This window comes from Vidua chalybeata, chromosome 6 (assembly GCF_026979565.1).
Source record: "Vidua chalybeata isolate OUT-0048 chromosome 6, bVidCha1 merged haplotype, whole genome shotgun sequence".
In the NCBI taxonomy this organism is placed as follows: Eukaryota; Metazoa; Chordata; class Aves; order Passeriformes; family Viduidae; genus Vidua; species Vidua chalybeata.
Genome location: NC_071535.1, coordinates 62168414 through 62312592, shown reverse-complemented (window position 1 = coordinate 62312592; position 144179 = coordinate 62168414). Strand labels below are relative to the sequence as shown.

Genomic DNA, 144179 nt, shown 5'->3' with positions numbered 1-144179 from the left:
AAATTAGTAATTTTGACTCATAAAACAGGAAAGGAAAAGGGTTTTAAAACCCATTTCAGCTATAAAAGGAAAAATGTGCATCATGCAGGAGTGCTACAAACTTACAGGAAGAGGTGCTTCCTTAATATAGTAAGCAAGGTACTTTTTCTAGTTTTGTACTTCCAGTGTTGCTACTAAAGCTTTTCTGTTGTTCAGCACAGAGGAACCTTTAGGTAGAGTATTGCTGCTACAAGTGCTCCTACACCACCCTCACTGAAGGTGTAGAAAGGAAACCCATTTGTTGGTACAGGGCTGTCAGAATAGCCCCTCAGGGAAAGAACAGACCTGCCTTCTCTTTTAGGAAGGCTTCCATACTTTCCCTAAACTTCTGTAGCTTTTATCAGCAGAAATTCTGGTATTGGCTCCCTTTGGAAAGGAAATGCTCAGTTGTTTCTCCCAGAGAAAGTATCATAGTTATATTTATGTTCTTTGGAGAAAGCAGAGTGACAGGAAAACGAAATCTCTTCCTACTAAAATCTCAGATTTCTGTTGCATAAATTTGAATATTTTATCTGCTAATGTTACTACAGTGCCTTGTGCTTTCCAGCTCTGATGCTTTCTCCTCTGATGCAGCACAGCCACTCTTACACACTAGAAGACCATTAGGAGAATGCTCACCTGCCATGGATTATTGGAATTGTAATCCAAAGAAAACTTAGCAGCAAACTGATCTCCTTGGAGATGCTACAGCCTGACTCTCACATAAAAATTACAAATGCCCACAACTGAAGCATTTGGCTGAAATGCTGTGGGTATCCTCTCTCCTTTCTTTCTTTTTTATTTCCCAAAAGAAAACTAAAAACTGCAGATGGAAGTCCAAAACTTTCTGTAAAAATCTGAGTCTTTTATGAACAGGTGGGCACTAGTCATGTTATTGCTGTGATTTCTAGCATGGCATTTGATTAAAAAAAAGAAACTGAGTCATTAAGGACAGCCTTTGCCCAGGGTCAACCACTGAAGTGGTGACAAGATGGAAAGCTGAGACAAACAGCCAGAGGCATTGGTCAGAGACAGTAGGCTGGGGAGAGGAACAGCCTGCACAAGGCACAGCTCTGACCAAAACAAGCAGCTCTGGAACCACATTAGAACCTTTGCCTCCTGAAACGGCCTCTTCAACTCTGCTCCCTGGCAGCCTCTCTTGCTACGTTGTGATTCCCCCATACCCCCACCCCAAATAATAACTTTTTCTGAACGAGGAAGAAGCATTATCTCCAAAGGCTCTCTGCCTTCATGGCTCTGAAAAGCTCCTGGCTTGCTCTTTCCTTTGACCATCTTCTAGGCAGCCATTCAGAGGAGCAGGACTGCTCGGCAGAGACACAAAACACGGGATTAGCATTCCTCATCAGTGCACACACACCCCACAAGATCCTCACTGGATGAGAAGCAGCAGGAGCATAGCTGGCTAACACTACATCAGGATCACTTTTCCTTCTGCAGTGTGGCAATTTAAATGTTCTGGAAAGGATTTGCTTTTAAGTGCACGTTTATTTGGATAGCCTTTCCTCTCCTTGAGCCTAACATAAGAAGCAGATCCAGCGCAGGGGTACTGAGCCACAGCAGCAATCCCACAGATTCCCCTCTCTTGCAGGATCTCAGGGTGTTAGTAAACAGAGCAGACAACCAATCAGCCAGGCTGCAGCAGCACACACATCTCCAGGAGGCTGCGAGAGAGCCTTAAATAAAACATAGTGCCAGCCTTGAGCGGAGAGCATGGAGACAAATGCCAGGGATGGGGAAGGTGTCGCTGGGATTACCAATGACGTGCTAATGGTGCTCCAGCCATCTCTGAGCCTCCTTCTCTGACTCACTGCCTCCCTTTGGAGGCTCCTCTCACGTCAGTAAGGGACTCAGGGTTATTCACAGATCACTGACTAAAAGCAAGCTTCAGCTGCCAGCCTGCATTCCCCTGCTCCTAGGAACAGGACTGAGGTCACTTCCAAGCAGCCTTTGAGCTTTTTATCAATAGATCCAATTAAAAAAATAAGTTTTTAAAAAAAGAGAAAAGAAAAAGAAAGGAAACCCAAAACAAACAACAAAAACGAGATTACCTTCTGCTCTCCTGTTTCTACCTCCCACCTCCATTCTCCACACACAGCCCTCCCAAAATCAGTTCTGTTTTGTCCTGTTTCCCAAAAGGGTTAAAAATTCCCTTGATCACAGCAAGAACTGCTTTATGGTTTCCAACTATTTTCAGAGTCCTTTGACTAATAACACAAGATTAAATATGTACACAAAGCTCCCAAGTGTTACCTGAGAGTCCAGCTTCAGGACAGCTACTAGAGAAATTTTTGGTTACTACTGGAAACAGAGGAGCCTCAAGCCAGTCTAACCGTTTTCTTACCCACCTGTTTCTAATTCATCCACCTGTTTCTAATTGCACTTTACAGCGTGCTGGGGCACTGTCTGACATGCCTTTCATACCATCCCTGCTGCAGGAAGTGCTTCAGGCACTGCCAGCACAACGTCTTGGGCTGAAGCCCCTTCCAAGTCACTATTACCACTCGTTCAAGTGCTAGACTCCTGGGTTTTTAAATAGGACTCAATGAGTTAGTCATCTTTTCATTCTAACTATTGGCTTAAGTCAATAAATCCCCAAATGGGACAGTCAATAAATCCCCAAACACTACAACCCAATGCAGATACTATTGCATTGCTTTAACTGACCACAGTGGGGTTTTTCCCTCTTCCATGCGCTGAAAAAAATATAACTAAGATAACTGCAACAGCACTATGGGACTGCAATGAGTATACTTGGAATCTACACATCAATGTGGCATAATATTTATGTGCCAATTAAAAAACAAGAGAAGATTTTTTTATAAAAGACGATAAAAATGAAGGGCCCCCATGTCTTCGATAAACACAATAAACTATTAATCTGCCTTCAGCACATACAAGCAAACACATCACATGTGCATTTCATAGGGCTCTTACCCATTCTTTTCCTCATAACTTCACATGCAGTTGTCCCTGTACTGCCTTCTCCACATCTTACTTATTCTCCTTCTGTTGCTGTCATCCAGGTACCAATTTTTCATCTGCAATCCTCCTCAGAGGTTGCAATGTTCTGCCAAGGTGGCCTCTTTTCCCACTTACAGCCCCCTTAACCAGAAGCAGACTCACTCCAGCACGGGCTGGTATTCCCTGGCCCCTCAGCTAATTCATCACAAAAGCCTATCTCCCCATCCTTGATTTCACAAAACAAGGTGATGATTTTTCTCCAGGGATAATCATTTCCATAGTTCATCAAGAACTTTGTTTCAGGAGGCAAGCCCAGTGAATGGTAACGTGAAAAGTGCTGGAATGAGGCTGTAGAGGCTCAAAAATGAGGCAGAGCCTGGAAAATGGAAAGGGCAAGGATGGCAATAGACTTCATCTGCTAAAGCCTTTTTGTTTGCTAACACTGACATGGAGATGATAACCTAGAGATGAGCTGGTCAGCAGAAAAAAACACTCAAGACTTTAACATGTTAAACCACTAGAGAAAAATTTTCCAGATTGTATTTCTTAGCACCCCAGCACAGCCTATTAAATGTGGCAATGAAGCAGACTGGGGAGGATTCTATTTTTCATCTCCTACAAAGCACTCTGCAAAAATAAAATACCGTGCCAAGTTCTCAGTTTACATTTTGTGACAGGGTGATGCTCTTAAAAATTAGTTGTACCCTCCACTGAAAGTATAGTTTTCTACTGTCATGACTAAATCTCCTGAAATAACAAGTCAGTTTATTTTCACACCCTACAGTTCTCTCTGGTAAAGAAATTCCAATATATTTTTGTCTTTCTTCTTCCTATTTTCAACATTTGTGACACTTCTACTTTATAAGATAAATATTTGAAAAGGAAGATGTCTCCACACTACAGAAACACACTTTTATCACACTGGCTTTTAAAAGCAAAGTTCAGTTCTGAAAAGAGGGAGAAATCACATAATCAGAAAATGACTTTGGATAGTCCTGTACATGAATTATTCATGCTCTATTTTATAGTCCCCTTTATTCTCCAAGAAATATCAAATGATTCAGCAAGCCTATGATTTTCTGTGTTAATCAGATGTCTGACACTATACTCAGGCAAGATGATGGGCCAAGGAAAAAGAACTTCTTTATGTGAGCTAACTGCAAAGACTCTTGACAAATCCCACTCAGTTGCATGTCTTCATGTAATAAGATGCTCAAAGGCAACATAATTACATCAGTGAAAATAGAAAAGCCTGTCTAACGATTTACAGCCTAAACTCTAAGATATCAAGGATATTTCCACCAGAACTACCATATACAAAATGAACCCGAGCTTTCAATTCTTTTTGAAAAAAATAGATACTATCTCCTTATTTTTTTATTTCAACTCTATTTATACAGCTATCATAGCCTCTGCTTTCTTTTTCCAGTACATGCCACACATCACCTCTATCAAGGATATACACATGTGCCTTATAATGACAAATATTTAAATATAAAATGGTCAAGCTATCTTTATATCAATTCTCAAATAAAAAGACAACTTTCTGGTTTGTTTCATTATTATCATCTAACCTTCTGAGAGTCCCGTTAGAGGATGTTTTACAAAGCCATCAATAATGGTCATCAACAGGAAGACAGAAAAACACAGCGTATTTTTCCAGAACAACCCAAAAAATCTGTAGGATAGCCTATATTGTTATATACATCTGTATGTGGTCTGTAGAGCAAACACTGAATCAGGAACTTCCAAATCCCTAATTTTTGGCTTGTTCTTTCTCTCCCATTTTGTTGATAACAAGAACCCTTATTGCCACACCCGCCAGTATTTGGTAGAGATTCTTTAGTTCTGTTAGTAGTACACTGTAGGTAATAGTAGGGCTTAACCACGTAAGGAAAAACTGTTATTCTTTACAGCAGAGGCATAAAATAAAGCATAACCAATAACCTTTTGCATGGACTTTTTTTTCCCCTGTACTACACAGGAAGATTTTTGAATAGCAAAACCAAAATGAAAGCAGCACCTCCATGTTAGAAGATGAAGTTCAGAGGTACAACTCAACTGTGTACAAATCTCAGTGTGGCCATGGAAGGATGTTCTGCTGGAGCCCAGCTTGTGCCACTCCTGTCTGTCTGTTTTCCTCACACCTGAGCAAGCAGCAGCCAGCTGAACCCAGTCCCCATTTGGGTACCAGCATGGTGCTTTATCAGATAACACAGAGCTGTAATCCTGAGTCTGTCTACACAGGATGTCAGGCTAGTAAACCTTCACATTCAGCTTAAAATTCATGGCCTGGGTTTTATGAAAATCAAAAGATGTCCTTGAGTAAGCAGGGCACTTCTCTAATACTGATGCTGAAATTAACACTTTTATGTGGTTTCACTTTTGAGATAGGTGTGACAGATCATGCAGATTTTGAAATTCCATTGAAAAAATATACATACATCCCTGTCTTCTGTTTTAATCCATGTTACAATATTTGTAATTTCCTACTTCCTATGTAAGACAAAATAGCAATAAAAGAACCTCACTATATTTTAAAATAGTAAATAACTAACAAGGAATGACAGGGAAAAAATGGCCCAGTATGATTGTCAGTTTGGGCTTCACTGTTGTTGCAATATTTGCTGCTTACTGAAAATAACTGTTGTGATTAGATAATTTTTTTCATATTAGAATTTTTAAAAAATAGGCTATAAAATACAAGATTGAAAAAACCCTAAAGTGCTTTGCATTATTTTTAATAACACAGGCTAGTCAACACTTCAAGACCTTAGAGCAGATTCAATTTGGTTTCTTCTTTATGGCCTTTACGTACCAGCAGCGTGCTTAGGAACGTAAAAAGAACAGAAGGCAGCTAACACTGAATTCCTAACAACCCTCAAAATCTGACTAACCCGTGAGGCAGGCAGAATTACTGGGGGCAACACACGATAGACATGGAGCGACTGAGCTAAGCAGGTTTTAAATACACCCACCCACAAGGATGGAAGAGGAGGACAGTGTGACAAGAGCAAGCCTTGGGACAGTAGACTCAATAGTTTTGCATCTGGAGCACTGCTCCAGTAAGGAGAAGGGCAGCAAAACAAGGCACTCTTAAGAAAAAAAATACATAATATGTATTTCATGCTCATTTTTAGCTACGCCCTTTTTTCCTGTTCAGTGGCTGAGCTGCACACAGCTACTACTCTCAAACCATCCTAAATTGTAAATCCTCTAGTGCAGGCAGAGTAAAGGCTATAAGAGCTGAAGCACAACAGAAGCAGTCACTTCCTTGCTTAATTTGCACAGTTGGTACAGCAGTTGTGCTGTGTCAGTCACAGATTTATGGCTGGCTGGAGGGCACCATGGTCCAGGATGAAGCTGACTGATCAACAGACAAGGATGCTGCAGGACAAAAGTTTGTATCAGTGGCTGGTAAGCAGGCCTGACAATGCTAATTGCCCTTCAGGAGCTCATTATAGATTGAGAAGATGCAGATTGTCCATCCTTGAAACAGGATTGTGAGAAAAAAACAACTTTATAAATAAGTTAGTGGGTGGCAATTATGCAGAAGAATAACGAAAATTAGCAGAGTGAGTAGCTTTATAAGAAAGAACATGAAACATACATATAACATGTACTTTCTCTAATCTCTTAAAACCACCACTTCAATACTAGCCATGTTATGTTAATTAATGATACTAGAGCTCACAATTGTGGCATTTCTTGGCAAATTGTATGAAACAGATGTCTGAGCCTGAAGATGCTGGCTTCTGTTTTTCCCCCAAATAGTGAGCTGTTAGCATTCTTTCTGCTGCTAACATATTGAATTCTGCTGCCATTCTCTCTTCTGTTGTCTCAGTGTTAAATCACAAAATACATTCTTGGTTGGCTGAGATGGGGTAGATGCAACAGTCCAAACAAAGAAGAGAAAAATATTAACTGAAACATGAAAAGATTCCCTTTTGCAGCATTGCTGCCCCCCAACAAATGCTCTCTCTACTAAAGGAGAGGTTGCTGGAAATATCTTCAGCAACTAAGGAGCAAAAAAGGATAGTTAGTGGAAAACACATATAACAGGCTTAGGAAGGGATGTTTGGTTCTATATTTTGTTACTGTTAAAGCTAATTGGAAATTGAAACCTGTTTTCCAAAAGGACATACAGGTGAACTTCAGCGATCCTTGGGGGTCACTTCCAAAGCAGGATTTTCTGTAATTCTATGATCTCTCTCCCAGATACCACAGAAGGAGCATGCATGACATTGTATTTCTGGCACTGAAATGATGTTCTTGAGGTGTTCAAGGAGGAACATCTTAGCTGTGTGTCAGAACCCACTATCAGACAAGCAATGATGCAGATCACCTTGGCCCCAATTACACTATCACCCTGCTAGAAAAGCCTAGTAAACAGAATTCACCAGCAAAGCAAGACTGAAAAACAAATGCTGAAGCCGTGCTCTCAACTTCGCTGGCCCAAATGAAATGTTTGTGTGCCTGTCTTGAAAATTTCCTTCATAGATGACAGCTATATTTTGAATTGAGTATTATTATCTATAGGAATGAAGGTGGAGCCACCACTGACACCAAAGATTTTAAACACCTGCTGCCCTTTATAGCTCTTCAGTGCAACCTTTTATCCCCTCCTGCTGATGCACTGCACCTGTGTGCCTGCTCAGCACACCTGGGCTCGTTACCTTTAATTTTATTCACCTGTCCTGCACAGCTGAACACAGCCCCCTCCCAATCACCACAAACTGTGTGCCTACAACAATTCTCCTTTTTTTTTCTTTTAAATAAATGCCATGTCTACCATCCCCTACAGGGCCCTTGCAGAAGAAACAGCAAATACAGTATAAGTATCCCTTGTGTAGGCTCCACTAACTCTGGAATGTGTACTGACCTTGAGTCACTCCCCAGACTTACACTTCATACCATCAAAATCCTTATAGCTACACTTCCAGAGTATTGACAATATCAACAGCTGTATAAGGCAACACACAAGAATAACAGTTATAGAACTCCACCAACAGCCACACAAGTTCATAAAGTAACACACAAAAATGACAGTTATAGAACTCCACCAACAGCCACACAAGTTCATAAAGTAACACACAAAAATAACAGTTATAGAACCCCACCAACAGCCACACAACTTCATAAAGTAACACACAAAAATAACAGTTATAGAACTCCACCAACAGCCACACAAGTTCATAAAGTAACACACAAAAATAACAGTTATAGAACCCCACCAACAGCCACACAAGTTCATAAAGTAACACACAAAAATGACAGTTATAGAACTCCACCAACAGCCACACAAGTTCATAAAGTAACACACAAAAATAACAGTTATAGAACCCCACCAACAGCCACACAACTTCATAAAGTAACACACAAAAATAACAGTTATAGAACTCCACCAACAGCCACACAAGTTCATAAAGTAACACACAAGAATAAGATAGAATCTACATGTTCCCATCCTAACAGCTGCAATTCACAAGCACAATACACATATTTTACCAGCAAGTGAGCACATGGCACTCAACAGAGCCACTCTGTCTCTAGCTCCTACTGCTGCTTTAACAACTTCTCTTGTTCCTTTTACAGTTTTTATTGCATTAGGTGGGCCTAAGTTATTTCCCATTGTGTTCCCAGCAGCTCACCTGTACCCCAGGTGTCAATTCCAGTCTGGTCCATCAGGCAGAGTCCCCCCACTGCTCTCAAGGCTACGCTGGGCTCCATCTCCACCTCGTCCTAGAGCAAAATCCCAAATCACACTGGGGTCACCATTACAAGGGAACAACGCTGGACCCACCACCAACACCAGAGAAAGCTTTGAGCATCTGCTTACCACCTTTTATCCCCTCCTGCTGATGCACTGCACCTGCGTGCCTCTGCTGCCTGTGTGGTTATTCAGCACACCTGGGCACTCCATGGCTCACTGCTGTCAGTGCTGCTCACCTGCTGCTCACAGCTGCACCCACTGGGGATGAGGCTGGGGCAGCCCCACTCCCAATCACCACAAACTGAGTGCCTACAACAATTATCTGTGTTAGTTTTCATTTTTGCTGAGCAGTGATTATACAGAGACAAGGCATTTCCTGCCTCCCATGCTATCAGCAAGGGATGCACAAGAAGTTGGGAGGGGACAGAGCCAGGACAGCTGACCCCAGCTTACCTCGATGCCTTGTGCAGGCTGGCCTAGAGCAGAGGCTGGGCAGAGGTAAAGAACAAAGCAGGGATTGATTCAAAGGATCTCCTCCATGGATCCACCTTGGGCAGCACCAGAGCCCAGCCAGGGCTGCAGCCAAGAGGAACCAAAATGGTCCCAAAATGCACGAGCGCTCCCGGGGGCTCTCACTGGGATCAGCTCTGCTCCATTTGCACCTTGCAGTTCATTGTCCCATTCCAGCTTTAGCCCAGGCACTCCCATCCTGCTTGTTTTTCTCTCTCCAGCCCATGCTGTTTGTGCTCCTGGGCCTGAGCTTTGGATCATTTGTCCTTGGTGCCCAGCTGGAGCAGGAATTGTTTTGTCTCCCTGCTCTGTGCACAGAGCTCCCCATCCCCTCATGTGAAGCTCAGAAGTGCACACTGGAGCAGCACAGAATGTGAAAATGTAAAAGCTACAAACCTGAGGCATCAACCTGAGGAATATTCCAGACCTTACCTGCCTCATGCTCAGCAGAGAGGGCTGGGGAAAAAGGAGGAAAGGAGGAAAGGGGAGGCATTCAGTGATGCCATTTGTCTTCTCAAGTCACAGGTTATGGAGCTCTTCTTTCCTGGGGATGGCTGAGCTCCTACTTGCCCATGGGAAATGAGGGATGAATTCCTTAGGTGTTTTTTGCTTACACATGCAGCTTTTGCTTTACCTATTAAAGTGTCTCAGCCTACAAGTTTTCTCAATTTTCCCCATTCTGCCTCTCTCCCTCACCCCACTGTTGCAGGGAATAACTGTGCTGGGCCTGGTTGCCATCCGAGGTTAAACCACAACAGTTTGTTTCCAAAAGTCTGTGAATTTGACACACTAACTTTATCACACTAAGCTGTTCAGAACCATGCTGTATTGCTTTCACTAGGATTTGCCATACTGATCTTTACAAAGCAGAGAAATATTTGCTAGGAGAAATATCCCCGCTTGTAGAATATGCCAGGCAGTGATTACATGGGGAAAAAAAAGGCAGCTTCTCTGTTTTGTAGAGCTTTGGCAAAACTGTACAGTGATACTGCAATCAGTGCTGGGAATTTTGAATGATAAAGCTAAAGAAAGATACAGTGAACTCAGAGCAGAGTGAGGAGCTGGCAGAGAAAAGGGAAAAAAATTTAAAACTCAACGAGCTGTTTGGTGAACAGCGGAGGGAGTTCTAAAGACATGGGTTATGTGCTAAGCTTCTTCTGATGTTTGAGTGGTATAGCTAACAGGCAGGACAATTTAACATTGAACATTACATAATTCAAAGTAATTTAATGAACTTTATGAATCCCAAGAGAGGCAAGATATTAGAGAAGAAAAAAATCTCCTAATGAAAACCTTGAGGGGTATCTTACTCTAATGCAAAAACCTATTTCTAGGTAATGCACAAGGCTAGAATGCAGCAGATGTGAAGTCACTTATCAGATCTGTTATATATGTTATCAGCAAGCCAAGGAGAAGCTCACCTCTCTTTGCTTCAGTTGTGCTTGGCTAAAATGGGGATATTGGGGGATAGATGGGCACTTTCTCAATCTTTGTTTTATCTATTCAGACTGCAAACCCCTCAGGGGAACAATTACTTCACTCAGTGTGTTCAGAGAATACCTTGCACAGTGGGATTCTAATTTCAGTTGATCTCTCCAATTGCTGCCCTAATACAAATAATAAATGATAACATATTAAGACCACCAAAGAACAGCCCTCCAGTTTAATAAATGTAAATCCTCACCAGAGATAGTTAAATCTGCTCTGGACTTAGAAATAGAAAATATATTTCAGGGAATAATCCTGAACCAGTAGGGGCACAGCTGACCTATTTTTATCTCTAGCTCCATGAATCACGGAAGTTAAAATGGACGTATTACAGTATCAAATCTCTATTTTGAATGATATAATAGAAGTGGAAATCTTTTGAAGCTCCTTTTCTTTCAGGCACAGCACTCTACATATTAAACCCAATGTAAGGTGCTTATCTTAGAGATATGGAATAAAAGCTGTTGACCTTTTAAACATAAAATCTTGGTGAGCTTTGGTATGGCTTGATCTAATTATACTATAATGGACAGAAGGTAATCTCTTATGTACTCTGTCTAGACACATCATCTCTTATCAGAAACCTCAGGGAGAGAATGGAACCTACAGCAGAGCAGTGATGTAGCAATCTTTGTTGAAAGACCAGGATGCCATGGCTTCACAACAGACAGCAAGAGATGCATGACATTGCTAAGCAACGCTACGAGCTGGTGAGGTTTTCCCTGGCTTCGTATGGTGTGGTAGTCAAGGAAGTAAGAGCAAGGGAAGAAAGACAAAAAACAACCAAATCAACTGAAGTGCGTAAGAGAGAAGGCGTGTGAGCAAATGGGAAAGCAGGAGAAAGAAGTGGGAATTAACAAAGCAGTTGTAGGATGTCTAAACTGCCAGTCCAGGAAAGCAAAAATGTTATCATTCTGTAATTAAAAAGTAATAGAAATCAATGTGTTTATCTGTGTATTTCTCCAGCTAAACTTTCATCATCCTATATTCCTTTAAAATTTGTAATCACATAGGGATTGCAAAGTGCCTCTTAAAGCAAACTGTGCTTTAAAGGAAATCACCATTTGTTAAAGCTCTTCTCTTGCAGTCAGGCTAGAGAATGTTTGAAAAACCACACAAGTGGGTTCAAATGTGATTGACAGAATGTTTAAGCATTTCAAAGGATAGAACAATCTGATAAATGGTAAAAACATTCCCTTTGACAGCTTGACAAGTTATTTACACTCTAGAAAGCAGAGATGTTTATTTGTCTCCATCTTTTCTCTCTACAACATTAGTTCTCAGATGATAAATAGATTTGTCTCCATGAGTAGATGCTCCCATGTTTTCTTCCTTTTTAATAGAGGTTCTCACTACTGCTCATTTAATCTCCACACAGCCACTGTTGTTAAGAGCCTTCCCAGCAAAAGAACCTCAGCAGATAACATTTTGAAGTACAGCTCAGGTTTTCTCTGGATACAGCCAAATCCATGCTCATGTGCCAGCAGACCCAGTCTAGAACAAAGCTATTGCAGCAGCCTGCTTCCAATCTCATCACAAAAGGGCATCAGCTGCACTTTCTAAACAAAGCCTTCCAGTTCCCTCCTTCCACTGACATTGTTCCTCAGCTCTCTGGCTCTCGTGCAGCTTTTGTCTTCTGTCAGAGAAATGCCACTTGGGGAAAGATCCCTGCACAACCCCAATCCATCTCTCACTCAGCAGAGAGGGGGTGTACCTCACCTTGTCTGCACGGAGTGATTCCTTCCAGGGAATACCTCCTGGCCTTGGTTTTTCCTGGAGTGCTTCCCAGATCAACTAAAGCTATCACACAGATGGCAGCAAGACTGCTGTCTCCTAGCTCCTCCAGGAGAGATCCCGGGCAGCTCTTTATCAAGTGATGCAAAGGTTGATGCTCAGTATTTCTCTGTAATCTGAAACAGTTAAAAGGACCATCCAAAACAAAGCACTGAAGATGTCATTCCAGCAGCCTTTAGGTGTGCATAATCACTGCAGCAGTCAGAACAGAATCTGCCTTACCACTAGTCCCCATCTGACAGAGAGTTTTCTAAAAATAAACAACTTAGTTATTGAAAAATTAAGATCACAGATAAGAAAACAATGTAACTAATTGAGACAGGAGTCTGTATCTTTGTAGGTAATTTGGAATCAAGTAAGTGTATTGTTTTGGAAACTTACAGCAAGGACCATATGAAATTAACACCCTTGAAAAAGAGCATTAATTACACACAAAAGAAGCCACAATTTCAGTGCCTTTAAGCTGTTTCCTATCTGATTCATCAGCAAGAACACAAGTAATCTTGATAAAAAACCAAAACCACTGTATTACACAAGGAGCAGCTATAAGCAGACTCTTGGGGTGAAATAAACCAGTAAAATAGTACTGCTGATGGAGCTGTCGCTTCCTGAATTATTTTTTTTCGTGAGAAGATTCTTTTTTCAACACAGTTTTCTAAGAATTTTTCAGTCTTTAAGTGCCTGTAATGAGTGTCTTACCTTGCAATGTCTGTCATTGCAGAAGCTGTAAAATTATTCTTCACATCTTATTGAGAACATGCTTCTTATTTCTGATAGCTAAAAAATATGTTCTATTAGACTAAAAACTCTCTACTTGCATATCTGGTTTTATTATTCAGCACTTTAAACATGATGTATTTAGAGAGGCTTTTACTTTCTTGTTAGAATGCCCCTAGCCCTATCTTTTTTTTTTTTATGTTACTGTGCCATGCTTTTAAATGCCTCAATAATAGTGTTACATCACAGATTTATCCTTTAATGAAGTCCACGAATTCCCAAGAAACTTGAAATATTTTCACGGCTCTGTTCAGGGTCCTCTTGGTTCAGCTGGGGAAAGGAAAAGTTTTTTGGATCACAAGAGGGAGCTCATATTTTTCTGCTATGTGCGATGTGCAGAGGCAGAGTGGAGAACTCACTATAAATCCACCTGGTATAGAGATGAGAAAAAACAGATCTGTCTTAATAAGCAAGTTGGATACAGATGCAAGTTTGAATTCAAATCAATCTCGGCTAAAGACTTTTTCACTGAAACCAGGATTGTCCCAGATTTTGTTCATGAACAGATAACGTCACATTTCAAATTGTGCTTTGACAGTAAAACCACATAACAGGTATGCTGATCCTCTTCTGTGAATAACTTCCATGGTTTCAGTGGAACCATTTATGGGATGGCAGATGTCTGCCATGAAGAATGATGGCTGCAAAATCCACCCTCCCTCTGTATACAACAGTAACATAGAAAAACTAATGCTCCTAAATAAATCTGGCATTCCCCATCAAGCCCCACCATGCACAGATTGCAGTAGCAGCAAGAGAGTTCTCTGGAGTTTTGGAATGCTCCTGAGCCATTTACAGCCCAAAAGCAAGAGTTACCAAAAGAGCAATGGGAAGGAAGAGAATGAGCTTGCTCTGCAGACTTTGGTCCCTGAGCCTGCACCAAACGAAGCCCAGAGAAGAATGCTCCAGAGAGCTATGCAAGGTGCTGGAAACACAGCAAGTCAATTCCATGATCAAAATCTCTCCTCCTTCTCCTCCTCCTCCACAGCTGAACTATTTCCTGAAAACCATTTTCTAATCTTTAGTCCTGTTGAAGCCTAAATGTCTGGAACTAAGAGTTTTTCAGGTTTTTATCAGTTCCCATGTTCTCAAAATTTCACACTTAAATAACTTTCAGATGTTTTCTGGCACTGAGCCAACTCTTTTCATCTCATTCCTCACAGGTCTGCACATCTTCCCAAGTAATCCTGCTCCCTTTGTATTGTTTTCACCTCTCTGAAAGAGCCAGGTCTTCCTCATTTATCCACAGACAAATACATCCCTGTGCCTGAAGGGCCCTGGAGGTGTGCATGACACAAGATGAAGAGCATAACTGTGAAACACCAAGAAACTGTTTCAATCTCAAAATTAAGTAGAGTTTTTTTTTAAATTTTTTTGGGGAAATAATTTCATGCATAGTTTGAGAAGAAAGCTTAAAAAGTTTTTCTGTAATCTCAAGCATCGTTTAAGCTTTCCTGTCAATATTTCACCACACAGTTTCATCAACTGCATGTATGGCCAGAAAAAAAGAGCACAGGTGCCTCCTCTAGATCAGTGTATTTTGGATATTTGCCTGTAAGTGCCCCTTTTCATGGGCCTTTCAGTCATTGTTAAAGATTTCAATGGGGATTATTTATGGAGAACAAAAAAAATCTGAAAGGTATTGTTTTCTGTGCAGATCTGTTTCAATGTTATTTAAACATTGATATGTTGGTGGATGCTCTGCTTTTAAAAACAGAAAAACTACAAGATTGTGGTCTGCTGTGCTGACTGGCTTAGCCACAAGCTGTTCCAACATCTGACTAAAACATAACAAAACTGTAATACACAAAACAGGTATGTAGGTCATTAGCAGTTTAAACTAAGTGACATTTATTAATTTTAAAAGGTTGCTCCTTTCTGCATCTAGCATTTGGCAGGTCCACCCATAATCCATTCTATCCCAAATAACTTCCCTGAAAACAAAGTGGACCACCTCCAAATTCACCCTATTATCATTAATAGATTCAAAAAGAATAAAAATGGAAGGCTTGCAGATCCATGCAGTTGGCCCTGAATGCATCATAGATATGTGTGGAATGTTTTGCTAATTTGCAAATCTATTCATATTATTCAGTTTTATTGTAATATAAATGCCATTAAACTCCTCATCATATTTCTCAGCATTGTGTGATAATTTACATTTCAATTCTGTTCATATGCCCTCAGTAAACTGCATAAAATCAGATTTTCCTTAAATACAATGTAAAATACCATTTGTGGCCTAACAAAAGTCATGCACACATTTGAAGAAAAAATAACAGAACAGAGTAAAAGAGCGTAAAATTTTCTAATCTCTCATTACCGCAAGTTAAAAGAGCAGCTGAGAAAAAAGAAAACAGAAGAATTTTATGAAGGGTTATGCTACATATATTCAGGTAATAAATGTATGTCTGACCTTTTTGCAGTACCCAAAATTGCCAGCTGCTGGAAGGCTTTGTAATACCCAAAACACGTATGTAGATCATGAGCAGTTCAAACTAAGTGACATTTATAAATTCTAAATGTTGTAATGCTGGTAATATTGGTAATATCAATAAAACAATGACACCAGCATTTCTATTAGAACACAAACTGCCTACCAAGCTGACAAAAAGCACTGGGCACCTTCCCATAGCTCACACCTGAGTCCAGTTTGTGCCCAGTAAGCACAACCTAAACCACGGAGGATGTTTGACTCGTGCCAGGCTGCACCATCGTTTCCAAAGAGAAAGCCACTTTACCATGGGAAAGCAAAAGAAACAGGTGACCACGAGTCTTGATAAGGAATGTCTTGCTAGTAACAGATCACTTGAGGACAGAGCTTTCTTCTCCATATTTAAGGCAGTTAAGCCACTTCACTGTGTCTGACCCAAACTTTTCCACGTTGGAGGGGAAGTGCCATCTCTAGTTTTGCACTGTCCAGAGGCCTGGAGCCCAGTCTAAACCTGGCAAACACTGGCAAGGCTTGGTGGCACTGTTAATGAGCCCCTAAAGACACCAGCAAACCACAGCATGAGCTGGCAAAAGCAGCAGCCTTTCCTTTCCCCCAAGGAAGGGAAAAACACTACAGCAATCTGTACTAGAGCCTGGACTCTGCAATCTGTGTGTGTTCGTGTGTCATAATGTGATATTCTAAATGCTTTTGTGTTAGCTCTCCAGACCTTTTCCTTGTAGCAGCTAAGGAACAGCTCAACTCATGCTCTGAGGCTGACATGATGTTCTGATACTCCTCATTTCCTCTTGGACACAGCTTTGACCATCACCACCGAGTTTTGTGTCCTCTCAATTCTCAGTTCAAACCTGAGCAGTGTGCTGGCTCCCCAGTCATCAGCACACCTACAATTAAATGGGATGCTGGGATCTTGTGCAAGTGAAAATGCTTGCTGAGTTTTGGTAACTGCTGACTCAGAACTAGGAACTTATAGAATGCAAATTTTCTATATGTGATCCTAAACCCCCCACAAAGCAAAGGGAGTCATGTGAAAATGTTTAAGGTATTGATATTTTACCTCGTGAACTTAACCATTGTTATTGCTACAAACACCAAATTTACTCTAAAATGTTCCCCAAATCTAGCACAATGGCCAAAGATAAAATGCAAATAGCAACAGTACAAACCTACAGGTGGATCAGCACTGCAAAGCACAGGCTCTTGAATGTTTTGCATGGCAATATGCTACCTGGTGTTTCCTAAGGCCAAAATTGCCAACAGCTGTCAATTATATTTAGACAGAAAGAGTAAATCAGTTGCAAAAACCCCAATCCAGAAGCTTTTACCTCCTGCATTCCAGAGACATGCCATTCTGTACCACGTGTATTGTCGAGCCTCCTCTCACACATCTCTTCAGCAAAGCAAGAAAATTGGACTCCTACTCTTGGGTCTCCTCTGCCACCTGCAGGGATGGGCAAAACCAAACAGAACAAAAAAGAATTAGTGACTTTCACTTGTGGCATAATGAGCAAAGTGTGAGAAATCACCACTTTCTGAAACATGCACTTCTTTTTTCCATTTACTAAACGGAATAATTTACAGTTGCTGCTCCTGTTTAGTGGCTAGACACCACTATCAATGCCAGTGTTTAAATAACAGTACCAAGCTTAAAGCTGATTATAAGAATTAGTCTTCTAAATTTTTAGCAAAGTGGTTGAAATATATAAGCTGCAACTACATTAAACATACAAACACAAAAATCAAACCAACACAAGTCTATCTTGAGACCAGTCTGGAAGCCTGAAACCCTTGAAAGACTTCTTTCAGTGATAATTCTAGCCTTTTATTCATAAAACCAGAATGGCATTCATCCAGTTCTTGATACACATTCTTAGATGACACAAAAACAATGAATGCCAAAGCACTGAATTACAAATAAATTAAGGGTAGCTCTTTTCAATGGAAAGGAACAGTATTTTCTAGTCAATTCCACTGGAAAACAATTCCAACATGAATATGTTTGTAAACAAGGGATGGAGTCAAAGCAAAGTAGTGACAACAAACTTAATACAGTATCCAAGAGGTCAGACATGAGGAGATGGCCACGCACCTAAAGAAAGGGAAGAGAACAGCCACAGTTATTTCTTCAGTTAAGCAAATACAGCTATTTTCCAGATTATATTTCTTTACTAGAACGATCCTGTTCCTATAATAAAACTAATATTCTGTCTGGGAAATTCGAATCAGCCTGCATTTTCTGTGAGCTTCAGAAAGGCTGGAACACCAAACTCTTTGAATGCCAGCTCTTGTCCTCTCGGTGGCACGTCTCTGCACACGCTTCTTCTCTTCCAGGCCTCAGGCACAAAAACTCCAAGTGAGCTCATTTCTGGCTCAGTGATTTTAGCCTGGACTTGGGGGACATTTGAGGCTCTTTGCTTTGTCTGGCTGGGGGAGCTTATCCTCTCCAAAGAAAAAGCTGCTGTCAAATAATAACCAGTTTAAGATTTCACAAAAGCAGTTGGGTCAAAGAAAAAAAAATTCATTTCATGTCGATTATTGTCATCTCCTTCAGCTGACTCTAAGATCTTATAAGACACTCCAGACTCAAATATTTGGCACAGAAGGACAAAGAAAGAATTACATTTGACCTACCAACATTTTCCAGACTCACTCCTGTCCTTACTTTTGAATAATTGTTCTCATATTCCAGTATTCTCATCTAGTTTCCACAAAACCTGCTGCACTGACTGCACCTGGAAGCTGGTCAGCAAGGAATTTAGAAAGCCACAGAAAAGGAGCCCAGTGCCAACATCTGTGATAGCTTTTAAAAGGGCAGGTTGCTATGTTAGGCAGAAAAGCAGGTAAGTCTCACTGGAGTGCTTGACAAATATTAACCCTGGTGAATTGGACTGCAGACATGTACATTTTAAGATGCTGATGGTTGTTTTACTGGAGATTTGCACTTATAATATGGATACCTGGTAATACATAATAGTTCATTCCTAACCCAACGAAATAATTAGCAATGATATGACCAATAAATAAAAGCATAAACTTGCAGCGACTCCTGGCATGTGAACAAACCATGCAAAAGAAGCTTGCTAGGCTGGCACAGCAGAAACAGCAGCTCTGGCTCCTCAGCACAGCCAGCACGTGTGCTCTGGAGCTTTTTGTTCTCGGTATGGGACAGGCTCTGCCTTTGCATCCCCTCACGCTGCAGTCCTCTGCAATTTCCCTTTGAACTATCTGCCATGTCAGCTGAATTTATACTAATGAGGAGAGCAGCAGCACTTCATGGCTCAGGCTAGCAGGGAAATCAGTTAGCTTGATCATAAATAGTTCCAAGCAAACTGGGAAGCAAATCAGCCTCACCCTGAAATAAATAAAATACAGCCTTCCCTAACACATATTCAATTGACAAACTTCAAAGCAATTTAGATGTCTTTACCTTAAAGTCTACTTTGTAAGTGATCACTATGCTTACATTTTAAATTTTCATCAGATCTCTTTTTTTTTTTCCAGTTTAGCAAACCCCAGCTGAACTTGGAATTCAGATTTTGCCCGATTTTGTCTGTCCTTTAAAACAGCTGCTAAGGCATTACACACAGCTGGCACCAACTGTCTGCTCTGTCATTGCTGGGGCTTTCTCAGGTCCATACTAATAAACACTATACTCATTTTTCCTGATCGTCAGGTGTTTTATGTGGACCTACTACAGACCACTGAAAGGCTGACAAAAACATCTTTTTTTCTTTTTTTTTTCCTCATTTCCCTCTGTAAACTAGAGCGCTCAAAATTGGGATTGCAAAGATGTCTGCTCAGTGAATTCAATCCTCTTCCTATGATAACCTGAAGGATTATTTGTAAAGCTTCATTTCATCCCCTTCTGATAGTGATAACTTGCTTCTTAAACTGGGTAATATACCTCACTTCATAAAGATAGCACTCCTATTGATTTTCTGCCTCTCACTCATTTCACATCTTGTTTTCAAGCTCATGATGTGGGCATATAATTTTTTGTTAGCCTACATCAGAAATAACCCACATCAGTAAAACACAAGGATGCTGTTCTGTCAGTAGCTCCTTCCCCTTATTTCAATTTCTTCCAAGATGGACAATGAAGCAGTTCCTGCTACACTTCAACTGGATTTGGCCTTCTCCATCTTTTTGAATGTGTTCCCAGGCTTACAGCTGCTCAGAATTTTTACAGGCAGGAAAACACACTGTAATCAAGGTGCCAGGGTCAGAAATCAGTATTAAGAATTTGGATTAAGACTGTGACGTGGGTGTTGTTCCCATCACCTGTAGTTTTATCCCTGTCTCTTAGCTGGGTCACTCCAGTCGCTGCTCCCCAGCCACACTCAGCTTACAGCTTGTCACAACCTTACTTTCAAAAGGTTATGACTTCAAGGGAAAAAGAATGCTACTACCTCAGCTCTTTCAAATTTGCATTGTTTAGGTCAACTAAACCAGAAAAGTGTTAATTCCAGGAAAGAGTGTAGACCATACAGACAGCTCTCAAACTAGCACAAATTCATAATGAACAAAACCTCCCCCCCCATCCAGACCTCCTCACAGTAATCTCCAGAGCCAGGCCCAGAAAAAACTTTCAAATGCAAATGTTCTCCAACACAAAATCCAAAAAAGAAAAAAATTAATATATCCATTTGCAGAACAGACTTTTACATCACCCATCTAAATACCAAGGAGAAAGGCCTAATGCTGTTTTCAGCTCCTCCTCCAAGCAACCTATTTCTTTTGGTCACTTGAAAGTTTTAGAAATATTTTTGATATCATCAGAACTATTTTTGAAGCGTAGTGTGTTTCAGCAGGCCTTTTTCCAGCTTCAAAAGGTGTCTGCACTTCAATAGTCTGTTATGTAGATGCATCCAAAGTTGGAATTTGGTTGCTGTTGCTTCACAGTCTGTCAGAAGCTCAGCACAGGAAGCATTGTCTCCAGCCAATTAATCCACTTCCCATATCATTTTGTGTAATATCCTGCAGCAGAAATTACAGACACTGGTCCAGCTCCCTCACTGCTCTTTCAGATACCTGTCAGGAGAGCTATTTCTTAACCAGCAAAGCATACCCATTCTGAAAAACTATGATGAACTGTCCCGTGGGGATTTTTTGCCAAGAGCTCAATTCTTTCCTCTTTTAATTTGAGCAGTTCTTATCACTAGACATGCAGTGTTGCACCCAAAGGAGTACAAACAGAAGCCAGATATAGGAAGAATGTACAAGAAACCAGATAAGATTTTTTTGATAAGCACTGGATGTTTAGTTACGCCCTTGGTCCTGCGTTACTCTGCTGTGTAACCCTAGATGCAGAGCTGGAGTAACCGCTGTGTAAAACAGAACAACACATCCCTGTCTCAGCACGTGGCACACGCCTGCTCACTTCAAGGAGGGAACTCTTCTGTGCAAAGTCCTCTCCTCAGCGAGTTCATCTTGAACTCACTCCTAAAGCCAGCACGTCAGCAGCACTCCCCAGGCACATGGCACCGGAGCGGGACCCAGGCCTCAATGCCGAGTGCACACGTGGCTTTAAGGAGCTTTCCTCAGGGCAGAAATATTGCTCTCGTGTCACGGGAGGAAAACCAAGCTGAAGAAAGGAAATATCATCTCCTTTAGAAGGTCACTCAATGTGTCCCTGGCAAGCTTGGGCAGCAATTGGGCAGCAGTCACTGCTGTGCTGCAGGCAGTACTGATCACGATCGCATGGAGAGCAGCCTTCACCAAGCTCACCAAACTGAAAACTCTCTGCTTCCCCAACACAAAAGTCCAGCAAGGAGCAGCTTACATCACAGGATAGGAGTGACTAATAATGAAAATACTGAAATGACAAAAATAGGCTTTGCAGCAATAGAGGAAGCCCATCTGTATTTTAACATTCGTACATTCTACTTGAGACATTTCTAAAAATAACCATACTGTTGTCACTGCTGCTCTTGACTCACGGAAAGATAGAAATACAAGATAGAAATACAGATAACTAAAGCTTCAGCTCGGATGGTGCCTTTAGCTAATGATTGAGCATGATTTAGTATTGAGTATGACTTCACTATTGATGTACGTTTGTTACTTCCCAAAGCTCATGGCCAGGACAGGACATATCCTGCAGACAAAGTGCAGGAATGCCACTAGTTCATCAGGATCCCTTCAGAGCCACAAGGGTCCAACTCAAAATGCTTAACATTAAGGAATTTACAGTCACAATATTTGTTTGTTTGTGGATAGTCCTTTTACAGATGAGAATATTCATGATTTCCTCATTCCACCATCAAATGCTTTGCAGAGACCTTGGACTATAACTTTGTGTGGGAGTAAATGGAAGAGTTACTTAAATAGCAGTAGCAAACTTAACAGCTCAGCAACCTGTGAACATTCTTTAATCTTGATCCAATAGTTAACTCATGGCCTAGATAATAGCACCACGGGTATATTTTGTATTCATTTAGGGTTTTACACCAGTACTGGAACTAAGCCACTCACAGTGCTCTATCATCAGCACATTCTTTCTCTCTTAGTCTCAATGTTCACCTCTCCCAGCTCCCTAAATTTGCAGACACAAAGGCAGAACTTTCATTAGATGTCAAGGGTGAGGCCCCAAAGATCTCCATCTGGTCCAGTGTGAAAGCCAAAGCGATGCTGTGGCTGTAAATAGAAATGCTAAAAGAGCTGATCCACAGACCATAACGTGTTGAGAAGGAGAGCAAGGCAAAAACAAAAGAAAAAAAAAAAAAACAAAAAAAAAAAACCAAACAAAAAAACCGCAAATAAAAACAAAAAAAAAAAGCCCCTAAGCCTCACCTCCACAAAAAAACCAAACCAAACCAAAATAAAAGGTGCTCACTGTCTTAGTCTGCAAAGAGCCAGGACTGTTTTCCTTGCTAGTCAAGCTTGCCTTTTTGGTGGCTGCTCATGAACTGTCATTTCACAGCAGGACCCCAGGCACACAACCACTGGGCACGTGGTAAATGCTAAACATGGATTTGTTCATCCCAACCGTGGGGCACAAAGGGGGACTGGGAGCACTCAGCAGAACACTGACAGGCTGCTTTTCTCAGGAGAAAATGGTGAAAATGCCAGGCCCTAAAAAATATTCCAAATGGTTTCACTTTTCTTGCATTCATAAGGCAGCACTATCCTATTACATAACAGTTTCTTTTAATAGCATCCTTTTGTCCAGCCCCATGAGAAAGGAACACATTCCTTTATAGGACAGTGGAATGCCAGTGGTTAGCTCACATCAACACCAAAAGATGAGCAGTTGGCAAAAGCATGTGCTTTTGAATTGCACATATACAAGGACACAGTAAATTAAAGAAAAGGCTCCATTTGTTGCAGAAGCTCTACCCTAGCCCTGTTTAATGAATTAATGATTCTAAATTCTTAGTTAAACTGCAGTGCTATGTTTTACTATTTCAGGCCAGATAATCAATATTTCAGAGGATGCACAAGTCAAGATGCAATATTACAATACAAACATCTTGAACATCAAGTAAGAAATATACATTTATGTTTATATTACCTGTTTCCATTTCTTCATATTATTTTTTACACATTATTTGAATAGTATTAGACCTATATTCAAGCTTTTCTTACAAAAATGTATTCATTAATGGGATCTGATTCTTCCAATGGCAATGAACTTTCATGTGAGAGATGAGGAACGTGTGACCTTAATACAGGTGGATATTCACAGAAAATGTTAATGGTGTTGAGACAGAGAGGATGGTCTAAATCTGCCTAGCTCCTAATCAAGCACTGTCACTGAATTCTGTAAAACAATGGCTTTGTTAAACAGAGAAATAGAAGTTCCTTTTCTCACCTTCATTGTTCATACAGCACTAAGTTAAAGCACGACACACAAACCCAGAAAGCATTCCTCAGTTCACATAAAGAACATAAAGAAACTTGACATCCCATACACTTTTGTGTACTGTCCTTTTAGCCAGCACTAAAAACCAGCTCTCCCATAAAGGCACGCTACACCAGTGCAAGCCACATCAGGGTTTCAGGTGAAGCTGCATCTCTGTGCACAGCCCACCAACACCTCCTGGGCCAAGCTGCTAACAGGGAAAACTGGGCTATTCCAGCTCTTTCCAAAGCCCACTCTTCTTCTTTGCTCAGCTTTCTTTATCCAGGGCCTGCCTATGCCAACAGGAGAAGGAGAGTGCAAATCCCAGGCACTGCCAAGCCCACCTTAAGCACAAGGGAACTCCTCCAAAAGAGCAGTACCTACGAACTGAAATAAATATTAGTATAATTCAGCTACAAACTGAAATAAACCTGTGGAAAGCTGCTAAGTCAGGACTCTGAGGAGACACATGTATAAAATATTGATATATAGTCAATAAATAGAAAGGTGAGTGCTAAACTGATAAACATTTGGAGAAACTCACCTGGAAAAGAGAAGGCTGCAGGGAGACCTTTAGCACCTTTCAGTACCAAAGGGGTCTGCAGGAAAACTGGAGACTTCTGACAAGGGCACGTGATGGCAGGACAAGGGGTGATGCTTTAAACTGCCAGAGGGGAGGTTTGTATCAGACATCAGGAATAAATCCTTTACTGCGAGGCTGGTGAGGCACTCTGGGCTGCCAGGAGAGCTGTGGATGCCTCACAACTGAAAATGTGCAAGATCAAGTTGGATGAGGTTGTGGGTGGATCTCTGCATCCCCGTGGATCCCCAGGGGCTGTGGGTGGATCTCTGCATCCCCGTGGATCCCCAGGGGCTGTGGGTGGATCTCTGCATCCCCGTGGATCCCCAGGGGCTGTGGGTGGATCTCTGCATCCCCCATGGATCCCCAGGGGCTGTGGGTGGATCTCTGCATCCCCCCTGGATTCCCACGGGCTGTGGGTGGATCTCTGCATCCCTGTGGATCCCCAGGGGCTGCAGGGGCTCAGCTGTCTCACCATGATCATCACCAGGGCCTGCAGAGGAATCTCAGCTCTGGCCCCCAAAGCAGCTCCTGCCCCTCCTTCCCCACTGCCCTTGGTGTTTCCATTGTTGTTTCCCTCACATGTTCTCACCTCCTCCTCCTCTCTGGCTGGAATGAAAACTGCCCCCACCTTTGTTTGGATTTCTCCTTTAATCTCTTATCCCAGAGGTGTTCCCACCATCCCTACTTGTCCCAGCCTTGGCCAGCAGCAGCTCCATCCTCTGAGCCACCAGGGACTGCCTCTGCTGGACATGGTAGAGGCTTCCAGCAGCTTCTCACAGGAGCCACCTCTGTGCCCCCACTACCAAAAACCAGGGCATGCAAACCAACACGACCAATGAAGAGCATATTTACCTGTAGGACCATGTAATTGTTGAAAAGAAATATTATTTTAACCATTTTCTTTTTTTCAAGGGCTATATTTTGAGCTGAATGCGTGTGTCCTTGTTCTTTGCAATGGAGTGGAAACCAAACAAGCCCTGACAAACAGCCTCAGCTCAGATGGTAACAGTGCCCTGCCACCAGCCCAGGCCCTAGACATTGAACTGTCTTACAAGAAACTGAGAGAATTTCAACTTAATTCCCCAGCACCTTGGTTTAGTAAAGATTAAATTTCCAAAAGCCTGGATTGACCTAACTCAAATCTGACATTGGACAGTATCAGCTATTAGGGATTGTGAAGCTGTGCCACAAAGCTGTTGCAAAACATTCATGAAATTTGCCCAAACATACTAATTTTACTTCAAAAGCATTCATTTTCCCTAATGCATGAGGGGGAAAATAACTTACAATCATTCTCTTTACAAACTTATAATCATTCCCTTTAAATAAGCAACCAAACTCTGAAAGGAAACCACCGTTTTCCTCCTGCATTTTCTGTGTAATCCTGGGCACAGCTATCAACACTTTTCATCACACAGAAGATGAAGAGGATAAAAATACGGAGAAATTCAAATTAAGAGTTTTCAAAATTTTTTGTTTTAGAATTTTGCTCCTCTCATGCCTGTAGAAGGTGAAAATAAAAGCTATGTAAAAGAAAGAAGCTGTTTAGCATCCTCCCCCACAATATGGGAAAATGATCTGTTTCTTCTGAGAGCAGTGTTTTAGCACAGTAGGATGTTCTTGTGTTGTGACAAGATAATGTGTGTGTAAAGCACTCCTGTAATTTAGCTGTCACACAGGCACAGCTACTCCAGTGCATGTGTGTCGAGGGAGAATTAGCTTTGATCTGAAAAATGCATCAGATGGTTTCCATTCCTAACACTGAGTCAATTCTGTTTGGTAAGAAATTAATCTGGCCATCTCACACACAGCCCCTGTCAGAGTGTTTAATGATGCTGTGACTGCATGGAGCTGTTTACATGGGAAAAAAACTGATGTCAGTACAGATAAAAACCACTTTTTAAGGGTTTTTATCTGAGTACTTCCACTTTGGAGCATCCTAGATATTTAAGGGCCATCAGGGTAACAATCTATCCAGCAAATTTTTCTGTGAAGGAAAAAACTGGACTACTTCATCTTGAATAGACACTAAACCTGGGAACTGAGAAACACATTTTCTGTAGCTTTTGTAACTTCAATATTAGAGATACAGATGTGAAAACAGAATTATTTTCACAATTATGCCTGCCAACATTATGAAGACTGACTGCAACTTGCTGTAGTTTCAACTGTTAAACAGCACAGCTGGTACTAGGTTTTTTCACTAAAATAACTCTCCCAAAACCTATTTAACTTCAGCCTCTGAGTTTTTCAGCACATGCTTCATCAGACGAAGAGAAAGCAAAACTAATTCCAATTTCACCTCCTGCACGTGCTCATTTGAGTGCACAAAGCATTTCTAAGAAATTCCAGAGCTCTTTCTACACCGAGAATGCTTCAGTCTCTCAAGTTTGGCTGCTGCTACAATTCACCTGTAACTCTTCCTTTGTCACAGGGGGAAAAAAAGCTAAACACCAGATCAGAAAAAACCCACCAGCTTAAATAAGGCCTCACTGTCCAGCATTCCCTTCAGTCACATCACAGCTCCCCAGAGCCTCAGCTCCAGGCACAGCCAAGGCTTTCATGGAGAGCTAGGGGCAGAGACTGCCCGCAGCCATTCAGTGCAGCACAAACGGAACAAGTGAAAACTGCACCCATACTTGTGCCTCACCAAGTACAAGCCTGGCTCTTCCACTTTCTGCCTGGCTTCTGTTCCCAAAGACTGCTCTGATGCAGTGAAAACATCTATCTTGAGGAACGTAGCCTTTACTGCCAGTACTCCACTTCTATAAATAAGTATCCCTCACTTTCTTTCCGTAGTAAATGAAAATAAACAAGAGAGTATGTGCACACAGATGGGCTATTTCAGGATTCAGTGCAACCCAGGCAGCAGGGCAGACAAAGGGGAAGCTGTGGTATTTTTTTAACTTTGAAGCTGATGGAGTAGGAGTGTAGAAAAGAATGAGGACTGTGGTGAGCAGCCCAAACCAAATAATTCTTGTGAATTTTACATCTCTTCTCAGGGAAGAGAACCGTGTCATCTCCCACCATCTCTGACTGTATACATGTATTTGTGGTTATTAGCTGTACTACTGAACAAATTACACCTCTGAGCATTGAGATTCCCATATTCACACTGCCTTCTAAGGATTATTCTTGGATGTGAAGAGAACACACATTAATTGGGCAGTTACACACACATTACCTGTGTTTGTCCTTTCAGCCAGAGCAGGGAAGGCAGAGCCATATTTCACAATCCAGCCCATAATGTTATTTTTCCAAGCCACAAGAATTAACAGCTTTGCCACCAGCCCTTCTCTCAGAGAATCAGCTCTCTGCTGGTGTTCTCTAGGCAGATCCTTTTATTTTCCCCAGTGATACCATTTTCTATTTACTTATCTGCTTTCCCTCAGGTACCTGCCTTCTTTCTTCCTCACTCTGCAGTAAGAACAACCTCTTTCCCTGCCGGAAAAAATAATAAAATAAAAAAATAAAATAAAATAAAATAAAATAAAATAAAATAAAATAAAATAAAATAAAATAAAATAAAATAAAATAAAATAAAATAAAATAAAATAAAATAAAATAAAATACACCACCTCTTTGGCCTCTTTCAAGTACCCCTTTGCCATGAAGTCCCACCTGGAGGTCAGCTCGTGGTGATCAGGCAGCTGGCAAATTGCAGAGGCTGTTGGTTGATTTTTCCTCCTTCCTCGGAGGAAACATCCATTTCACTTCCCTCTCTTCTCTTCCCCTGTAATCTCCATCCCCTTGCCCTGCAAACATGGGGGATGAAATAACAAATAAAATTAAAATATTAATATAATATTAATATAATAAAAATACTTATTTAAGAATAAAAATCCAGACCCAGTCTATTTTCCCCTCAATTACAGAGAAATTATTCCTCCCTTGCTGAAATATTTAAGCGGGTTTTTTTTGGGTTTTGCTCTTGATGATTGTGTATTTATTTTTCAATATCATCATGCTTCAGTGGTCTATCTTCGCTGCCTTCTCAAACGATTCTTTTGAGGAATACTGTGATTTTACTATAATCTCATTTAAAATACAGTAGATGGGATTTTGTCTTGATCTGTATTCTTGACTGCAATTGTCGGGCTGCAAAAGGACAAGTAGTAACAGGTGTACATAGAACTATGGGAGAAACAGCTTTTTCTTTCCTTTTTTTTTTTTTTTTTTTTTTAATCTCTGAACTGCAGAAGTAAATGAATTTTTAAAAATCTGTGTATGCAGTTTTGGGCCAGTTAAAAAATGTATCATATCATTCCTGTCTCTAAAAGTTTATTATATATAAGCTGAAAACCAGAAAACAACAAAGTCAGGATCTGAGTAGGCAGAAAAACCTCAACAGGTCTGGCCACGTTAGACACCCAGAAGCTGACTTGCTTGCCTTGTTGTACAAAGAGTTTAATGGCTTCCAGACACACAGCACTGCCCGGTAATCCAGGAGAATTAAAGTGCAATTAGTTACACCCTTTGAAATGAATATATCAGCTGCTCAATGGTCCCTTTTCTGTCCCTAGCAGGCTGTGAGCTGGGTAGCTGAAACAGGAATTGTAACCACAGCACAGCTTGGTCTGTGCACAGTGACCATTAGCTGCCTTTAATGGTTTGCTCACCGAGAATTCCCACGACAAAGGAAGGGCTGCAAGTATTCAAATAACACACCACGATGAAGATGCAAACAGGCATTCCCTGCTCCCTGGTGGAAAGGCAACTGCAGGACCAGGAGAAAAACAACTTACAGGACAAGAAAACCTGGGCTAACTCACTGAGTATGCACAACATCCAATAACCAGTGCTTATTTGGTGAATGTTAGAAGTGACCAGCCACAAAAGGAACCAGTCATTATTTGCTCCAGAATGCAAAGTCTGTTCATTAATTTTTTGTTGTTTTAAGTAAAATAACACAAACACACACAAGGATGGCTCTTCTAGAGTCAGTAGCAAGTAAAAGATTGTGTTGAAGTTCCCAAATGATAATTCTTATATTAGCAATGTTATTAATGACATTCTAAAGCACCTGTCCAAACAACAATTTCAGAAGCAGCACTGATTCTTCCTTGCAAGGAAAGCTCTACCAGCAGTTTTCAGTCTAACACAGCACGGCAAAAATAAGTTATTGCTCAACAGTGAGGGCTCGATGTTCATTTGGGAGAACACTGCATATTTACAGCTCTCTGGAACCACCCTAGGGGATTCTGGGAAGCTCATCACATAGAGCATCTCATTTAAACAAGCACCTAAGGAATTCCCATCTCCTGCCCTAGGCAGCTCATGGCAGTGGTGTCCTGCTGAAAGCATCCGCCAGGTAGGAATGGAGCTGGGTTTTTTACAACATGCCGACAAACCTCACCAAAAATCCCCACCTTTCCTGATTGCCTGTCTTTTGACCTTAAAAAGCCTTCCCCTAAAGGGCTGTGGCTATGATTTCGTTATCCACGTTACAAAGGAGGAAGAATTTTCAGTGCTTTTCCCTCCGCCTTTTCAGAGGCTCCCAAAATGCTTGAGCTGATGCCTCATGTTGAAACCTCACATCCAGAAAAGCTTTGTCTCTATAAGCTAGGAGAGTCCATTTTTAAATTTCTTCCTTCCTAGCATTTATGTTCCCTCCCTACTTGTTACAATGACATTCAGTGTGTACAGCAATATATTAATTTAATCCTAGTGTCTTTTCCATGGCACGATCAGTAAAACTTTGCAGCCCTGCACTTTGCAAACAGTGCCAATTCTAGAACACTTGCATTTCCTAACTGACAGAATTGTCCAATTCCAGGAAGAGCTAAGAGCATACCACTTAAAAGGGGGACTTTTATAAAAGATTTCCACAACTAAACTAAATATTTTCTGGGCTTGTTGTCTCCTCCCCATGGCCACTGAAAAAGTCTTCCTGCTTTTGTACTATTAAACTTTCTTTTTCTGAAACAGTTGGGAGCCATCCCTTAGCTAAGCCAGCTACTTTCTCTCCCAGGAACTACCAGGGGAAACATTGTCTGACCAGGCCAAATAAAAGAGGCCAGGAATACTTCAGCAGGAAATACCTTAGGCAATTGAGGCAATTGAAATTCCAGTTTTGGGACAGGATTTACATCTTGGCACTGCTTGTAAACCATAAACCCCCATTTTGTGCACAATCACTTTCTGCAAAATTTTTGAGGCCCAGGTAAGAATTTTTGTGGAACTGACACATAAAATGCTTCTCCTGTCATTAATATTGCAATAAATTAATATACAGGAAAAATTATTATTGCTTTCTTTTAAATGGACTTTTCTCTTGATCTAGAACTCATGAGATTTCTGAAATAGCTTCAGATGTGCTGTTTGCAGCCTTACATTAATCTCCATTATATAGCAGAGCAGCTTGTTCCAGCTCATTCTTCAATTACAGCTCTTCAAAAGGACCCAAAAATTTGGATGGAACTGTGGGGGACCGAATGGCAACCAGACCCTTCAATATAGTAGCAGTGTGATTTTCTTTGACTAAAGCTATAAAAGACACACATGCACACAGATATATAAAAGATACAAACACATCATGCAAAGCAATATCTCGGCACCCATGAGAACTTTTTTAACACACTGAGCAGGCATGCACCTGGTTGAGAGGCCCACACCACACGTTCAGCATTTGGGATCTCCATTACACCAGCATATAACCTAATGCCAATTTTGTTTATAAAACCCCTAATAAAAAGCCAGGAGATTTCTCCTCAGAGTCTGCTGTTCCACCTTTTATCCTTTCCTTATTCCTCTCACTGTAATCCAAATAAAGAGCCATGATTTCATACCTGCCTGCCCCTGGTGGGTTACCACCTGTTTTGCAGCTGGTGGGCCTCTTTCTTTACATGAAACAGTTTTCAAACCAGCCCTTCCTTCTGGCACCACGAGACAAATTTTAGTCCCACTAAAACTTAGTGTCCAATTGCCTTCACATAATCACAGCCACGACCCCAAGCACTTCTGTAATTATTCCAAAAAGACAAAAAAACAAAAAACCTGCAGCAGTTTGAAAACCTGCCTTTTTCATCCAAGATTTAAGGGTCTGTTTGCTCCTTCCGGAGACTACATATTGTGACATTTTGCTCAGTCTAACAGATGCTACAAACTACTCTTCTTAAAGCTGTGACCCTTATTCTTGTTTACTGCTTTTGCATAATGTGAAAAGACATATTAACAGTCTCTCCAGTAACTGGGAATTACTGCAATGGATTTATTCTTTACCTAAGTATTGTTCCACATACAGAAATTTCCAATGAAACTCAGCCCTATTGTAATGAAAACTCAAGACTTATGCCCTCATATTCCTCCTGATTGTTGTATGATTTCACTCTTTTTTTTTATTACAGTCCTCTAACAGCAGATGTATTTTATTTAAGAACCTGAGAAGGAAGCAAGTGTCTTTTCAGGACAAAGGAATAAGGGCATTTCAGAGAAGATTTTACTGAAGAAACTGTTGTTACCATGATTAAACCTTCATTTAGAATTAACTGGTATGCCAGCAGACAAGTTCAGATATCATGACATACACTGAGATACTCGATTTTACTGTATTAAGAGAATCTATATAATTCAGATTTATTGTCAGTATGTTCAAGTATGGAGGTCATTTAAACATGTTTTTATACATGATTTCTAAAGTTTGCTGTTAAGATTTTCTTCTTCAAAACAAAACACATGAGCACCTTTGGGATTTCAAAGACACTTTTAAAATTAAGACAATTTAATTTTTTTTAGATTAAGATGGCAAACCTTGTTCCTTGCACAAATGCACTAAATGATGATGTGCAACTTGGACTTGTCAAAAGCACTTTGTAACAATTATCACATTCAGCCATGCTCACCATATTTTGCACTTGCTGCAGCTGAGGTGCTTGAACAGGTGTCTGCAGTTTTGTTGTGATGAAGGCACGCTGATAAAGGAGGAGAGATGCTGACACAACCTGCTTAGCTGATCATCCTCTCTGCACTGCACCTGCACTCACCCCAGCTGCACTGCCTTTATGCAACAAGAAACACCAGCCTGGACAGAGGCAGGGAAGTGAGAAGAGTTCAAATCCACTGAACTCTTGAGAGAGCAGAGCAAACAGCAAAACCCAGCACCAGGATGCTCTCCATACCTATAAATGTGCCCCTTTCCCCTCTTCATCTCTCAGTTTCTTTCCTCTGACAGGGCTATTGCTAAAAAGCATTGTTTTGGAGTGCAATCTGCGTGAAAAGGTGCATTGTGCCTGGAGAATAGATCCCTGACCCACAAAAGCCTTCTGGAGTCACCACTCTGCCTCCTGCACTCAGGGATTCTCCAAAGTTATCCAGGCTGAGGAGATCTTAGCAAAGTCTTTTGTATTATACCAACTGCAGGAGCTTCATGGGGATTTTTATGCTAATGATTCTCTTTAATCTCCATATAATTCAGGCCAGCTAAAAATAGCTCTTTTACAAACAATGAATCATCATGACTTTAAGTGGATGCAGTTCTGCCACAATAAAGTTGAAATCTCTGTTCCAGAGCACCATTCTTTACTCTCTGCACGTAACAGCCACCCAACAAGCCACTGACAAAAATCAATAGGGTTGATTTTTCTTCTCCCCTCTTACTTCAGCTGCCAGTACTACGACCAGGGACAAATAAAGAAACAACTCCAAGTACCATACTAATTTGAAGGATAATTCCAGTAACTAAAGAGGACTTAAAAATTTCTTTTAAATTAAGACAATTAGTCACGAGATTGTCAAATCTCACAACAGTAGCCATGGTAATTTCTTTTTTGAAAGAAAAGAAAAAACCATCTAGCCCCAAAGCAGGCTGTAGGCCCAGTTTTGCTGCTGTTTAACCCTCCTGGAATGTGTGAGAACTCTGAGACACACGCAGCAGCTGAGCTGATTACCTATGATTAATTAGCATCCATCTCACATTAATTAGATCTCACTCACAAGTTTTTTCACAGTGTAAATACACATGTATTCCATGTGCAGAGATATCTCCCAGTGTCTCACTACCAGGAGACAAATAGCTTTGCAAATCTGTCTCCAAAGGTCAAGCAGGCCTTGCAGGAAAGGGTTAGTTTTGTATCTGTTGTCCATAGCCCGTTTTAACCTCAAAATACTGTCACCAAAGGAAGCAGAAACAGGCATGTTGAAATCCTAAACAGTAATTCAATTGGAAATTAAAAAAAAAAAAAAAGACAATCTAATTGGTTGCCTTACACAACTCTTTGTAGGCTCTTTGAGTTTTGCCAACACCCTTAAGGAATTCCCTTAAGACAAGTACGTAAGATAAAGGATTGTATGCACTTTTCTTAGAAACAAGGTGGAATAAATGAACAACTGCAGAGCAAAGGCCAACTATTAATATCAGAGGTTTAAGGCTAAGGGAGATCCAGGCGTTGGCTGATGAAAAGTAAGCATAAAATAAGCTGAAAGATTGTTCCCTGCACTTTTAAAAGCCTTCATGCATGAGCTTCTCTGACATTTGCTTTTGGATCTTACTATGTTTTATTTTGCTCTTTTTCAATGGAAGTTAACAGTGTGATCCCTGGGCTGCCTTATGTACCTTACCAGCAGTGAGACATATCTCTCAACTTACCCAGATCTCAGCCTTCATGACTCTGCTGTGCTGGGGTCCTGTAAAAGGATGCCAGTGTCAGTTTTGGGCAGCAGGATGGAAACAAATCCCCAGCAGTGTCCTGCAGCCTCTCTTACACAGTCACACAGGGTTCTGACACAGCAGTCTGAGCTGGAAGAACCCACAAGCACCATCAAGTCCAGCTGTTCAGGGAGTGGCCCATTTGGAGACTGAACCCCCAGCTGGGTGGTGTCAGCACCATGCTCTGACCAGCTGAGCTCAGGGTCAGTGCACAATGAGCAATTACAGACATTTTAAGCCCACTCTGTTTTAATTTTTTTTTTTAATTATTGCAATTAAACCAATGGCTACAGATGAAAATCACCAACCAGGAGACAGATGTCACAGCTGTAATACCTCAAACTAACCTGACAATCCAGGCAAAGAAACAGATCCTGAAGGACACCAGGAACAGTGAACCCCCCAAACAGAGGGCCTGGCTACATTTTCCATAATCCTTCCTAGTGAAACCAGAGGAGGAGAGATTTACATTAGATGTTAGGAAAACATTCTTCACTGTGGGGTGGTGGGGCTCTGGTGCAGGTTGCCCAGAGAAGTTGTGGATGCCCCATCTCTGGAACAGCAAGCTGCTGTGGTGGGTGGCACCCCTGCCCAAGGCAGGAGGGTGGAACGGGGTGATCTTAAGGCTGCTTCTAACACAAACCTTTTGATGATGCTGTGATTTCTGGGCAGCAGAAGATACTTCCTGTCAAAAGGAGCCCATTCTCTGGTCAGCCATTTTTCCCAGTCCAGAGAGGAGAGGTCAGGGAGAGGTGTTAAGATCCAGTTGTTACAATTGTCTCTGCCCAAATTAAGGTGCAAACAAAAGTGATATGCTGAAGTCAATACTAAAGATTTATATCTAACAGTGAATGTGGGGTGGGGATGGAGAGATAGAAAAAAAAAAAGAGGGGGGAAGAGAAAGAAAGTGACAGAGAGATAGTCAGTGGGTCCTGACAGCGTCCCACTGGAGCTTCCAGTCTTCTCAGTGTGAGGGTGGAAGGGATGGTCACAGTGATCCACCTGGGCTCAGGGAAGCATGAAAACACAGAGTACCCTGGGTTTACACTCACACAGGTTCACGTGGGAGCACCCAGCCACTTCCCCTGGAGAGGCAAGCTCTTCACTGATGATTTAATGCTTCGGATCAGGGGACACTTGGGGAGCCTCTGATGGAATATGACACCACATAAAACATTGCAGCTGCTTCTTACAGCATCTTACAGAGGAGGTAAAATAACCCAACTTGCACACAAAATATTCCGAAGCCCTTACCCGCCTTTCCCCTTTATAGCTATTTTGGCTTTCAGCTTTAGTTTCTTCCTCTTTCCACTTCTTCTAGTTTTTCCTTTCTCCTTATAGTTTCTTTCTTTTCTTCTTACTACCAAACACTGTTCTCTCTCCAAGCCAACAACTACCAAACTGTTACATTCACAGAAGAATGGACATTAAAGTTTGACTCCAATTGTTTGAGTTACCCCAGAAATCACTGCAGAGAACATCCGAGGAAGTACAGTCACATAACATACCCTGAAGGCCTGAAGTAATCTGGCCTGGAGGAGACTCACTAAAGAACACTTGTTGCACCTCACTAAGCCTTGGCACAGCCCCTCTGGAAAGGTTGTTCTTACATGAATACACACATATGTACATACATACTAAGATCAAGTTGCAACTGCAGGAAAAGAAGGGTAACAGTGAGTTCCTTTTGCATTTCTGAAGGAGCAAAGACACCAGGGGCTCACTTTGCTCACCAGCAACTGAAACCAGTATTCTGTGAAATGTGAAAGAATTTAAGGGCCATCTAGTGCTTAGATGCACCTCCCCACTTACAATTTTGTTTGCAATTTCTGAGGGTCAAGAAACCCTCAGAAGGGTAGATATTCTGATGATTTCTTGTTGTGTAAGAAATAGGAATAACCATTTACAAAGTATGACCATAGGAATGGCTCTCTAGACTCCCTCGGCTCAGATTAAGATTGATATTTTTAAAATGTTCAGTTCTTATTGTCACAATGAGTCAGAAAAAGCCTGTGTGGGGTGGGCTAAGTTACTTTGTGTGTGTTGCACCTCAAGCACATCAGCACAGGAACTTAGCTTAGCAAATTCTGGTGAGCTGCCATATGCCTTTACCTCAGGCTCCTTGATTTCTACATATTGTTATTCCTTTGAGTTTTCTCAGCATTACACATATTATTCCCTTACATCACTTAAACCTGCTTACAAATTTAAACTCATGCCAGCAAAGTCTTTCCTTGCAGTTTGCCAAAAACTTTCCAGCTTTGTGTACTTACTATATACACACCATGATGTCCACTTTAATTGCAAAGATGAGTGGTTTGAATTACTTTCTAGAAAAATGAACACTATCCTCATCATAGCCCTTTAGTAAGTGATGTTCCATCATCAGCAGGGTTTTTTCAGCAGCATACATATCCCAGAAAACATACTAGAACACAAAAGATGTCAATTTCTTTCTCACCTTGCATTCTACTTTCCTTTCATGCATTTCTACAGTGCTGTAGAAAACAAGATGCATTTTCCAGATTAAAAACTGTTTTTCAATTGTGTCACCAGTGAATGTTCCACTGTGCAATGTGCCACATACAATCTCACAAGTATCGTGAGAGAGAGAGCATGTGTGGGGAAATTCTACAGTACCTTTGTCTAGATTAGATTATTTGTAATGGTGACATCTGTGTATAAACTACCTTAGGAAATATTAAAAATTGATCTACTTTGGTAAATTACTAATAATGCTTTCATATACATTTAATTAAAGAAAACTCTCATACATTGCTTGCCTGATCAACATCCTGACTTTGTTGTCATCTCCATTTTTCAGTTGCTGCAGCCACTCCATTCTAAACGAATAAAATGCAAAAGAAAAAGGATTAGCCTGCCCTGTAGTGCTTTGATTCATCTCTGCTTTGCCCTGTTGTTCTCTATTGCTGCCTAAACTGGATAAAGCTCCTTAAATTGAAGGAAGAGCAGGTTCCTTTCCCTCCCTCTCCAGAGGGACAGCACAGTAGCTGTGATGAGGAAAGGACCATCTCATGTGTGTCATCATCATCACACAGGTCTCTTGTAACTTCCTCTGAACCAGCTGAAGTGCCTGTGGAAGTTCCTTTGTATTTTTAAATAACTGGCCCTGGTACTTAACACTTTGGAAATTATTCGCCAATAAATGTTTCAATTTATACATTTCTCAGAACAGGAATGCTAACAAACTGAAAACAGCTCTTCCCATAGAAATTTTTGCTAGACATTGCCATGGATTCCTTGTTTTGTAGCAAAGTGTGGTACCAAAATAAATCATATTAAATCTGCTATTAAGGCACTTTCACTAGGAGTGCTGTGAATCTGCCAGTGCACGGGCTGTAAAGAATAAAGTCTAACAAAGATTTCCTAGAGCTGACCAGCAAAAAGGGATGTAATCACTCTGTGACAGCACAAGTTGTATCCATCAGCATAAGAGCACCAACATATTAAAGATGCCTGAAATACCACTGGTTTGCATCCATGGAGACAATAGCTATGTGAAGTTATCAAGTTTTTCCTTTTTCCCTCAAAAGTATATTCCTAATTTTTTGTTACATAGGAATAACATTTTTAAGCAATCAGATAGCAATATTTAAAATTGCAGGCTTCAGAAATCTGTATTACAAAACCAACTCACATAATGTGAACGGAGTTTTTAAGCACCTAATGAAAATTTCATAACTTGATTCTCTTTTGGAGGTGTTCTCACTATGTGCACAAATGAATATTGACAGTTTGATTAAAAATCAGAATAACCTTTTTCAAAGCATTCTGATCTTAGCAACGGTGCATATATTCCTGGAGAAGATGGTCTAAAAGCCACCTTCTTCCTTCTTTTCCACCCAAAATAAATCCAGCTTGTCCATTCTGAGTTTATTTTAGTAATACACTCAGAAGCACACTGGTGTGGGGAGCAGAGGCATGGTTACCAGTGTTATTTCATACCAAGGTACTACTGGTGGCTGTTTCAGATGGCCCCGTTGAGAGCTCCATACACCAGAGCATCTTTATCTGGTTGGCCTGCTAGAACAATGCTATTTTTGGGGGGGAAGGTGGGGGGAGGAAGAAATCTATTTTTCAAGTAACAGATGGATAAACAGATGGGTGGAAAAGTCCACTGAATAGTGTGTTGGCTGCCTGTCACTGCCTGTAGGACAGCCAATAAATATCATATGGATTAAACCTGTAAACTAACATGTCCCTGTTTAATGAGTTCTTGCAGAACAGTAGGTGTTCTCTTGCCAATGCCCATAGAAATGAAATGCCACTTTGGATAAGGTAAATTTTTGCAAGGAGACCAAACACCTAAGCACAGTTTGTTCTAAGATTAATAACCAAAAGCAAACAGGGAAGGAAGCCACGTGGTGAAGTGTGTGCATTTTTACAGACTGGCTGTGAGGTGGTCCTTTTGCACATCTGGAACAGATTCCTGCAAATAACTTCACTTTCAGGACAGAGTTTACACTTAGGATAATGTTTTCATACTCCTCACACCTCTTCTTGGGAGGATTTTACACTTTTTCCCTCAGGCCTGCATAAAGTGCTTAAATCAGTAGCCAGCCATGGAGACACCACCGCAGGCCAACAGCAGAACACATACTTCATCCCCTTCTGGGAGACTCTCTCTATTTTGGGCTAACACAAAATTAGTGGGAAAAAATGCTGACACGACATGAAATTCCGTGTTTCCTGGCACTTGGGCTCCCCAGTGGCACCTGCATCTTGCATTGCAGATGATGACAATTTGCCTGTGTGCCAAAGGTGCTGTGCCTGTGAGGAATGGGTGGCTCCAGCTCACCTTAGAAGGCTCATCAGCACACGCACCATTATGCATGAGAGCAGTGCCTTTGCTTTCCTTCCAGCCCGCTGTCTAATCACTGAGCAATTTCTAGGTCTTCTGAGACAAAGTCGATAGTTTTTTCCTCATTCCATGAACCATCACTGATTTTCCTAAGAGAGGCAAGGCTCTTCCAGGCTCAGCTCCACAGGCTGCAAAATGAGACCGAGAGAAAAACGCTGCGCTGGCAAATCCGCCTTGGGCAGGAGTTCAGTGCTCCCGAGCAATGCCCCAGTGCCTCCACCACACGGGAACCTGGTTCCTGAAGTTTTTGAGAAAATACAAAAGCAAATATTCAGGTACAACAATCACAGGTGAGTTTAAGCGTTAACAACACTTTCGGTAATCTTTCACAGGTAGTAGAAATCGATTTGCTGGCTTTCAGAAAATTCCTTTAAGACAGTGTTCCTGAAGGGAGAGTGCAGGACTTGTTGATGCCACAAAACATAAAATATTTAGTTGCGCCTAGATGGAAAAAAATAGAAAAAGAAAATGCAAAATATTTTTGTTATGAAAATATAATCTAAAAACTCACTACCAATAGGTGGGGTGAATGTCATTAAAAATTTCTAAAAATGTATATACAGTTACAAAATGCTGAGAAAAGATATTTTGCACCACTATCAGACATAAAACTCTGGATGCATCCAACAGATCGTGGCATGACAACAGGAAACTGATTATTATTGGAAAAGGGAAGTAAAAATGAGTACAAAATCCTGAATTGGTGAGAAAAAAAAATTGACCTAAGATAGACATGGTGAAGATTACCTTTGAAATTCAATAGTACATTTTGCCATATGAAAGTGTCAGCATGAAGGCTTCTGTGCCTTTACACAACACCTTTTCCTTGAGGAGCTCCAAATCCTGTAAAGAGGTTAACAGCTTCATGACAGTAATTAGTTTAATATTACTCTGTTTATGTGAAATGCAATTAATGTGACATAAGAGGAAAGAAGAGAAGCCTGTGAATTCCCTTCTTAGCTCCAGAGCCTTTCCAAGGCTCCAGCACACCCAGCAAGACCACGGAGCTGAGCAGCCCTCACTCCACGCTGACACTGCTCCGGTGTACCCACCAACAGATAACTCCAGTTTTTAAAATGACAGCTCTCATTTTTCCTGCCTCTTTGGGCGTATGAGGCACATGCTGGTGCAGACATTGCTTGGATCCACTCTTGCCTAGGGCAGGAGAGCTCCTGAGTAGCTGGTTAGATTTTCTTAGGCACTACAGCAGCCCTTTGAGTGACTGCACACCTCTAGATCTGATTGAAGGGGTGAATTAAAAGTAGAATATTCTCTTTTAATGTAATGTAGCATGTAACCAAGAATCTTGCTGTACACTTAGTCATCCCTCTATGTGTGAATAAGCCCTCCTGTGAAAGAGCTGCTCTACTCTGGGCATATTATTATGATTGACAGAATCTGTCAGAAACCACAGTGAGGTTTTTGGCCTCTTTTCCTTAACTTACATGTATCAGAAAATGATTTAAGTAGTAGGAAAGTTAATAAAACCACTAGAAAGATAGCTGACATAAAGAAACATAGGCTGGAGAGTTTCAAATTTTGCCAAGCAAATCTTTGTCCAACTCTTTCTTTTTTAAACACAGAAGCCTTACACCCCTGAAATAACTAAATAATTCCACAGAAGCTTAGATGAAAATTAAATGAGGTTTAGAGGTGTTTCTGAACTAATTTTTTCTCCTTATCTGGTCAGTCTCTGGAATCTTAGAAATGCCTATGTCCCAGTTCCTGAAGGCACCTCAAAGTCCCCAAAGTTTGACAGCATCCAAGATTTCAAAATACAATTGTAGAGTATGAATCCATTCTACTGAATAAGAGCAACGTGAAACAATCAAGTGTTCTCAGCCTGCTGGATACATACAGATTTAAAGCTACTTCTGTATTTTTGCACCCCAGCAAGGATGGGTTATTCCACAGAGCATCAGCTGAAGCAGGGCATGAAGTAATTGCTCACACAAAAGCACACACAGTGAAGATTATTGCTAGCCTTTCCATAGTCTTCTCCTTCTTTTTCATTGTTTTTTTTCCTCAAGATCCATGTCACAAGCAGACTTTGTTTTCTCAGCTAACAAGAGGATTTTTATCACTTGGCTACTTCAGGCTTACCTTTTCAACATGCAGTGCAGTCAGGTGCATCCAGTTTCTCCAGCTTTCAGCCCACTGCCTGCCTCCAGCAGTCGAGGCTGAGATGCCCAGCAACTCAGCTAACAGCTGATTAGATTCTTGTACAGGTTGATGCCATCTGCAGCTGAGTCCACCTGTGAAATTATTTCACCAGACACATAAGGAACTCTGAAACTCAGCCACAGAAAACATAGCTACAGCACAACTCACAGAACCACAGAATATTCTGAGCTGGAAGGGACTCAAAGGGAGTCCAACTCCTGGCCCAGTTCAGGACACCCCAGGAATCACCACACGTGCCCAAAGACTTGGCACTGTGCAGACACTTCCTGAGCTCTGTGGTGCTGGTGCTGTGGCCATCCCTGGGGAGCTGTTCCAGTGCCCAAACACCCTCTGGGGGAAGAATCTTTTCCTGCTCTCCAGCCTGAAGCTCCCTGACTCAGCTCCAGGCCATTCCCCGAGGGCTGTCCCTGTCACCCAGAGCAGAGATCAGTGCCTGCCCTCCTGCTCCCCTCAGCAGGAATTTGTAGCTGCCCTGAGGCCTCCCCTCAGCCTCCTCCAGGCTGAGCAGCCCCAGTGCCCTCAGCCCCTGCCCACACCTTCCCCAAAGCCCTTCCCCTTCCCCTTGGCCTCCCTTTGGATGTTCTCTAATGGCCTCATGCCTTTTTTACATTGTGGCACCCAAACTGCCCCAGCCCTCGAGGCGAGGCCAGCCCAGCCCAGAGCAGAGCAGGACAATCCCTCCCTTGCCCGGCTGGCGATGCTGTGCCCGGTGTCCCCAGGGCAGGGCAGGCCCTGCTGGCTGCCAGGGCACTGCTGACCCGTGCCCAGCGTGCCATGGAGCCGGACCCCAGGTCCCTTTCCATGAGGCTGCTCCTGGCTGCACATCCAGCCAGGGCTGCCCCATCCCAGCTGCAGGAATTGGCACTGCCCTTGCTGAACTCCACGTGGTTTGTGACTGCCTGTTGTATTCCTCTGGGAAATGGGTTTCCCCCACACCCCCCAGAGACCCCTGTAGCTGTAACCATGTTAGTTTAACCCTTCCTTCCTTTCTTGACCTAACTGGCCGAGAGCCAATTATCTTTTCCTGAGCAGGAGACTAGATAAGGCCCTGTTCTTCCTTGTTCGCTCTCTTTCTCCCCTGGAAACCTTTGAGAATAAACATCTTGGAGCACATCGGGGGTTAGACCCTCCTTTGGAATCTTCTGCCTTGACCCTGAAATATTCCCCCAAGGCCCTCTCAGATCTGGGCTAGTCCAGTAACTCCAGGGGGCTGCGGGGGTAATTATTTGAACTGCCCATCTCTTTAACATGTTGAGGTCTCTCTGCAGACCTCCCTGCTTTTGGGGGAGTCAGCAGCTCCTTCCCATCTTGTATCATCTGCACACTCACCCAGTATCCCTCCAGGCCTGTGTGCAGCTCTGCCCAGCACTGCCAGCAGCGGCTCAGGCCCCGCACATCATCGCTGCCCACGGATCCTCTTCACACACACCTGCCACGCTCTGGAAGCGGTCTGGAGGACACCCAGCAGGATTTGTGTGTCTGTGGTCACACTGCTGTCACACACAGCGCCCACCTGAACCTGCCAGTGGCGTCCAGGAAGGATCTGGGCCAGCTCCCGTGGAGACACATCCAGGGAGGCTCCAAAGCAGCAGCCTGACCATGCACAGCCCCATCACAGCCATGCTTCTGCTGTCAAAAGAGAATCTGTTCATGTGTTTGACCCTGAAACATCAAAGCTGCATTGCTGCAGAGGTGATCTTGACCAGGATCCGGGTTGCAATACCTGGAATATTTGGTTTTTAAGGTCTACTTTAAACACAATATATGCTAATGCTATCAGTTCCTTGCTAAGGTGTGCAAGAGACTTATAATTTGAATGATCATAACAAATACTTTCACAAGTGTGTGTTATCATATCAGAAAATTAAAAAAAAAAAAAAACAAAACAAAAAGACACAGAAGAATGAGGTTGTCTGTATATTATTACTCAAGTTGCAACATTAATGTTGGGTTTAGACCCTGAACCTCTTACCACTGGATGAAATAAAAGACCTGATCAGGATTCTTTGCAAAACACTTTTCTAAAAAGTTTGGCATTTAAAGTGACAGTAACGCCCAACACTGCTGGTTTTAGTTCCTCCATTTTTTTTTCCTCTCCTTATGTTGAAGCCATTGCAAATTTGTAGGACAAGATGGGAAGGACCTGCAGGAAAATAGTTTGTAACATATGAGCAATGCAGGCTATGTAGGCTGACACAAATTTCACGTATCTTATTTAAAAGTCTTAGTGATTCACATTAGATTACTTTCTAAATTTATTTGTTGATAGAAGAAAAGCTAAAAAATCTCCAGAAAACAGCCTGCCATTCAAACACCTAAAAATGAAGATATGAGCAAGTGTGGATTATCAGGGTATTTAATTCTTAGTTCTTACCAAACTTTTGCCAATAAAATTTTTTACATTCCAGCTCTTCCATTATTTCACTTTAGGTTATTTAATGTTGAAAAGTCATGAAGGGAAGGTTTCATGTATAGTGTTTCTGAACTCACTCAAATCAGCTAACGAGAAAAACATCCCATCGAAGTCTAAAACTCATTTCGGGTTACATGAGGTTCAACAGAAATTTTGAACTTCTGTGGCTCGTGTAAAGCTGAGCCCCTGAACATTTCCAGACTACGTTTTCCATGTATTAATGACAAATGTGTTTAAAGAAAAGTGCCATTTTAAGAATTGCACCTATTATTACAAGGATGGCGCAATGTGGTCTCCCTCAAGCATCGCCCCTACTGCTTCCTTCCCTTTTCCACATCTTTGCTGAATCCAAGCTGTGATTCAGAAAGAGAAGAATAGTTCAGGGGCAAAGGCAAGCCCTGAGTCATGCACGCTCTGTGGAAAGAGTTGGTGTATCATTAAGCAATAGAGGAGGAAAGAATAATTGATACAGCCATGGGAGGACAGAGCCCACATCTGTGCTCGGTGACTCAGCGTGCTCCTCAGCAGCAGCACTGCAGACAAACAGCTCCAAAAGAAGTGGGGTCTTTCCAGAGGAGATCTGGCCATTTGCTACAGCCCAGAACATCTCTGCAGCATCACTCACATGTCAGTGGAAGTTATGCACTACAGGAGAGGGTTTAAGAAAGCATAGGGCCTCCTTGTGACTTCTGCTGCGCGACACAGACTACAAAATTAGCACTACATAAACACAAATCACCTCACCAAGGTGGAAGAAACACATTTTAAGCATCACAGACGAAGAATCTGGAGTTTAGTAATGACATCTGCCACCTCAGTTGTGTAATTTTAGTTGCATTAGTTCCATTATTTTCTTGTACCCCTGTTCACACACGGCTCTTTCAAACAATGGCCACGTCACACTGCAGCAGAAACACAGACATTGACTCATCTTGTTTTTAAATAAACATTAACTGAACATGGACAGGAAACATACCATAAACTCCTTGGCCTACTGGGAAGAAAATGGGTGTGCTGGTTCCCACTATTGTCAAAAGAAAACCCCAACAGAACACAGCTGGGAAAGTAGGTGACTCTACCAACATTTTCCATTTCCAGCTACTGAGGTATCAAACATAAATACCAGAGGTCAACACCATCTAGTGACCTAGAATGAGAAATGGTGTTCTGTTATTCCGCTCCCCTGTAGTACAGAATAAATCTTTACATGATAGTTGCCATTTCTTCATCAAGCCTGATTGGGAAAACCACCTATGCGTTGCCTTTGGGCAGTGACATAAAGCTTTCTGTAAAATTCACCCTTACATCTATTTATTCTATCTTTTTTTTGCCTTCAAACCACCCCAGAGTTTCTCGCATCTCTCTTTCCACATTCCAATTATTTACACTCCAACAACCCAGTTCTTTGGAATTGCTCTCTCTGTGAGCCAGTCTCTCAGCTGTCACATAGGTACAGGTGCAAGACAATATTGCAATAAATGGATTAACAAGCACAGTCCATTACTGTTGTTCACATTTAAGGGCTTACAAGCCACTAACATAGGAACTTGCCTTCATTAGCCTGGCTTCTTCCTCTTGAAGTAAGAGGCTTTATCTTCTCAAATACCCTAAGGATGGCCATGGTAATTAATGACAAAATATTCCTTTATGGCATGTATATGTATGCACATATGTCTGTTTGCATACCACACCTGCATAAACATACAATTAGTTTGGTTAAAACAGCACAGATTCATGAACTTTGTGCTCAGGTAAACAAAAAGTGCAGAATTCATCCAGAATCCTCCTCTCCTGTGAGATCTCTGATGTAAACAAATTCACAGGCTTTAGAAGTTATTTGCAGCACTCTTTATGTTGTCACAGTTATCTCTGTAAAATGGAAATTTGATATAAAACACTCGCAGAGCTTCTCTGAAATGTAAAGAAAAGTGAAACAGAGATGGAGGAATGGCCAAAACCTCCTCCACTTATTTTTCCTGTACCTGCATTTTGGGGTCCAGAAAAAAGAGCAGAATTTTCTTTGCTTCTACTTGAAATCTGAAAAGAACCCTATGCTTGTTTTCAGATACATAGGCAACTCTATTTCCTTCAGCATTTTGACTGAAAGTAATTTGCATTTTCTGATGGTCATCATTTGGAAGAGGTGCCATATTCTCATTAGCAACAAGCTAAGACTTTCCAACAAGCTCTGCCTTATTTCAGTAAAATGAAGAGAAGGGAGAAATAGGATTTATGCAGGGAAAAGAGAGAATTTGACCAAAAAAAATGGCTCTTGGGAAGCAGCAACTAAATGGTACAACCACGTGAAAGCTTCTCTGTGTAAGACAAAGTGTTTATCCCCTCAGTTTGCACCTTAAGACCTTAGCATCAATAAAGACCTTAAGAGTGGTAATTAGCATAATTTCAAACGAGTTACTTGAGTTTGCATCTCATTGCCTAAGTGATGCTTTACTCAACAGAAGGTGTTCCATACACACACAAACCAGACTTATTAGAAACGTGGCGGATGTTTTATTTTATAGGCAAGTAACATGCCAATGAAGATGGAGTTGGAGCAATAACACCATTTTGAGGCTGTGCTGGTGCCACGACAGTTCTGCAGCAGAAGCTATAGTGTAACTATCTTAATAACAGCTCTGCTGTCAGTTAGTTCTCTATATGCATGCCATTTGCAAATAGCTACAGAGATGTGTAAGTCTACCCACATTTATGATCACTACATATTTATGCTATTTACCCTTCTTCCTCATCAGAAATGACTAAAAGGTTAAGGAGATAAAGAGCACCTCGTCCCCCTGACAAACACTGCAAGGTGAGGGAATTTAAAAATGCTCTATTTGCTATTTCAGATAACTCCAGCCCTGTGGAATAATCAGTACTGCTTTTAGCAGTGCCTCTCTACAGATTTTTTCCTCAATCTGACAACTTTACTTCCCCTGTGAGAAGAGGACCAGCCCCATTACAGAGCACTGGAAATATCTACAGCAGATGGATTGTTATTAATGGGAAGACCAGAATTCGTTTATACAGGCAGAGGTGCCACAACACTATTTTTAAATACAAATTTAATTCATTTAGAAAAGAATACCTGAAAGTTTGAAGAAAGTAGACTGCTGAAGCAGGTGATAGCACTGTTAGTTTTAAGACCTGGAAGAGTTTAAATAAAGAAAGATATAATTACTGAAACTCTGCCAAGATTATAAAAGAAAACAATCATAAATTTCTGCAAGAACATATTAAACCCACACATGAACTATATTTCAAGGAAAGGAATCTTTCCCAAAACAGCCACTTAGGTTAAATGGGAGGAAATTATGAAACTGAATCACAAAGCTGTAGGCCTCACGTTCATATTAAAAAGAAAAATAGTAGGAACAAATCACCCACTCTTTGCTGTCTGTGATTGCTACTGCTTATTTATTAAAAAAAAAAAACAAACTAAGCAGGCAAAATTAAATTTTTCTGCTAATGAGTATGTGTTGACTCCTGTGAAACCCTAGTGAGGACTTCTCCACAAGTGCTCACCACAGCTATTTTTAATTTATTGCGTAGGCTCCAACATCCTGAATGACCGCCTGAATGGCCAATGAAAACACTCATTCTGAAAATGCTTTTTAACAGTTGCAGCTTCTGCGCATCCTTAATTCTCAGATAAGTGAAGCTTGCTGAGAAGCTTCCAATTTACTCTTGACAAAACGCATTGCTGTGGGTTGAGTGAATTACTGCTACATTAAAGGCACCTGCGGTGTTGGGCTGTACTTGAACAGCAGCACCTACTTACCCTGGCTGTTAACACCACTGAATAGAACAATAATACTCTTGGGAATATCCCTCTTTAACCTAATTGATTAATCTGAGAGAGAGATGAGGACTTCTCCACAAGCCCCTTTCACAAGGACCCGTGCTCATCCCAGTGAAGTTTTTCAATTGATTCCCTGCAGATAAGCCAAATAAGGAACAACCACAGGCAAAACACTCACCAGAGTCCAACTTGCATTTTGCAAGCAGAACTGGTTACTTCTAGTAGAATATGGCTTTGTTCTCAAGGGACACAAAGTTGGGTCAGCAAAGGTCCTGATGGACAAGGAGAAGGAGAGGATTCCTGGGTGAGCAAAACAGGCACAGGCAGCCTGCAGTGCAGAAAAGAGAGGCCATAAAAATAAAACCTGGCAAAACACATTAAATAATGTGTTAAAATATTAAATAATGTGCTCATTTCTGCATGCAGACACACATTTCATAAACTGCTGGTTGAGCATCAGATAGAATCTCCCATGGGCATTGAATTAGATTCTGAATATTTTTCCCTACACATCCTGGTGATCTGGAACATTTCCAAAATCTTTGGATTATTATTAAGTATATATGTATGAAAAAAAAAATATATATGGATATTTTTGAAACAGGATTTTCATCTCATGTTTTCTGCATGAGGGGCCTTGCCATGGGCCCACTGGTGCAGAGATATACCCTTCATTTATTATTGCAACTTGTGCAGCTCATTGTGACAATAAAAACCAGCACAGCTGAGGGCTTTCATCCATCCATAACTCTGGGTGGATTTCTCCAGGCCAGTGGTTAATTTTTTTACTGAGACTTTGATACATCTTAAGGATCTGTACTTTGTCCCTTAGAAACAGCTTTTTAATTAACTTATTTATTTATTGATGAGTGCAGATGAGAGGAAAGAAGCAAGGGTAATAAGGAAAGCACACACGCCCAGCCTATTAACCTCTGCTATTCAAAAATGCTCCAAAACCCCCTTAACTTTCATCTTTTCTCTCTCTGGATAGAAAAAGCAATGTTTTACATTCAGTATGGGGGAGAACAGACATCTTTGCCAGCTGATCTCTGCATAAAATGAACCCTAGCTCAATAGGGTTTTCTATTTACAGACATCTGTCACAGATCACCGATCCCCCAGCAGATTTAAACTCGGGAGAGATGAGAAATGGTTGTTGAGATGCTGCTGGAGAGGGGCTCCATGGCCATTTCACATGAAAGACTACAGGGTTCTAACAGTCTTCAGCCTTCTTGGACCAAGCCAACCCACTACTGGACCAAAGCCCAAACTATTGCATTTGCCAAAACTGTGCCTGTCAGCCTCCTCCTGATTTATTTAAAGGTGGTGTGCTGCTCATCACATACTACTTTAAATCATTCTAAATGGAAGGATAGCTGCTCTGATTGCTATAAAGAGACAATTGCAGGCTTTGCAAAGAAAGCAGGTGAAGATAAAGCATGAATTGCTATTTAATGGCAGTCTGACATACCTGCAAGTCAGCTGATGAGCTAGGAAGGAGAACATCACTGCTGGAAACCCAGGCTGCTCCAGACAGGTTAGCCTGTTCAGGAAAAAATGTTGTGAGAGAGAAATGGTTTCTTTGCCCCAACTGCAACATAGGCTCTGCCAAGCTAATAAATTTGTGTTGAACAAGGATTAATAGCTCTGCTTTAACTAAATTGCTTTCATTTCCAGGAGTAACATTCATCTGCACAGTTTTTACTAAATGAGTTATTAAAACAAATTCACATCGAGTAATTACAGACTGTGTGGATTTAAGATCATTATTTTAAGTGAAATCACAGCTTTTTGTGTCACTTTCAGGCATCTCAAGACCCTTCTGGCCTGCCTAAACTTTACCTCTGCATTTTGCTGCAATAAGGAAAATGTTATTTTTGTGCCATTGCCCCTTTCTGCCATGAAAAGTTGTCAGGGCATGCAGTGGGCTGCAGCTCCCCTCTCCTTGGACTTTGGAAAGGAAGCAGTGGCTGCAGTGAATGCAAGTGGAGCTAATAATACTAATTATTAAAGCCAACTGGATAGCAGTCACACACCTGCTAACATTTCTCAACTTTTCCCCCAACAACGCTTTAAAGCCTTAGAGCATTTCAAGCTGCTGGATTTAACACAGGGACAGATCCCATATAATTGCTAACTGCCCACCAGCGTGGCATAATTTGGGGAAAATATGGAAGCATGACTCAGGCAATTTGAATTATATCTCGACTTTAATCACTGGAAGAGGTATTCCCAAAGAACCATCTTTCAAATGAAACACTTCTCTCCACTGCAGAAGACAGAGCCCTCCAATTTACCCTGCCCAGGAAAAGCCGTGTGCATTACTCTTTCTGAGAATGATGAAATGATCCTCCTTATCCAACAACAACCGCTCAGTCTTTATGGCCACCCGAGGCAACTTTAAACTGCACAATCACCTGTTACACCAGTACTGCCAGAGGCATCCTCCAGCCCTCAGCACCACTGAGCAGTCCCTGCAGGCTGCAGCTGACAGCCAGAGCCAGCCACACCCAGACATCTTCCTGCTTTGTCACCGGGATTGCTTGAGGGACACGATGAGGGGCTGGTAAACTGTGGACCCCAAATCTCCAGCTCCCCCAGAGCTGTCCCCAAGGTCAGTCTGGTTCTGGCAAAGTGCCTCCTGTCACTCAGCAACCTCCTCTGGAAAAGGACTGACCTGGCATTCGAGGCTAAGGAAATTGCTCATTGGCAAAAACTGTGATTACAAAGCTGGATTTATAAACATTTTCATGCAGTCATTTAAATTCAACAAGAGCCTTACTGGGATATTGGTGGAATCTGAAACCCAGGGAACTCTCAGGACTTTGGGCCTGTGAGCCAAAGCTTAGAATTAAACCCAGGATTTGATCTGGGACCTTGGGAAAGGCTCCCAAACCGAGGTGCTAGAAGTGAGAATGTGGATTTATAGCTTAAAGCAGAGACACGTCAAGCTGAGTAAAGGAAAGTTTACAGTTTCAGAGTTTAAAATATAGAAAAAACAAAAGTAGTTCCAGAGGTAAACAAGGAGTTTAGAATGCAGCACTGTAGTTTGTGTGTCATAACAGGACTGGCTAAGAAAGCTTGCACTGCAGCATGGGTCCATAAGACGAAATATTTAAGGATGGGGTCAAAAACATAAATATCCTCAGTTGGCAGTGTTTTGTTGGTCAATAAATCCTTAAAAGGTCTTGTGGCCTTCTGAGCCATGCAGTGAAGATGTGAGCCCAACTCACCCTTCCTGCCTGTGTAGAAGATAAGAAAAATAAATTCCATAATCTAAAAAACTCAGAGGTCCCGCCTCGAATTCTTTCAAAATTCCTCACAGGATATAAAGTGTAAGAAATACTTTCGAGGATGCATTTGTAAAGGTTCATGGTTAAGAGAGGCCTTTATTCTTCAGAGAGCAAAAATTAGTGTGTTGATGTTGACCTGATTAGCTGATAAATCACACATAAGCAGGACGTAGCAAGAGCCTTTTTTCCTCCAGTTCCAACCTTTGCATACACCTTCATACACCTTCTGGAGTGGCAAACAGAGGGCAGGGGAGGATGGAAAGAGCTGCAGTTCCTGAAAATCAGAAGCAAGGGGCCAAAAATGACATGGCTATCCTGAGGGAAGCGAGAGGGGATGGAGGGTGGAAAGGAGTAAAGTAAAACTTAAAAGGAGGGAAAGAGAGAAAATGGAAAAGGGAAATACAGAAGGATTATACTTTACTGTCATACATAGTTCTGGGAAGGATAAAGAGCTTCCATTTGCATTGTTTTCTCTGCTGCCATGAAGGCTGGAATTCAGCTTTAGTGTTTCAGGAAAATTGATATTTTCATGCCCATGGGAAAACCTGGAGCACCATTAACAACAGAGGTAATGAGCATTGTCAGCACTGAGTCTGACACAGTGACTTGAACACAGCAACACCTCATAACTTTACGTGCAAGAATAAGCAGAATTACAGGTGAGGGTTCTGCTTAGAGAAAAGAAAACCCAGGCTCAGCACAGTTACTGCACAGCCTCACTACTAAATGAAGAGGAACAAACTGAATGCCTGCTGAGGAATGCCTGATATTCTGGAGGCTACAGGGGGTGCCTGGGAGTAATGCCACAGGTGGCACCCTGTGTAAGGGGAACATAGTCATTAGTTCTGTTTAGCAGACAACATTAATTCTGCATCCCTAATACAAATAATGAATTATTTCAAAGGAGAAACTACGGCAGAAATTCTTACAGCTTTATTTCCTCATCAAAATTAGAAAATAAACGAAGCCCCCAAACAAACAAACAAAAAAACCAAACAAAAACCCCCAAACACTAAACAAAGAAATGCAAAGTTCTCTTTGCTCAAGACTGTATTTGAAATAAAGAATGAATTGCCCTTTCTCTGGAAACCCAACCACTTTGTAACATTTTTTTTCTGTACAGAGAGTACTCAAATGAAACAGAATCTTGAAAGCAGCTAAAACTTGACTAGGTCAAGTAAAATATTTGCCAACTGTAACTATGGGAGTGTATAAACTGTGAAAGAGTATTTTAAATATGCTCCTGAATTACTGAACTATTGGGAAATGTGGTATTTATGGAGGGCTGTGCTCCCTTTGGTATACAACTGGATCTAATGGTCACCGCAATTAGATTCATTAATTATTTTTGTCTCAGAGACAAATGCTGACTGCTGCTGCTGTTTCACTTAATTTTAAAAGAACAATAGCCAGCTTGCCTGGAGGAGCAAAAGTTACCAAGTCCAAACAGCAACCAGAAAATACCCTCTACACTGAGCCTGTGATATGCTCTTTCCCAAATAACTAGAGATTTATTCATAAAGCCTCAAGTCAGTGCTCCAAAAAGTAAGATACTGGCACACTAGGGGGAGGCTGAGATTTTAATCTCCCAGTCAGTCAGTCAGTCAGTCAGTCATCACACTGGTGGCTCCAGCAGTGCTCTGCCCAGCTGTGCAGGCTGCAGCCCAGTGCTGCTGTGTTTACTCCAGACACAGACATGAAACACGGGCAGGGTCCTGGTGGAAAGGCTGGTGTGACAAATGCCCAGCCACCCCTTAATCACCTTTGCTTTACAAAGTGCAGCACAAACACATGGCAGGGCATTTGCCAAGCCCATTTAATTAATCTTCTGCTTTGTAATTTCACATCACCTGTTAGCTTGTAACAGCCTGAGTAGCAGTGAGAACTACAGGATGTGCGCTGTTTAGGCACAGAGCTCATATTTTTTAAAGCAGTGGAAACTTCTTGTATCTGTAATAGGTGCACCAGCACTAGAGACTAAATACCCTTTTGTCTCAAATAATTTTTCCGTCATCCTCCTGCCCTCCCAAAGAGAGGCAGTTAAAAAGAAATACACAAGCTTCAATTCCAAGGAATTTTTAGTTATAATTTTCCTAACTTTAGTTTTCTAAAACCCACTAAGCCACCCTGGAATGCAGTATAGTATCCACCAGTGAACCTGCCTCCACACCGAGAACTGGTTAAATTCAGCATCATCACATTTAGTCACTAGCACACAAGTGCTGGCAGTCAGCCTGCACTGCCCCATCCTCAGTGCACCTCGTTTTGCAGAGTTTCAAGTCCTTTCTGCTTCCAAAGAAGCCCATGATCAGCCTACTGACCTTAACCCCTGCTCTGCCAGCTCTCACTGCTTACCAAATTTCAGTTTCCATTTGGGCCACTCTAGAAACAAGGCATGCATGTTGTCAGCACTGGAGCAGGCTGCCCAAAGCAGTGCCTGGGTCACCATCCCTGCAGGGATTTGGAGCCATGTCACGCCTGCTGTGGCACCGGGGGACGTGCTTTAGGGATGGGCTGGGCTGGGATGCTGAAAGGCCTTTTCCAACCTCCACCACTCCATGATTGCAGAGCAAGGCTGGAGGCACAGCTGCAGGACCAGGCTTGCAGGCTGTGCAGGCATTAACAGGCATGCATGTGTCATTTCTCCTGAGAATGTGACTCCTGCACTGCATTGCAACACAGCTTCACGATATCTCCATTTTCACATCAGCCAAGACTGTCAGTACCTCTTATTTCAGTTCTTAGCAACGTCTACAAGAGATGTTCTCCCGTGTGAAACTACTTGATTAAAAAAAAAATTAATTTACAAGAAACATGTGGAGGGATGAGTTTAAAATAATGCTCAAATTAAAAAAGAAGCTTTCCTAGCCTGAATTGTTGATGACTAAGTGATTACTAAGCCTCCACACATTTTAGTGTACAAGTTATCATGATGCTTCAGATTTTTTTTTTACAGTTACTAACTTGTGCTATGACCTTGTTGATGCTATGTTAATATCATTAGTATAATTACAGCTAATATAAAGTTCTAACAACATTGTAAGTCTAGCAGAAACCTACTCCGAGCTCTAGTGTACCTTCAGTACAAACAGAAACCACACAGACTGTATTTTCTATATTGTCTTTGCCAGAATCACATCCACAGACTGGAACTGAAGAGATGACAACAGAGTACCTAAAACCTAAGTTTTTATTTAGGTATTCCAGCATGTATAAATTTTAAGATGTGATTTATATAGTGTCATTTATTTTCATTCCAGTTTCTGTCATATTCACTAGTGTTTCACAGTTTAGGCGTCTTTTTTTAAAAGAATGGTCAAAACCACGAAGTGTATTTGCCACTGTTATGTCCGCAAAAATTGTATGGGCACTAAAGAATAGACAGAACTTTTATACATACATGTTTCATTCTAATAATAATCCAATTATAAATTTTCAGAAACTGCACGAGTTTGTTTTTCTGCATTTTGAATTAGGCATCTCCACTGAAGTATTTTCAGCTAAGAACATGACCTCTGTTCTTTTAAAATTCCAGCTATGGGAACTTAAAGCAACTGCTGACCTGTAAAGCAAGTTATCCCCACGTTTTCTTCCTTCACCTTCCTGCTGGCAATAAAGATGCTCTTCCTGTGATCATTTGCAGGTGCTCTCCAAAGACACCAGAGGTACTCCCAGGACAGACAGAGGGTGCTGTATCTCCAGTTTTCTCCTTTAAAAAGACATCTATACACAAGCTGTCAAGTTTAAACTTGCAACCATAGAAACAAATTTAAAAAAACCCCTCCGGCTTGTTTTTCACCATTACAGCCAATCAAATTAAACTTGTAAAAGCAACAGGAAGAATAAGATTTGCCTGAAGATCAAGGCACAATGAAGAAATTTTTAGTTTTTATAAATATAGCTATGCCAGTAAGAAATTTAGACAGCTGACGGCTTGCTCTGTTTTTTTAGCTTTGATTTCCCATGAACAGATATTTGCCCCTTCTCCTGATTTAGTGATGTAATAGCAATACTGAAACACACATGGCATGCCATCAGTGAAATATGTCAAGCAGAAAAGTATTATACAGTATTACTTTTAATCAACTTCTAAGGACAGGTTTTACAGTTCACCAAAAAACAGAAAAGCCCTTCCCTCTCATTCACCTGAAATCAGCTTAAAGAGGATCCAGAAAGGTAAACACAATCCTAACTGCAGAGGAGACAGAGGAAAAACCAGAGAGATCATACTTAGAAACATATTTACCTCCCCACTATCAGCTCTTTGTGCATGAGAAACCGTGCTCAGCATCCACGTGCAGGCACTGAGCTCTGCCACTGCTGCTGTTCCTCCCCAAGGAGGCCAAACCCAGCAGTGAACAGAACGAGTAACAAAACTGCATATGTGAAATTTTGTTAAAATTGGATTTCAACTTCATCAAGAAATGTTTTAAAGACTTTTCAGCTTTACTGCCTGTATCTTTAAAATGCAACATATTTTTCTATTTTATCTTCTGCAGGGTCTGGGTGAAGGGAAAAAGCTGTTCTACATTCATTTAAATTATTTGTAAGATTTACTTGCAGCAATGAAGTCTTAATTAATCCACAAAATCCTGCTTTAATTGCAGTATAACTCTAGTGTAAAATGGCCTCTGCATTTGATTATATTTCTGAAAGACTTATAAACTTAATTTCATGTTATTTTAACTCACGGATAAGCTTTAAGCAGGTGCTTTACAAAAAAGTAAATGTATGGATATAAAGACTGACTCCTATCCTCCACTGACGGCTCTTCCAAATCCTGCTGTAAATGGTACTACACCTGCTGAAGGGCTCTTTCTTGAGAAGAGCACAAGGAAACCAGGCCTGAGCCCCTTTCTTACTGTTGCTAAAGATGTTAAGCAAGATGGACAGCAAAAAACTGACTTATGAGTTCATTACTTCTCTGTTTATTCAAATTTGTCTCATTTTTCACCAGCACTTTTGCAGAGTGATACTAAAACCAGTGAGTCACGACTGATTACTTAAAGCAACTAAGTTATTTTAAAATTTAAATTAATCAAATCACCAACAGTCTGTGTCTTACTGGCACGCTCCCTCCCCTGCCCATCACCTTTCCTGAGGGCACAGCTCTCCTCGCTGCTGTGACACTGCTCAGGAGCACCAGCTCTCCAATTAACACCATGCTTCCCCTGTGCAGAAAGTAATCTTGGAGCAATTATATGAATCATTAATAATCACAGAAATGCTACTCTGGAAAGCAGAATGCAAAACATCTGACACAACACTTGCTGCTGGAAGAGCCAAGAGTGTCCACTGATGTCAGCATTTTCCCATTTGCACCCCATTTGTACCCCTGTCCTTCCATCTCTCAAATACCTCCACACATCTTCACAGAAACTCACGTTTCAGACTGGGATTTTGTTCAAGTCAAGTGGCAATCTTGGCAGATGTGACTGTAAAAGACTACTGATAAAATACTCAACTGTGAAAGCTAAAAAAAACCCCCAAACAACCAAAACTGAAGAGATATTAATTCCTTATATTAATATTACATGCATTATGAAACTGATTCTTTCTCTTCAGGAAGCAATAATTGTCAGTAGGCCCTCACTGGCTATAAATGCAGACAATTGTGTTTATACTGTTAAATTACGTTTTAAATGTACAGATTTTTTTATCATAAATATTGTAGCCACAGGATAAGTGTGTCTACTTTTCAAATAATTATTCTATGCAAATTTTTTTACCAGGCAGGTACTTCTGACAGCATACCAACTTCTACAATAATTTGGATTAACTAATTAAATCCCATTGTCTAGTAAATTCAATAGAAAGCATGTTTGCAATGCATACAAATAATTACAGCTGGGTTTTATCCTTTTTCATTTTTTCCCACTCTTGTAAAGTAGTAACATGAAAAAATACACTCTTCAGCAACGTGCTCTGCCTGCACATATTGCATGGCACCAGAACTACCATAGGATGTTCTCCAGAATGATTGCCTCTACTGGATGTGTCTACCCTTCCCGCTGTGTACAGGACCACATCCTTGTCATGTTCCCTGAAAACACAGCACACAATGTTTTTTCTTTCCTGACAGACAGGTGACCTTGCGTTTGGCTGTATTAAAATGTGCGTTGCTTAGGCTCAGTGGAAAGTTTAAAAGTGGTCCCTGGTACCTTGACAGCAAGCCTTGGTTTGCAGCGAGACGTTTGCCACCGGACGCCGTCTCCTCCTTAAATAGAATTTTCAGCTGTGGCAAAACAGCAGTTAATTTCAGTGACACGTCACACACACCACGTTGGAAAGACTTCAGGTGTGCTCTGCAGACTTGTGCTCGGCTAGCAAGACCAGTGCCCAACACCCTTCACATCATTTAACGTGGCTCACCAAGTCCCACAACCTCAGAGCGGCGTGGGTTGGAAGGGACCTTCAGGACCATCCATTCCCTGTCCCCTGCCATGGCAGGGACACCTTCCACTGTCCCAGGCTGCTCAGAGCCCCACCCAGCCTGGCCCTGGACACCTGCAGGGGTGGCACAGCCACAGCTCCCCTGGGCAGCCTGTTCTAGAGCCTCACCACCTTCCGAGTAAAGAACTCCTTTCTAACACCCAGTTTGAATCTCTCCTCTTTTAGTTAACTCCTCTTTAGTGACATCTTTTAACTAAAACCATTTCCCTTTTTTCTATCGCTGCATATCTGTGCAAAAAGTGCCCATTTTTTAATGAAATTAAGAGAAATGCTTACAGGTACAAGAAGGCTTTAAGCAAACATATCCAGAGGTGTTTCTGGGACACCAGGAGGTGTTTTCTTCAGGCAAGCAGAGGTTAAAATTCTAGGACTCTCCATATGTCAGGTTTAAAGCTGAAAGTGAGGAGATGCTGAGACGGCAGAAACCCTAGACCCTTCTAAAGGGGGGAAAAAAAAAAATCAACAAATTATATATTGTCCTGGCTGTGCAACTCCAACCTAAAGGCAAATAAAAGCCTCTTTTCCTAAATGAGGGAGTGTATTTAAACAACCCTGTATGCAGTAGTTCAGTTATCCTAAGAAACTGTGCCTTTGAATTTAGGTGTGAGAAGTGTGGATTTTAAACACTTTTAAGCACAAGGAATTTTAGTGCTTTCAGATAATTTCTGAGGTACCAATTCTGCTGTAATGACTGGATGGTCCTTCCCTGAAGTGTGTCCTGAACAAGGCACAGCATGGCACTACAACTCTTCTGAGCCTATGCTGGAGGCACAATTTTTCAGATCTACAACTGAAATACATTTCAGTATGAAATCTCAGCTAAAAATAACCTTAGCTATTTATATTTAATGTTTGCACCAAAAAAAAAGAGAGTCTATTTAGGGTACAGTCTGTTGTCTCTACAACAGCTGAGACATGACAAGAGTAAGCAATATTATTTGAAGTGGAATGTTTTATTTAAGCAGCATGTATAATGAAGCTAGTGGAAAAATATTGAAATTTCAGAAAAGAATGAAATGCCCATCATAATTTAACTTATTTCAGATTAGTGATAGATGTTATCACCTGTACCTAAGAACACATTGTATGACTTACCTTTACCAAGGAATTAAACAATATCCAGCTGTTTGACTACACTGTATATTAGACAGTGAACCTAAATATCAACTGTATGACCCCAAAACTACCAGGAAGTAATCATTTACATCAACACAGAGAGGATGCTGGATGAAAGTCCAGTTCAGGATGATCCAGTCACTTGCTCAGAAGCCAGTCTAGTAGTCATTTAGCTGAGTCAGAAATTGCATGTTTTTTTATTCTACCAACCAAGTTTCAGACATCACAAATGAAATGCTGGTACCAATTTGATTAACTCAATTAAGACTTTTTTTCCTGAAGAAAAAAGAGAGATGAGTCAGAGGTCCTGAAGAGATGAGTCAGAGGTCAAAGAAGTTGAAACTCGTACTATTTTCCATTCATTTGTAGCAAATAAAACTAGAAAACCAGTGGTCTTTTAAGATAAAATATCAACCCAAAACTAAATTTGATAGTAACTAAACAAGAACTTATATTAAATGTTCTACAACAAAGTATAGCAACCAAACAAAAAGCTAGTTAAGAGTGGGCTCTTAACCTGTCCACTAAATTAAAATAATTTAATACTTAAATTAAATTAACTATGTAATTAAAAATTAAAATAATTATTTAATTACTCTTTAATAATATTAATAAAAATAACTATAATAATTATAAGTATTAAATAGTTATCAAATAATAATTAAAATAATAATTATAATAATTATTAAAGAATAATTAATATTTATTTAATTATTTAATTAAAATAAATTAATACTTACCTCTTAATAAACAATCACCAGCAAAGGAGAATACTTCATGAGACCCACAACACAGCTTTTTTGATGGGCTAATTATAATTCCATCGACACCTACAAGTTGTGGTGGATCTGTGCACAGAAGTTGTGATTGCAGGAAGAAATTCAGATGGTCAAATACAAATCTGACTGCTTCACTGAAGTGTCCAAGTGCCACCAGTGGTTTTTTAAGAACCCCTTTTTACCACAGAATACATGTATTATTCACAATTATTAATCATTAAACAGCCAGGTGATCACTCAGACATAAATACTTGTTTTAAAAAAGCTAAGAGTCCACTTACAAATTCCTGGACAGAACATGGCATGCTGATGTCACTTGGTTTAAGAATTAGCTCTTGTCCCATAGGCATTCATGCCACAAATCAGCTGGGATAGAGAGACAGATATAGCAAGAACTCTTAGGTTAGTTTAAACTTACTCTAGACTAAACCAGACATCCGAATTAGGTGTGTGAAATCCACCCCCACAAAAATATGTCTCAATTAGCTACTGAATTTAGACTGTCAATGCCAGGATTTTGAAATTAATCTAAAGGGAATACTACAAACACATCAAACCTGCAATTTTTATAAACTTGGTGTTTGATACTCTTTTAAAAAAATATAATTAGTGTATTGTATAATTAGTGCCACCCACTTACATGCATTTAGCTTGCATTTTCATGCTCTGTACTACTTCCTAACCAAAAAGAAGCACAAAGGTAAGAAAGCAACGTTTTCTAACAGCCTTCATTTTATTTTTTCAGTTTGACAGTATCTGTCCAGTCAGCATTCTGGCAAGTAGAATGGAAGGAAATGATACAATCATATGTTTTGGTTTAGAGTTTAATAGCAGCTCTTAGCTTGGCCGACCTTCCTCTTGGGTTTGTTTGAATATCCTTGGCCTGGGGTGTGAGAACTTTTTTCTGTATAGAAATCCACTTTGAGTTGGATTTTCCACAGGGAGATCCTTGTGTGTCTTCTCCTTTGGAGGCATTTTTCAGAGCCTGTCTTATCTTCTGCTTTGAGCCAAGGTTGTACTTTTCTGTCATGTCAATGCCATGAAGGAAACGTTTGATTATACGATCTTCCAGGGAATGAAAGGACAGGGCTACGAGGCGACCTCCAGGCCTCAGAAACTTCTCAGCTGTCTTCAGCCCTATCAGGAGTTCATGGAGCTCATCATTCACAAATATCCTCAGGCCTTGGAAAGTTTTAGTAGCAACGTGCACAGGTCTCTGAAGCAAGTCCTTCCGTGCGTAGAGCGCTGATGCTGGAAAAGCACCTGTCACACATTTTAAAATATGAGTGTTAATAACTTAGTATTTCTACATCTTGCCAGCCACTCATGCAAGATGACTTTAAAGGAAAGCATAGTCAAAACTGAACCTTGAGTAGTGAGCTTCCTTCTTTGAAACATACCTTTATTTTATGTTTTGAATTCACATCTCTGAACGTAAAGCCTATTAAACTAAGATGCTTCGTGGTGAAGTGTTGGGTTTTTTCCCCTAGAACCTTTTAGAGAAGTTCCTTCTCCAAAAGCATCACCAATTTAAACTAAAAAAATAATGGCTGAAATCAATATAAAGAAAAAAAAAAAAAGGACAGACAAGTCTCACCTTACAGCTCAGTGTAATCAATGTCAGTTTGGTATTTGTGGTTGTGTTATGCTTTTAAAGAAAAAAAATAAATGTACAATGGGCACAATCTTACCTGTTTCCTCCCAGATAACTGCATTTCTTCACAGGCAGAGATAACTGAAGACAGTGTCTACCTGGTAATCACTACCTTTCAGTGAGTTACCTGAAGTTTAAGAGAGGTATCCTTGTTTGGGAATAGCAATTGTTGAACACTACACCTGTGTTTCTCCAAATGTTCGCAAAAATACCTTGAGAAATTTAGAAAATGCAGCTGACACTGCTGAGTTTTCACGTGCCTACACAGCAGAATGTATCAAACCACCAGATTAAGTATTTTTTTATTAGATGCACAAAACTCCCTCTTCCTTTCCCCAGAATTCTTATGAGTCAAACAAGTTTTTGCAGAGACCAAAATTTGGATAGAAATTTTGATATACCAATAGTCAATGTATTTTAAGCTCAAACTTTCATTACATGGGTACAGAACAAAAAGCTAGAGAAGGCTGATTTGATGGGTCAGAGGGACTAAAGTGCAAGAATCCTCTAAGATCTGTGAAACCTGAGTAAACTTATAATCTATTACGTATGTGACCACAGAAGTCTGGCAGAGATAAATTGAATAAATAATGCTAGCACAAAAGTGGACAGTTAGTTTTCTTAACAAGAGGCAGTACAATTAGGATGTGTTAGAATGCCCTAATTTCCTGTCAGTGCTAAGCTACAACATAAGGAAGAGAAGAGTTTGAAGTAAACACAGCTCACAATCAAGTAACTGATATTCTACACAGTGAAGTGAAAGAGAGGGATGCTATACCTCTGAAACTACTTGTCTAAATTCAAATTTGCATGGGTGATTGAAAATAAATAATAGACATATCATTACCCATAACAGGCTTGCACAGAAGCATTTATTAGTGTAATTCTTGAGACTTTTAAAGGTAAGATTTTACTTACCTAAGTAAGCCTGAGATTTTACTTACCTAAGAAAGCCTAAGTGTTCACAAAGAGTATCACAAACAAAAAAGCAATCTCAGTGTTCAGCAAAGACAGAGGAAAATAATGGGATTTTAAAAGTCAATCCTTATTAACAAAGCTGTTATAATGTATGCTATGTCCCTAAGATAGGAAAATCAGTTTTGCAGAAACCTACCTACCTTCCTCCTCTGATCTCCAAAACTAACAGCTCCTAAATTCACTGAAGAGACCCCATTGTAGCTGTGGCTGCTTCCAGTCCTTAAAGTCTGAATCCCTCGAGACAGAGAGTGGCAACAGGATTGACTTCTCCCAGCAAACGAGTGCATGTGGATTTGTGGCCTGAAGCTGTCTCACCAAACAGAGTAAACAGATGGAGCATGCAGGAGTGAGCCTTCTCCAGCACACACAAACTCCAGAGAAAGCTACACTAGCTAGTCAATGTCATTTCTGTCCTTGAGAATATAACCTTCTCTATTGGCCATGGGTCATAAAAAGAACGTGCACTCCCACTGTAGAAGTCACAAAGCTCTTTTTGATGAGAGACCTCAATGAAAAGGAGAGCTAGAAACCACAGAGCACGAGGAATCCCAAGAAACCAACACCAAGCCCGTGCTTACTGGCACGGTGTCTGCTCCCATGTCTCTTTGCACACCCATAAATGGGTTCTTTGAAAATGGAACCCTTGGAACAGCCACTGAGTGCCAGCTGAGTGTGATGAGAACTGTCTCTTAGAGCACAACAGAAAGGAACGTCGTGCTGGGCAAAACAAACACAACTTTGTTTGAAGGTCAAGTAACAGGCAGCAGCGCTGGCAGGATGCTCAGAACTGTGGGATGAATCACACCAGAGGTTAGAAGAAATTCTTCCCTTTGTGGGTGGGGAGGCACTGGAACAGGTTGCTGTAGATTCCCCATTCCTGCAAATGTATGGACAAGGCTTTGAGCAACTTGGTCTAGAGGAAGGTGTCCCTGTCCATGGCAGGGCAGCTGGAACTGGATGGCCTTTAAGGCTCCCTCCAACCCAAACCATCCTATGAATCTAAATTCAGCTTCTAAAGGCTTTGTAAAAATTGTAAATGGACATAGTATGCTGCTATCTGGGCAGGTTTTCATTGGTCTGCTCATCAACACCGATACTTTGCTACTGCAATACTGAACAGATAAATAAGAGAACAATGACATTATTAGCATGACTAGGACACTAACAGCTGTTTGCAAAGTTCTTCCACTTATCCTGCCATGGCTGTTGAGTGCAGTTTCCACCTACAATAAACTTCAATGACAATTAAATCTGATATTAATTTGTTACTACGAATAATTTATCACACACTGAAGAAAAATTAATTAAGGCCCAGATACATTCTGTAAGTACAATACAGCCTTACATGCCTCAGCTGAACACGCACAAAGAGAACTGCAGGCCCTATAATAAAGTACAGAATACTAATATTCAGGAAATTGGTAAAGAAGTGCAGCTACTTTGCAATTTTATGCAACCAAGCCCTCCCAGACTAAAAACAAAATCAAACTGTTTACATGCTCAAAGACTTACTGGTCTACTGTCAAAGACTGGGATTAACTAATAAATGTAATCTCTGGTTATTCTAATCTGGTTATTATTATATATAAAGTGTAATTTCTGTCACGCTGGCCTTCAGCTTTTTAGCAAAGGCAATAGATTCTGATCCATGTTCCATGGGTGAAAAACTCCCCTATCACTCTTACTCCTCTAGTTCAGTTAAATAAAAATCTATTTGTGCTTTCTGCTCAGGCACATCACTTCTCACCCAGGCCTCTCCAGTTACCAGGACACTTAAAGAAAATCCTTCCTGGTAACTGGCTGTTCAACATACAAAAACATTAAAAAAAATAATCTGTATGGGAAGCTTGTAAAATGAATTTCATTCATAAAAACACCACACTTCTGGCTAGATGACTGGTTTGAAATCCCAGTGAGAGAAATAACCATTTTTAGTTTTAGGATGCCCTGATGATAGTTACACTTTAAAAAAAATCTAATAGGTTCTCCTGTTGAAACATATTGAAATTTTAAAAGCCGGTGAATGGAATTAGCAGTGTGCTGTGCCTGTCAATACGAACTCTTAAAAGTCCCCAGAGTGTAGGAGAGTGGGAGAGTGTAAAAATTAATTCAGAGCGAGCACCTGTTTGCAGGAATTTGTCTGTTGAAGTGGCACTGCATTTAATAAGTTTCTGTGACACAACCAATGTTCTATTGTCTAGGCTCCCTCAGTACAGTGCTAATTCTCACCCATCTGAAATGCAGGCAATATTACAAATTACAAATTCCAAACTGATAATTAGAGTCTGTAAAAGTGAGCCAGTCTGAATGAAATTGACTTTACCAATTCAAGTCTTTTTTAAACTTCTAAAATGTCTTTAACATGCCATGATAAACTCCTTTCAAGTTAAGGCCAAATGATTACATGATCTCAAAATTGTTAATAGATTATGCATCTGAATAATGCTCAGAAAAAGAAAATGAACAAAAATTTACAGATAAAAAGGTATATTGCCCCCTGAAAAGAAATCAAAATACACCATTAGTTGTACAGAAAAAGCATATGAAAAAATTTTCAGCATTTGTAATGAGTCTTCCTGCACATGCAGTCAGACCTAGTGTTTCCAAACCACCCAGTGAGGTACAACAGAAGACACGAGAAAATACTTCTGAAATACAGACACTACACAAATTCTCAGATGCTGACACCCAGCTTCATTGGCTGGATTGTTTTGCTTGTGTCCTGGTTCCTATACCAGCCAAAATAATGACTCTGCTCTAGAAGATAATCAGGCTTACAAAGAAACTGCAAAATCTAAAATGCAAGATTTTATTATTCTAGTTAATATTTTATTTTTTAAAGGACGTAACATATAACTAATAGGTCATAAGTTTTACTTTGGTCAAGGCCTGAATTAGTCAGTGTTTTTTTGGGCTGTACCATCAAGAGATTCCTGTAGCTGTGGTCTCTGGCACTTTAGCTCTGGCTTATCCCAATAACTTCACCCATATAATTTCATGTAAGAATATATATTAATTACAGATGATAAATGAATCAAAATATATCACAGTTATGAAGAATTTCCTTAACGTTTTCCTAATCAGTTCAAAAACTGATAGGATCCACCATAGTGCTTCCTTACTGGATGAACCAGATTAAAACTGGAGGAAGTTTTATGCAAGCAGGGATCAGTGTAAGAGCTCTAAAATCCTTACAGTTACTTGTGTACTCCCAAAAAAGCACACCACACATACCTATTTCTTGTCCTGGCAGATGTGTGCTGGCCTCATTGTTTTTGGCACACACACTACCTGATGCACACCTGACTTGTGGATCAAGAAGCTCTTCAAATATAGCAGGGAATTTAGAGCGAGGACAGGAGAACCCTTCCCGTGGTCACAGAAAGTGAGCATCAACTGCTGACTCGCATGCAGCACATTAAACATGAAGGGATCTCCCACTGCTGTCTTTCATACACCTGTATTTTCACTCCCTGAGTCTCAGCCATGGCACAAAATTGTTTCAGAATTACTGAGTTGCTTGCCTGTAACATGCTATATCTTTAACACAGTGAGATGGTGGCTTCCAACTCAGTAGTAGTACACTGTCCTAATAAACACTTTTTCAAAAAGCATGGAATATATGGGACAAAGCTCAAAATTGTTATTTCAGGATATTGCTAATGAGGACATTAAAAATGTAAGGTTTATAAAAGCCTCATAGTGATTTATCTCTTTGTTTTTTTTTTTTTTTTTTTTAAGATTGGTTATATTCACTATATTTTCAGCAGGGGCTTACAACAGCAAGGAATGTCTTCAGGTCCTTTCATTGTACCAGCTAAGCTTTGAGCCTTGGTTGACTGGACATTTTGCTAAAGTATCCCGACTTCTACAAATCCAGACCTTTTTAATTTCTCCATCATTAAATTCAAGTGCCTTAGACTTCCAGTTTAAGTAACACAACTTTTTAAGAATGCCGTGAAATTTTTAATACTCTTCAGGATACCGGTAAAATATTTTACAGTGTTCTTTAGCAAATGTTAAATTTGGGTGAGAATTTTAAAGGTCTATATTCAAAGTCAGCAGTTTAAACTTATTCGTGACAAGATGTAGTGATTTCCATCATTTGGTTAAAAAAAATAAAAACATCCTGATGCTACATATTATGTTAATGAACAGGATTCCTGTCTTATATTTTTCCTTGAAAATTTTTCCTTGAGGACACAAACGTAAAGGTTCTTGATGCAAGCACTGCTCCTGCCTAACTGCACTTTCTTCAAGTTGTTTACAGTGAGGAGCAAGGAAGATGAAGTGTTTCAATAGTCTCTTCAGGCTGATCTAGTTGGCATGCACAAGGTGAAGCAAGCCATGCATTGCTTTGGGCTTCCTGATTCTTTAAAAAGACAGAAATTGTCTGACTTTACTCGTAATTGGAAACTGCCATGGTACCTCCCCTTAAAATATTAAAATACAGAAATTTAAAACTAAGACGGATGTGACATATCTGATATTTGACAGGATCAATAGCCAGGATAAAGAATACCCAAGGCTGCTGTCATTCTGTGGTTCACCTTGGTCGAGGAAATGATAAATCACTTCATGTTAAATCTATTATTGAACTAATTGTCAAACTACAATGCAAGGAAAAAAAAAACACAAAAGAAAAAAAAGAAAAAGGGAGCTGACATGAGAGCAGAAGAGGCAGGATTAGATCCCGCACCACTGCGAGTACAAATAGATCCCTCTGGGACTCTGCGGGGATTAATATTTCCTTTCCTCCTGTGCAGAATTAATGAGGGTACCTGCAACAATGCTTGCCAGCTGCCTGGTCCTGGTGATGGGGTAGATGCTGCGTGCCTGCACGATGGCAGAGGCGATCCTCCTGGCGTGCCTCTCCTCGCCGTACGCGCTGAGCACCGACGCCAGCGCCCGCGGCTCCAGGGCGTTCACCACATCGGCAGCGGTGGCCATGCCAGGGCACCTACACACAGAGCAGCCACTTATCATACTCTGAGGCCAGCTGCCAGCCAGAGGTGAGCTGCCACAGAGCCACACACACCCTGCACGCTGCCTCTGAGCCTGGCAATCGGAGGTGGCAGCGCTGGGAAAACACCTTGTGCCTTTTAACTCCTTCTCCTGCTGCTCTAGGTGCAGTTTGCTCCCTAACTTAAACTAGAACAGTTTTAACTTCCAGTGTTCTCATAAACCATGCTTGTGCCTTTTAATTCCCCTTCTCCCGCTGCTCTAGGTGCAGTTTGCTCCCTAACTTCAATTAGAACAGTTTTAGCTTCCAGTGTTCTCACAAACCATGCTTGCTCCTTTAAAATCCCCTTCTCTCGCTGCTCTAGGTGGATTTTCCCCCTTAACTTAAACTAGAACAGTTTTAGCTTCCAGTGTTCTCATAAACCATTCTTGTGCCTTTTAACTCACCTTCTTTCGCTGCTCTAGGTGGATTTTCCCTCTTAACTTAAACTAGAACAGTTTTAACTTCCAGTGTTCTCATAAACCATGCTTGCTCCTTTAATATCCCCTTCTCTCACTGCTCTAGGTGGAGTTTGCTCCCTAACTTAAACTAGAACAGTTTTAACTTCCAAGTGTTCTCACAAACCATGCTTAATAGTTTAGGATAAAGAATTTATTAGGTAGCTTGTATATTTTTTCTGATCAGTAAACTCATAGATGATGTACCCTGAACTATTTCAGTAGCCAAGTGACAGAGATGCAGATACATGGATTGAAGGCTTACACTGTTTAAATTGTAGTAAGTCCTGCAGTTTATATGACTAGGTCATTTCTATTATCTCAGGAGAGTATTTCTATGTAGAGTCTTATGCCTTTTAGTGAAAAGTAATGTTAAATTAAGAATAAATATATTCCAGTATCGTGCTAGGATGGAAATTATGTGTGACCTTTCTCTTTAGCCAGCTTTAGAATATAAACTTACCTCATATGGGTTCATTTTAGTCACCTTGCATCATATGTTGTTTTCTAGCCAGAAATGATTTCAGAGATCTTTTCTTTCACATCTCCTGCTATGAAAATGATTGCTAAAGAAGATAATTTCACATTACTTTCCACTAAAAGGCATAAGACTCTACATAGAAATACTCTCCTGAGATAATAGAAATGACCTAGTCACATAAACTACAGGACTTACTACAATTTAAACAGTGTAAGCCTTCAATCCATGTATCTGCATCTCTGTCACTTGGCTACTGAAATAGTTCAGGGTATTTTATGAACATCATCTATGAGTTTACTGATCAGAGAAAACATACAAGCTACCTAATAAATTCTCTTCTTCGCTTTCAGGCATTTTTCACTCCCCTGCAGTATCTTACAAAGATAAAAAAGCTTAGGGACAAGTAGTATCATAGCAACAACCATAGTGTAAGGCTTTTGTTATGCCTCAGGTGCCCTTTGTTCTTAGGCTCCTGTTCTGTGCTTGTTTTCTCAGGATGCATCCAACTTATATCTAAGCCTGGAGTTCAGATTCTTGAAATCTGAGGACTGAATCCCAGGAGAACCATGGAAGCATTTTGCACAAGACCAGAAAAGGCAAGCATCGTGAAATTCGCTGTGTTAAGACTTAACATTAATGTGGTAGGCTGATTCCTTAGAAATTGAGGCTTCCCATTGGCTCCTGTGAGCAATGAAAGAACAAATGGCATTTCTTAAGACGCCACACTCATCAAAACACCAAGAAAAAACTGCCCTTCTCTGTCATGTAACATGCCATGCAACCACAACCATCACCCATGCAAGACAGATCTTTGGTTGCTCATGCAAAAAGCAAAGTGCTGCAGAAATACATCAGGTTGTCTGAGGATGAGAAACGCTGCCTAAGTGGAAATTATCACTCCACGACTGATTTTCATGCTCTTGAAAGTACTAAACACCAATCCAAATTTCAACACAGCTGATTTACTCAGTAACCATTAATTTGACAATTTAGTGAGCCTGATGTGCCTCCCACACACAGAGAAAGGAAGCTCATAATTTTGCTAAGCAGAACTCACAACAAATACGTGGGCATGGAAGGCAACGTCACACCAGCACGTTAAGAGCAACGTGGCTGTCTGATTTCAGCTAGCAGATATAATGAATGGGATTTCATTTATTTATTTTTATCATGTTCCTTTCACAGAGAAGCAACATGGTCGTTGCACACAAGAGGGATGCTGCTCCTTTCCTGAGGGAGCAACTGAACCTGCTCGAGTGAAGTTCCCACAAGTAGCAGGCGTGGCAGAAAAGGAAAGGGACTGCAGTAAGAGGTTGTGAGCCTGCAGATCAAGTACAGGCAAGCTGTGGAAATAACAGGCCTCTGGAAGAGAGATGTTCCCGTGGCTGTAAACCCACACTCCAAAAATGTTACAACTTAAAGGTGCAGCTAATAAAACAATACTGGTCCAATCACTCACCACTGGAACCTTCTGCTCATTTCCAAGAAGGCAAAGACAAAAACCAGGGCTGAGCACCGAGACAGAAAAAAGCTTTTTGGCAAAAGAAAGACAGGATACTCATGCAGTATTAGATGTGGTTTGAGGAAAAGAATTCTCCATTTCAAGAGGAAAGGAAATGCACAGGAGGTGCAGAGCAGACAGTTTTTGAGGTTCAAGAAGAAATGCTCTATGATGATGTACCTGTCATGATCCATCCTCATGTCCAAGGGTCCATCCTTCTGCAGGGAAAAGCCCCTTTCAGGTGTGTCTAACTGCATGGAAGAACAGCCAGCATCCAGGAGAACGCCGTCCAGAGTCCCTGGCTCAACCCCAGACGAGATTAACAAAGCCTCTGACTCGCTGAACCGTCCTAGAAGAGGCTGAAGCTGCTTCCTGTAAGAAAGGAACAAATGAACAGCCCCAAGGTTAATTATAACAATGCCATCTCTCCCCCTTGCACAGCAGGAATTGGATAATAGCACTCAACTTGTCTCAGAAGCAATAGGGCAATTCCCAAAGTAATAGTTTATGTCTTTTCATATGTCAACACTGAAAACCGGTCCAGACCACCCCTCAGTGGCTACTTCTTGAACCCTTTACTCTCTTCCTGCTTCATCTTAAAGAAATGGAAAACTGACTAAAATTTTATTTTTTTCAGTGTGCAGGAACTCAAGAGGACACCTTCAGCAGGAATGTCCTGACTTCTGAAGTACCTGCCCTGCTTAGCAGGGCCCTTAGTCAAGAAAGGCCAAGGTGCAGAAAAGAAAGAATAGATCTGGGACCTAAAGAAGCAGACAAAATAAAACAAGAATGCACAACCTTGTGGTTAATATTTACCCAGCAGGAAAACAATTCCAAGCTCCTGCCATGGGACCAAACACGTTTTTAGTGGCATTTGTCATTTTAAAAATAACTGGGAGAGTGAGGTGCACTGAATCACAGGCAGGTAAAACACTTAGTGCATTTTGGATTTAGGCACCTGATCACTGCAGAGAGCAGTTTAACGAGCACTCTTGTGCTTACTGCTCTTCCCCAGATTTAAAGTGCTTCTTTCTCAATATTCCCGTGCTGGTAAGGAAAAGAGGAGTGGCAAGGGAGAAGAGAACACATCTTGGGCACACACGTGTGTCCATCCACACAGAGCTCAGGGAGGGTCTGGACAATGCTCTCAGGCACAGGATGGAATTCCTGGGTTGTCCTGCCAGGAGCTGCACTCAGTGATCCTGATGGCTCTGCTCCAGCTCGGGCTACCCTATGATTCTGTGACCTCTGAGGTTTCCAATGCTCTCCTGGGTATCTAATCCCAAACTTCTGGGTTTTGCCTGTATATAAACTGACTTACAATTACACCATTTATTTTATCTGCCTCTCAAAATCTAGATGGATTTCACAGACTCGGAAAGATTAATCAACATGTTGCTGCACTTTTAAGCAGTACCTGCAGAGCAGAACACGTTTCTGCCCATACCAGGGAGCCACTGCCTCCGTGTGGAGAGAAGAAGCTCCATTAAAAGGAATCCAACCACATGGAAGAACACTCAGCTACACAGTGCTCTCCTCATTAGAGCAGAGCAAATCCACCCAGCAAACACAGCACAGAACCCGGGAAGCAGTGTGAAGGGACAACTTCCAGGAGGGATATCATCATGGCACACACAGTTTGGAATTGATTTCTGTGCAGCCCATAACTGAACACAGCTACTCAGCATAATAGCAACTGACAGCTCCTGAAAAGCACAATGAGCCACTTCAGACACGTAAACCAATTTAAGCCACGTAGTTATAGAGTTTTGAGATTGGATTTCCTCCTCAATATAATGAGGGGGATTTTCTCGAAAATACACACCACTTTTTCCAGCTGTTTCTACCTTCGTGACTCATGCAAATGAATGAACTTTAAAATTCCATATGTGGGAGATGACAATAAATGAGACCCGGATAAAACTGTAAATTGCCATAGTCCAGTTCCCCAGCAGACAGTAATCCACATCAGTGGCTCTGAAGTAGTGCTCCACCAACCTGCCTGAAAAATTACTCTGAACACTATTTATTTATTGCTAGAGATTTACTTACATTTCTTTAAACAAGTCATAAATATGTGGATAGCGAAGGCGTTTGTGACAGCTTTTGATCTGTGATCTGCCAAACTTTTGTGATTAAAAAAGATTAATTAAAAAATAATTAAATTTTGAGTAAGTAGAAATTTACTCTTTGGTAGAGAGATGCTTCGGCTGAAAAATTTCTGGAGTTTGTAAATAAAAAAAAAAAGATTGAAGAATATTAGGCTGACATTTGATGTCAGTCTTTCAGCTGTGTGAAATTACAGCTTCTGTACAGAACGTGGTTGTTATGCACTGCCTTGTGTGCACCAGTGGTGGACACAGGCATCTTGTTGATTATAAATTCTCACTAAAACCAGATGCTTTTCGTGAGGTCATAAGGATTATATTGCAGTGTTCAGGCCAGCTCTCTGCATTCCTGTGCTCTGTGGAACAGAAGACACACTTTTAAGCACCTTGGCTATCTCACACACTTCAATTAATCAAACCAGGTACAGAGTGAAGAAAGATTTATTACCTTATGAAACACAAATATCAACTCTTTTTTTGATCAGACAGTAACAATGATAGTGGTGAAAAGGACTAATCTATTAGATTATCAGCATGACACATTTATTTGAAATAAAATATTTTACCAAGGATTCAGAACATTTGTTAGAAGATATTCTCCCCTAGTCTACCATTCCTTATGTCTCTATTCAAATTAAAACTGCCTGTTACACACAGGATTTATCAAAAATATTCTTAATTTCCCCTCAACTTCCTTTTGACTTCAGGTTTTTATTTACTATATATACTATATATAGTAAATATATATATAAAAATATATATAAATATATTATATATACTATATATATTGATCTATAAATCCACCTTCCAGAAAAATCTCAAATAAATAATAAGTAATGAACAGTTAAATAATAAACTATGTTAAAAAAACCTTATTTCCTACAGTCACATGCCTTCTGCTCTTCCTAGGTATGCAGAATTCTTTCCACTTTCTTTTTTCAGTCTTCCAATGTTTTCTTTGGTCAGTAGAGGATTTATGTTCGATGACATACTTACTAGTGTGAAAATCCATTACCCTTTCTGTCCTAATATATTGCAAAACCAGCGCTTAGTGGAAAAAGCAGGCAAGGTAAACCAGGGAACAGCCACCAATACCAAGAAGAACAGCCAAGCTTACAGTTCTGAGAAGCCCGAGATGAGCGAGCACATCAAAACCTCACGGAGCAAGACTGAAAGGGCCTTTTCATCCCGTCCTGGGGACACCTTGCAACGCTGCTGGGACTACAAAGGGTCACTCCAATCACTTCAGGCAGTCCTAGAAGGTTAAAATCTGACTAGACCAAGCTGCCTTGCTTAAGAGAAAATATTTAAGCTTAGCGCTTGAGCAGCATTTTATATATTCAGAGTATTTTAGAAACATAAAAAAAACTACAAAGAGCTTTTAGCTCCTCTCGTATAAATGGAGAAACAAGACTTGTAGGGTTTAATATTTAACAACTTGAAGATGCCATGCAGAAAGCTAAGACAATTTCAGAAACGATGGTCTGAGGATGTAAAAGAGCAGAAAATACCTGTCATGTGAGCTCTCATTTCAGGGGGTGTCTATGAGGCAATAGCATGGCAATTTTGCAGCCAATTCCCAACTGCTACAGACAAGCAATCTCTAACTTCCCAAAATACTCAACATGTTCACTCCCTCTTCAGTAATCTTGACATTCTATAAGAAAAATGTACATAAGATTTCAAAAGAACAATGGGAATATGGACAATCTAGCCTACTTTAAAAAGAATAAAAAGTTATTTACAGCGACTAAGGTTGTGGGGCCTTAATAAATTTTCCTGTGCAACAACTTCAGAATTCTTGGGAAATAACACAGTTGGAAAATAATACAGAACCTTGGGTTCAGCTCCTTTGTTCAGGTCATAACACAGTATTTTATTATATTATGACACATAGCGTGGTAATTCTGCTAGACAGGACTTGATCCACACTTCTCAACCACAGCAAAGAGCAGAATGAGAAAGGGTTCAATGCCTCCTAAAGTATTTCAGTTCATCTCTAGTATTCTGCAAAGCTTTATAAAAATATTTTTTCATTTTACTCAGTTGAGAGGGATCCACACAAGAAAAAAAAAAAAAGTAAAGCATTAACACTGCTTCAATGAAATAAATGGAATCTTTTCTCTCATCTAATTTCTCTTGACTGTCACAGACATTGACATGACATCAATCACTGAAGTAATTTCACATTTTCTTATGTATACACACTAACACTTGCTCTTGACGTTTCACTACGGCTCCACTTAAAAATTCTGTGTACAAACACACGACGATCCCCTGTCAGCGGTGAAAACCACATTTCACCCAAGCAGAACAAATGGCTTCCTCAGGAGAACAGAACGCAAAGTTTTTCAGCTAACTCTTGGCACTGCACACCAAACAAGGAGGTGCTCTGATGCAGTAACTGCAGGGGCACTGCCAGCACCCAGGGGTCTCACCCAGGGGCTGCCAAGCAGCTCCAGCTGTAACGAGGAGCCCGGTCCAGCCCTGGATTGGCACTGCCTCACCTGGCTGAGGTCCCCCACGGCTGGCAGACTGCTGCAATTCTCACTCACTGCTCCAGGCACACCTGGAAGCAAAACTGGGAAGTGTTCCAGCCGTAAATCCCAGGAACTTCCAGTACCCTGCCTGGGAACTGTCGTGTGTTACTGCGCCCCAGTGCAGCATCCCTCTCAAAACTTAATTTAGAGGTTTGATGTTAGAAGTTTCTAACAACCTCTCAAGCACACCTGCTCACTATTTAAATGCTCATTTGTATTTCTCTATCAACTACAAATTGTGCTCCACTATTCTGTCCACTAACACAATTTCAGCAAAAACTACAGCAGAAGACACTGTTCTAACTAAAGGGAAAGGCAAAATGTGTAAACCAAAAGCACAAACATCAAAGATGGTGTCCATTGAGTATAAATCCAAAATCTTGCCATATTAGACATCTTCCACAGCAGGTATACTCAATCTCATTGAAATAAGAGATAATTTACTCATTTTAATAAGAGATAATAACACTGTTCATAATGAACAGTGTTTCCTGCTACATTACAGATTAAGGAAGCAATTATTTTCCTTTTTCTGGCAAAACAAATGACTAGTAGAAAAAGGCAATCGAGGCAAATTTCAAAATTACATGTCTCACCAAAATTTGAAAAAAATGTATTTTTAAATTTCCTAAGTAACACAAGGTTTTGCTGCATAATAAGAGCAAATGTTATGCAATTGCATCTAGCCATTAAAGCCTTTGCTATAAAATATATAACACCATTATGAGTGACACCTCTATTACATAATATACGTAGCATAGCTAATATGCTGTCATCATTCAGATGTGCAAAGGAAAACAAGCTGTCAGAATGGTTTGCTTGTCACTTCTAAGCCACAAGAGTTCAGAAAAGTCATGGATTCTCTGACTTTGCACTGGGGGTTTCAGCAGGATCAGCTGAGTGATCACCATCAGCAGCAGCACCTCAGGACTGCCAAGCCCCCCCCGAGCCCCCTCAGCTTTATTCCAGCTTTCTAAAGGAGCGTCCAACTCACCACTCAAGTTCTAAGATCATTTTTTCACTGTAAGAAAACACAGCAAAGCAAGTTTTCTCAGAGTTGATAAACCTTAATAGTTACATTCTTCTTCTGCTGGCATCTTAAAAGACAGCTTGATAAAATCTGCCTCTCCAGTCCACAACAACCCACGGATCAATTCAGGCTTTCATTCAAGACACTAGGAACTTAATTGAGCTCAAAAGGAATGTTGCTACTGGCCACAGAAGGAAGAAAAGTTCTGTTTAAATCAGTTGCCAAAAGCCAGTAGAATACAGAAAGAAAACCTGGATGCACACCAGCAGGTTGAAAGGTATAAATTAACATCAGGAACATAAAAGCTGTATATGAACACGTTTCAGTCCCTGAATATAAGAACACTAAAATCTGTAGCAACAAGCATTGTAGACAGAATCTTTTCCAACACACAGGAAAGGGGCAGATCTCTTTTTTCCAGTGTTAACACACAGTCTCAGAGGAATCTGAAATTGTATTGGGTGTTGCAGACAAGGCACAAAAGCAGATTTATTACTCAATCAGCTTTACTGATCAATTACTGATTAACTGTGATCAGGTATGTACAATGACCAAAATACCACATATTACAGTTTAAAAAGACAAGAACTTACCTCAGTTTTGTCTCATTTGTTAAATGAGCAAAAAAAAAAGTGTATTTCTCTAGTTCCTGCTTTCCCCCACAACATTTCAGTTTCTGAATATGTTTCGGTCTTACTCAAATCAGTAATTAACTATTCTTTCTTTGACAAACCATTTCCTTGTTTGAAACAGTACTTAAACCTCAGAACAGCGAGGATAACATTTAGCATCAAGAATTTATTACATCTGGCATCAAGAATTTATTACAGATGATACAAGTAACTTTTTCTTCCTTCCTGTTCTTCTTTCCTAAGCTATGCCACAGAAGAACACGTCTCCAATTTGAATTGGCTCTCAGCTCAAGCATTAAACTCTCTGCCTGTCACTATGCTCCTGACTGTGGGGAGGACAAACAAGAGCAGCAGAACACAAGAGGAAAGCAAATAAGGACAGAAGGGAAATGGGGGCATCGCTCAGCCACAAGTCACAGTTTGCTCTTTGCCATTGCTCATACCAGGGCTTACCCTTTTCCAGACAAGGCAGCATGAACCCTTCATAAAATTAAAAACTCAGTCACATCATGGGTTTAAAAGACAGGCCAATAGTGAGTATTCTGGTCTCTGTTTCTTTCCCAGGAGCTTTTAGCATGCTTTTCTACCCAGCAGTGAACATCAGCACGCATTGAGATTTCCAGAGCAAGCCCAGTGTTTCAGCTGCCACTGCCAGCTCCCAGCCCTCAGGAGTAAACCTGGAGCAGCCATGCTTTGCCACACCACTTAACTCCACATCTTCTCACCTGCTGCCTTGGGAGGTTCTGCAGTTCTCCAGAAAAAAGAGATTCCTTTTTTGCTGTATTAGGTGACACATCCTAAAACCAACCATCAGAAACCAACAGCAATCATGCCACCAGTCATACTGGATTATGTGGATTATTTGTGAATAACTGAGTTGCATGCTCCACGCACATTTCCTCGTGGCACTGCACTGGTGAGCTCATTTGCAATGAGATCAGAGTGACCCCCATACCCAGGCAGAAAATCCACAAAGATTGCTTTGCCTCTGCTACTCACCCTCTACACAACTTTACCTTGTTACACTGCACCTGTTACTTCTGTATTTACCAACTCTGAAAATTGCCCCAAATTCTGAAACACTTAACATCAAAATTAAATCTCTATTTGCTTCTCAGAGCACTGCAAATCCCATCTTGGGAAGAAAGTGATGTGCTTAATCCTACTGCAGATTATAACATGTGTCTGCATAGTTCAAAGGTGGTATTTCACTTGTTCATCAAATCAAAACCAAATCATGATTTCCAAATACTGCACATGCAAAGTCAGGTGTATCCCTTAAGATAACCTTAGTTACATCAGTAAGCATTAAATTTTGGAAAACAACCGAGGTTCCACAAAAGAACACAACATTACCAAGCCCAAGAATGCTTTTGATTGAAAATGCTGTCTTAAAACACAAGTTGGCAGCCATTCACTTCCCCAGTGACCCTGACCTTTTTCCTAGTTTAAAAATGTCAATTTCAGAAAGCAATCATAAAAACAAAACTAGTTTTTTCAGGAGCCATAAGCATCTTGCTGCTCTTTAGACACCGCCAGTTAGCATCCACATGGAATTATACAGAAAATTCTTGATCAAAGTCTCATTCTGTTATTTCATTTATTAAGTGCCTTGTAATAAGAGCTGGGGAATTTAAATGCACGTCACCAGTGACAATCTGTCCTGACATTCAGTGTTTCCTGTACTGGCATTTTTACTTCATACAAGTCATGAAATGCTGCATTCAAATGAACTTCCCTCCTATAAAATGAACATCCAGAAATTGTGCAAATTCTCTTTTAAGTCAATATCAGAAAAAAAAAAAAATCTGTTTTTTACTGAAATTCCCTAGTCTCAACAAGGTTATTTTTTTATGCACAGAGACTACATGCAGTCTAACTACTTCTACTGCAGATTACAACATAAAGTCTGAAGTCGTAAATATTCGGAGAAGTAAGAGAACTTTCAATTTAATAATGTTTGCTCCTGAAAGTACACACACAGTTTTAAATTACTGGTCTGTAAAAAAAAAAAAAAAAAAACAAAAAAAAAAAAAAAAAAACAAAACAAAACCAAAACAACTGTGAGTCAGCTCTACCAAATATGCAAGTTAAGGAAACAGGTACATAATCAACAGTTAAAGAGATACCACACAGAAGAAGGAATATGGAAGTATAAAATGTGGCAGACTATGAGAACAGAAGCTGTTGCATAACCCACCCAAGGTATCATGAGACATGACCCTTACAACTCCATAAACAAAAAAAATCTTTGCAGCAGGTTTCTGACCTAGAAGGGGAAGTGCCAGTCTAGCTAAATTTGTTGCACATCCCCCAGTAAAGGATGGCAAAGTTCCCAAAAATATTACCAAAGAGAAATGTGACGAGCTCAAAGCAGCACGTGTGGAAATACGCACTAAATATGTGCTGGAGAAAACCCCTGCCCGAGCTGGAAGCTCATCAGCTGGGCAGAGCCATGAGGAGAAGGAGCAGCAAGCTTCATTTGGCCATTTCAACAGTAAACAGCTGGGAAAAGGGAAACAAAACCCTACAGTATGCAAGCCAGAAGTCTTAACTGGAACAGAAAAGTATTTAAAATGGAATAGTAAGACTTCACATCCAGGGTTTGGTATGCCATTACAGGAGCCTTGTCCAAAACAGAACAACTCCAAGTGGAACAGGACGAGCAGAAGTGAGAGATTATGAGATAATAACAAAAATCCCAGACTTGTTTTGCATACAAAAAAGGAGGGCAAGAATAGATGACAATATTCTACAGTGAGTATTTTAAATGCCAAGGAGAGAAATGAGCTAAGAGATATTAATCAACTATTAGCTGATTATAAATAAATTAGGTAACTGCTTTAACTGGAGATTTAAAAAAAGTTTCATAGAATGAAAAATTAGACTCTGGAATAGCTGGAGCACTGCATATAGAACTCCTAAGTACTTTTAAGAGAGAGCACAGTGAAGGAGATTAAATTATGCAGTGGCTTATAATTCCCAGCAATTGGATTCAGTGATGTGGCTGTCTGTTACAGCATGTTTATATCTGAACAGCTATTGTAATTCTCCGTTGAAAAGTTCACCCTGAAAATGTTTATGTGAACTTATCAGGACAGATACACACTACACATTTTACACGTGTATAAACACACTTCAACCTAAGAATAACTTACCCCTTAGGTATAAAGGATTCCTTTTATTTTTAGAAACCCCTTAGCTGAATGCATAAATACAACAAGTCTTCTTTCTCCTAATTTTTCCCAAAGCAGTTACTGGGGAACTTTTAACCAAGCAAAACATTGATATTGACTGGAAACTGCTATTTTCTGATGGAAAACTCAAAAAATACACTGCTCTCAGATAGAATTATTCTTAGCTTTTTTTTTTTGATCTTTTAATTCAGCAGGTGAGAAAGGAACTTCCATTTGCTGCCACAAAAGGATAATTCGGACCCCAAGATCAACAAATTTTGATTGTTATTGAAGGAAAAGTTCAAGAGTTCAAAAGTTGAGGTGTCTGCTTTTCCATAGGGTGCAACAAAATAGTCCAAAGGCTTTAACTTAATGTGATATAAAAGGAGATAAAAAAGAAACTCCCAAACAAAGTCCCAGCTTACCTTAGTGCTATTTTTAAGTATAATTCTACCCAACTAGAACAAAGAAGAACGGGCACCTCTAAGAACATTTTAACCTTCTGCTCCATGGCCTGGGACTCTGCAGGCTGTAGTTCTCTATGTTTATCAGCAGGTTCCCATCTGTTTTGTAAAGTAGCTGATTCCTCAGTCAGACAACTACTTTCTATCATGATACTAAAGGTTAAGATCTTACAAGTAAAATAATTACAGGTGATTTTCACATCAAGATGAACGCCCTTCCAGGTGCTAGAAAACACACAACATGATTTGATAGCCTTCAGAAAACTATAGTCTACTTCAGCATTTATTTAAAACCAAGTGTTCCAAACCTGGAATCCATTTGATCCACAAATGCTCAGACTGTTATACAGGTTTTTTTTTTTTTTTTTAAGTGCCATCTTTTTACCTAGGAATCCCAGAACTAGGTAACAATTTGCAAAAGAGACCTCCAGAGGTCTTCTAGGCCAAAGCTCAGCCCTAATTAGGTGGGCTCCCCAAGGCCAGGTCCAGTTGAACACCCCCAAAGGTACTCCCCAAGCCCTCCAGGAAGCCTCTTCCAGCACTACAGCCCTTGTGGCCATCGCATTCCCTGCCACACCTGACTGGAATTTCCTGCCTTTGACCTCCTGTCTCAGCAACTCCAACAGACTCCAGCTCTGTGGCAGCCCTTCAGGCAGGGGAAAAGCTTCTGTGCAAACTGTTCACAAAGTTTTGGCAAAGGGGTTTCAGTTATTTAAGTCTTTAAAAATACTACAGATCACTGATCGTGTTTTTAAGTTTTTTTCCCTAGAATTACCAAGACAAACTTAAAATTACAATGTAGCAACTGTGTATTTAATCAAAATCAATTAATAAATTAAATTAATCAAACTAGATTTAAAAAAAAATCAATAAAAAATAAATTAATCAAATAAAATAAATCAAATTAACAAAAAAATTATAAAACAAGAGCAGTTTGGCATTCCCCTGGAAGATTCATTCTTAGTTGTGTTCTGTCACATAGAAAGCTAAACAGTTACTCCTGAATCATTTACTTATTTACTACAAGCAGACTCGTTTTCCATATCAGGCTACTAATTCATGACTTAAGAGTTTTTGATGTTGGATTCTTGGCAGGATATAAAATAATTGCTTACCTGATGACATGAAAAATTTAAGAATCGAGCTCTAAACACAAGCTGGTTTACATCTCAGTATTCTTGCATGTTCTCAAAATAGCTGATTTTTCAGTTCCATTAAGGTTTTCTTTGGAAGTGCCAGTAAATTGAATTTCATTGCTCTCCATTTGCTACAATACTTTTTAGTAAAAAAAAACTCGTTATTGAGCAGAATAACTCTCAGTGGAAGAAAGCCTCATTTTTGTTACTACACAAATACATTTCTGTTCCCATTCACAAGCTGAACTACTGAAATCATTATCAATACCAAGAGCAGCCCTTCAAGTGGAAAAAATAACCTTTCATTTGGAATAAATGCCTCTTTGCCAATGCAAAACCACGGGTAATCCATTAAATTCTTCAGAACACTGGAGATGGCTCCACTGGCGCTCCCGCAACATGCTCGGGTAACATTTCAAATCACCCATGGGAGATACTAAAGAAGCATTTTACTATTTCATTTTGGCAGTATTATGATGCCTTACCTGCAGCATCTCTTCCCTAAGGTGGCATACCATAAGAGTAAGTATAACCCCATTTGAGAAACTCCTTTGAAAGAACCTTAAAATGTAGACACCACGTTTCCAGGAACAAAACACCAAATGAAACCAAGCAGAACTCAATAGAGCCACCCACAGGAAGTGGTTGATGTCAGGACAAGCCAACCCCTGGCTCCCTTCTGCCAAGCACTGCCACGAGCCTGGCACAGCAAAGTCCATCCCCACACAGCACCTGCATCACCAGTGCCTGCTGTGCTAAATCCAGTGTGGTCACTGGATTTGGTACAAAGGGTACAGCTCCATTTGCTTCATAAAAGTCATCCTCAAGTGATCCCAGAGCTATTGCTCTGTCTCAGGAAAGAACCCAGAAACCTTCCACTGTGAGTCTGACTGCTCAACACTCCTGCATTTGTCTGACTTCACCTGCAGCAGTCCTGGCATCGCAGTCCCTGTGACCACAAGACGTGAATTATCTGATGCACGGATTATTAACACCTTGTGGAAGACACTGTCTGCCAAGAAGACTCTCAGAGAGCTCCGGCACCATTAGATGGGGGGACACAAGGCAGGTTCACTTTGTTATGGCTGCCTGGCATCAACCATCTCACAAAGGAGGAGCTGAGCCAAACAACCCAGGCAAAGGCTTAAATCCTGGCAAAACCACATCGGGGTCTCCTCAAAACATGCAGATCACTCTGACAAATAATAGGGTCTGTCTGAAATGAAGAAAAGAGTAGAATCACATTCTGCACAATAAGGGTGTGGCATGGCTCCTTTATAAATGCATCTGCTAGGAAGAAATGCAGACACTTGCATAGCATAATTAGCAAGAGTCTGATAATCAAAATTAAGAGACAAGTAGCCAAGGAGTCACAGAACTAATCAGGTATCACCTGAAGTACTGGGCCAAATTCACAGCAAGTGCTTTAAAACAAGGAGTCAGTCAGCTGAAAGAGATCCAGAGACCAACAATGAAGCAGGTAGAAAAGAGGAGTCATGTGGAAACACTGGAAGTTGGGCTTTGTTTTGTTTTTCTTTGTGAGTAAGAAGGCTGGAGGGGATCTGATGGTTATCTCTGTACCAAGTTATTAAAAAGGCATCAGTGTTCAGCCACTCTGCATGCCAAGCCACAGCAAGTCAAGGAATGCTTGACTCAAGTGGCAGAAAAGGAGCTCTGAGCTGGACACTGGGAAAATTTCTTTATGTACACATAAACCACAAGAAATCACCAAGACACATTATTTATGCAATTCCTGTTATTATGGAATGTTTCTAGGAAGAGGAAAGGCAAACAGTGTTTAGGAATTCCAAAAGTACATTAGATTTTGTTTTAATTTTACAATTTAGTGACAGTGCTTGAACCCCTTGTTTCCAACGTCCATGAGTTATTTTATTTAAATCTTCTTTTGGAAATCATTTGGGGTTTAAGATGTTTCACTGCTAAGTTTGATCAGGAATTCTGCAGTTAAATTTCAAGTTGGCAAGTTAAATTTCAAGCTGGCAACATCAGATTTCATGTCATTGGAAAAGTGACTGATTAAATTTTTGCCTGTGTCACTCTGTTCTTTCTTCTGTCTCATCTCCTGATACTCCTGTAACTGCATCAGGGGTTTCTTTACCTTACCAGTATTTAATTTCTTTGTATTACAAGAAGGACATGGATAGTTGGCATCCTTGCCCATGGAGCAGGGGCTGGAACCAGACAATCTTTAAGGCTCTCTTCCAACCAAAACTATTTTTGAGTTATTATTTGGGGTATTTTTAAATACAGAACCCATATTTCTTTTCTAAAACAGAAAATTTCAGGTCAAAGCTGAGCATATGAACAGAGATGTTACAAAACAAACAAACAAAACAAAGTGGGTCATTTCCAGTCAAGTCTGAAGGGACCAGAGTACACTTAGAAGCATTTTCACTGACTGATTTCACTGAAGTGGACAGAGGTGCAAAGCCATGGTACTTTCCATGGCAACTGTAAGACATGCCATGTATGCTCTTGTGGAGTAGAAGAAGCAGCTAGGCTGAAATGCACAACCATGCACAATTTTCAGTTTTTTTCCCCTCTAAACAAAAGACCAAAACCTGTCTTTCACTCAATACCCTGAACTGCATATCCTGAAGATGTACCCTGAAGCTCACATAAAGCTTTTTTGGCTATCCCTGACTCTACCATAAACTTTAACTGCTGCTGTCAAATGGCCAACTGATATTTAATTTCTGTTCTTTGTATTTTGCCTGTCACATTCCATATTTGCATCTCTTCCATTCACTTTATCTCTGTCTCATCATATTCCCTTCAATCATGAATTATTCAGACCACTTGTCATTTTGGAATTTTTCTGATGCTGGATTTTTTTTCTCAGCAGAACTTACACACAGCACTTGTCCTCTAGACTTGCTTCCTACCCTTCAGTTGCTATAATTTTCCATTCTCCACATGTTCATTCATTTCCTGCTCTCTTCCATCTTCTTCCCCACTGCTTTTCTACATCTATCCAGGCAATCCCACAGGTATTCTTGCAACATAATAATTGCCATGGTCTGTGAACAATGAAGAGGTGTTAAGCACAGAAAGCATCACATAGAAAACCTTTCCTGCTTCCTAGGAATAAGAGATGTTGTCTTTATTTAGGATGCTCATTTCTTGGTATTGTATCTAATTTCCCAATGTGTAACACAAATAGTTATGAGACAAGCTTCTCCAGTATGACACAGAGTGATCAAATTGAACATATTCATTACAAATAAATCCCACTTCAATGACATGAAATCACTGAAATGTTACAGTTCTGCACAAATGAAAATCAACCTCCTTGGCTCATTACACTTAAACCAAGTTTTACCACCCAACCACTGGAGCTGGAGGGCTGAAACACTGACTTGTAGGTATGATTCACTTCTTCCCAAAAAGCCTTGCACTACCTCACAAACTGGACTTGAAAAAATCACTTGTGAACCTTGCATGTTCAACCTCATTTCTCACGGAATGGCAAACGTTAAGAAAATACAATCCATCTGAAATTAATTTGTGTATTATCACTGTCATTCTTCTGTTACAAACTTTCTTAATTGCTGTGACCATGAGAAGAGAGGGTGGCTGAATTACAGATATTCTCTGAGAAAGGGTAATGCAGTGCAGTGAAGGAGATTAATATTGCCAAGCAGATTAATCTAAAAAGCTAGCATTTGTGATACAAGTACCTCTTTGGGAGTGTGGGGGGAAAGGGGTAAGCAATGAAGGAATGCTGGGAAAATGCAGGAATTAAAACTGCAGTGAAACTGTGCAACTCTTGCCTGTATTATGACATACAAGAACCTTAGGTCATGATTTTTTAAAAAAATTGCCTATTAGGATATCCACATTGCAGCTATCTAGATTTTTTGCAGGTTGTGACAGCCTAAACACAAATTCATTTTGAACAGTTACTTCAGAACTTTACCAATCATGACTCTAATTTCCTTTTTTACAGAATCTTCTCCAATAGGTATTTTCTTCAATTTCTGCATGTGTAGTAGCAGGAGAAAGTCTACTATCACTATTCAGATACCCAGAAATTACTGTTCCAAATATTGCCTGAATATCTGCAAGCACCCAGGAAAGCGCAGCTAAAATATTCAATTGGAATTGTAAAGCTGGATTAACATTAGAGTGTAATTCTTATATCTCAGATTTAAAGTAGCTTTTCATCTTTCAGAAGCAGTCAGCCTTGTACTCACATTCCCAGTGAGGCACCACAGGCCAACAGAGAGCTGCAAAAGGGGGCTGTTCCAAGAGGAAAAGGCTGCTCATGATCCCCTCCATGAAACCCAAAAGCATAAACAAGCCATCTCTCCCCCAGAAAACCTGTTTAAAGAAAATATTGGAAGGATCACTCAGAAAGACAACTGAGTTTTTTGATGTGACAAACTTTCTCATGCCAGGGCAATCAATGAGTGCACGGCCCTGAGAGGAGATTCAGACAGGGGCAGAACAAATGTGCACACAGGAGGAACCAACAAGGCTTTCTGGAAGACTTCATGTCTCCTTCATAAAATTACTAGGCAATTAAACCCTTTCTCCCTCTCTAACTGCCTTCCTGTTTTCCCCAAAGAATCTGGAAACACTTCCTGCAGTTTTCCTTCTCTTCTGGAATCTTTTCTCCTTTTTGTTTCAATGGTCTCCAAATTCTGCCACCTCCTGGGCAGTCTCTCCACTCAAACAACCCCTTCTTTCTCAGGCCTCACAACTACTTTTTTCTACCTTTAACAATTTTCTCAGCCACTACTCTGCAAAAGAAGATGTTTGTCTCCATCAGCTTGGTAAGGACACTAAAACGAGCTGGCAAAAGACAGCACAAGTCAGGTAAAGAAAAAAAGGACAGGTAAAAGTCTCTGATGTGCTGCACCCAGAATATCCAAATTACAGGAGACAGCAGCAAGGGACGTCAAAGCACACACATGAAATATAAGAACCAAAACCAGACCATCCAAATTACAGGAGATACCAGGGAGAGATGTCAAAGCACACACATGAAATATAAAAACCAAAACCAGAACATCCAAAAAGTTTCCCTCTCGTGGCTGCTCAAAAAACGATTGTTTGCCTGGAAATCATATTACGACTGAATTACCCGTAAATGCAGATAGCTGACACTTTAAGATCAAGCAGCTTCTATTTACTTGGAAAATCAGGATGTAGCTGCCAAATTTAGATTGCAGCCACAACCTTTTACGCAACATGTTAAAGTTGCCCTGCTACAATAAAGATCAGAGCCTTAAAGAGAAGCATTTTTTGCAGGAAACAACCTGTGACAAAAGCTGGTGGTATTTTCACTACTGATTTAAAGAACACAATATCATTAATAAAGTGCAGCAATGGAATAATAACCTTATATAAAAGAGCATTCCCTTCTAGACAAACCTAGAGCACAGAGCAAAACAACATCTATGAACAAGCATTTTGTAACTTCAGTCAGCAGGCATCTCTGAATTCATTCCTGAACACACAGTGCACATCAGCCAGCCCTCAGGAGGAGATCACTGAACACCACACAGAAGGAAAACACATCTGCTGTAGGTCCTGCTTGCACACACTGGCATTCTTATGGCCAGAACACAGAACCAACAAGGAGGAATCACATCCCACAGCAGCTTCTCAGGCAGCTGCTCCATCCCACTTGGGATGTAGGGTCTGCAGGTATGCACTCGTGAGCCTTGCTTCAGTTCAGCTTTTTGAGGCAACGGGCAGCACCAGAAAGCTCCAGTGAAACTGCTCTCCATGTGTTTGTGACCAGCCCCCTGTATCCCTCCACACCTCCTGTATCCCCCCAGCTCTCTCCACCTTAAGCCCCTCCGACACCCTGCTGGAGCTCCCAGGCTGACCTGAGAGGATGGCTCAGCTGTAATGACATTAAATCCTAATAAAGGCTCCTGCACTGGACAGGGCAGCCCAGCTGCACCCCTGCCTCCCAAACACACGTGTACAGCCAGCAGGCCAGCCCAGGCGTGGCTCCGCAGAATTCTCTGTGACTGCAATCATTCACATTCCTCATTATGCTGTTTCTGGAAAGCCACATTTAGTAAGTTATAAAAAAGATCCCTTCCCTTATTTCTGTCCTGAGAAAGAATCCTAATTGGCTAGAGCCAGTCATAAAAATTTAACCATGTTTCTGAAAACACGAGTGCCAAAGGGTAATGCATCGCTAATGGCTGCCAGTGGAATAAATAGCAGTTCTGACGTCAAAACTTTGTTACACTCCAATAACTGGCTCACTTGGGGTTTCAGGTACAGCAAGTTACATGCCAGTTTTAAATAAAGTTATAAAAATAGAACACACACTGAACCATATTGCCACCATGCAGCCTGAAACTACATGATTTATGCCTAATAAAATGTTAACAAAGGTGACAGAGGGTATAAAAATAGTATTTTCTACCTCATAATATCCTCTTACTTGGATTTGAGAGGGCAAAATGAGGCAGATATAATTTTCCTTTTATTTTTCAAGACATATGGCCAAAATCAGAGTAAACAATTTTGAGTGGAAGTGACATTTAAGAAGTATTTATAATACCTTTAACCTGAAGATAGTATAGTAAAACCCAAGTTGTAAAAATCTGCATTACAATGCATCTCTGAGTCCTGCTTGAATAAACGCATTAAGTAGCAAGGAGCTTTGTCTTTCCACTCCTTCTGTGGTGCAGCTATTGAACAAAATACCCTTTAATTGTGTAAAAGATGCAACCTTGGGCTGTGCCTGTACAACTAACAGTTTAATGGTTCAGGGATTCAGCACCCAGATCATGAACAAAACCACGGTGCATGGATGGGGCTGAATATTCCAATTCAGGAACTTGCTTGAACACATAATGCTTAACACTTGAATTGAGGGACTTGGCAGTGCTGGGTTAACAGTGGCACTTTTCCAACCTAAGCAATCCTACAATCCTTCCTCTGCACAAAAAAACCCCAAGTTTTAGATGTGCAAACATGGCTGCACTCACGGGGAAGGGAAAGGACAACACCCTGAAGGTAACACAGAAGGCTAGGAAGAAGTTTGAAGAAACAACATTCACTTGAGAGCAGTGCAGGAATAGGGACAATTGTCATTTCTGACCTGTGGGCTCTCCAACGTTCAGTTCAAGAACATTAAGACACTTACACCACTCCACACAGCTTCCAAGGCAGAGGGAACTCAAAGAGCTCCCACTGCAGAGCAGAGATCACACACATGAAATCCCACCCTCGTAAAGGGCTGCTGACAGACTTACCAGTTACCTGCACTGTCCCTTGTGTCACTTGGAGCAGGAAAGATACAGGTGGTTCTAAGAGCCTCTAGAAGAACAGGAGTGAGGCGTGGCACCAGCTGCAACAATCTGCATTTGTAATCAAATTACCCAAGTATTAGCATAGGAAATCCACGGTGGAAATTTTGGAGTGAGAAAGGAAACTTTGCCACAACTCTTGCTCAAAAAAACCCAAGATTTGCCTACATAGAAGTGAATGCAGTCAAGTAACCTGGAGGGGAGTGTGGCAAAACCAAAAAAAAATCCCCTTGTTTCACATACAACAAAACTTGGCATCTTTCAAAGGCACTAGCTAACATTACTTAAATGTTTGCTAAATATTTACTCTTATTTGAAAGGATCACGAGGTTTAAGAGGGACACTGTGGTCAGAAACCTTCAGTAGGTCATGGAAATGCATGTGCTCTTCTAGTCCTGAAATATTTGAAATATTAAGTGGCTTCCTGCTGTAATGGCCATCTCCAGAGAGACTTAGAAATAAGCAAAAAAAAAAGAAAAATAAATTACATAATGCTGACATCCATTTGTGTGAATGTTCTTGAGCAAAAGCAATGCAGCAACATTTGATAAATTCAATAATCATTGCACTAAATATAAAGAGGAAGGTTTAGGTTCTACATAAAACTACAACAAAAAAAAAATCTTTATTTGAATTGGTTCTTGGTATTCCATACATTGTATTTCATACAAACTCTTATTGAAATTGGCATTTAAGATTAAAATATTCCAAGATGAAATTGCTTAGAAGTTGTTAAACTTACAACAAGTTGTCACGGGGTTGAGCATTGCAGATGAACCGTGTTGACTTAGGGTGTGAGCTAAACCAGTAAATCATAATTCCCTTTTCTGCTGAAATCATTTAACTCTAGAATAAAGTCAAATGTAAGCATCAAATCCTCTCTCAGCTCAGGTAAGAGCACAGGCCAAGACACTTTCAGAGAGGGCTCCACTTCCCCACAGAGCAGTGCTTGCTAAGAACCCTGAACCACAACTCTTTTTTTCCAAACCTTATCACAGGCAGTAAAGAAACAAAATTTTAAGATGCCATTCACTCCCTGCTTTACTTTTACACAGGAACCTTCCAAAAATCCCCCCAGTGATTCAAAGGAAAAAAATCTTATTTAAATCTTATAATCTTGTTTGAAAAAATTACTTTCAACTTACCATGATATTGCTTATTATTTACAGTACAGGTTTTGCTTTTCTTTGGTTTGTTGTTTTTTTTTTTCTTTAAAAGGCACATTCAACAGCTTCAGGTCAGTCCAAATTATTAGAGGGTTTGCCACAACTGACTTAAATTAATATTAAGAGATCATTATTGTACTTGACGTGTTATGCAAGTAACATTTCTCCTCTGCAGCATCTTTCAAAGACAAACAAATGAATTACAACTTCTATTTCTCAGAAGCAATTGAAACTTTACAGCACTAAGAGAATCAGAAACTATATTCATTTTATAACTTAAAAATGAAATTGAAGGCTTCATGAAATTAATCAGTAAGGAAGTGCTGGGCCAGTTCAACATAGAAAAGAGGGAATACTTGTAGTGAACTACACAATACCAAAAATAAGGAATTGGTAAAAACCTCCTGGTACAAGAAACAAATATTCCACAAACATTTGACACCTCAGGTGTCACAGCTCCTGCCACAGCCACAAAGAGATTTTGGAGGAGTAACAGTGAAGGGTGCACGAACAGAGTATTTTTCATGGAAGTAACGCAAGTGTCCAATAGCACTTTTGGCCACTGGTCCTAGATCTAAGCTACAGTGGCACCTGCAATCCAAGTCTTCAGGCAAAACTGGTGATGGCAGCAAAGGATGCAGCAAAGCAGAAATCAGAGGATTCAGGAGACCTCAGCCTCCTGAGGGAAGGGGTAACCAGGAGGTGGCTCCTGGCACGGGAAGGAGCTCAGGACAACAGGTCAAACCCCATGAGCAACTTCTGCCAAGTGCAGGGAATCCATGGGAATCCACACCCCTGTGAAAACAGAAAGCCACAGCAAGATGCCAGCTTGGCTGGACAGGGAAACACTGACCAGGCAGGACAAACTACCAGAGGAATCCTGAGCTGGATTTAAGAACACCTCAATCTGTCTGAAGCAAAAACTGGAAAGGGAAATGCCAGGATGATATGGAAGGCTGAAGAATGGCACAGGCGACCCAGGAATTAATTTCACTAAAAAGGCTGAGGCAATTAAAGCCTTTGCCTAAGTATTTACTGGCAAAATCTGCCCCAGGTGCCCACTGTCCTAGACCAGGAGGGAAATTGCTAACACCACAGCACAGGAGGACAAGTGAGGTGTCACAGGGAGCAGCTGGGCATGGACACGAGACCAGAGCGTGTCAGGAGAGCTGGCTGATGTCAAAGCCCTGCCAGCTTTCAGGCAAATCCCTGATAACTGTGACAAAGGCAGTGCCATGACAACTTCAAAAAAACCTCACGAAGGATTTTCCAGAGAAGCACAGGCTGGCAAACCTTCCTTCATCATTCCATGTGAAGTCTGCATAAAAACCCAGAACTCGAAGAGCAAGATGAGAACAGACAACATAGAAATAAATGAGGCTGATCCAGGAGTGTTTTACCTTAAATAAATCTAAGACAAAGTACCTGGCTCTGTAGATAACATGTCAACAGTATATTTAATTCCATTTTAATACAGCTTTTGGTTTTTCTCCTCGATTACCTTGGCAGGCAACCAAACAATGAGAGCCACAAAGATTAAGATTAGAGCCACAAAGAATATATGGGTGAAAAGCTGGATTCAAGGGCTGTTGGTGCCATGGATCAAGGTGTCACTTGCACCTGAAAATCCAGCAGGAGAAGAGAGCTTCCTTCCAGAGACAAAAACCGGCCCGACCTGCCAGGGTGAGCCAACTTTCAAAAGCAAGATTCAGTAATTAAAGGGTTTACACTGCATCTCTGAATGTAGAATTAATGCATAAATGTTTTTATGCACCATAATTTTATCATATATTTATCTATTTCTATTACATGTGCATTGAGAAGCTTCCAGATTGGCACCCAAATACTGACATTTCTTCCTGTAGCAATGGTTAGAGACAGGGAGAGACAGACATTTTTAGTTCTGCACACTTCTATTTTTCAATGTTTAGTATCATATTAATTATGATAATTAAAAATGGAAACACATTCCTTTGAAAGCAAGAAACTCCCCTGATTATACAATGAGATTCAGTTCTTGTTTTAAGCCATGAAGTCATTGCACAAAAGGAGTATTGAATTTCAAATTTTTAAAATTCAATAATGTTTTTTATTCACAGTTCTTGCTACGATAGATCTGAATTTATAATAAACTAGTATCTCAACTAAAGAGCAATGAAAAAAGAGATCAAATTAACATCAAAACCCTACAGAGATTTCTTTTTCAGTCCATTTTTTTTAATCTCCAAAATATGCAAGGAAACAGAACTCCAGGTTTCCTTCAGACATTGTTTTGGTACCCTGTCCATCAAGTATGCGACCACGCAAAACAAAGAAACAGATGAGACCAAGAAGACCATGCCTGCTGCTCTATTCTGCTAAATTCCCTATAAAACCATGACAGTCCAAATAGCTGGGAATAGCAACATGGAAATAAGCAGTGGATACTGTCTGGCTGGACTGGAGCAGAGCTCTCAGCACCCTCTCTCAACAGCCTCACGAGCAAGCTCGGGCAGCGTGGGCTGGAGGAGCAGCCACCTCAGGGACTGAGAAGTGCCTGCACAGCAGCTCCCAAGGGCTGTGCCTCAGGGTCTGGCCCTGCTGGTGTCCCCAGGGCTCCATACTGGTCCCAGTATGGTTTAACTTACTCAGCAATGACTTGGACAAAGGGGCAGATGTCCCCTCAGCAAGTTTGCTGATGACACAAAGATGGGAGAAATGGTCCCAGAGTGCCGTGCATCCCTTCCGAGGCACCTCAACAGGCTGGAGAGATGGACAGAGAAGAACTGTGCCAAATTCAACAGTGGGAAATGCAGGGTCCAGCACCTGGGGAGGAACAGCCCCATGCACCAGCACGGGCTGAGGACTGACCTGCTGGAAAGCAGCTCTGTGGAAATGCAGCTGGGGGTCCTGGTGGATGACAAATTGTCCATGGGCCAGCAGCGTGCCCTGTGGGCAATGAGGCCAGTGGGATCCTGGGGTGCATTAGGGAGAACATTGCCAGCAGGTTGAGGTTGGAGATCCTGCCCCTCTGCTCAGCCCTGGTGAGGCACACCTGGAGCACTGTGTCCTGCTCTGCGCTCCTCATTTCAAGAAAGACAAGGAGCTCCTGGAGTGGTTGCAGTGGTGGGCTGTGAAGAAGATTGAGGGACTGGAGAATCTTTCTTAACAGGAAAGGCTGAGGGAACTGGGCCTGTTCTCCCCCAGAAGAGAGGACAGAGGGCAGGACCCTGTCAGGGTGTGAGAGTGTCAGGGAGGGGTCAGGATGGAGCAGGCTCTGCTCTGTGATGTGGAGCAGCAGGACACAAAGGCACGGGCAGAAACTGCTGCACAGCAAGTCACACCACAACGTCACCAAGAACTTCTTCCCTGTGCAGGTGGCCATGCCCTGGAACAGACTGTCCAGAGAGGAGTGGAGTCTCCTCACCAGAGATATTTATTTGAGAACATTTTGGCACAACCCTGTGCAATGTGAATGACCCTGCATGAGCAGGGAGGTTGAACAAAACCTGCTGTGGTGCCTTCCAACCTGACCCGTTCTGTGATTCTGTGGAATTTTCTGTCACAAGAATAACTTGAGAGGTCTCATCTCCTTTGTTCTGTACAGCAAATATTACAACCAGCTCAAAGCCTGGCTTTATGACAGGTCATGTATCTTCTCACCATCACCAGCCATTTTAGCTAATATTATTGTTAATCTATTTGAACATTTATAATGGGTTATTTCAAAGGCAAAAGAGAAAACTATTATAATTATGCATTGTATTTTGCCAAATCTAGATATTTTTCATGGCATGGTATGCTTTCCAAACAGGCAGAAATAAGATCATTTCAACACCACAAAAACCCTACCTGAAGCATACTGTAAAAGTAAACCTATTTGTGAGGTTCCCCCTCATTACCATGATGATTAATTCCCCCTCATTACCACACTAGAATTAACCTTTGTATTCAGCCTTTCATTAGCTGCTGGTATTGACACATAGACCACATTAACCTGAAGGACATAAATTTCTGCTGAAGAAAATTTCACCCAAATTTTGTTAGCTTGAAGAAGTTGCCCTGTCTGCTCTCAGAGCAGTGTCCAAGATGGTCAGCTCACTCTAAGTGAAATAAGCTTTGTTGCAGCACGAAGTTTAACCAAGTGGCAGTACTGATTATTCAAAGTATTCACACAATATTCAGTATTCACACACTTCTGGTCCTGCTGCTTGGAAAAGTGACAAACCACACATTTCAATTCTGCCATGACACGTAATTTTTACTTAACTATAGAAAATTAATTTTACTTATTTATTTTTAGAACACGAAAACGTACTAGCATAATCTCACGCATCACCAGTTTTTGGCTGCAACTCCACTAAATGCCAGAAGGTATTTAATTTTAATGCTGTACTCACTGGGTGCTAACATCCAGCCAGAGGCAGACTGCAGAAGGGGTTGAATCCACTCACATGCTGCAAGTCCCACATCACTCCAGACTGCAGTGCAAGGAACCAAAACTCAGGCTGAACTCAGGTGAATGAGATTTTTTGCCTTGTCTTTTGCTGCTAATTGCCCTGCTCCTTAGGAAGGGCCAGCAGTGATGGAGGAGCTGGGGATAAAGCACCACCTTACCCTGACAGGAGATAAAATATTGCAGCTCATCTGAAAGGGTGGGCAGCCACGATGCAGCAGGGGGTTCAGCACAGAAAACCTGGGGGGTTTAGCAGCTGCTCTCCAAGCCTTGCAGAACAACTTCCTAGGTTTTTTTTTTTTTTTTGAGAGGCAAAGATGCTGGTTTTCAGGAATTAAAAAAAAAAAAAACAACCAAAAAAAGGTGCTTTTCCAGAGAAGGTTTGCTGATTATTCAAAGTGTTCACAGAATATTCAATATTCACACACTTCTGGTCCTGCTGAAAGGGAAAGGAGTGCTCCTCACCTTCCTCTTCCCCCTCCCAGCCAGGCAGGTGGCACAGATCCTCTCGCAGGTGACTGGCCAGTCTGGACATCATTGCCAGAAAGAACTGGGTTCTGGTTTTCCCACGGATACTGAAGTGTTTAGATTGCAGCAGCCTGGAGCCTGTCGTGAGCACAGTGGGGCTGACAGCACTCAGAGTGCCAGTACCACAGACTGTCTGTGCTGCTGCTGTCTCTTACCAACCTGTGTGAGCCAAGGCCACCCAGCAGCCAGCCCTGGCCTCCAACACCTGCACCAGCCAGGGCTGACAAGGCCAGGCAGCTTCCATTCCACCTTACTGAGGCCTGACACAGAGATGCTCTGAAATCTCTCTACCCTGACCTTTGCTTCTTGATCAAGCTCAGCTGATGGATTTTTCAGGCATCCAAATCCAAAGCAGCAGTTAAACTGCCTGATTTTCCTTTCAGTCCTTTCAATGTTCTGTCCAATGCTTAGCACAGCTGAGTCACGAAGAATAAAATCAAATTAAAATTCAAATTATGTTTATTATCACGACAAGAAAGAACCAGAATTATGTAGTCAAAGTAATTCATTTTTATGGTCTATGTCACCTATATGCATAATCCTAATTCATCTAAGAGTATCTGAAGCCCAATGACTCAATCAGAAAAATAACCTGAATTTCTCTATACATTTTTATATTTCATAGTTAAGTGTAAAGCTCAGTTCTGATCCAAAAATCTGTTTACAAATATTTTCATTTAGTTACTTGTTTTTCCTTTTATCAAAGTAGAAGAAATAAGATTATGAATCAGAGACTATCAGCTTTTTTTTTTGGTTAATTTAGCCACTTAGTAAATCATGTGTTTATTTTAAATACCAGCATGTCTCAACCTTCTCCCAGTAAGTGACAAGTATCCTTTTGTCTACACATTCATATAATTTCCACCTTCACAGCAAACTGCTGCTGTCTTCTGGCCTCAACAATCATCATCTATCTACTGATGAAATAAACTTTTGTCTGAGTTGTTTGATACAAGAAGGAGTATTTTAAAACAGTTTATGTCCCCTTGATTTGTGCAGAGTGCCTTAATGCCTCCTGTTGTCAGTGTGAACAAAAATAAGCTAAATATGCAGCCTGGTACAAACTTGCTAAGGAATATGAAAATAATTATCTTCTTATCAAGACAAAAAGATCTGTAAACAACCAGGCACAAAAACCTTCTGATTGGAAATTATTACCTTCCTCTCTGCCTTCTCATCAGAAAGTTTTGCTATTATGATAAACTAAAATTTAGAAAATATGGAAGCAGTATTGTATCGGTGTCCTTTATGAAACAATGATTGTTTTTATTAAAAAAAAAACAAACTGTAAACCCTTGTTACTGTAATGAAAATATACCCAGAACTCAACTGTTCATCTGGGGAAAAAAAAATGCTTAAACTGTTTATAAGATATTTCTAAATATTTTCGAAGCATACATTATAAAATGTTAATAATTAGAATTTAAGGTCTACAATCATTCACATGCATTTTAGCAATGAGATGGTTACAAAGGCAATATAAAAGTCCTTAAGTCATCCAAACACTTATAAGAAACTTGATCATCAAAACCAAGGAGGAGGAAAATTGGCTGAAAGAAAAATCTGATTTCTCCTTTAGAGATCAAAAAAGTTCAAAGATTATTTCAGTGGCACCAGGATTACAAGTGTGGAGCTGGTTACAAGTGCATAGTATCACAAAGTAAAAAAACCTGAAAGTTTAGGGGTTTAGAGTATAGTAATAAATATGAAGTAAAATAGAGGTTTTTAAAACGGAAACAAATTGTTCTTCTTTACAAGTTTAAATAATGTTTTATAGTTAAACAAAAAAGTCCGCATTGGGGACTTCAACCAATCAATTAAGCTAAAAAATAATTTAAATTATCATTTCTTAATTAAATAATTTAACCTTAAAAAACCTTATAACATTTTGAAGCTAACCCACTTATATTTGTTGCCTGCGTTTGAGAGACAGCAGGATGTTGACACACACAGAGAATTCTTGATAAAGAAATAACCTTCTAAGTATCTAATTAAGTATACTTATATGCAGTCAAGGCACCATTGTAATGACTATGCCTTGACTGCACATTAATTTCTTATGCAACTACAGTTAAAAGCTAAATAAAAATAATATATAGCAAGAAAAGCACCAATATATAATACTCAGCTACAACTCATAAGCACATTAAAAAAGCTTATCAAAACTGGAAAAAAAAGAGCTATTTTTTATAGAACTGGGGAAAAAAAAAATCTATTTTCCCCAGAGCATACAATGCACAGCTGATCGATCACTTTTCTTCTGCAAACTTTGAGTAACTCTGCAAGCAAAATCCACAAGCACCCTCACACCTCAAAATCACTTTAAAACTCTCTTTAAATGGTATTTCAATTGCATGAGGAATTCTGTACTATTTAGCCATACTTTTGGGGTACAATTTCTTAATCTGCTCAGAGAATTTCAAAGCACATATTTTTTTCCCCCCTCTGCACTGGCTTTGCATGGGTTTCTCCTACTTAAAATCTTTCCATGATGTTGGTTAATTGCCAGATTTCAGCCACCTCTCCAGCCTCTTCCTTTCAGTGGGCGTGCAAGGGTTTTCTTGTACTATCTACTGACTGAATTTTATTGCTACTGACTGCATTTTATCTGGTTCTCCTGCATCCTCAGCAGCAATTCCCAAGTTGGTGGCTTCCCCAGAAAGCACGTCAAAGGATTCCCACCCACACACTGAATATCTAACAGACCCTGACCCATTTTCGCCTTATTAAAGCAGCACTACATATTTAAAAAAAAAAATAAAAATAATAAGCAGCACTACTAAACGAATGTGAGAGCTGCAGCTGGAACTCCTCCACACCCTCTTCAGATTTCAGCTCTGACAAAATCGCCATCAAAAAACAGCGACGCGTTTAAAGTGCAAACATCAAATGCATTTTTCCTCAGTTTTCTCCTCCAGTGATTTATTACTCCAGCTGTCTTTCAGTTAAATATAGGGAGGATTTCATTTACGGCTTCTGAATATAGAAAAACCCCTTAATTGAGGCACCTTTATCTCCTCTTGCCACATTAGCTTTGGGCTATTCCACAGAAATGCTGAGGTTGGAGGCACCTCTGGAGATCACCCAGTCCAAGTGGCCTGCAGGAGAGGGTCACCTGGAGCAGGTGTGCACCCTTCGTGCAGACAAGTTCCTCCTCAGTTGAGGTGACACTCCTTGAGTTTTAGTCCATGGCCATGGACAAACAAAGCCACACAGCGAACAACAATCGGGACTACGTGACTTTACCAAGATTATTGCCTTCTAACCAGAACAAGCAGTAACACATGCAGCATTTCTGCTTTCAGCAGGGAAAAAATGGCAACAGAAAATTCACCCGGAGCATGGCTTTGAGCCTGCCCGTTGCACTCACAGTTTCAGCCAGGGGGAATCAGATTTTACCAGTGCTGGTTACTCAGCAGCCTCTCCCCCAGCTTGGTGCTGTCAGCCCCAAGGCACTGGAACCACCTCGGGGAGTCAAAGAGCCTCTCCCTAAACAGGAATGCCAAGCAGAGGAGGGGAGAGCAGCCCGGAGCAGGCAGAAGTGGAGATGTTCACAGCCCCGTGTTGAGGCTGTCCAGTGAGGTGCACCGAGGGCTGTGCCTCTCTCACAGGGACAGCCCCACATCTCCCAGGCTGCCACTGCCACTTCTGAGGCAGCACAACTACTTCTGTGGCTCCCCAGTGAGCCAGGCAGCTATTTCATCTGAGAACACACCTGACCACATACAGATGTCAGCTGGGTGAACTCCCCAGGCTTTTGATGCCCACACGGATTTGAATTGAACTGATGCAAGGTTTATTTCTGACACGGTGCAGAAAATGGACAATAAAATCCCATCATGTTAAACCAGCTGTCTTTTAATGAACACTGAAAAAAATCCATTTATCACAGCTCCATATCTCAGAAACAAATCCCTTATACTCAACTAATTTGTAAGCAAACACTGGCTTTACCTGTTTATAAATTACATCCTTATACCTCCTTTCAATTTGACAACAGTTTATGCAACTGACTTCCCAGGGAAAGCAGATTTATAGTTAGCACATATAGAACATTCTTTTGCCATAAATTTTAACACAAGCTATTATAAGAAAAGATAATATTTACCTTATGAAAAAGGACTCACCTGTTCTTTCTAATAGGAAGGACAGAAAATGAGGGAAAAAGACCAGAGCAAATAAGAATATGGCTCTGTATCCTACAATACATACCCAGTCATCTTTCAATGATTAAGACTTTTCACCAACAACACCATGTTATTTAAGGAGCCACTTCATTCTGAGCATAGCTTGCATCCATAAAGGTAGACACCAGCATCAAAAATAAGAACTAGGAGACCTCCTTTGTCTATTAAACCATAATAAGTTACATCAACTGCTGTACAAAGTTCATCTTTTCAAAGCAAGCAGAAAATTACTGATGTCAATTATTGGCAGAAGAGCACCCAACACTTGTAAAATCTCTTCATCTATCTGGAAAATGAACTTTTCACATCCAGGTTTGCAGAGGATACTTTCAAATAAACTTATACTGAGTCAGAGGATTGCTTACTGTTGCTTTATGTTGTGTGAGTGTTTCTAAAAGACTGGTTTTTTTCCCATGACAGAAAGAACAGAAGACTTCACAACTCCCATGACATTTGGCAGAAAATGTTTGCAAGGCTTAGTTCAAAAGAAAATGGACTTTCCTTGACAATATTCTCCACAGCATTCTGTCAAAAACGAGCATTCTCTGGAGAAAGGACAGTGGAGAGAGGCATCCCACAGATTTGTAGATATACACTGCATGCCACTGCAGCCCAAAGAGAACTGCAAATTTAGAGAAATATATCTAAGTGGTCTTAGAGAGTCGGCAGTGTTATTAATATTTAATATTACTGCTATTTAATATTAATTTAAATATTACTGCTGCCTTAGAACTTCTTTCTATGTGGGACAACACGACTGAAGAACCAGGTGGTTTCTTATCCACCTCTTCCAGATTTCTTCTTACTGGAAATATTTACTTCTCTTCATGTTAAAGCTCTTTCTGAAATAATGTTTTCAGCCTGACTGTGAGTATTCTCTCCTTACTACCTCACCTACATTTCTTAAGTCTTTTCTATTTCATATTATTTAATTTTGTGTCTATGTATTTTTACTTCTTGGTCAGATTGAAAATGTGATTTTCTGAAAAGCTCACATTCAGCTCCATATATTGCACACTTGTGCACCAATGCACTGATGCTCTGACTGGGTCCATTCCTGAATTAAATAAAGGAGCAAGAACTTGGCAGAACTAAGAATGATGTGAAAATTTGCACTTAGCAATTGTTCATTTAGCAAATTCAGCACTCTTATTTAAAAAGAAAATTGAAGCACAAGCTATACACAGAAATTGTAGCTTATTAAATTGTTCAGTAGCTTCTGAAGCCAGTGGCAAAATACTTAGCAAACCCAATACCGAATTACAATTATTTTGGGGTTTTTAAAATTAAAATATTCATAATCCATATTTAAATGACCTAATTATTTTAAAACATATTATTCCACCGTTTTTGTGAAATATGTACCACAAAGGTATGCTTTTGTGCTAGTTTGCACTCCAAATCATCTCAAGGCAAGCAGAACACATGAATCTTTTTAAAATCTCTTTTTAAATATAAAATTAGCTACTTGATGCCTGCTTAAAATTAAAACTGCAAAATACACATTTACTCCAAAAAACCTTAAGAAGAAGCTGCATGCAAACAGTCCTAAGGAAATTGAACTGGATCTCCTGTTCAACAGGGTGCACACAGCACAGGACGCCATTCCACAATTAGATATTAGAACTAAAAAACTACATCAAATTGAGGATAAAACCCCAAAGTACCAACCACGTTTGTAGCAGAGGAGGAGACAACTTACGGGTAGGCTTGTGCCATCTGCTGAGCCATTCTGTGAGCTGTGGGGTCCCTGTCCAGGGCAAACACACTGATGCCACTGGCTCTCGCCAAGAGAGCTGCTGTGTGACCTCCAGCTCCAAAAGTCATATCCAGGAAACGCTGTGGAGGGAAAGCACACACACCTTTCACCTCAGAGCAGGGACAGTGTGATGGCTGATACACAGCTTAGCTGGAAAATCTCCCTCGTGTACTAGAGGAAAATATCCCGTTGCCTTTTTGGAAGAGTGTTTTTTTTTTTTTTTGTGCAGAATTGCAACTGTGGCAGAATAATAGTACACCAAAACAAAACTAAAAATAAAAAAAACCAAACACCCACAAACAAACAAATAAAAAGACCAAACCCAAACCACCAAAAAAAAAAAAGAACTTAATGCTGTGTTAAGCCTTCTTTTCCCTAAAAAAGAGCAGAAGAGCAGCAGTGTTTGCAGAAGCTGCCCCATGCCCCCTCCTCCTTTGGCCTGGAAGCTGACTGCTGAAAAGGCAGGAATTATTTCTGTTGACAGAAATAACTGGCTCTTCACTCAGCAAGGCAGCACTTGTATGACTGCAGCTCCACTTTGGAAATATTTTCTTTCCAAATTACCAAGTAACTGTCTGTAACTCTATAGTCTAGGGAACGCACACTGGAGCACAGAAAGAAAAGGATTTTTATTGTTTTTATGACTTTGTATCTAAACCAAAGTACAAGTGTGACTGACTCTCTGCACCTTGGTGTTCCCATAAGTTTTTTCTCTCACTTGGTTGAGCTGACCTCTGTTGTCTGGGGGAACTCAGGCTAGACTTGAAAAACAAATTCTCCATGTACTTCAAAATTCATCTCTGCATGGGGTTTTTCTCCCCACTTCTCAGATTATTTTTTTAAGTGGAACAGGTGGTTCCTTTTATTTTGAAGACTACTTATCAGCTACAATCATATTAAATAGAAATTAACATGAACTAAACTTACTCGCACAAATTACACAGCCCAAGGGTAAAAGCACCTTTTCAGTGAAATTTTCCTATTTAACTCTTGAAAGAATTAAGATTCACCCACAAATTCCTTTGGATAAGAACAGAAATTCAAAGGCAACAAAGAATTAAGATTCACCCACAAATTCCTTTGGATGAGAACAGAAATTCAAAGGCAACAAAGACCCAAACATTTTTCTGGAAACACTTTTTAGAAAACAAAGACTTTTATATTAAATTCCCCCCCCCAAAAATAAAAAATATACTTATGAGACTAATAACAGAACTCTACTGAGGCTGGAAGTAAGGACAAATTATGATATTTTAAGATCCTTAGGCTGCATTATTTAACACAGTTCCCTAAGCTTATGCTCTAGAAGCAAAAGTTTCCTACAGTATTTTACAAAGCTAATGAAGAAACAAAATTTAGCTGGGTGATCACCCAATATTAAATTGCATCACTCACATGGAAAAATGAAGCACTGACCCAGAATTTTTTGTAAGCAGTATTTATAAGACAAAACTACATTACAGTCTACACAAATGCTGCCACAATCTATTTAAGCATTCTGATTTATCTTCTGCCATAACAAAACCAGAAGTATACTCCTTGAGGCCAATTAAAAAACACAAACTGAAACAGTTAAAAAATGTGGTTGCTTCTTTAACACAACTGAAGAATTTAGCTAGATTTTAAAGATACTTGCAGATGCTAAAAATTCCAAGCATATTCTCTGTAAGTTCTCACATACCACTAAGATTCAGAGAAGCTTTCTTATTAAAGATTCCAATCACTTTGGGTTTTCTTTGCATTGTACTGTTATTTGTACTACACCCATAAAAATCCAACACTGGCTATTGAGTGGGATATTAAACTAACTAGCTACTTTTTTATTATCTCCCTTCAATGAAAATTATTTATATAAAAATGTCATTTTTCACTCTGCATTTAGCTTAGAAAATTGCAAAAATGAACATGAATTGTAGAAAACACACAAATCCTGCTAAATTACTTTTTAAATGTCCAGGGTATATCTGTTACGCTTTGATTTCCACTCAAGTTATTTCCATTTAATCCTTACCAGAACTAATGTACATAAGCAATGAACAGACCTCTAGCTTTTATATTCTAGTTCTGTAGGGAAATCCATTTAGCAAATCCCTTTAGAAATACGTGGAGGAGCAACAGAAAATTAAAACCACCTTTTTTTTTTTTGCATAAGATTAGCCCACTCAGAAATGCACTCAAAAAACTTAATCACAGCAATCCCAGGTGTCATTTAGGATTGCAGCAACACATAACAATCAAAAACCAACCTATATTACATCATGATTCCTCTTGGAAAGAAAAAAACAAGGTTAATCAGCATGAGTCACGCCTTCATGGTTTTGTTTTGCTCAAAAAAAACCAAACAAATGCTCTTATTCTTCATCTTCATGGAAAACCAGGACAAAAACTTGCAAAAACATCACGATTGTCTGTCCTAAAACAGACCTACAGCCTTGGCAGGAAGAGTCACGGAAGGGACAGGAGTGTCAGAAGAGCTACTTCTACCTTCAAAACATAAAATACTTGGAAATAATCATTTTATTCCACTTCAACTCACTAGTAACATGAATTTCCAGAAAACAGTCTTTTCCCACTAATATGTTTAACTACTTGTTTATTTCCTGCATGTCTGTTTGTCTTCTAAGCATCTGACTCTTCTCAGTCATCTCTACAAAGCACTGAACACATCTGATCCTCCTTTCACCACCACTTCTACCAAGTTCTCAGTTCCATCACGTTTGAACACAAAAAAAATAAAGAAATACTAAAAAACTAAATTGGCCTTTTTGGCCAAACCTCCAGACAGTTTTTCTTTGTTAAGCAACATGCAACACTGAGATTTTTTTATTGCAACATGCAACACTGAGATTTTTATTGCTGGATGAATTTTTGAAGATGCTCTAGCTCATTCAAGAACACTTATATTTTGTTTAACAGTCTTACTGCTGCTGCTTTCATTCATTTTAAATTTGATCAACTTTAAGCTTGACATACACACTGCTTATTAATGAGCCACACAGAAGACGTTGAAAATAAACCAAAAATAAACATGGGTAGAGAGGAAGGGGGAGAATGTACCATGACCCTGTGACAAACTCCCCATGTTCAGTGCTGAAAAGCTTCAGTGAAGAGCCCAAAGCACCTGGAATGAACACAAGCTCACTGAATTCCACTTTCTGAAAGAACCAACACACACCAGCCAAACCTTTAAGGAGCACCAGGCATGGTCCTTAACCTGAGAGCACCAGAGTCAATCCACATTCAGCTCCTCATAATCCAGCTGTTCCACTCAAAAGCCACACCCTGCATCTAGAACCTGAAAAAAAAATAACTATCATCTTAAGCTATCAAATAGAATAATTAAGATATTAATGGAGCATTGATCAGATTAGAAATTAATCACTGTAATGTCCTGCTTCATAAAATGCTTCTCACCCATTCCTCCCATCTTTCACGCCTGAAATAAAAGATGCATCATTTTTTTCTTCCCCTTTCTCTCTTGCCTACTAGTTTTTAATCAAATGAAATTAAATGACATTTTATCCTCCTGGTCCTATAAATACTGGAAAAGATTATGACATGAATTTCTCCTGCAGTGAGTCACCATTCCATTGTTAAGTTATGATAGTCCCATCAGAGTCCCCCGGGAATTTCATAATCAGTTTGTGACTGCAGGTTTTAGAAAGCATTTGGCTCTTTCATGACACACAGACAGCAACAAACAAAAATTTCACAGCTTTCATTTTACAGCTAGCTCTAGCGTAGTTAGAGAGACACAAAGAGCTGGAGATCACCACTTAAGTGTACAAGATTTTTACTGAAAAGCTCTCATAATAAATACCTTTTAAGCATTTCATTTTACCATGGCTGATCTGTAATTCCTCTAATGATGTTCCACATGCAATAAGGTTTACTCCACAACGCTTCATAGCCTTTGTGATTGTTTTTCCTTTGCTGTGTAACAGAATGGGACTGCAGAACTTACAGAAAACTGAAACTCAAAGGTGACACACCAATTGAAACATCATAATGCTTGTTTTTAAAAGCTCACAATTCCTCTCCTCTTTCTTTTTTAAGGACAAGAACTTTATACTCTTCTTTAAAGTCATTTGATCCTTTAGATGTACGACTAACCCTAATCACTTCAAGCACTCCATCAGATCTTTCTAAAAGTGTTTTCTTCTTCCTCTCACAACCCTGACATTTTCTGAAAGAGGACTTCACCATACTGGACACCATCTCCAAAAGACTTTGGCAAACTGTACAAAATCCCTTGACATGCTGAGCTGGGATGCAGGACGTGCCAAACACCCTCCTGTCCTGGTGTCCGTGCTCCACGAGCAGCCTCTCCCTCCTCCCTTCCATGCCACAAACTCCTGCCAGCCACCTTTCTGTCCAGACAAGCTCTCACCTTGCTCACACTTACAGGGCACCAAAAGATCATTAATCCACTGTCATAAGCAAGCACACATAAGGCATCTGCCATGGCTCTTTCCAATACATAAAATTAATTCCTTCTGAAACCAGAAAGGCTGTTATTCCCCAAAAAGTGACCTTGCAATACATAATTATTTAATTCTATTAATTAATAGAATTTATTTAATTCCATTAATTAATTCTATTAATTATTTAATTATATCCTTTAACTCTATTATTCAATCCCCAGTCCTGTTTGTCCACTTTTTCTATTAAATAAAAATTAAAAACCTATATTGACAATGACCATCTTGGGTGCCTTCAGCAAGTGTAAAACACCTAACACACCTTACCCTCCAAGCTCTCTGATTAAAAATAAAATAAATAAAAATCAGCCTTCCTAGAAAATGCTGTTCCTTCCTGCAGTCCTGTTTTGCCCTTCCTCCGGTGATTTAATGCACAACCACAGAAGAGACAACCCCACAATTACTCCCCTCTGAAACTCCTGTGTCCTGCTGCTGGCATTTGTCCCCTTCTTGCCTGAAAGAAAGGTTCCAGTGAATGGCAGCCATTCGAGTGCAGTGAGTGGAACACTTTGCAGTCCTCCTCCCAAATTAAATGCTCAGAAGAATCATTGAACAATAGAGATGTCAAATTTAAAATATGAGCAGAAGAAAAATTGGCTTGCAAGAATCACACCCTTAGCCAGTACCATAAAAAAAATATATTTATATATATACACACACCATATATAACACATCAATACCACATGTAACATTTTTACAGTGATGCATGCCTAATGGAGGACTTCCACCCAAAACTGGGCTTCACAAGTGATAACCTGGAATCACAGAACTCTCCTGTGAGAGAAAGGAAATAGGGCCACAAAGCCTGCTGCAGCAGCTGAGAACACAGCCCCAGCACCTCACCCTTCATGTGTCACCTTCCAGAAGGGCTACAAAGAACAGCAATTATTAAACTAGTATATTTTCAGTTTTATCAATGATGAAATTAGCATATTTTCAAGACACTTGCAGAACATACTTGTTTTGAAAATGGCACTCTTTCCACTTTTTACAGGATTGGAAAAATAAAACCAACCAGAACACTGATTTATTTAAAATATACTACAAAGAAAAAGCTGAAGAACAGCTAGCCAGCATCCAAGCTATGCTGCCTAACTTTTTAGCTCACTAGAAGAAAAGGAAACACCTGGAAATTGCTGCCTGAAGAAAGAAAAACAAAATGGAGACTCTTTCATGCAATTGACATTCATGCAAATGCCAAGGTAACAATATTTTTTCTTGGAGTGTTATTATAATACTGAATACTCTAACGAAGGCAAATTCACAAAAACAAATGGTTGCATGATGAGAGAAACAGGTTCTGTAGCATTTCTGTACTATTACAGCCAGCATCAGCCAGTGCATCCCAAGCAATCCAAGCGAGATCACAGTGCTTCTCCCTGTTTTTACTGATCTTTCTCAGGGGGATGACAAGCCCACATTTTTCACAGTAATAGACATTTCATACTTGAAATGAGAGCTAGTGTTTGCTTGAAAATGCAAAGAAGGTCAAGATACTAGGATGTTTGTTAAGGCTAACAATAAATATTTATTACTGTGTTGCCAGCCACTGTTGGTCTGTATCAAAGTATTTCTTGTTTTATTTGTATCTATTCCATCTCTTTGTGGAAAAAAAAAATCCTGAGAACAGAAAAGCAATATAAACAAAATAATCAAGACATTGCAAGATGCTTTTTGCTACTTCATTCTTCTGGTGCTCCTATGATGAGTCATGTTCTCTAAACTTGCTGCCTGAATTTCCTTGTTATTCACAACAGAAATTGTTCATTGTCACAACACAACTTGTTTTCCACTCGGCTTCATTTTTCAAATATCAACTCTGAGTGCAATAAAAGACATCTGACCTCTTGTTCAAACACCTTGGGTTTTCTACAGCTTACTATTTTTAAGACACTCAAGTATTTAATATACACTAAGCAGAACAAACAAGCTGAATTCAAGTGGGGAGCACTGACAACAAATTCTATAGGAACTTTTTCTAGCAGTGTTTTTTTTTTTTTTTTCCCCCCAAGAAATAGCTGATCTGCTTTATCCTTTTATTACCACATCTTTCACAAATAATCACTGCAAAGGTATGAATAGAGACATTTTAAAAATAGCTACTGTTGTGTTTCTTGAATAAAGTACACAGACTATTGTCTGGGCACATATTTAAAGTCCACTGGGAGAAAAGGCAATCTCTTCTCAGTCCCTCAGGATTTTATTTTCCTTCTGCAAAGCTCAAAATTGAGAATTAATGTTTAGTGCTGGCCTTTGTCAAAACCAACCTCACTGAACCTATAGTTTCAATAAGCACAGGGAGAAAATTAATCCTAAGGACAAATGAAATCCACAATCTTTTCCTTCTAAGAGCAAGGGAAAATACATCCAAACTTCAACGTGTTTTCTTCCAATTTCAGGACCAATTTCAGCTTCAGTGGATGAGCAAAGATTTTTCATGCTAAAGTGCATCTGGTCTATATGGCAGAAGACAGGAACAAAAGTTCTGTTGCTTTGAAATCCATAATATTTACCCAAATTGAGTCACTCACATTTCATTCAGGCCTTTCCAACAGCTATCCTGGCATTCTTTGAGACACGGCCAAAAGGCACAAACATTTGTGTATTGTTGAGGTTTTCCTTTAATTCCATTTCTTAAGTCATCAAAATGCTTTGAATTGACCATGATGCACCTTAAAAAGCAGGAATCTGTGGAGATATTGAAGTGCTATAATTTTAAGATAATTATCCAAGTGGACAGAGAAGCAAAAATTTTTTTTTCAGAAAAATCTTCCCATGTTGGTGCATGCAGCAACAACCTACATGACAATCCTAGGAACAGAAAAACGTGATTATTTTCTTTTTTAATACTATTTGTAATGCACAAAGAGATTATATACCTATAGAGAGTTCTGTTCAGTACATGCCTACCAGCAACCACCAAAACCATCCTGTTCACAACTCTAGGTACCACGTCATGATACAACTGGCTTTCTGTACCAATGAAGAGAAAGCAGACTAAACCATTTGGTCCAAATTCCTCCACAACCTCCAAAAACCCAAGCAAATGCTTTTCACCAGCACTGACCTGTGCACGTGTGCATCATGGGCTGCACAACCAGGATCAACTCAGGCTGCAGGAGCTGGACCACCAAGTACCACGGAGCTCACCTCAGGCAATGCCTTCACGGGATCATTAATGTGCCCATAATCCTGCTGTTCCACAGGACAGCAGAAATGGGTGCTCCTACCACAAATGCCTCCACTGACAAGACCTGGGGGGCCCTGGAAGAGCAGCTGAGGGCTCCTTATGGCCATCAAGCCAAGCAGGTTTGTGGCAGGGGCCAGCACACTGAATGTCTGAGCTCTGGGGCAAAGGCAGGTTCCACAGGGTGAATTCCATGTGATGAATATTAAACTTCTCTGCCCAGGGAGGGCTGAAAGCTCCTTTTAATGGTGCAGGACGTGGGCAGGAGGATGCAAGGTGCTCAAGGGGGAATAGCTGGCAGACTGGGACCTTCCCAGTCCCTCAGCCAGCAGGGAAAGGGGAGGGCAGCACGCAGCCAGGAGCTCAGGATAAAAGGAGGCTGCATCCCCCAAAACCTCGAGAGACACCCCTCAGGGCAATGGCTTAGCAGACTCCTGCTTTATTCAAATAAATTTGGTTCTTCAGGCCTCCTCTGTGGGCACTGTCCTCTCACAGTGTGACTTTCCACACACACATAAGCCAGTTAAGCTGTTTCTGGGACCAAGCATCCTCACACTACCAAAACCACATACCTGCTACAGAAAATGCTTTTTAATTAACAGAAAATATATTCTTCCCAGGATGTTATGCTCTAATGCAGATGTTTTCACAGAAAACACGAATGGAAGGAAAAAAACCTGTTCCATAGCCAAGTATTTTAAAAGAAAGCACAAGTGTCAGGTTTATGTATTTGCACCTGAGTATCTAAAGCTCATCTGCTGCTGAAGTTGTTCACCAACAAAATAAACCCTACGTTTCTCCACCCTCTTTCCCCAGGTCACCTCCAAGGCACGCACAACTCAAGCCTTCAATCAAGATTTCCACAAACTGCTGATTCTGAATCAACTCACATCAGCACTGATAATCCCCTGGAGCTCTCTGATGTGACAAACACATTAAAAGCATTGTTTAGATACGCTGAAAACAGTAATTGAAGGGGCAAAGTTTTTACATTAAAGGAAAAAAAAATTCTCCTAAACACCATGTATTCAACATTTGCATTTCTTACAGCACTACACAAAATTCTGTCTTTCTGTCACTACACAAAATTTCACACTAATCACACAGTCACCATTTCATCTTCTTTCCTACATGGGCTGTGAGCTGTTTCTCAGAAATCTTACTATCAGTTTTTGCAAAGTACTGCAAAACATGTGAGTGTAAAATTATTATGTGAGATATATGCAGAAAATCTTGGTTCTGCAGCTCATCACTTTTGAAGCCACACGTCTTGGAGCAGTTTGGACAGATGATGACCAAATATACAAGAAAAAAAAAAATAGGACTATCTTTTCTTAACACATGCTCTGAACAACAAGTCCAGAAAATTATAATAACTAACAGGAAGATAAATTTTAATTGTGCAATAATTTTAAAGGCATTTTTAAGGTACAGTTTTGTCAGCGATAAAAAGGAAATCATTCCAAATCTCTTTACACAGACTCTATTTCAGGCACCATTTTGCATTTTAAGTTGCTTACAATTATTTCTGAACAACCTGTGTGTGCAGCAAATGAAAGAACGTAGCACAAAAGGAACTTTGAACCACTCTCCTTAGGTCACTGTCAGCGTATTCATGTACAAATAAAAATAAAAACCAAAAAGCACTTCTTTACAAACGCTGGTAAATGAACATTTACAAACCCAAAAAGCCCCAGAGCCAGGGACTGCAGTGCCAGTGCAAAGTCACAGCCAGGTGAAGTCGCTCAGGGCAGCTCAGTTACACAGAGCAATCCAACAGGCAGGTGTGGCCTTTGGAAACAAACACTCCGTGTGGAACAGACACAGCTGGGATCACCTTTCCTCTGAAAGACACACGGAGTCTTTTTTCTGTCAACTCAAGTTCATGGCTGGACTCAGCTTACAGCTCTGATCAGAGCAGCAGCCTTAAAACCCCACAGCATGAGGAAACCTCACAAATGTTCTCCTGCCAGTAGCTCAAAAGTGTCCTTAGTCTAAATAATTATTATAAAAATGAATTATTTTATTATTATTTTCATCATTATTATTATTTCTTTTAATTTATTTTGCATGTCACAGAGTAATAAAATAAAACCCCAACCAATTAAAAAAAAAATCACAAGCAAACACACAAAAAAACCCCAACCAACACCCACAGAAGAATACAATCTCCTTGAAAAATTATCTATTTTTACTGTTCATCTTGGGCTGAAGTGTAAATCCAAGATCATAAGTTGCACAAAGTTACAAATTCAATTGTACTATGAATCAAAGTTGTTGTTAAGAGTAATTAGCCCTCAACATCAAAAACTACTCATCCACACATTTTAGATGGTTTTCTCTTACTAATATTATTTCACTTAACATTCCCTACTGATTAAGTAATGGCTATTAAAAAAAAAAAAAACCACAAAACAAAAAACCTCAACAGATTTTAAAATAAATTTCCAATACATTACTCTCCTCCAAGAGAAAGTCAAAAGGCATTCATTTGGGAATAATTCCCAATTTGGTTTTCACATCATTCATGCAGTAAGTTTGTTCACTGTTTTTCCAGAAACCAACTCAGCGAATTCTCTTCTCTCTCTACTTATTTTCCTTCTTTGTATCTCGTGTAAGAAAATGTTAAAAAAAGGCTTCTGAATTTCACCATCCAAAGGTGAAAGTTCTCATTCCACCTGCAGAAACGGGACTTGTCATCTTTCTGGAAACATTGGCCCCCAAACAAGGTGAAGCATGTCATGTTTTCTTTGAGGTATGCAACAGAAACCCCTTCTCATAACAAAGTCATCGTGGAATTGACATCTTCCTCACAGGATGAACTCAGAAAAGACAACAGTGTTTTTCCTTGGCAAGAGAGAGAAGAAGAGGTATTGCTACCAAGAATGCAGGTTACATTAGTCAAAAATAGAATATTTTTGGACCATGGTAGAATTCAGCCATATATTCATGAAATACCAAAAAATATTTTCAAAGGCTTTACTTTTTTTTATTTTACATTGAAATATCTCAAAATAATTTACAATGACATGAAAAGAATTTTTTTTTGCAATTTTATAGTCTATTTTTCTGCAATTGCTTGCCATATTGTAAAAAAAAACCCCTGTAACCTTACTGATAAAGTAACTAACTGTAGCTGAACACAGTCACACTAAAACAAGTGGCAGCACAGCTCATTTTTCAGTATTTAGAAATGCAGAGCTACTAAACTTCATCCAACAGGGAAGATTTAATGACCTCCAATACACTGTAACTGGAGATGCTCATATTCTCCTCCAGCATGCAGATACTATACACCAATACATAATTAAAGAACAGGCAGTTAGTGATTTATATTTATGTGAGATCAGTTTTACAAAAAGGAACATACTTCAGGCTCACAGGCAATTAAAGCCAGATTAATTTCCGACCACAAACATGAGTTCAATCTCCTAGTGAGAACAGCATGACTTGTAATGTACTTTTATACCCTTTATTACATTAATGCAGCAATCAAAACAAAAACTGTCAATCACCCCTGACAAAAATACTGAGCATAGAAACCTCGTAGAACTATGCAGTTTTCATATAGTCTATTGATTGGAGAAGTAATCTATTGATTACTCGGCCCTTCAGAGCAGGAAATCAAAGACCAGGAATTCCCAGCCCCTTGTGCAAGCTGCCCAGGTGGTTCAATAGCAGCATAAGAAGTCTCAGCAGCGGGCAATTATAGTAATAAAATATCTTTAAAGTGTTGATCTAAGCCAGTGGCAAAGTGGCATGCAGAACCTGCCACCTGAACCCGGGTCCCTTTATTTCCATTTCAAGGCAAAAACAATTAACAATGTCCTGCACCCCTGCATGGAAATCTCGAGTGCCCTGGTGGGGACCCCAGAGCTCAAGGGCACAGCCAAATCACACACAGTTCTGGAGCAGGGGGTTTATTTCTTCAAAAACCAAGATGTTCAGCTGCGAGTTACAAAAGGAATAAACAAGCAGATTAAGAACATAACAGATCACACTTTAGACTAAAGCTGTTGAACTAACTGGTTGCATTTCAACGCGACAGCAGAGATGCTATCGTAACCCAGAGGCTGGGGAGAGGCAGCACTTCACTTTCTGCCAGCACTGTTTTACCAGCAAAGCACTGCCTGTGGCAGCTTGCTGCACAAGGAGGAGCTGCCCTGGCTCACATCTGTGAGCTCTCAGTGGCTGCAACGAGAATTACATCTCATTACACAGATTAGATAGAGACAGTTTTTAATCAGCTGGTTCCACCACAGCCGTGCTTGAAAACACAACAACACCTAACATTCTACTGCAAAAAGCTGCTTTAAAAATCCCCACAAGCACACAGAAAACAAGACAGCTTTCACCACAAGAAGAAAGAGGATAAATACAGTAAACTTGCTCCCCTTTGTCTGTTATTTGTTGCCTGCAAACAAGATGTTTTACTCAGTTTTTTATGGTGATGCTCGTATGCCGTGATCCCTTATTAGAGACCAAAGGAATTACCATTAGCAAAACCAACTTGCTTTATGATCTGCACACACATAGAATACAGCTCTTTTCAAGCAAACCTGTTATCTAACTCGAGATCAAACAAATGAATGACAGAGTAGGGAAGACCATACAGATAACAGTACCAATCCCATGTAATTACAGATAAGCAGCATCTCCCTCAGCACAACGCAATTAAACGTGTTTATTCAGCTATCTTGGAACCAACACGCACAGCTAGATGGGTCTGTCAGTTTTGGAACTGCTACCTTTACCCTGTATTTTCATCCAAAAGTTAGTTACACAAGAAAAGAAAAATTAGAAAGCAATTATAGTTTTAAATCATCTCTTCAATGGGCAGAACCTGAGCCACCAAGTGTGCTCTAATCCATGTTAGACATTTAACAGCTCAAACAGGATTAAAGTTTATCTTAGTGGTATACATTTTTTCCTATTGAACTTCCCATAATCTCTTGTGCTATTAAGTTTATTTTAAGGTGGGAGCATTCTTCTGCTTTGAATCCACGCTACACACACAGCATCCTCATCCAGGTGGATGCACCCAGCCACTCTGCCCAAACAAACACCACACAAATGAGAGCACACAAGGGCTGCTGCTCACCCTTGCAATTGTCTCCACCTTCTTTCCATGAGGGGAATCACTCAAGAATAGTCATGTCTACTCTATACACCACAGGTATGTCAACATCCTAAAAACCAGTGTATGGAAAAGTCAAATGCCTTAGTGCAAACCCTAGCACTGTTATTTCTTTTCTGCCCACGGTAAATCATTCACTATCCTGCAGATGTTATTCAGCAGCAAGTAATAAAAAGACAACATATCAGAATTACGGAGGAGGGCAACAGCACAACCCACCAATAGCTCAGAAAATGTACCAAAATTCATTTTAAAAAATGGCAAAATCAACTACTACTGATAAAACAGAGAGGAGGGGCAGGCAGGTCACAAAAATCACCCAAGTGCAGCTGGACAAATCTAAAGGCAAATCAGAACTGTAAATAAAAGTTCATTGAACAAAAAAACAACCAAATCCTAACAGATCAGTTTAAGCTTTCCTAAAAGCAACACACAAGACAATCATGTTTGCCACTACAGCAGTCAGGACCCACAATTCATACATGAAACTTATTTTCCATAAAAATAACATATACCTTGTCCACTCTTCCTGGTAGCAAAGTATTTTATATAGTTTTTTATCCACATACATATCACAGAGGAATGGAATTATGTCCACAAGAATCTGAAGTGTTTGCTTCACTGAGTCCACCTGGACAAGCTCTTACATTACTGAGACTTCAGCTGACCCTGTTATTCAGCATTTTCTGTCACAAGCATTTGGAAAAAAAAAATACTAAGACTCTTGAATTCCATTTAAAAAAAACCTACTTAAAAAACAGAAGTTTTTTCCCTATGCTCCAATCCCATTCTGCTTCCTAAAAAAAAGCTGAAGTACAACTTTAACAACAGAAAATAGTTTGAAGGTTAATATAAATATGATACCCGCACTACAGACATTTTCTCCAGAAACCATTAAATAACATTTTATTCAAAAATTGGCATAAAGACCAGAGGACTGGTTTCTTGTTGCTACGTTCCAGTTGCCCAGGTGTAAAATGAAACAAACCAGAGGATATCAGATATGAAAATTGGATCAAGTCTCACTGCCAGCATTCTTTCCAGGATGGGAGGGAAGCTTGTCAGTGTCACACACACATCTACACCACAAGGAATTGTCACTGGCAATTCTTCTGAAGAGGTCACATCCCACTACCAAAAAGTCTCTATGCCTTATCACCCCAGACTCTGGAAATGACTTTTGACAGCATCAGTGATCACAAATTTTATTCTCAAGGATCAGCATGAAAACAGCTCCGCAAAAACAGGAGAGAGAAAATTTCACCCTACTCTATCCAACACTGTACTTCTGCTAAAGTAGAAGTAAAACACTGTACTTCTGCTAAAAGAAGTAACATGTCAGATTATGAACCTACAAAGATCCTCTAGAAAATCCAAGTGATTTGATAGAGCTTCTGGTGAGGAAACCAGGGAAATTAACTGATTTTGAAACTTGTATAAGAGCAAAGACTGCAAAAGTCCACGCTACAGCTACACAGAAACCACGCCTCACTTTGATGGGGAGACAGCATTGCAAAATTGAATCTCATGTGGGGAACAGAGCAGGAGGTCCCTTAACCAACAGACAAGCACAAACATTCTGCACTTCATGTGGTGGTGCTGAGGCAAGGGCAGGGAGCAGCACTGCACACACATCCCAAACACCTTCACTGCCCTTGCTGCCACCAGCTCATGAACTGATATTCCACAGCACAGAAATCCTGGTCCCTCTCCCTGCTTGGACAAGGAGCACCGTGGCGGGCACAGAGTGCAAGCATGGAAAGGTGCACGGGGTCAGGGCCACGGCCACACGCACAGACCAAGCACACAGTGAGCAGGGGCACCAGACCCAGCACAGCAAATGCTCCAGTCAAGCTTGTTTCCAGCCTGCTCTGGGCAGCTCTGCTGTCACCTCAACCCTTCCTGCTGTGGTTTAGGAATGGCACTGCCATGTTCAGTACCCACACCGAGATTCCCCACACCATGGCTCGCCCCCTCTGCATCAGGATGGAAGGATGCAGGGATGCAGGATGGAGCTGAGAACTGAGGGCACACGAGGGAAAGAGGAACTGAAGGCACAAGATCACAGGTCAAGGTAACAACAATTGACTGGAAACAGCAACGAAATAAGAAAACAAACATTAACAGCAACAACATTAACAACAATATTAATTAATGCCTTTTATTAATAACAAAAGGCATAAAGAAATTATTGACATGGACAAACATCCCTGATAACAGAATAGCAGACAGCTCCCTCCAGGACACTTTCTGAACCCAAACCTTCTTCCCAGGAGAGAGTCCCTTCTGCCTTCTCCCAACAGTGACTTGATGTGAAAAACACCAATCACTTGTTTTTTAAATTCTTAAAAGTTTATTAGTACCAAAATAATTATAAAAAATAGTACTAAAATTCGAGTAATAAAAATTTGGACAATGAGGATTAGGACACTCTGAGACAATAAAAAGCAAAGAATTCCAGACACCCAGATGTTTTTGGGCACTGAGCTGCCAAAACCACGCCTTGTGAACAAAGGAACAACCCTTAAAAGCAGCAGCCTGTTGCATATTCATACATCTCATACATGGGGCATAAATTCCTTGCAAATTAAGAGTTTTTCTGCTTTTTGTCAACTTCTTCCCCTTAACCCTGGTGGTTCCATAAAGACAGAGAAGGTGGAAGGATGTTTGTCTTTTCTGATAAGGAGGCTGTAACTCGTCAGGTCTCCTGTTGCTGTTATCTCTGTGCAAAGTTTCTTGTTTATCTCATCCCTTTCTTGAGCTAGTAAAAAATATCTTACATTGCATAGTTTCTATTTTAACATTATGTTGTAACCTAAAACTATATTTAACACACTACTTAAAAAGGATTAATACAGTATTACAAAATGACCCTCCATAACACATACAGTATTCAATTTAATATTTGCGAAAAAATAATTTTGTTGTTGTGTTTGATAACTTGGCCCTTGTATTCCACTCTTCTGCTTTCAGCATGTATCTGTTTTAATATACTAAATACTATATATTTTAATATACTGAAACAGAAAACTAGCAACCTGATTTGCTGAGCAAAAACAATGACATTCCTAAACTGTATAGGAAAATGCTTTACAGAACCATAAAAACCACAGGACTAAGAATATGTTTCCAAGTGTACTTACTGGACTGTTTGCTAAATTATTTTAATTATTACAGTCTTTGAAACTATTCTAAAGTTGGTACCTTAATTGCCTCATGCCCTAGTAGGTGTTAAAATTTATCCTCTGGATTTTCCAAATGCCAGCTCCAACAGGTTCTGAGCACTAATTCGTGCCCACTCAGAGACAGGTCAACAAGGCAGAATTTTTTGTAACCTTTGCTGAAATAAAGTCTTGAGTCTCTAATTATTCTCTCTACCAGCAGATAAAAGACTAACAAATACTTCCAGGACTGGTGCTACTGATGCCACTTTGTGATTTTAATTTTTTCCTTTCCTGCCTAGAAGAGCAAACTGATCCACCAGAAATTTGGTGCAACATTTGTAAAAGCAATCCATCCACCACAGCAAGCACAACCATGGGCTGTGAGGTGCAGCATGTCCATGCACACAGAGCAGAACCTCTGAACACCTGAGTGGTCTATCCAGTGCATCACCACCATTAATTTGCTGCTGTTATGAGGAAAGCCTCGTCCCACGCAATTCAAAAAAGCATGATTTATTAATTAGTGTATGTAAATGCTCCTGAGATACAAAAATCCCATTAACAGATGAGCAATCTTGTTTCTTTATCTTCAGTGCTCCAACTTAGACTGATTCTGCCAAGCCACAACCTAATCCAAAGGATTTTGAAGTGCTAAACCCCAAAAAAATCTATGTGCTAATGGTGTGTGAGAAACAGGATGAGAACAAATAGGGAACTATCACCACTTTTAACTCTGTAACCAGGATTACATGAGTAATATTTTACAAAGTAATCAACTTTATCACCAAAACTACTGCTGTAGCTTGAACTACTGTACAAACCACAACACAACAGTTCCCTAATTACTAAGTTTAAAATCCAAGTTACAACTTTTCATCACAGAAATCTTTTCTTAAATCTCCTACGCAAAGCAAGGGAAAAAAAAATCTTCCATTTCAGCTAAACTTTTCTGATTTTACCTAGAAACAGAATACTTCCAAGTAGAGTTTTATTCTCTTCAGTGACTGTAAGGCAAGTGAATGCTTTAATTCAAATCTTTACTGCTTTCTTTCAAACTGAAAAAGATGCTTTGAAATACGCTGCATTTTACTCTTCAAGAACTAATTCTATTGCTAGTCTCTAGGACAAATATGATTTTGGTAGCCATATTCAAAACATCTAAGCATCTTCACAACTGATGAAATAGAGCAGATACCTACATGACAGAGCTACAGCCATAAGCCTACTTAAAAATGTAGTTTTTAAAATTTAGATAACACGCAAAACCAAAATAATAAACACTTTGCTGGAGAATAAAAGCAAATTGGGGAAACAAAAAAACCTGTTAGAAAAGGAGCAAAACCAGATAAAACCAAGCTGAAGACAAGAAAGGGAAAATGCACGAAGAAGGAAGTCCTTTACAAAGGAAGGAGGCTGGAAAAGAACTGCAGCAGTAAGCCTCACACTCCTAGGAGAAAGTTGGTATGAGGGAAATCTACAGTCCAGAAAAACAATAAAACCACATTCAAAGAACAAATTTCAGAGCCAGCTGATTGTTTCAGGAGAGAACAGAACACCTTCCATCACTGCTGCTTTATATGAAACCAGGCTTAGATGAGGACAAGAAAATAGGAAATGTGGAAAAGAATTCCCTTAGGACACATCTCTCTGGTCCAATAAAACATCCAAAGGCTCCAGTAGTTTTCTGTGGAGGACTATTAAAATTGTTTTTATACAGCTGCAGCAGATGGTATGATTCACTTATCTCAAAATAAAAGAGCTCAGGGAACTTGATGATATTATCAAGCATCAAGTTAGAACAAATAAAAAAGTGCCTTTCATGCAAATATTGAAACCATGAATAACACAGGGAGAAGCCTGGTATTTAAGACACTTTGTAGAGAGATGGAACTTGAAACAACACTGTGCCAATGACTGCCACAGTTGAGAGGGCCATGATGCACAGATATCATCACACAACAGCAGAAAACTTCAACCAGAGTGACACCAGACAACTTCAGAAATCTTCAACCCATACAAATAACACCTTACCTCTTCAGAAGGCTGCAGGCTTCTGCCCACACAGAGCAACACCAGGGCACTCCAGGAGGCTGCAAGTGGCTGATCTTTTTGTCCTTCAGCCCAACCTTTTATCTCCTCCTGCTGATGCACTGCACCTGTGTGCCTCTGCTCCCTGTGTGGTTATTCAGCACACCTGGGCACTCCATGGCTCCTTACCTTCAATTGTATTCACCTGTCCTGCACAGCTGCACCCCCTGGGGATGAGGCTCTGTGTGCCTACAAATGGTACTGTACAAATACAGCCCCCAATTTCCCCCTGCAAGAACTCCTTCAATTACTCTTGTCAGGTACCACAAGGTAGAAAATCATTCTCTCCCTTCCCCTTCTTTCAGGCTTCCAGTAGCAGCTGCAGCAATGGAATTTTCAAGTGCCAGGGACTGGACACCTGGCCAGGTACACTCCTGATGTGAACTAGTGCTGTGTCACTGATGCTCTTGTGACTCAGCAGTGTCCTTCGAGCTAAAGAGCTTCAGTGGGGAACAGAAACTGTTCAAGAGAAAAGGAATATACCATCAAACCACCTTCTACCTCCTCCAGTCTCTAAAAAGGCATTTGTTCACCATCCCAGCTTCAGTATTCATCACATACACAAGTAGTACAGGCCTTTCTTAAAGTTCAAAATTACTGTCTCAGTAGTTTTCAGAAATAAGAGACTCAGCTGCAACCAGCCAACCATTCATGTTCTCACTCCTCTGTTCTCAGTGGGAACAAGCAGGAGTCCTGCACAAAGCTTTGTTTTCTCTATGAATGCAAATGACCAAAAAAAAAAAAAAAAATCAAACCTCGCTTTTCTCCCAGTGTTTTAAGGTTGTATTATTTTCCTTAATGAAAGAGACAGCTTCAAGACATGTCCTGTTGTCCCACGTCCTCCATACAGCCCTTTGCCTCAAGCTGCATGATGGTAAGAAAAACAGACACAGAGGAACTGAAGAACAGGAGAAAGAAAGGCTCCAATGCCACTGGAAAACACTGCTCATTACCTGGGGACGGTGGGCACACACGTGGACCAAAAAAAAGCCATTTATTACTATAAACCAGGGCACAATACAAGATGAACATCAGACATGGAAACTACCAAAACTGAAAACGTAATCTGCAAGACAACACAAAAAATACATTTGATTTTTCAAAAGCTTTGAATGATGCTTTAAAGAGTTTAGGAATAGTGAAAAAACATGAATCAGCACTAATAGGACAGCTCTTAATGACGAAAACTTTAAAAAGTCCTCAAAGGACTCTAAACATCTGCAAATGCACAGGCATGGTAAAAAGCATTATTACTCAATATGTGACCCAACAGAGGGAAAGAATTCAAACTGAGCACTATAACAATCAGAGAGGATAGTAAAAGATAATGGCAGTGGCAGGTCTATTCAACAGAAACAACATCTTAAACCACACCAATTTTAACAGCAAAACCAATTCATCTATGTGGCTAAAAACAAAATACTTCAGTGGGATGTCAGTCAGTAACACAGAGCTGACAACTGTGCTTTAATTACATTTGAGACTGTTACCAATTAGTTAGTCTACAGCACTACAGGCTTCATGCTATGACTCAGTGCACTGACTCATGCAGGAAAACTTTTCCTACAGAACTACCCAGGCACCCACAAGGATGCAAGATCAAAAGGAAAGCAGTTACATTGACCTTCTTAGCAAAAGTCTTGTTTTAAATTTAGATGACCAAAAGTGGATACTGACACAACTGCTCAAGTAGGCCTTTTGAAGGGGAGACTTTCAGGAGCACTGCTTTAACTCCATTGCAGATAAACATCTCAAAAAATCAAAGTACAAATAATGCTTTGTGCAGTTTGAAGCTCAAGAAGCACATTTTAAATATTTTTTTTTGTTTTGTTTTTACAAGCTGCTCAAATAGCGTTATTTATTATTAATGAAAATATCTACCATCAAAAAAAATCCTGTTTTCTGTCACTTAAGAGTCCTGGCTGATTTGAACAATTGAAGGCTGAATTTTTTTCTGTGTCAGAAGTAAAGTTATTAGCTGATGGAAAGGGGTGGGAAAGAGTGACAAAATGTCTTCAGCCATCTCGTTTTGGGGAAAAAAAATACCTTTGCTTAGATTTTTGAGTAATAACAACTCTACCATTGCACTAAGCAGCAATGGGATTTTCAAGTTTGGCAGTGAAAACAACAGGAAGATAATCCTGGGTGAAAGATTCTTCTACTGATATTCCCCAAAAACATGTTAAGATTTCCAAAAGACTTCTGTGCCAGTTGTTCTTCCTGAATGCTCAGGCCACGATGCCAAAGCTGCAAGTGCAGGATCCTGGAAAAGGAAAGCTGTGTTACTTGTTCTCACCTTCTGCTCCGATAGAAGAACTTAGGAGTTTTATTTTAGGCCTGGAGGAATGGGAGGAACAGGTAAGGCTCTTGAGGGTTAAAACGAGCATGAATGTTGCAGTTAAGGAATATTTTTAAATTAAAGCACGTTTTCTCCAGAACTGTACTAGAACCTACCAATGTCAGTATTTGACATGAGTTTTTAGCAGGTGAAAAAGCCAATCAGTTAGACTACCAAGCTGCACAAGATGTTAAGTGGTAGGTGTAGGAGTAATTAGGCATTATTTTCTCATGTGTGTTTTGCCTCTTGTAGTTAATTTCTCTCAGCACAGGTGTTTACTGTGTAATTCCACAAGCCAATTAAACACAGCAACACGGCGCAGAAAAGTGAAACAGAAGGAAAAGCTGCATTTATTTCTGACGTGTTAGTGTGTTTAGCTGATGTGCCCAAGTCAGGGAGGGACAGGAGCTGAGGGAGGCAGCGACACAGGGGAGCAGGGACGCTGGACCTGTCCCCTTCAGCAGCATCACGACACTCCACCGCCTTCGTGCTCAGCCTGGCTCCTCCAGCAAACCCTCAGGAACAATCCACCACCTCCACTCCAGTCTTCTTTCCCAAAGTGAAGTGACACTGCAAATGGCAATATCCAAGGCACTCAGCTGGCAGAGCGACACCGGAACTTTGGCCACGCAGCCCCTGTGGCTCTCAGGAGTCACCACACCAAGCAGGCAGGTCACCCTGTTCCTCATTTTTCTCTCTGTAAAACTCAGAGACTCTGGATCTGCTTCCCAGACACCCTGTGACCTCCACAGCTGCACGTGGACGTCCCTCCAGTGTGCTGCAAAGCTCTACACCAAAATGCTAACCTCGTGGAAAAACCAGGGCAAGAGGCACTTCTGCTCGGGCTTCCAAAGCAGGATTTCAGCACTGCTGCCCCTAAATTCTGCCAAGTAGAAGCAGTGCTACTGTTCAACTTTACAAGAGAGCTGTAAACATAAATTCTGTGTAATGAATTTGAATTAATGAGTCTATAAAGGTAATCTGTGGATGATTCAAAGGTTGTAGGGATATAATTCAAGAGACAAAAGTCTAAATTCAAAGCAGAGTTTGAACAGTAAACAGCATATGAGACATGTCCATGAACAAGATATCGAGTTTATTTCCCCAGCACTGTGTGGCTGTATCTACCTGAACAGGCCAGTGCAAGGAGATTCTCAAAGGACAGAACCACCATTTTCTCTGGGCCCCTGCACAAAGGCCAGCAGGTTTTACTCCACATCATTTCCAAGGTAATTTTCTTTTTTTAATATTATCCCTAGATTACAGTTTGTTTATAAATTCAATGCCAGCCAAGGTCAGCATTCAATCCTGCTGAACAATTACCCATGTAACAAATTCTTCATCAAAAAAGAGAGAAGTTCTTTCTCTTCAAACAAAATATACACTATGTATGCTCACTCCCAAACTCACAGCAGCAATACTGCTGGTTTTAAATAATGGCATCTATCAAACCTTAAACTATTTAATCATGTTTCTAGAACTACTTTTGCTAAAGTGAAAATACTGATTAGAAGATTGAGCAATTGGAGATCTTCCTTCCTCTTAGCATTTCAGCCTCCAGTGGGAGAAAAAGGAGTTTCCTTGAAACACTCTCCCTCCATTCCGCTCTGCTGGAAGTCCCCTGTGGTGAATGACTGTGACCCATGTAAGCTGAAATACCTGCAGCTTCTCAAAGCCATTTAACAAGGAGTTCAGACTAAATCTCGAAAGTCAAGGTCTGCCTACCCCTGATCAAGTCCAAATCCTCTATCTCCAAACTTCCCTTACATTTCTCCATTCCAAGCACTGGTTCTTTGGTTGACTTGAGATGTGACTTAAAATGGCTAAGTATCCTGTGTCCTCCCAATTTATCTCAAAATTATTTATTGCACCTACCACTACATCCTACCTAATGCATGTATAAATCAACCATGTAGAGAAAGGTTTGTATTTTAATTTTTGCATAACAACCCAAGAATTTGTCCTCAATTCCCATTCAATAGACAAGAATTAAAACAGCATACTGTTTTATATGTCTGACAACAGGCGGGGTTTTTAAATTTACATGAAATAAACCAGATTGTGAAAAACCATTGGCATTCATGAGACAAGATATCTAAGTTATTTGTGAGATAGCAACAAAGATTTGTTAGTAAAGAAATGTACTTTCAGAGAAATGCTGGAAGAGCTCTACTGTTTTTCTAAGGAACTACACACACTCAAAGTCTCAGAAGAAAACATTATTAAAACATACCTTGCTGCTATTCACACGCAAATAGGAAAAACTATCCTGGAACTAAGAAAATAAGAGGTCAATGAGACCAAGTTATTATTGCATTTTTATACTATTTTATTTATATTTAGTAAGAAACAATATTTAGGCTTCAGCATGCTAATAAACTTTGCTTTCTCTTACGAGAATTAAAAGTATTTTGCAAGTAAGTTCTGTAAAGTAAATCAGACATAGCTGTTTTTAAGCTAGAGCACTTTGATTTTTAATCACCTGTTCAAAATCAGAAGGGAAAATAATATTACAAATCCAGTGAATCACACACGGTCCACAGACACCCAGCTATGCTTTACTCGCATCCTGAAAAGTCACAATTTTTTCATTTGCATTCTGTAACTTCTGTAAGGACTCTAAAAATGACAGGTGACTTACTGGACGGCTCAGTGTTCTGATGTCATCTCCACGTCAATCAGTAACAACACACTGCCATGTTGCAACCTAAAATTCCTCATCAATAACAAGGAACAGAAAAGGAACTCCTGGAAAATGCAAACAAGCTTTATACAAATCTGTAGACCCAGTACCAACAAGATGCCACTGGTGACACCGCTATGAAAATTGTGTATTCATCTATACAGGCGTAATGCCCAGCCAAAGCTTGCTCAAGTGTACAAGAGCTGAACTTGTCAGTGAAAATATTATAAAGGGATTAAAAGGTATTATGCAGGATAACATGGCCTGCCAGAAAATAAAGTTGACCAAAAAAGTGAAATGTACATTTCTGTATTTTTTCTTATGGCAATACATTACACCATAAAACCTGTTGTTTTTTCTGGCACCTAGGAAAAGATCAAATTAAGCACATAGCAAAGAAGAAGCTTGGTTGCAAGCAAAAGATATCTCCTATCAGTTCTATACAGTACACGTCTTTCACCCATGTAAAAAGTTATCCCTTGTAATTTCAAAAAATAAGGACTGATAGGTAAAACATAACTGGACTAATTTTTTTCCACAAGTACTTTCTGACAGACTGTGAAATGATAAAAAAGTTGTTTACACACCAAGTCTAACAATCTACATCACCAACAATGAGAACATAAATGAACAGCTGGCATTTAGTAGGAGAACCTTCTCAGATCACACATTAAGTACAACACAGAACGATTCTCCAGTATTGGCCTATTCACCAATTCAGTGTAATTCAACCATCACTTCCCATTTTCCCAGTCATGCCACTGGAACACTAACAGAGGATGCTGCTAGAGTGTACTAGTGTACAGCTGAAATATCTGTAACAGCACTAAGTTTGCATATCCAAGAATTTCAGGAACTTGCACCATCAACCATCTCTTCATCGTTTCACAGAGAGGAGAAAAAAGATGGCTGTGAACACATTTTGCAGCACCCATCAATCACAACCACGTAATGCCTCAAAATAATTTCCAATGTATTTTCTTCACAAAGGTTCCATTTTCTGATTACAGCTAAATACAAAACAGCATATGAACAAAAATGAACAGGTTTTGTATGAAAACATATAAAAAGGCATTTTACCTCTGCTCTGCTTTGTTTTGCACTCCTTACTTATTTTCTAGAGCCCCTTTCCCCTTGCACAAGAGGTAAGAGAAGCAAACAAAACCCACCACCTGCCTCTGCCACCTGCTTTTAGACAGCACTGGCAGAACTTGCCTCACTATGCATTATTTACTTCACTCATTTTCCTAAGAGTAATGTTGTCTGGAATTAGATTTAATGACGTTATGACTCAATCACACCATTATTAACATTTCCATAGGAAATTAAAATTTCAGTGTCTGAATGACTTCAGCTAATCATCAGACTTAACAAGAAAAAGCTGACTTCCTCTGCTACCTCACAAGAAACTTCTTTCCTCAATTATGACCGAAGAGATATTCAAGATGCAATGAAAATTTTACAAAGGCTCAAGTAAAAATCTAATTCTTTATTATTAATGGTTAGCCAATCCCAAAAAAAGCCATGGATGTGTTTTTGATAAGCCTTGGCTGCCAGGTTCCTACAGCAATTTTGACATTAAATAATACCATTTTGATACAGAGTCAGCCTGAAACAATATTCATTTATTTTATTAAAACAGAAGAATTTGTCATTTATTAAAACACAGTTATTAGAAAAGTATTTTCCCAAGATGCTGAGCATCAGCAAACATCACTGGAATGAAGATAATATGCTCAGAAAGCCTGGGAAAAAGAAAAAATATTTTTAAAAAAATCAGACCATATGTGTGCATGACACCTGTTTAATCTTCAGATACCTCTTTAAACAACAAATTTAGTAGCTTAACCTCTTAATCATCTCTTTACCCAGATCAATTCTGTGCAAAACTACTGCCAACTGTATAAAACACAAAATAAGAAAACAAAACCTGCAGATATCTCCCATACTCCACCTGTGATCTTCAATCATTAGTAATATTTTGTGTGATCGAAAAAAAAGTCTGCATTTCTGTTTGCAAACTCAACTTCAAATATTTAATAAGAAAGCTTAGCCAAAAGGCTGACTAAAGACACACAGTACTAGATGAGGAGGAAATGAGTAGCTACATATATTAATTATCCCCCTTTCTGAGAACACAGGCTCACTCAAGTTAAAATTTAAAGGGCTTAGATTACTTTCTGGTGAATTTTATTAGTTTTCCCCAAGAGGTGCAAAGACTAATGCTGTCACAACAGCCACGGAGAGCACACACAGCGTCACTGCAAGCTGAGTCACCCCAAAGCACTGCATCTTGCTTTATTGTAACACAGCATCCTAGGCAGCCTCCTGAAGCGCCGTCGTTTGTTATGTGCTCGAGCGGCACCATAAAACCAGACCTGCACATCTGCAGGGCTGCTGGCAGCCCCTGCTGCCTTGCTGGTCTCTCTGGATACAGCAGCTGCAGCCCTTCCTTCCTCCACTGCCACAGAGAAAGATGCAGAACCAAGCTGGTGAGAGGTCTCCTACTTGTGCTGCTGGTAACACTTAGATATGCCTCCAGAGAGCCAGGATGCAGCTGGGAACATGAGGAGGTCAGGCAGATGGGCAGGAACTACAACCTGAACATTCTTCCCTGTGCAGCTGTAGCCATCAGCTAATTCTTCCTCTCATCCAAGTATTCTAGTTCTTCTAAAGACCCTAATTCTTGAAGGATAAAAAAAGTAAAATCTGGAGGGGCTTCTTCAGCATGCCTCATTCGTATCCTGCCATCACTCAGATCCAAACCCACAGATATTTTTCATTTCCTGGTACCACAGGCTAACCACTCAGCAGTACCACCTTCAAAACAGAGAACAGGTATGCAGTGCTGCCAAATTAATGGCACGTGCTTTCAGTCACCTGTCAGCATGGAATTTAAGATCCCTGTACTTTTGGAGGGCCCACTTCAGAAGTCAGTAAAACAAGCAGACCACTGAAGAGCGTGACTTTCTCTGCCTCCTCAGCTGGCAAGCTGTTCATGAATATCACCTCCTGTCCTGTTCTCTTCCCAGGCCCCTTCTGTCCTCTCTCATCTTGGGATGGCACTCACACAGATGTAGGTGCTGTAAAACACAGATGACATGTGTTGGCATTGCACTGTTAAATAATACTCCTTCTACCTTACTGCATTTTATTTTGCCTGTATGGCACAGCAGAGAGCAAGTGGTTGTAAGTCAAGGAACGTAAGCAAATGGGGTCTGCTTTTCCAAATCTGCATGTGTACACTGCCATTGTAGAACCAGACAATATTAGTATTTTAAGTACTTGAAGGACTATCTTTTGCACATCTTAGTCAAAACTATTTTGAGAATGTTTTCCACTTTCACGCACTAACTTCAAAAGCTAACTTCACTAAAAACATCCCTCTTAAAGTATGATTTTAGGCAAGTATTTCAAACAGTGCTAGCTGATGAGAATCCATTTAACTAGTTCCCTAGTAGATACATCCAAAAATACTTTGCACATATACACAATCTATTGCATGGACATTTTAATACACTTCCACACACAGCTGTGACCTGAAGCCTGGCTAGCCTCTTGTGTAAATTTACAATACGTGCAGCCAGGACATCAGGCAAGGTAAGAGTGACAGAAAAAAACACACAGGAACTACATGATCAACTGAAACAACTCTCAATATGCCCCAGTAACATTCAAGTACCACGGGAAAAAAGCGTGTTCTGGAATTCCCAGAGTGTTTTCAGAATTACTCTGTTAATTTATTGACTCTTGCAAGTTTCTGTACCTTCCTTCCTTTTTTACACCAATCACTACAAAGCTCACTGTGCTGCTGACAGAAAAAAATCAGCCATAAAATTTGCATATAGAAAGATATTTTCAGCATGCTTCTCACAAAAAAAATAGTTGTTTCTACAATAAAGAACATCATGCAATTTGATTGCTTTAGGTGACCTTACTCATTTTACAAGTCCAGTGAAAAACAGGATAAACAAAAAAAACCTTTTACTATTATCTCCATGTGTGTGTAGTCCTTTTCCAAAACAAGTATTTCATCATTTACCTCATGATGCAACTCATATTCCCTTCAAAACTTGGCATTTTGGCTGCATTTTACCAAAATATTCATACAACTTGAGAACTCAGAATTAATTTTTCCAGATGCCTTTTCAATTCCCCTTTACTTTGGGCACCTTGCAGAAAAGTTCAGTTTTGAGAACCTATAGCACAAACAGGTCGTTCCAGTTAGAAATGATCTGCAGATGGCTTTGGAGGTGCTGTGATGAGAACCCTGGTCACCAGCACCACCGTGTAACTATTTATACACCACAACACTTGGAAAGCTCTGCCACAGAACAGAAGTCCCCTCTGCAGGGTGCTGTTCCGAGAAAGGTTATTTCTGCCTTCAAGCATTTCTGCTCAGTACAAGGCAGAAATATGGACAAGAACACACAGAAACTGAGACAACAATTTCAGAACTGACTCTGCTTTCTCACACCAGCAGTCTCCCTCAGCTTCCTCCAAGTGTGTCCTATTACCTGACTAACTAGCTCTGCAGAAAAGGAAGGAAACAACCAAGCTCCACATCAACATCCAAGAGTAGCAACAGAACCTCCAGGAGGTGAAAAGCTGTCTTCAAACCTGAACCCCAGAGCTCAAGCAGCACTTCACTCACAGCAAAACCATGTCTGGCTGTCAGCAATGTCTTATGCTTCCTTCCTGTTATTTTACAAGTCCGTGCTCATACTTCTTCTGAAAAAGAATCACGTGATGTTTGGATGTGTGAAAATAGCAACTATCCTGAAAAAAAAACCAGTATGTACCTGAAAGAGTGAAAGGAGAGCTCATGGCAAAGCTGCATGTTCTCAGGAAATACCTGTCTCTTTCTAGAAACCAACACATGATTTCCAAGTAAAAGAAATAACAGATGAAACATAACACATGATTTTCAAGACAAAGAGGATACCTCCTTCAACGAATGCCAAGCAACAAAAACAATCTGAGTAACATCACGGAGAATCAAAAGGGAAATACCCACAGTGAGTCCTGGCTAACTTAAGATGATGTCAGATGAGAGCTCTTTGGGGAAAACTAACTGCCTTCTTTTTTTTTATATAAATTAACATAACGAGGTAAAAAAAATCATCTACTATTAACAGCTTCTGATGAACCCCTTAAACACTGGAGAAAATGGAAAAGTCTCATTGGTTATTTCTCACCTCAAGTTTGACCACCTACCATTTAATTTACAGATACTAAAATAAAACCACCTTCTAGAACTATCACAAACCACATAATGCTAGCAGAGCTTATAGTATCTCCATTATAGTCTCTTCTAGATCATACTCAACCATAGATAAAACCAGTCACATAGAACCATGGACGTCATCAGCTTACAGGCTTCCCCAAATAATCTGAGTAGTGCATAATATTTGCTTCTCTTCTAGTTGGAGTTTAAATATTATATATAGAAGTATTTGTTGGTGCTGGAGCACTACCATTTCCTAGAGCTTCACAACTCAAAAACCTTGAAGATTCTCATAAGAACAGTTGAAATTTCAGAGTTTCATCCTCTGGCATTCATACTAGAACTCACTGCTATTGAAATTCTTACACTTAATGTTATAGCCACAGTATGTGGAAAAGATCCACATCTCTAGTTAAAAAGAAATCTGAGCATTGCAAAGGAAAAAAATAGGAAAAAGTAGGGTGAAAACTGGGGAAACATGCTTCTGGATGTCCAAACATTGATTCAAAAGAGGTTTGGTTCTTTAAGAGAACAGAGAATTCTCCAGAAACTGCAAAAACATTGGTCAGGTATTTGCAAACAATGTGCATGGACTGAGAAGATTAAAATGTAGTGTAATCAATACAGTAAACCTAAAGAGGAAATTACTTATGTGTGGACTTACTGCAAGAGACTTTTCATTGAGCAGTGAGGTAGATTGGTAAAATCTAGTTTGTAGTCTTTGCTTCAAAGACAGGACTACTACAGGGACTTTGCAAAACAAGGCAATAAAGGAAAATTCAAAGATAAATGGAAGTATTATTGCTCCAACTCCTGACAAACAGATTCCCCAAAGGAGACAGTCAACAAGAATATTCAGTGGGAGGGCACTAACATCTTTATCTCAGCAGTGACTCACTCTTAAGTAACATTTCCTTTCACAAGAACCTCTATAAGTAAAATGAAAATCCCATTCAGTGACCATAACTCTAGGGAGAACATCATCTTTCTAATTAGATTTTTTTATATTGGTAGCTCCTTGTCTTAAGACACAAGAAGAAATAGAGGCCCAGATCAGCTATTTTATAACAAAGAATATAACTCCATCAAAGCTGAGCAAAGGAAATCATTATGTGCAAGGAGAGAATAAAGTAGAAAAACTAAATTCAAGAGAGGAGCAGTGCCCTTCCTTTTCCACTTTGCCCACAAAACAAAGTGTTCATAGACTTCCTGTCAAGACTATAATCTTAAAAATCTAAATTTATGTGACACTCCCAGTTGACATCCCTGTTAGTACAAACTGATTAGCACCACTCGTGTGAGTTAGTGAGAAATTGTCTAACCTGTGTTCAGGCTTCCACTCACACTAGCAAAACTCAGGTGACACACTGCATCCTTTTGCACAATACTTATTTTTCAGGGCTTCAGAAAGTGCTGTGAATACAAACAGAAAAAGAAAAGCAGAAGTGCTGAACAGTTTCCAGTTTCAGTCATGCTGAACAGCTTGGCAGCATTAAAAATGCTTCAGTTTGAGGTAAACACACTTGGGCTCTCTTATAGCAGTCACCAGTGGTTCACTACTAGCTTAGGAATCTGAAAAACCATGTACACACAGGCTTGAAAAAATCCTACCCCAATAATAAGCTATTTTACAAATATTTAAATTACAAAAAAATATTTAAATTAGATAAAATTTTCAGGGGCAGTAATAGTTGCTCTCCACAGTTCATTACCTTGAATAGTTTCTTTTAGAAGTCCTGTTGCCAAGTAAGATTTTCTACCTCAACAAAGAGAGTCTAATGGACACTGATTCATCAGGCTCTTCTTATCTAAGCAAAAACTTACACAACTGGAAAAAATATTTCACCTAGTGTATCACAGTTTATATGTTCATTTAATGTGTGAAAATGTCATCACAGTTCTGACATCAAAATAAAATCTGAACTCAAAGTTCCTTATGTATTTCTCTAATTTAGATACCTTCAACAGTAGAACGCATACCAGAGCAATTTGTATGCTAAGGTGTATGCTTATTTGCATTGCATTAATGCTATTTGCATTTTCACTGCTTCTTCAAAGACTTAAAATGATACACATGGAAACACAACAAGATTTGACTGCAAACTTCTGACCATTGAATCCACCTCTAACTTGTTATATCACTTTGCCACTGTTGGATCATGCTGTTCTCAAATAAAAATAAAAATATACACACACTTTGACTCTTCTGCTTCTTTACCTGTTGTTTCAGTCGTTGTAGCAAAATAACATATTGATAAGCCTGAACTTGTAAGATTCTATGAGGCTAACATGAGCACCAAAATCACAGATGAAAGTACCTGAAATGTGAACATTATTTAAGAACTTACATTACTCAAAAAATCTTTTTAAACGGATACTGAGACCACCCAGACAAAAACCTTCTCCCTGTGTATCATTTTTTTCAAGGACACCTGTAACCATTTACTACCCCAGACTCCAAAAGCAAACCACTTAGAGTGCCATACCCAAACAAGAAGGCTTGAACCAGCTCGCCATGCTAATGGGGCTAAACAATGTTGAAAACCTACCTACTTACTGCTCTCATACAAGAGCAAGAGGGCTCTTCACAAACTGATGAGATAACCACACATGAGAACTCCCCTCTGAGTCATTAACATAACCTTAAGAATACACAAGTGCAACTCAGAAAGACAAGCACAAAAGCAACAGAATAGTCAAATATGACAGTTTTAATAAATACCACCTACCTGGGGATTCAGGCACACAGACACCAGAATTTTATTAGTTTGAATACAGAGTTTTAATTTAAACTTCAAAACAATTGAGGACCTTTGAAAGGTAAAACTGATTGTTTAGGAGCAGCCCTTTATTCCTCTAAATGAAAGTCATCCCTACTCTCCAAATTTTTCTGCTGGACTGTTAATGGATCACAAATGTCAATAATCATTTAACTCACCTGACCTGGCTGAGGGGATAAAAAATTAACAACCTCCTCCAGCATCACTGGTATGTGCAATCTTCCAGAATTACTGTTTTCTGCATTTTGAGGCAGCTCTTCAGCTTCACATCTCTGGACAGTTTGTTCCTCTGACTCAGAAAGCTTTCCTGATGAAGACTGGATCCTTCTGGCCAAACCAGCCACATTTACTGAATTCAGTTTCAAGTTACGCAGAAACAAACATCTGCAAACTTGGCACAGATTTTGAGGGAACATTTTGGAGTTGATCAACCTAGAAGAGCAGTAGATGTTGGGAATTACTTTGAAACAAATACTTGAAATAGTGTATTTGTTTAAATAACATAGGGGAAATGCTATAGGCAAAGCTATGCACATTCCAAGTTGGGCAGCTTTACAGATACATCAAGTCAGCAAAATGTTTTCAGAACATTCGAGATTATCTACAAATCAATTGTGCTCAAGCTGTAAGCATATTCTTTGCACTATGAGCTTTTAATATCTGCTTTTGTTGAATTTAGCTTGCCAGAGGCTACCAATATTTTGCCTGCATAAGGATATGCTGACAAAGTTACTCTCCTGATCACTTAGGCTTCAACTGGGTCGTAATTCCCTCAGTTTAAATTTGCAAGTGCGCATGGCTCCAGCTGTGGGCAGGCTCACAGATGTGTTTTACCACAAGCCATAGCGTGCCTACAGCAAACACCTCTATCACCGCGGTGTGCTCCGCTGGTTTCCCCGGCCTGGAGTTCATTTTCTCCCCAGGGGCTGAGCTGGGGCGGGTTTGGATTCCTGCTGGGCACAGCAGGGAGCAGACACAGCTGGGCAGGTGAGCCAGGCGCGCCCGAGGGACATTGCAGCCCAAAGGACGCGGTGCTCCGTTCAGCGAGGGGGGAGAGGGCGAGCGGGGCGCTGGCACCGCTGCTCCCGGTGACCGCCGTTCCCTGCGACGGGCCCCGCTCTGCTGGATTCGGCCGGCCCCAGGGGAAGGCGTTCCTGGCTCTGCCCTGCCTGTCCGCACGGCTTCGGGCTGCCCCGCTGACCCCGCTCCGCCTCAGCCGCCCTTTCTGCCCCTCCGGCCTTCCCCTCCTGCCCCGGCCCCGCCGTGAGGCGAGGAGCGGCCGAACGGGACAGGCCCGCCCTGCCCTGGGGCTGCCGGAGGGCCTCTGCTCGCGGCCACCGCCTGCTGCGCTCGGAGATCTTCTCTCAGGCGAGCGCAGTCCGTGTTTTATGGCATTTCTGTGACAGCGCTCGCCTGCAGGGCAGCGGGCCCCGCCGCGGGCTGCGCCTCGGGCTCGGCCCCGCGCTGAGCGGGGCAAAGGCAGCGAGGGCCAAGCCCCCGCCCCGCAGCGCTTTTGCTCGGAGGCCGCCGGAGCGGCGGCAGCGGCCCGCTCCGCGCCGGGCCCGAGCGGGACAGGGGCCGGGGCCGGCCCCGCCCGAGCCGGGCTGGCCGCACACGCGGAGCAGAGGCCGCCCGCTCGCCCGGCAGCGCCTCCCTTCCCTCACCCCCGGCCTCCCTTCCCTCCGTGCCTCCCTCCCCTCATGCCCGGCCTGTCTCCCTCCGTGCTTCTCTTCCCTCCGTGCCTCCCGTCCCTCATTCCCCGATTCCCTCCCGGCCTCCCCGCGCACGGCGCCGCACGCCCGGCCCCACGCACTTACCGCTGTCGCCGGCGCTGTGGTGACGTCCCGGGGCGCAGCCAATGGGAAGGCGAGGAGCGCGGCCTGGCCGTGTTTGAATCCCGCGGATGGCGGTTGGTGCGGCCGCGGCCCGCGGGGAGAGCGGGAGCGAGCCCGGAACGGCCGCGGCACGGCCCGGGTGAGACACAGACACAGAGAGAGAGAGAGAGAGAGAGAGAGAGACCGGGAACGGCCGCGGCACGGCCCGGGTGAGACACAGAGAGAGAGAGAGAGAGAGAGAGACACCGGGAACGGCCGAGGGCAGTGCCGGGCTCACAGAGCGGGCAGTGCCGAGGCACGGCCGGGCTCACAGAGCGGGCACGGCCGGGCTCACAGAGCGGGCACGGCCGGGCTCACAGAGCGGGCACGGCCGGGCTCACAGAGCGGGCACGGCCGGGCTCACAGAGCGGGCACGGCCGGGCTCACAGAGCGGGCACGGCCGGGCTCAGACCGGGCAGTGCCTTGGCACGGCCGGGCCCAGCCCGGGCTCACCGAGGGAGGCCCGGGCCGCCGGCAGGCAGCGCCTCTCGGCCGGCCCGGGGGAACGCTGCGGCCGCAGGGCCCGGGCCGGCGGCGGGCCCCGGGGAAGAGCGGCCCGCGCCGGGTGAGGAGGGCCCGGAGAGCCGGGCGGGCTCGGCCGGAGCGGCGAGCTGGCCCCGGGGCGGCGGCAGCGGCCCCGGGAGCCCGCACCGTGTCCGCTCTGGGCCGGGCCGGCAGCCGGCGGCAGCAGAAGCGGCTGTGGAGAGGAAATCCCGCTTTGGGCTCGGGCACTGCAGCCCGTGCGGGGCACGTTACCCCAAATCCGCTTCTGCTCCCTTTGGCTCTTCCTGCGACGTGGCTGTGGCGATCCGGGCAGGGCGACACGGGCAGCTCCTCCTGCTGAAGAGCAAAAACAGGGCTCGCTTTAGCCCACAGAAATGGGGTGTCTCGTCCGAAAGCTCGGTCTGCTCCAGAGGGAAGCCCGCAGGGCACCGAGTGTTTAAATTGAGACAGGAATTCCCAACTCCCCGGGGCCGTGCCGAGTTCAGTCGCCCTTTGGGGCGGCCGCAGAGCTTCCCAAGGGCTCGCTGCCCCGGGGCAGTGCCTTGGCGAGCGCTGGGCCAGCACAGGGCCCTGCCCGAGCGTGTGAGCTGCTGCAAGGAGCGAGTTCAGGCTACACTGGAACAAACCCTGTCTGTCATTGCAGAAAGGAGCCGGGTGCTGGGTCTGACCGAGTGCTGGCGGCGGGGCTGGGCAGCAGGAGGGATGACTCCTGCCAGGGAAGAAGATGTGTGCAGCCACGTCAAGGTGGTGGTCCGTGTGCGGCCGGAGAGCCAGAAGGAAAAGCAGGGCAGCTGCAGCAGGGTGGTGCGGGTCATTGACCAGCACGTGCTGGTCTTCGACCCAAAGGAGGAGGAGGTTGGCTTCTTCAGCAGGAGGAGAGTGACCCACAGGCACACCTTCAGCATGATTACACCCTTACACATTAAGACCTGAAAGGAGCATCCAGTTCCTTTCTCCTAAACGTCTCCAAAAAGGCAGGTTCTGTAGGAGACAATCTCCATAACATGCAGCTCATTTTAAGGCTGTGCTGGCAAAATAAAACCATATTTTTTTATACTTGGTTTTACAGCCATAGTGATAGGGCAAACTACTGTCAAAGCAGAAATAACAAATGGAACATTTGGTATTTCTTTGCTTTACTATGAATTCTTTACATTCCTTCAGCCTGACAGTCACAGCCTAGCTTCACACGTCTTCAAAAGTACAATTTTGTGAAACCCCAACGTGTGAACTTGGTGTCTCCTACATACTTTCAAGGCCTTTCATATCTACCTCCTTTATATATATATATCTCATCCATCCATCTCCTTTTCTTCAGAAGAAAAAGTTCATTTTTTCTATTCAGATTATAGAAGCCAACACTCTAAATTCAGAAATATAAGAGAAGCCATAACACAGAACTAAATAAATGCAGACAGATTTCAAAGTATTTGAAATTTATAAGGTGATGAAATACTAAACCTTTTTCATGATAATGATATAAATCGTTGGAAAATGTAAAAATTAAAGTTGTAATTCTCTTTGACCGCATAGAAATCAGAATCACATAATTTGTTGAGGCTTCACAACTCTTAAAGCTGCCTTATTTTACAAGAAAAAGTGATGAATTTACCACAAGGAAATCACATTTAATGGAAATAGAGACTGACTCCTAATTGCCTGTTGCAAGTGAGCACTAGAAATCTGATTTATTTTTGCATATATCAATCTAAATACTGTACTTCTGTATTGCTTTTGATACAATTTATTTTATATATTATATATTGTTTATTATATATTTTGATATTTTAATTTAATTATAGTATTTATTTTTCTAATAAAAATATTAGCATGGAAGAAGACTATATTTATTTTTTCATACTATTTTAGTATTATTATAGTATTAATATTTATGTTTTTTGTCCAAGAATGTTAGAAGAATAATGTTTTAAATAAATACTGAAGCAAATAAAATTGTTTTATCAAAGGAACTACTAGCTCCATTAAATTAACTTAAACTTGAAAGAACATTCCATTCTCTATAAGTGAACAGTTTTAAGTACTCAGGAAGCTCCTAGTGATAAAAAGCTTTTATATGATATGAATACTTTGAAACTAAACAGTGTTGACTTTGATTTTTAGCAACCCAGATAAATGTTTTCATTGTATAAGTTGAAAGGATGAGGAACACATTCTGCTGCAGAAATTTTCTAATACTCCTTTACACTGTTTCTAGTAGGAATAGAGAATTCCTACTACATCCTTCCTATTCCACCAGTCAAATACTCTTGTAGATTTGCTGGGGTGCAATGGGCATCTTGTCATCTTTGATCCTTATCAGGATCCTTATGACTCTTTCTAAAAATAAAACCATTTTGTCATGTTGAAGAAGCTGCTTAGGAAGTAGAGAATCTCTCACTTAGCAATTTTTATTTCTAAAAAGTAATAATAATAGAATCCTTGTTTTTGAGGGAAGCATGGAAAGGATTGAAAAAGAGCATGAAGAGTGTTTCTCAAAGCACAGCAACATGGTATTTTTAGAAAATAAACCCAGACAGAAAACTGAAAAAAGCACATAAGCAATGGGTTTAAATGTGGGCATCTAAATTCTCATTTATATCCCAGACAGCTAAGGCCTTTGCCAAATTTGCCCTAAATACCTGGATGATGTGTGTAAAGTTTGGGTTGAACGGGGCTGGGAGGCAGGGCAGAGGAAAACAAACAGAAATTGATTCCAGTGGCAGGGTCAGGAAGCATCAGGGGCAGGGCAGACTGCGCCAAGAGCTTTCCTGATAAAACAAAAAACTACTGTATTCAAGCCAAAACATATGGAGCAAGGAAGGGGAGGTGCTTTTTGCAAGCCAAGTATGAAGAGGCACTGCTCCTGAATTTAAGGAGCAGCAGTAGATGGGATAAGAACTAAAATGACTTTTGCTCTGACAATTTAACACATACTTATTATGATCTTTCTCAGAGCAGAATGGTTTGTTGGAAGAACACAGTGCTCAATGTTTCCTAAGAATATTTTTCCTATTCTGACCACGAGCTTGATGCTGTTTTGGCATAAAGGCAGGTATAGCTCGTGTTCAAAAGTCTGTAATTTTTGGTGAACAGAGCTGTCAATCTTGTGACAGCAGCAGCAGAACTGCCCAAATGAGAGTTCCTATCACTCATTCAACATCCTTAATTAGCTGCACTAGGGTCTGCCAGCAGCACCACAGCACGTGAGTGAACCTGAAGTAGGAGAGCAGAGGTTTATCTCAGGAGCTGGGCTGAAACAGCCACACTGTCCTCTCCAATCTGCTTTCTGTTACATTTTATTGTGCTTCGCCTTGCACCAGATGGGTTTTGCTGACATCCTAAGGAACACAAGTCTATTTTTAGCTAGATGGTCAGGTAGCTTCATTGATGGTTGGATGTTTTGAAATCAAGGTGGTCTCAAAGATTTTCACAAGATCTAATGCGTGTTATTTTTCTGGAACGCAGAAAATCAAAACAGCCTGAAATACCTCCACGATCTCGGCGTTGTGTTAAAAATGTTCACTTTATGAATAAAAATGTAACAGTTGCTTTTTATTTTCAGTACATCTAAATTAGCATATATAAAGATAAGATGACTTACATGAGGTTTTGACTTCTTTAACTGCATATTGCTGCGGTGCCACTTGGGAAGGAATGTAAGTTCTGAGAAAACATCTGCCAAGCACACACCTCAAAATCGTGGTACCATTTCACTTGCTGATGCAGGATCACGGAGGAGCAGCACGCCAGGAAAATCACATCCCTCCTAGAAAGGACCAAATGCATTGTTCAGTCATTGTGGGAAAGTTTGCAATTCACTTTACCACTACTCACACTCAACACAGGATTGACCTGCTGTTAGAGTTTTGCATTCAATCATCACATTCAATCTCTTCCTTGTCTTCTGTTATTCTCTATTACTCTGGTTTTTCTTCCAAAAGACCTTTAGCAGTGGATTGAATGCTTTCAGTACCTCAGATATGATAAAGTTGTAGGAATTTCCTGAGCTGAGCCTCTGTTTGGTCACCTCTTGGCAGCTGGGGTTGGGACAGGAGTCAGCAGAGTTCTCCACGAGCGAGGAGGGAGCAAAAACTCCAATTCCTTGGGATGACTTTTCCCTGCAGCGCCCCTTGGGAGAAGTTCGACTTTTCATTTCCAGCTCTGGTAAACGCAGCCATGACGTGAGTGTTTGAAGAGAGAAGCCCTGCAGTGATGCAGGCAGAGCACAGGAAGGGCAAAGAGCTCGGAGACAGGGCTGGGAGAAAGTTCTGGTGTCATCCCCTGTGCAGCCAGGAGGTACGGAGCAAAAAAAGGCAAATTTCTGTCAGTGTATGCACGTGGAGAAATTGCCAGCTCCCAGAGTGCCATATTAGAGCAAGTTCTACACCCACAATGGGGAATAAAAGCCACAAGGTAGTGATTTCTGCATCTTAATTTTTAGTATTTTTAGTGGATTATGTGTTTTTTTTTTGCTTTGGTTGAAGCTTTTTTTTTTATTTACTGCATATGTACTGAAATATGTGTGTACTATCTAATATGCTGCTTCTCTCAAAACAGTAATTTAACATGAATCTCATTAAAGCCCTTCTTCCTGAGCAGATAAACAAAGTGCTAATGTATTTTTAATGAGGTAAGGTGATTTCTTGCTGTGAAAATGGGCCTAGACCTGTAAAAACACCATTTTCTTTCTACCCAATGAGGATAATGATGAGTTTTTATCAATGCATCATTGTCCTATTTGCTGCTAAGACTGACCTAGTGAGCTACATAGAAGAACTAGGGACTCCTCTGCCAATAAAAAATTCATTATTGCCCTTCTGAAATTGAATTGTTTCACTGTTTGAATTGCTATAAAGACATTATCATAAATTTCCACAAGCTTGTTTGAATTACAGATTACAGTTTTGACTTTTTTTCTTTTTTTTTTGTTTAATTCAGGTTTCCCAGCTATTGTTGCTGGTCCCATTTAAAGTGATTCCCATAGAACTAGGGGGCATTTATTTTTGGGGGGTTTACTGTGCCCTCAACTTCTCATGGTTGGTCTGACTCTTTCTTTCTAAAAAAAATTCATTTTGCCATGCTGAAGAAGCCTCTCAGGAAATATAGAATCTCTCACTTAATTTTGTTTTTAAAAGGTAATAATAAAATAATTTTTTAAAATTCTTGGTTTTGAGGGAATCCTTTTTTTGTTCCCCCTTGAGGGAAGCATGGAAAGGAGTGAAAAAGAGCATGAAGAATGTTTCTCAAAGGACAGCATCTCAGAGTTTTTAGAAAATAAACCCAGAAAGAAAACTGAAAAAATATCTGAAATGCAATTTCTGAAATACAGACATTTCCTTGATAATTAAAAGCAAATTAAAACTGATTAAAAACTGATTAAAGACAAAACAAACAAACAAAAAAAAGATAGGAAGTAAATTTTACTCTTTATCCAAACCCTTCAGAACCTCTTTGGTGCCACTTAGCACTGGGTACCTGGGGAAATTTCTGCTATCTTTGTATATTTGACACTTCAGATTGTATTAAAATAAGACAATGACCAAAACATGCATGATTTTCTCTATTTTTACTTTATGCTGAGGTATTTGAAGTTTTATTCCCCGAATTAATTAAATTACTCTCTGACATTTGTATATTATTATTACAAAGATCCTTAACCTTTTGGGTTTGGCTTTTGTTTGCTTTTTACATTTTAGTCATGCTAACAGGTATGACAGACCTGTTGCAAGTTTGTTTGAAATTTGTCTGTGGGGACTACAGTCTTTTACACTAAGTTAATTCCATGTGTTTCTCATTGCCTTCCTAATTCTTAATTTATGATAATCATTGGATTATTGCTTATACCTAAATTTAGCAAAGCTCTGAAGTACAGAAATGTCTAATTTTATACAAGGCACTGGGGAAGTTCAAATTTATGTAAAACCTCTGCTTTTGGTCAAAATGTAAGCAGCAATTTTTGAGGAAAAGATATACTTTTACCAATAGGCAGTTAATATCTAAATGGTTAATGTATGTTGCATACAAAAAATACATCTGGGACAACCTTGGAAGCTATTTTCCTTTCGTTTCCTAATTGTAGAAAAACTGCATCCATAAAATAATTATTGACTCCAAATTGAACTTCAGCGAGTTGCAAGAGTAATTTGTGAATTATTGGCACTTAGTTTTATTCCATGTGGGACTTCTCGTGAAAACAGATATTTTTAGAAATACCTGAGGCCAATTTATTACTACATTGGTAATAACAAATTCTGATCTAAGTGTGCAGATCCTAGACAAAGACAGGGGAACTTTTTTAGGAGCATTTCATTTCAAGGGCTGGAGATTAGTTTGGAAGAAAATTGAGCAGTGCCATCTTTTGCTGGAAGAGACTAACTGCAACACTCGAGTGAGAATGTTCCGACCAGTTCTGATTTGTGCACCCAAATTTCAGTCAGTTCTGTTCATCCCTAATAGGACAGACCTTTTTTTATTGCTAAACACAGGAAAGAACGTTTGCTGCATTTGGTGAATTTTTGCTGAGAAGAATTGAAGAACAGACACTGTCACAAACAAAAGTCAAGACCTGCCATTATACTGGACAGATGTCCTCCTGTAAATGAAAACATTCAGGTCACATCCATAAGAATAGGTTATGTGCTTTTTACAGTAAAGGCAATGCATTCGAGTTTGCTGCAGCTGATGTTTTTAACAAAGGGAAATAAAAGCACCTACCTGTAGCACTGCTGCTGAACCACACTTTTCTGAGAGGAGAAATCAAGTCAAGGGTGGGCAGAAGGTCTTGGCTTTCAGTTGGGTAGCTCTGGGAGGAAAGAGTAAAATGGAAAAGAGCAGGTGAAGAACATAAAACCACAGAAAATTTTTCATCTCTGGTTTTACCCATTGTGTGTGATGGTGACTTAGCAGGGACTGGTGCTTTATGAGCAAAGCAGTTTTTAACAAGTAGCTCTGTGAAATTCCATAGTGCCTTTCAAAACTGGGAGTTCTGGTTTTTTATCAATTCTTCATTTCCTTAAGCGTAAAAACATGTCAAATCCATACCTATTATTTATCTATTTTTGGGGATTTTTACTCTTTTATAATACTCCTGGGAGTTCCTTCTGTAACTTTTGTAGCTGGTCAAACCAGGACTCCTAAATCTGGATTTAGGACGTCAGTCTTTTGCTGGAGATGAACAGTAGATTACCTACAGGCCTCTGCAGTTTGATGTCAGTACCTCAGCAGGAGAAGAAGAATAGAAGAAGAATACTTTTCAAAAAGGAGAATAGATGAAGAATACTCTTCAAAAAGGAGAAGAGATGAAGAATACTCTTCAAAAAGGAGAAGAGAAGAAGAATACTCTTCAAAAAGAAGAATAGAAAAAATGTGCACATTTACATGATACATGAAATGGATTCATAGGACATACCCTGCACTACAGGAAGTTCCTTCCTTCCCACCACACAGGAAATTCCCACATGGAAGTGCAAGATGATGGAAAATGGTTGTGGGAGAGGGAAAGAAGTGAACATGCCAGAGTAGGGGAGAACCCCCTTAATGAAACCCTCCTTTCACACGAACATCCCCTATCCCACCAGAGACAATGACTCCAGTAACACAGAGATTTTTCCTGAGCTGGCAGAACTGCCACCAGCCATCACCAGCTGCAGGAGGAAGCACAAACCTTGGATCATCCTCTGCCTCTGGGGCTGTAAAAACTCCTCTACCTTCTCCATGCAGATGCGACCTGAGCTTGAACACTGCACGTATCTGAAACGACAGCCACAACACTCCTGCTCTACCCAAGCCCCAGATGATCTAATTTCTTAGATTTTTTTTTTTTTCCTCCATGGGAATATCCAAATCTTTGCTAGAAACATGCCACTCCTTTACAAACAAAATTGTTTCACAAACCACTATCAATTATAAAGTGTATTTTTTCTTGGTGACTCTAAATTTACTTTCTAACTTCCAGTTCTTGACAAACATGGTTGAAACCGATTTATTTAGTCCTTTAGAAATGGTCTACTTCCTTTAAAATTGATGGAATCAAGCCATTATTTTGATTTATATTTACACATATAAATATATGTGCATATATACACATATATGTATAGATACACATATGATATACACAAATATAATATTTAATATATATATGTATTTATACATATATATGTATGATATGTCTGTAATTATCCATCATTATAAGGAAGATTATTCATCATTTATAAGACTAATAACTAACACTATAAGATATGAATCTTTTTATCTGTCAAAGCCCCAAATTTAGTTCTACTCCAGTAGCTTGTATGAAGGAGATTTGGAAAATGCATTATTTGCCACACAGCTCATCTTGCAAAAAATATATATCAGAGATATAATATTATCATAGCTCTGATAAATATAATATATCTAATCAATACATTTATTAGATAACAAAGATTCTCATGAGACCTAGACATATTATTCTTGCTTATTTCAAAATCCAAAATGTACTTTATGGAATAAAAAATTCTCCCTCCAATTCATTTTGATAAGAAATAATTTAATCTAATGTATTAATAATTAATCATTGATATGTTCCACCAGTGAAATTATCACATCGATTTTATTCTTGGTTTTCCCAGCAGGCTTTGCTAATGACTGCTTCAAAATGTCAAGAAATGAACTGCAAAAGATTTCCTTTGGTTGTAGGAGTAAAAACTTCACTCCAACAACAAAATGTTGATGAGCACACCCCTCTCAATCCCCCTGTCTCTTGTGGCCACAACTTGCTCACAAAGTTCCACATGAAAATTATTCAGCAGCTTCATTCTGTGTCCTTAGTTCCTAGGTTATATGAGCACTGAATTCGGAAAGACCTGAATGCCACTTACTTAAATTTTCTTTAAATAACATCTCTTAGGGGTTTGGCCACGTCAGTGCTTTCATCAATATTGGTACAACTCCACAGAACACCCTGATTTTTTTTTTTTTTTTTTAACCGAAATAAACTTATGGGAGGTAGAGTTTAATGCATTCAGACTTTCCAAGCAATTTCTGCATTAAATAGGGTGGTGGTCTTTAATAACATGAACACATCTGAGTGATATAAGAAAAGTATTTTTGTCCACAGTCAATGGTCAGCTAAAACCAGAACAAAACAAGATAAAAATAAAAAAAAAAAAGCAAGTTTGTGCACTGAATGTTCCTTTGTAGAGCAGGAAGAGTTCTTTTCCTCTTCTATAAAAGAATAAATGTTCCACGGGGAGAAAAGAAAAAAAAAAAAAAAAGAGCATGGCAAGAGCAAGAACCCCCCAAAAGTCCTGCGCAGTTTTGGGGTAAAAATGAGAATGGTGATGCCTTTCCTGCTGAAGTGAGTGACAGTGGCACTGCCCTCTTGGCCTTGGTGGCTCTCAGATCAGATTTGCACGCAACAAAATTCACATTACAGCTCCCAGCTGTAGTTTGTTAAAGGTTCCCAGAGTAAAATCTTAAACTGAGGGGACATTTTGGGCATTTTTCCCTTTATTTTTTTAAGAACTAAAACCCCATGGTTTTTGACACTGAATATGCTTAGATGTTTCTGCACAATGCAAAACCCTCCTTATAATAGCAGGTACATTAAAAAAAGCAGTAAAATCAACAACAACAACAACAAAAAAAACCCAAACATAAATCTCTTTTTCAACAATTCTAATGCATTCCCTTCCAGGAGTGGGATTTCCAAGCTATTCCTCCATATATTCTGTTTTGAGAAGCCAAGCAAATCCTACAGGGCTTCCAGATCATTCATGGTCTTGCTCTTTCCTCACTAAGTTCTTTTTCCCAAGTAATTAGGTGGCACCTACTTACATGCAGTAGACTAACCTCTGTCTCACACATCCATGCCTCATTTCCTCATGTAATGCTCTTTTCAGTCTTGTTATTTATTTTCTTTAATATTACACTTCCAGCTCTGTAGCCAGATGAGTCACACTCATTGCCATCCACAGCAGCACTCTCCAAGGCCTCTGAAACAATAAAGTAATTTATAAAAGCTTTTCCACCAAAGTTATATACAGAGGATCTAACCTTTATTTTAGTGGCACTTGAATTATGACAAAGCTCCGTTCAACAGAGATTATTCATAATAAGAAATAGAAGAACATAATGTATGTTATATTATTAAAAAAAATTAAAAAGGAAAAAAAATGAACCCACAACACCACAACATAATGGTGTGAGACACAGAAGCTTACAACCACAAACTCTTCTTCATTCAAAAACAGAAAAAAAATAGACTGAAATTTCAGAGCATTTTCCTTCCTTGCCATAGAATAGGGGAGATGTAATTCTTAAAATTTCTTCACTAAACACAGAATGACTGACTTATTTCATTGCAGCAGGAGAGCATTTTAAAATATTGTCTCCCTGTATGCTCTTCCCGTTCAGCTAGCATTATTCCACCTACATTTATTGCATTTTGCAATTAGAATTTGGGATAAGAAAGTAATTGTTCTTGTTACTTCCTGAAAGTGACATCAACAGAGACAAAAAAAAAAATGTGTGTGGGATAAAAGAGAGGGGTTCTCTCCAACACTGCTTCTAGCACACAAAAAATGTTTTTAGCCAAGAATGAAGAGATGCAGAACTCAAAGAAAGAAGAATATACCTACCTGTAAGAAAGGGAACGTCCTGTTCTTTTTCCATGAAGGAAATACCATTGCTTCAATATAGAAACACGACTTGTGGAAGCACAATAGATCCCTTTTTCTGTCATTTTAACCACAAGTTCCAGCACATTCATAACAAAAGGCATACACTGAATGAGGAGATGAAGAACTGTCATTTATTTATATTCATTTATATTTATTTATATTCATATTAATTGTGGCCTGGCATGTTTACCTCTCCCAGTCTATCAAACATAAGGTGAGCTGTCCTGGTTATATGTGCTTATGTGAGAATGACACAAATGCTCAACAGCATTCCCATATTGAGGAAGGTATCTCTTAACTTGCCAGGAAAATAAAAATTGCTCAACAACAAAGTAAAATTTCCTTAATTCAGAATTCAAAGTCTAATGTTGTGTAGTTAATGAATTCTGTCAACTTAGGTTGAAAATAAGAACCTGAACAGACCAGTACTGCAGAAATGGAAAAAATACTAATCTATGGTTTAATTTTTTTTTTTAAACAAATGAATATATAAAACTTCCTTTATGTGGTGTAAAAGCTGGAAATGAAATTCAGGAACTAGACTCCTACACTTCTAATCTGAAGTTTAGAACACATCTAAAGTGAGAGTATCTTGTCAGAGCAAAAAGATGACCAGTCAAGCAACACAAAACCACTAAGAATTACCAACTCAGTTTTGTCCATGGGAAGATCAGTCCATTCACATTTAAGGAATACTTGTTTTGTTCCAAATTAAACTAGCGTTACATACAAATTTAAATACCATAAATTTTCACTAGTTAAAAAAAAATAACCTAAACACAACAAAACAT

The 144179-nt window shown here is 40.4% G+C and overlaps 1 protein-coding gene and 1 long non-coding RNA gene across 5 annotated transcripts; both read right to left on the bottom strand.

Annotated features, from left to right (window-relative positions):
* Nucleotides 1-11937: 11937 nt before the first annotated feature.
* LOC128789613 (uncharacterized) lies at nucleotides 11938-38794 on the bottom strand. Of its 2 annotated transcripts, none has more exons than XR_008431466.1 (8): nucleotides 38623-38794; nucleotides 36578-36646; nucleotides 34447-34584; nucleotides 34151-34243; nucleotides 33744-33781; nucleotides 27782-27915; nucleotides 17060-17175; nucleotides 11938-13652 (listed from the first exon to the last, which is right to left on the bottom strand). It is a non-coding gene; the product is annotated as an uncharacterized LOC128789613 (long non-coding RNA). The 2 variants fall into 2 exon arrangements; XR_008431467.1 differs by having other exon boundaries at nucleotides 38649-38794.
* A 20642-nt stretch (nucleotides 38795-59436) lies between these two features.
* METTL15 (methyltransferase like 15) lies at nucleotides 59437-132365 on the bottom strand. 3 transcript variants are annotated; one of them, XM_053945284.1, is made up of 6 exons: nucleotides 132167-132365; nucleotides 130508-130781; nucleotides 99208-99344; nucleotides 68980-69171; nucleotides 66139-66317; nucleotides 59437-59988 (listed from the first exon to the last, which is right to left on the bottom strand). In XM_053945284.1, exons 2-6 carry the CDS (start codon nucleotides 130763-130765, stop codon nucleotides 59543-59545), a joined length of 1212 nt encoding a protein of 403 aa, XP_053801259.1. In that variant the 5' UTR covers nucleotides 130766-130781; nucleotides 132167-132365; the 3' UTR covers nucleotides 59437-59542. The 3 variants fall into 3 exon arrangements, with proteins under 3 accessions (XP_053801259.1, XP_053801258.1, XP_053801257.1); XM_053945283.1 differs by lacking the exon at nucleotides 132167-132365 and adding an exon at nucleotides 131214-131296; XM_053945282.1 differs by lacking the exon at nucleotides 132167-132365 and having other exon boundaries at nucleotides 130508-131845.
* Between the last annotated feature and the right edge of the window lie 11814 nt (nucleotides 132366-144179).

Coding starts and splice junctions, on each gene's coding strand:
- METTL15 (XM_053945282.1), bottom strand. CDS start 130,885: ATGTGCATAGCTTTGCCTATAGCATTTCCCCTATGTTATTTAAACAAA. Junction 69,172..99,207: donor CAGATGGCACAAGCCTACCC/GTAAGTTGTCTC, acceptor CCTTTCTTACAG/GAAGCAGCTTCAGCCTCTTC. Junction 59,989..66,138: donor GCTGGCAAGCATTGTTGCAG/GTACCCTCATTA, acceptor AATGTGTGACAG/GTGCTTTTCCAGCATCAGCG.